Source organism: Nycticebus coucang, chromosome 9 (genome assembly GCF_027406575.1).
Source record: "Nycticebus coucang isolate mNycCou1 chromosome 9, mNycCou1.pri, whole genome shotgun sequence".
Classification (NCBI taxonomy): Eukaryota; Metazoa; Chordata; class Mammalia; order Primates; family Lorisidae; genus Nycticebus; species Nycticebus coucang.
Genome location: NC_069788.1, coordinates 135112535 through 135256713, shown reverse-complemented (window position 1 = coordinate 135256713; position 144179 = coordinate 135112535). Strand labels below are relative to the sequence as shown.

At 38.7% G+C, this 144179-nt stretch overlaps 1 protein-coding gene, 1 long non-coding RNA gene and 1 pseudogene across 5 annotated transcripts; 1 reads left to right on the top strand and 2 right to left on the bottom strand.

Annotated features, from left to right (window-relative positions):
- Nucleotides 1-66503: 66503 nt before the first annotated feature.
- On the bottom strand, nt 66504-131943 carry LOC128593309 (leucine-rich repeat-containing protein 37B-like). Of its 4 annotated transcripts, XM_053601229.1 has the most exons (13): nt 131824-131943; nt 103151-103222; nt 99715-99786; nt 94809-94880; nt 94069-94149; nt 83418-83489; nt 82618-82692; nt 78165-78283; nt 76189-76324; nt 74535-74838; nt 73838-73942; nt 71077-71135; nt 66504-68862 (listed from the first exon to the last, which is right to left on the bottom strand). In XM_053601229.1, exons 1-13 carry the CDS (start codon nt 131937-131939, stop codon nt 68772-68774), a joined length of 1374 nt encoding a protein of 457 aa, XP_053457204.1. In that variant the 5' UTR covers nt 131940-131943; the 3' UTR covers nt 66504-68771. The 4 variants fall into 4 exon arrangements, with proteins under 4 accessions (XP_053457204.1, XP_053457202.1, XP_053457201.1 ...); XM_053601227.1 differs by lacking the exons at nt 76189-76324; nt 78165-78283; nt 82618-82692; ... (4 more) ...; nt 103151-103222; nt 131824-131943 and having other exon boundaries at nt 74535-75974; XM_053601226.1 differs by lacking the exons at nt 71077-71135; nt 76189-76324; nt 78165-78283; ... (5 more) ...; nt 103151-103222; nt 131824-131943 and adding an exon at nt 69521-69663 and having other exon boundaries at nt 74535-75974.
- LOC128593837 (calcineurin subunit B type 1-like) lies at nt 90074-90636 on the bottom strand (annotated as a pseudogene).
- A 2013-nt stretch (nt 131944-133956) lies between the features above and the next one.
- LOC128594911 (uncharacterized) lies at nt 133957-139218 on the top strand. Its single transcript, XR_008382653.1, has 4 exons — nt 133957-134072; nt 137465-137506; nt 137837-137942; nt 139179-139218. It is a non-coding gene; the product is annotated as an uncharacterized LOC128594911 (long non-coding RNA).
- Nucleotides 139219-144179: the final 4961 nt, after the last annotated feature.

Sequence of the window (144179 nt, the reverse complement as noted above, 5' to 3'; positions counted from 1 at the left end):
GACAACATTCTGGTTTAATTTTAGTTTTTTGTTTTTATTTTTCTTTTTTTAACCATTCCTCCTAAAATGTATAGGCTACTCTTCTTCCCTTTCCTCAACTTTCTCTTACTTTTTGGTGTGTATCAGATAATCAGCTGTTTTGACTGCTACATTTCCTGTAGGGAGGACATAATCTCTTTGTTCAGGAAAAACTGGCCAATGAAACATGGAAGGAGTATTCATTGCATCTTGACAATAATTTTATTAATCGACGATGTAGAACAATTAACTTTGAAACTCATCTGAGAAAATATTTTACATATGTCATGGCCGAATATTACTATGGTCACCTTCAAAGTATTCCCTTTGTCGATTTTGTGACCATAGCGATAGTCTGCAATGAGTTATGTAGCACTTTTTCTAGGATGTGTTTGTCAACTTAATTTTCAGACCACGTATGATGACAGCTCTGAAGGGTGGACTAGGTGCTGGCATTGGTTCATTCAAATCACTCCAAGATGACCATAGTGATAATCAGCAATAATCAGCAATGATGTATATAGCACCTTTTCTAGGATGAGTTGCAAACTTAATTTTCCTGCCTTATCTGTGTGTATCTGACACTAAATACACTCCAATGATCCATTTTACTTTTGCTAGTCAAGAAAAGTCTATCAGTATTCACTCCTAAGAGAACATCTGTCTTTCTAGCTCCTTAAGAAGATAAAAAATATTATATGTGACCTTCTCTTTCTAAGTGAAAGTCGATACCACATATTAACTCCTACCTAAAACTAATTTTACATCAGAGTGCACATTTTATTCTTACTAATCTTCCAGGATCATCTTTCACTAATTACCACTTACCAATATTCTTATGTGTATTTTCAATTATTTGAATTATATTGGGTTTTCCTCCTTTAATATATTTGAACAAGTATAAACTCTAAAAAAAAAGAAAAAAGTGAGAAAAATGGAAGAATATTTGCTACTCTCAGCTTTCTAATAAGAAGATGGTCCTGGGGCGGCGCCTGTGGCTCACTGAGTAGGGCGCCGGCCCCATATGCCGAGGGTGGTGGGTTCAAACCCAGCCCCGGCCAAACTGCAACAACAACAACAACAACAAAAAACGAATATAGTCCTGAAGGATTACTCTGTAAGTAGCCAATAGAGTGGATAAAAGAGCCTTGTCAGTGAGACTGCAAAGGTATTCAGGACTCCAGCAAGGGGGAGTTGGAATAGGAGCAAGAGTAGGACTGTGTGGAGAAGTGTGCATGGAAAAAAAAGAAAAAAACAAGAGTAATTAAAAAAAAAAAGTACAGGACAGAGGCAGCCAGACGGTAGAATTACAGTGTCCAGAGGGACTTCATTTGATGCTATGTGGTTTAATATTTTGGAGGGAAAGAAAGTTAAAAAATTATTCAGAAATTCTGGTATTGTACTTGGGAGATAATTTCAGGACACTTGAACACTCACATGAAGCCACAGTAATTATCTACATATATCTTTCCTATTGTAAATAATATTCTTTCAGACTGGATATATGTTTTGGTAGACGTGAGTTTCAAATACATTATATTTAATATCAACACAAGGGGTTCTTACACAATAAAGGTTACAGAGACTGGGTTGATAACATTTTAGAAACTACACTAATTCTAACAATAGTAAGAGAAATTACTATTCCGATTAAATAAATAACACATTTCTATAAAAATAAGTAACAAACATTTAGAAATTACAAGTGTCATAATTTAGATGAGGATAAGAATATGGATGACAGATGCCTCTTTTCTAAACCACTTGATTATTAGATAGTATACTTTTACATTAATTATCATAAAATTATTTAGGCAAAGCTGCTATATGCAGGTATCTGTTTTGTATCCCAATTTATCAATTATATTATTTATTAGTAAATCTATAAAACTCCAGAGTAGTAACAAGGCTGATCCTTAATAAAGTTTAATGTTCTAAAAAAAAAAGTGGCATAATATATGTCATGAAACTGGAGCTATAGTGAGTAAGCCATTTTAATTGAAAGGACAATTTGCATAGTCAAATAGTAATTATTCAACATGAAAATTAGGTCAGTAAGGTCAGCTGAAATTTGCTGACCTTAATATATATTGAAAAACCAAAGTAGCAGCTGACTAATTTAATAGCCCAAATACATGCGGCATATGTAAATTAACATTTTGTATCAATAATGTGTGACAGATTAGGTATTTGGGTGACTCTATTTCTTAGAAAGTATCCCATTTTAAATATTACATAGGATTTCCTTGAGAACTTCACTGTTACTAAAAAATAAATCCTGGTAACAGGCATTGTTACAAAATCACTTTGATGAGATGAGATCTTGTGGAAATAGAAGAGATGGGAAGTAAAGGTGCAAAATTTCCTCTTGTTTATGTCTTGCTACATCAAGTAATGAAAATTATATTCCCTTGAAAGAAAGGATTAATATAGCATCTGAAAACTGATATTATCACGAGACATTGCAAAGCCTTAAAACTCTTTTATTTACCTATTTTTCTTTGTATAAAGTGATATCAATGAGATTAAAATGATTACACACACCAGCATTGGGTAAGGTAGAAGATAGGTTAATGGAGGTTAGACAGCAAAACTCAGATTTAATTTTATGTAAGTAAACAAAGGTTTTCTTCTTCTAAAGCCCTTTTACTTTAGAATAATGAACACAGCCGCGGAGATGGGTTATGAATGAAAATGTAATCAGCCTGCATTTGAGTTCAGGATATAATTATCTTACTTGTATAAACATGTTATGATGGTCCAATGTAAACCAGGCTCTGGCTGGACAGGTAGTTTATCCAAAAGGAAATTTGGGATGATAATGTCATAACAATTATAACAATTTTTATGAGAACTGATTTCTTGTAAAGAAAAATTTTCTAGAATATTATTTGAACTTATGATTGAATTCAAACATGGTATTTTGTTAAATTATTGATAATGAAAATGTATGTTCAATCTAAATGGGCTGCCTATAGCCATCTGGAATGGTACACCAGTAGAGTGCGGCAGCATCAATAAAAAAGTAATCTTCCGCCTTATACCTGTCATGAGTAGTACTTGTTTCAAGTCAGAGATAGAAAGTATCTATTTTATGCAAAATTTTAAGCATACTTGAAAGAAATAAATTTCTAGAAATGGTAATGTTAAAATGATTATTAATTGCTAATTAAGAACGTTTCATAAGTTATTGAGCAACCACTTTAAATCAATCCATGAGCTAATAGAAAGATACATAAGGTTAGGTAAAAGATTTAAGATTCAATCTCAAGGAATATATATTGTATAGTTTAGACAACTAAATCACAAATGAAAAATGCTTCCCTGAGTTAAAAACATCTGTAACACTAACGTGACTATTTTCACATCAAATCCTTTATTTTGATCATCTTCATTGTCAAGTAACATTTCTGCCCAGGACATATAATAAAATTTTAACATAAATTATTAAAATTTATAATTGAAACAATACACATATTCATGTGGCACTCTGTGATACTTCAGTGTATGTATATATTTGTATAATGATTAGATCAGGATAATTACCATATCCATAACTTTAAACATTTACCCTTTGTTGCTTATAACATTCAAAATCATCTCTCCTTGCAATCTGGAAATATATACTACTTTGTTATTAGTTATAATAACCCTACTATGTAATAGAAGTCAAGAATTTATATTTTTTCCTGTTTAACTGTAACTTTGTACACATTTACCAACCTCTCCTGGAACCTCCTTCGTCTTATTCTGCCCAGCCTCTGGTAATCACTGTTTGACTGTCTACTTCCATGAATCGACTTCTTTGATTCCATATATGGGCAAGATTATGTGGTGTCTGTCTTTCCAGGCACAGCTTATTTAACTATTATATTCTTCTTAGCATTTCATTCAGTTTTATGGCCAAATGTATTGTGTATGTGTTTTTATAAAAGCATTTTCTTTATCCATTTATCTGTAAATGGGAATTTAGACTGATTCTTCACGTTGGCTATTGTGAGTAGTGCTTCAATAAACATGGAAGTGCAGACCTCTCTTCAATGTACTGATCATTGCCTTACTTGAGTTACTAGTCATATGATACTTTTTAATTTTTTGAGGAAATATCCTGCTATTTTCTATAATGGTTGTACTAATTTAAAATCCATCAACAATATGTAAGAGTTTCCCTCCCTTTTTCTACATCCCAATCAGCAATGGTTACTTTTTGTGGTTTTGAAAATGGCCAGACGAGGCTGAATTGATATTTCATTGGGGTTTTGATTTGTATTTACCTGATGATTAGTCTAGTTGAGCATGTTTTAATAACTATTTGCTCTTTGTACGTCTCCTTTCAAAATCTATCTACCTTGTGTCTATTGCCCATTTTCTAAAAAGTTTTTTGTTCTTTTTGACTATTGTTCTTTTTGACCGTTCTGCATATTAATCCTTTATTTGATGCTTATTTTGCTAATACTTTCTCTCATTTTTCAGGTGGTATTTTTATTATACCAATTGTTTTCTGTGATGTACAGAAAGGTTTTGATTTTGATGTAATCTCATTTGTCTATTTTTGCCATTATTGCATTATTACTTTTGTCTTCTTCTTTTTATTTTTTTACTTCTCATTAAAAAATTCTTGCCTAACCCAGTGACCTGATGTGTTTCCCCTATGTTATCTTCAGTAGTTTTTCAGTTTCAGGTCTTATATTTATGTCTTTATTTCATTAAGAATCATTTTTAGTATGTGGTGAAGAGACACCATATTTTTAGTATGTGGTGAAGAGACATGGGTCCAGGTGTTTTTAAAATTTTTTCCTATAATATCTAGTTTTCCCTGCCCCATTTATTGAAGAGAATGTTCCTTCCCCAATACGCTTTTTTGGCACCTTTATCAAAAATCAGATGGGTATAAATGCATGGATTTATTTCTAAATTCTCTATTCTGTTTAATTTATGCATGTTATTTATTTTTATGCCAGTGCCAAAGTATTAGGGTGATTATAAATTTATACTATACTTTGAAGTCATAGAGTGTGATATCTCCAGCTTCTTTCTTTTCCTCAAGATAGATTTGGCTATCTGGGATTTTTTATCTTTACATATAATTTTTTTTCTATTTCTGTGAAGAATGCTATTGGTATTTTGATAGGGATTGCATTAGATCTTACGTTGTTTAGAAAACTAACATAGATGTCCTAGAAATATTAATTATTCTAATCCACGAACACACCTTTCCATATATTTGTGTTCTCTTCAATTTCTTTGATCAATGCTTTCTAGTTGCATTGGAGAGATCTTTCACCCCCAGATATTTATTCCTAGGTGTTTATTAACTATTATAAATGGAATTTCTTTCTTGACTTCTTTGTTTTAAATAGTTTGCAATTGTTATATACAAAGGTACTGATTTTTTATGTTGACTTTTGTTTCCTACAGTTTTATTATATTTATTTATTAGTTCTCACAGTTTATTTTTGATGGAGTCTTCAGACTTTTCTGTATATATGATCATGTTGTCTACAATCAAGAACAATTTGTATTCTCATTTCCAAATGCATGTCCTTCTTTTCTTTTGTCTGACTGCTATAGCTAGAATGTCTAGAACTCTGTCAAATAAAAGTGGTTAAAGTCCACATGCTTGTCCTATTCCAGATCTTAGAGGATGTTAAAGCAAGAAGATGATTTTAACCCTCTAAGCAAACATAAAGCCAAGGAAAAGGAAAAGACAGGGTAAAGAGAAACTGAACAATGAATAAAAATATGTGACTTCAGGCTGGGCGTGGTGGTTCACACCTGTAGTCCCAGCGCTGTGGGAGGCCCAGGCGGGTGGATTGCCTGAGCTCAGAGGTTCGAGACCTGTATGAACAGCAGTGAGCCAGAGTAAGATCCCGTCTCTACTAACATCAAGAACATCACCAGAGGAAGACAAAAAAGAGTACTTCAAACAAAGAATGAACAAGGAAGTTGAAATAAAAAAAAAAATATATATATATATATGCCTTCATAGAAGAAGCATATATTTTTCACACATCAGTAGGTTGAGCATAGTTCACAATAACTATTTGTACATTTTAAAATAGGTAGAAAATAATTAAAATTTCTCTAGTTGATAGAAAAGGCAAATATTTACGGTGATGAATATCTCAAGTACACTGATATGATTTGTAAAAATTATGTGAATTCTTAAATTTAAATTCTGATGCCAAACTAGTACTATGTACTATTACATAACAATAAAAAAATTGGAAAACCAAAAGAGATGCACTAAAAATAATAGGAATTAAAGCATAGTACCAAAGAAAATTACATAATCACAAGGAAGATAATAAAGAGGAAATAAATGAAGAAAGAAGTTACAAAACAAATAGAAAACATGCAACAGAATGGCAGCAGCAAGTCCTTGCCTATCAATCATAATATTGAATGAAAATGGACTAAATTCTCCAATTAAAAAATACATGCATAAACATTTATGTATGGCATACATAACAGATAATTATGTATTGTTGCTGCATAAATATAAAAAAAGACACATATGCTGCCTACAAGAAAGTCACTTCTTGTATAAAGACATGCATAGAATGAGTGTAAAGGAATGGGAAAAAATATTTTACAGAAATGGGCACTGAAAAAAGAACAGAAGTAGCTAGACTTACAAAGATAAAGCAGGCTTTTACTCAAAAGTGATTTTTAAAATTACAAATAAAATCAGTTTATAATAATAAGTGGTCAATAATCAACTATAAATACAGAGGCTGCACCAAAAATGTATACACATTTTAAGGAAAGAAAAAACTGTCACATTTGACTTCTGCAAATATAAGAGGTGCTTAGTATGACTTGTATTAATCTTTTGTTATCAGTATATATTATTAGAATTTTAATACAGTTTCTTCCTTTCTTAAAATATGTATGCATGTATGCATTTTTTAGCACCTTCTGTATATATATGAACCCAACATTGGAGCAGTAATATGTAAAGAAAGTATTAACAGACTTATGGGGAAAGATCAGTTGCCAGACAATAATACTAGTAGACTTCAACACCACAATTTCAACAGTACTGACATCATCCATGTAGAAAATCAGCCAGGAAACATAGGAGTTAAAGCCATTCTAAACCAAATGGATCTGACATATACTTACAAAACAATCCATCTAACAACTGAAACATACACATTCTTCTCAACAACCCATGAAATGTTCAGCCTAAACTATATGTTAGGCTACAACATATCTTAATAAATATTAAAAACTTAAATTATACCAAGTATTTTTTTCTGACCAAAAGGAAATGAAACTAGAAACCAACAGAAGGAGCTTTGGAAATGGAAAAAGTACATGGAAAGTAAACCAGATCTCATGACCAAACAAATGATCTAATGAAGAAATTCGAAATATAAAATTTCTTGATGTAATTGAAAATACAAAATCTAGGGGATACATCCAAAGTTATTTAGAGACCCATTTCTATCTATAAAAGTCTACATAAAAAAAGTAAAGGTGTCTCAAATAAACAATCTAGTCTCAAGGAACAATCTAGTTCGAGAAACTAGAAAAACAAGAAGAGTTTAAATCTTCATTTAGTAGAAAACAAGAAATAATAAATATTAGAGTAGAAATAAAATAGTGATTAAAGAACAATAAAAAAGATAAATGAAAGAGCTTGGTTTTTTAAGCACCATTTTATTAAAACATCAAAACAACTTGTAAAAATAGTATTTAAATAATATTTTTGATAAAGGAGCTAAATGTCTGGGAAATGTCCGCATTATGAATCAGTAAGTGATACATTATAAAACAGAGATTTGACTCAGTTTTTGTTCAAGTGTTCCTTCTTCAATAGAATACTACACACTTGTTAAAATATTAATGAAGTCTTATTGAGTTTCTATACTATCATCAAAATAAAAAATAATCTCACTTAAATATCAATTACTTATTTGCCCAAGATTAGGTATAGTTTAATGACTGAGGATCAAATCAATGATTTTGGATTAAGAAGGACATAGAGTAAGGCATTGTTTATTTCTTTCTTTTTTTTTTTTTTTTTTTGTAGAGACAGAGTCTCACTTTATAGCCCTCGGTAGAGTGCCGTGGCCTCACACAGCTCACAGCAACCTCCAACTCCTGGGCTTCAGCGATTCTGTTGCCTCAGCCTCCCGAGTAGCTGGGACTACAGGTGCCCGCCACAACGCCCGGCTATTTTTTGGTTGCAGTTCAGCCGGGGCTGGGTTTGAACCCTCCACACTCGGTATATGGGGCTGGCGCCCTACTGACTGAGCGACAGGCGCCGCCCTTATTTATTTCTTTGTAATGTGATAAAGTCTCACTTAAACAGCCCTTTTATGAGAGTATATTTAAGGACTTTTTTTCATATTATGGAAATACTGACATAAAAATATCTTAGTTTGGGTGGATAGATGGCTGAAATTCAAGTTCATATAGTTATACTATGGTCAAAAATAGATAGTTATTTTTATATTATTTAATATTTATCTCTAAATATGAGTTCTAATGACAAAAATTGAGATGGAATAATTCTGTTGTTACAGAATACAATATATTGTTGACGAACTCAAAACAGTACCTTATATATATTTGTACCCTTTAAATGGAAGCTATTTTTTTTTACAGCATGTCAGAATGTTACAGATTCTTTTTCTCCTCTTCTTTATCAAGTCTATTTGATTTTTGTTAATTTTTAGGTTACTAAGAGGGTACATTAATATTATTTAATTTACTTTAAGTATAATCTTACTTAAAAGTGCTTGTTTTCTGTTCATAAAATTAGCTAAATCTAGTAGTTCACAAAATTATACACTTGTGCAAGGATTATGAGGAAATAAATACATTTATTAGGGAACAATACAAATGTTTCAACTCTTTTTCTTATGATATTTCAAGAAGGGATTTTTATTTTATTAATATATAAGTATTTAACAGTAATGCAAAGAGACTGGACTTGTTAAAAAGCTTAAAGTCAGATTCCAAATCCTATGCTTTCATTTGTGCAAATGTAAAAAGTGCTCAAGTATTAAAAAGTGCTTTGAATCAAATTATGATAAGATTAGGAAAAATTAAAATTCATATCCTTGGTAAATACAGCAATTCAAGTCTAGCCTTGTAATTAGAATGCTGAATTATTAGATGGAGATGAGATGAGTTTTTCTTGGGTGAATGAATATTCACTATATATCCCAAGACACATTTCAATTTCATCAACATTCTAAACGTGCTCTCATCATTGTGCTCTCCTGATTTATAGTATTTTCCTCAATCACACTTCCTGTATTTTAACAAACTCTGTCTATCAGTGATGAATTAAGTTCATTTTTTTCTAGTTAATTTTAGTCCATACAACACTCCCTTGCTTCAACGACTGGGAAAAGAGTTGGTATCCGGATGTTTTAAATATATAAATATGTTCAGATGCTATTGAAATCACTATACGGTTACTTCCTTTCAAAATAGTTCAGAAGATTTACAACAAACTGTTCAGAATATTTAAACAGTAGAAGAGAATAATTTAACATAAAATTTAATTGAACAATACTATGATATAGTGAAAATATTTGGCAGATCTACACACTTGTGTATACATGTGATTAACACTTACTTAAAATCAAATAGATCTTATAATTTCCTAATTTCAAGTGGCAATATTGATTCATTTTAGTTTATGGATACTAAGCACCTTATGCAATTTAGACATCAATATTAGGAGAAAAGAAGAATATCTAGAAGGATCCAAAAAGAGGGCAATGTTTAAAACTTCCTTTTAAATTAGCAAGGTGACATCATTCTATTTTTTATAATTTTACTGTAATCTCTATGAATATATATCCAGGCTAACTATAATTTCTGCTGTGTTTCTATGTTAGTGGTTTTTTGATGAATAAGTTGTAACATGAAATTGTCAGAATGCATAATTAATAATAAGGCATATCATACAGACTGGGTCAGGTAGCCTATATTGCAATCAACACTCACAGTTATATATGGACCTTGGTCAGGTCACTTAATGATTCTGTGCCACAATTATCTCACATGCTATAGAACAAGGAAAATACTGGTAATTCTACTTCAGAAAGCTCTTGTGGGGATTCAGTAGGTCATCACGAAGAACTCAAAGCAGCACCTTATATATTTGTACCCTTCAAATGGAAGCTACTTGTTGTTTTACAGCGTTTTGTGATTTTCAAATCATCCTTTTAAAGTTGTATATATTCCTGGAGGAGGAAATTTTTTTCCATTACTCTTTTATTGGGGAAGAATAAATGTTGGAAAAGCTTCCACTATACAAAGAAATAAATAATTTTAATCTCGGAAAAGATATTACTGGCACCTTCAGAAGAGGAGACTCAGAGCATGAGTTAAGTTCCACAGTGTTATATAGCAATGAAATTAATTCTAATACAATATTTTAAAATGTAAAATAAATATTAATGTTAAATATATCTAAAAGTAAAGAAATAAAAATGTTTATATCAGCTGGAGTCAATAATTTTGTACTACCGAAATATAGAAATATGTTGGTTGTAACAAAAAATTACACATAACTTTTTTTTTGACTAAACAAATATTTCATGGAATGGGTTTTATCACAAAGTCTGACTGATTTTTTTATATGTGAATTGAATTAGACATCACTTGCCCAACAAATGGATGTTCTAAGGGAAATTGGCAAACTTCCACAGACATAATTGGAAAAAATGCAAATAAGCATGCCTTTCTAGGGCGAAATTTGGAACAATGTATGCTTTTGAGAATCTATCAAGAGAAAATAAGAAATATCAAAAGTGTACTTAGGCAAAGCACTAATACAGAACAAGGAGCCAGCAATTCAATGCGGAAGGCCTCACTTTGGTCCCAGTACACATCAATTTCTAAGATTTAGTGGTTAAGTTACATAGCATCAATATCCTAATACGATTCAAATTTCAGCTTCCACAGTATATTATTTGAGCAGTTTCATGAAGTACAAACATTGCAGCCATCTTTTCAGTCCAAAATTCATTATGTAAAACCAGGTGTACATCATAATGAGCAAATATGTCACTTTTCTCAAAGTTTGCACGTCTGTAATTCAGTTTACGCACAAAGAGTAATGCACATAGTTGTGTTATTTCCTTGCTCTCAGTAATAAACACAGGTGATGTTGAGTAAATAGTTGAGAGAAGAAAATGGTTAATAAAAGGGAAAGTGCACAAAGCAAAAAATAATAACCCTAGTAGTCAAATTTAAATCAAATATAAATGGAGTTATAGAAGAAATATATGACCATTTGTTCCTAGAATGTTAACATTGCTGCTGTCCAAGGGGTTATACATATGAAGGTAGAAAATATTATGAAGGCATCATTGCCATAATTACCAAAGAATTTATGGTAAAAAGAGATGATGATGTCTCAGAAGTGACTACAGGAAAAAATAAACAAAAAACCTTCACATTAAAACCACTCTTGGAAATATTACACAACCCTGAAACACAAAAATAAAATGATTCAAACTTAGGAAGAGTATGAAGGCATAGGCAAGGTGCTCATTCCATACCTTATGAAATAGGAAGGCTAACATTGTTGAAATGATTCTTGAGCAGGTTTTTACAAAGAAATACAACAATTAGTTCTCAATTTGCTAATGATTTAAATAACAGTGTATAGAATGAATATTAGATTATCGTGTTTTACTTTCTCTCTGCATATAAAAGTAAAAATAAGAAAATTTAATGTTGTGATGAAAATGTTTGCAGATAATAAAATAATCATAATTTTTCTTTCTCATTATCAAGATCACTTTGCATGCTTTCAGCCTGCATGGCAATTTTACATTCCTGTAATATCTTGCAAAATGAGGTACTTGTATTTAACACTGAGTATTTACAGCTTAGGGATTAATAAAAGTTTCATTTCTGGCAATGAACATACACTACTCTTATTAAATATATGCACATTAATAAAATAATGGAAAGTACCTATATTTATATACATATGTAGATTGAGTTGTTTACTTTCCAGTTCAATTTTTCTGCCACCCACATACTCCCATCTCATTTATTTGGGGTGGGAAAGAGGTTGATGAATTATTTATAAATATTGTACAGTTTTAAAAGAGAAAAACATAAATATGAACTTACTTGAGGATTTTATTATGAATTTTAGGTTACATAGAGTAATCAAAGTTTTTGTTTACTTTTTTTATAAACAAAGAAAATCATTATGTCAGACATGATCTGAATTTACATTAAATAGTCTTTCCTGTTTCTCATTGATATCGATGATAAAAGTGTTAAGTCAATCTATACTTTTTAAATCATTAATACAAAGCAAACAAATGAGGCAAAATCTGATGGCAAAAACAATAAGCTAATGCATATCCAAAGAAAAGTTTCAATTATATCAGTGATTTATGAGAAAGTCAGATCCAAATACATCCCAATGATCATGCACCAAGTGTTGTTTCAAATCAGACATAAAATAGGCTTAAATTTATGTGATAATTTTCAAATAATGTAGTTTCCTGGGACTCATTAAGGTTATGACAAATAACAAGAAGAAATGTACATTTTTTTCTATTTCACTAAATGAATACTCCCCCATAGAAAAAAAATAATAATAATTAAAAAAAAATGCAGGTCAGCAAACTTTAGTACTACCACTGAAGAATTTTCCATATTATTTGCTGTTAGTTTACAGAAATAGAATTTATACTGATGAGATTTCAGGAAGACCACCATCTTGCTACATTTAGTTATCAATTCTAATTCTTATTTGTAGATTCCTTAGGAATTTCCTAGTTAATAATTATGTTTTCTGCAAAGTGGGTAGGTTTACTTTTTCCAGTTTCAATCTGTATTCCTTTTTTTGTATGTTTTATTTCAGCAGTGACTTGAAATGAAGCAGACCTTTGTATTGTTTTGAACTTCACATATTTTATGAATTTACTTCTTTAATAGATGAGGGTTTTAATTTTAACACAATTTTACAGAAAATGTATGCATATTTTTCTCTACTCAGTCCCAAGGAGAGAGAGATAGGTTTATTTCTTATCTTCTTCCATGCAACTAGATTAATTTACCCTTACATTGAATGTGTATTCTCAGGATTTCTAGGGTTTTGCAGTATTGTCTTATTAGTTTCTAGGGTGTGAGCATCTGGAGATTTTATCCCCTTTCCAATATAATCATTTAACAGAAGCCTAATACAACCGAAGTTCAGTGAAGAGCCTCAGGCTGATAATCAGCTTTGGAATCTGTGTTTGCCTTCTAGGATTGCCATTTTCATTTCATTTGGGGGCAAGGTATGTTTATTGCTTTTATGCTAATTCTTTGATGTATTTAAAAAAGTTTAAAATCCGCTCTACACTGTACTATATACAGTTATAATGGTGAACCAGAGTTTTAATATGTACCCATAATAATTAACAATTTAAGTAACATCCAAACAAAACGAAAAACCAAAGAAACACAAGTGGCTAAAAAAAAAATAAAATAAATAACCTTACTTTTTAAAAAATTGGGGAAGCATAATTAAACAGGTAAATATATTAAGAACAATATCTTGGACATAAAAAATTAAATATTGTTTTCTCACAATTTAGAATTTAGACATAGCATGGTATTACAGATAATTCATGCTAGAGAGAACTCCCATGCATGAACATAAAAGGATAATAGACAATACATTAATTGAATAAACCCATCTTATCAGAGTAGATATTTGCTAGAATATTTTCTTCTATGAAGCTAAATGAAAACATGGTATTTGAATAATGTGAATTTTAATAGTGGATAAAAATGAGAGTAAAAATGAGAAGAAATACACATTGTCAAGGAAGCTGAGTCAAGAGCTCCAGTGAATTGAGTGATGAGGGAACCCCCATATTCCCTGAGTGCTTAGTATGTGCAGAACACAGCTTTATGAGCTCCTAAAATTTTTTATGTAATCTGAAAGCTAATCCTGAATATGAGAGTTGATATAAATATTGTTAGATGAGGTCTAACCTATCTATAGTTAGGAATAATTAAATGTCCAAACTAAAATAGCTTATAGAGAGTGAAGCTGTATTTTGAAATGAAGGTTTTTTTTTAATTAATAATCACAGTGTTTTATCATTTTAACCCAAAATGAAGTGTGATAAATTCAGTGTTTCTTTCTTTCTTTTTTTTTAAACCAGGTGGGATCAATAATGCATCTATTATGTTACTAATTTTTTACTATTTTATTAATCTAATAAAAATAAAGTGTTCATTGTTATATCAAAGCAGTCTCATGTTTTCATGTACTAACTGGGCAATTGTCAACTAGGTTAAATGGTTAAAACTAAGGTAGTTGTCACAAATAATTAAAATTGTATAAAATCATATAACTACATTAAAAAGTGCACATGATTCATAAACATGCTTTTTTTAAATATAGACAAATGGCAAAAAATATGCGAAAAAATACTCAACATCTCCAATAATCAAGGAAATGCAAGTAAACTCCTAATCAACTACCACCTTGTCCCTGACAGGACGACCATTAGTGATAAGGCAAAAAATGGTGGATGTTGGTGTGATAGCAGAGAGAAGGGAGTTCTTATACATTGTAAGTGGGACTATAAATTTGTACAGCCTCTATGAAAAACAGTATAGCGATTTCTCAAAGAAATAAATGTAGACTTACCATTTGACCCAGCAATCCCACTCCTGTGTACCTACACACGTACACACACACACACACACACACACAAAGTTATTTTATCAGTAAGTACCCTCCACTTGCGTATTTATTGCAGTGCATGTCATACTATCTAAGATGTGGAATGAACCTAAGTGCGCATCATTTCATGAGTGGATTAACAAATATGGTATATATATTATGGGGATAGATAGATAGACAGATGGATGGATAGACAGATAATAGATAGATAAGCTACTACAAAAATTTTGAGAGAGACTGTTATGATCCATCATTTCACTTCCAAGAAACACAGTTGGCAGTGCCCTTTCAAACCGTGCAAGTTTCAACCTCCTCGACTTATTTGTGCTGCTGACAGGGCTTCATTTGTTTTTGTGTGGATTTTACATTTCTTGATTTTTGTATATCTCAAAGCCTTGTAACGACCCGTGTGTGTGTATATATATCCACCATGCATGCTGTTCATCCAGAAGAAGAAATAAATTAATGTCCTTTGCAGCTCTTTGTATGGAAATGGAAACCATTTTCCTAAGTGAAGTGTCCCAGGAAGGGAAAGACAAACATCAGGTTTGCTCTCCAATAATTTGGAAATAATCGCCTGACACACACAGGGCATGGAGAGAAGTAAAAGTCCTTGGAACTCAAAAAGGGGGTAGGAGAGGAAAGGAGGGGTAAAATCTTATGTATCAGGTACAATCAACACTATTTGAGTGATAGGAACAGTAATAGTCCCAACTTCAGATTCCATTAACAAACGCTATCCATGTATAGAAGCATTCATACCCCTTAATTATTTGAAGGGAAAAAAATAATAATAATTACCTATTGTTTTAGTGCATATTATTCTGGTGATAGTTACTTGAAGCCCCGACTTCAGCATTATATAATTCATCCATGTAACAAAAACACTTTTACTCTCTAAATCAATTGAAATTAAATTAATTAATCAATTACTTTTTAAAACTAATTATAATAACATTGACCATTGTTCATATACTTTACATCATATACTAATAATTCTCACAAAATCCATATGTATTGAAGTAATCATTTTAAATTAGATGAATTTGTGGCACACAAAGGTTAAAGTAAAAATTACTGGGGTCCAAGATATAAAGAGACTTTTTTTCATTCAGTTTATATCTGCATCTACTTCTATGTCTATATCCATATTTATGTCTATGTATTTTTAGGAGAAGTGCCTTTGCCTGTAGTCCTAATTATTCTTCTATGGCTAATATCCAGAATCTATAAAGAACTCAAACAAGAAAAATAACCGTCAATAAAAAGTGGATAAAAGACATAAACAACTTTTCAAAATAAGTTAGACAAATGGCCAAAAATCACATGAAAAAATGCTCAAAGTCACTAATCATCAAGAAAGTGCAGGGCGGCACCTGTGGCTCAAGGAGTAGGGTGCCGGTCCCATATGCCAGAGGTGGCAGGTTCAAACCTAGCCCCGGCCAAAAACAAACAAACAAAAAAATAATAAATAAAAATAAATAAAAAATATATATATATATATAAAAAGAAAGAAAGTGCAAAGTAAAATCACAATGAGATATCACTTTTCTCCTGTTAGAATGACCTTTAAAGTCCAAAACAATAGATTCTTACCTGGCTGCAGAGAGAAAGGACTGCTTATACACTGTTGGTGGGACTGCAAAATAGTACAAACCATACGGAGACTCCTCAAAGAACTACAAGTAAACTACCATTTGATCCATCAATCCCACTACTGGATATCTACTCCAGGCACAGACTGACAAATATTGAATGATCTCTCTTATGCTTGGTATCTAAAAAAAAGTGGAATTCAGGGAAGCAGAGAACAGAGTGGTGTTTGCCTGGACTGAGGAATGAGGGATTAAGGAAATGTGGCTCAAAAAGTACTGTTTCAAATAAATAGAATTAATAAATTTGAGAGATGTATTGTACAGCATGGTGACTATAGTTAATAACCCTATATACTTGAGAATTGCTAAGAGAATACACTTTAAATGCTCTCAGCAGAAAAAAAAAGCATGTTTGTTGATGGATGATGTTTGCTAAACATATGTACAGCAATCATAAGGTTTTAGTCTCTTTGTGGGTTGCTATTAATGAATACCTGAAGCTGGGCATCTGGAAAGAAAAGAGGTTTGTTTGGATTTTTGAAGAGACGGGGGAGCGGGGGGCTCGTCTCATCCAGGGGCCCTGAACCAAGGAGCGGCGGAGTTTGAAAAGCCAGCAGCTCGGGGTTCGGTGGCACCCGCCCCATCGGCCGAAGTTGGGGGGGGTGGGGTGCCAAGCGCGGGGTGGGGGTGGTCCTGGTCTTTGGTTCTCTACTCCGTCCTGTTTCAACAGCGAACATGTCGCGGCCTGTCAGGTCAGTGCGGAGTCCGAGGCCTGGAGCGGGTTGGAGGGGGTTGGGAGGTGAGTGGTGGGGGACAGAAGCCTAGAGTAGGCCCTCCTGAGTGCCACATGCGGCCTCCTCCCTTTTGGGGCCCGTGCGCGCCCTTGAGCGTGGGGGGCCTTGCTGACGCCCGTGCGCGCTTCCTTCCCCGCCCCGCGCTGCTGCAGGCTCCGATCTGTTCTGCTGCCTCCCCCACCCGCCTCACTTGGAGCTGGCGGGGTGTCGGCCGGAGGGGGAGGGGTGTGAAGTCAGCTCCCCCAAGCAGGCCCCACCTCCTCGGGCCGGCCCCTCGGAGCCCACAGGAGAGACGCCGACTGCTGCTCCCCACCTTCCGCGGGGAGGGGCGGCAGCATTCGTACTGCCCGTTCCCCCGCGACTTGCGTGGCGGTGGGAGAACTCAGCCGTCTTTCTCAGCCGATCGCGGTGTTACATGCGAGGGGGGAGGGCGGTTTTGCCACCCGGCCCGCCTCTATCCTCCCGGTCGCTGCAGGCCCCGGCTCCGGATCGGGCCGGGCGTGGGCGGGACCCGTTCTTTTCCCCTTGGGCTAAAGTGAGAGTTCTGGCTGGATCCTGGAAAATTAAGGACTGCTGCCTCTCCCTTACCTCGGAGTTTTGAGAGAATTAACCCCAAAGTTCGCTTTTTCTCTCCCGACTAGAAAATGTCCTTCTTCGGGGAAATGCCCGTACTCAGGGAGGCGCGGGTTAACAGCACGGCCCAAATCCCGTGTAGTCCTCCGTCCACTCTTACCGTGTACAGGTTTCGGGATATTTTTGTAACCCTCTCCTTCCCCGAATGACTTTAATAATAAAGAGACTAGGTTCAGTTGTTAAAAAAAAAGAAAAAAAAGAAAAGAGGTTTGTTTCATTCCTTGTTCTCCAAGCTATTTAAGAGGCATGGAGCCAGCACCTGCTTTGGGTAAGGGCTTCAGATTTCGTCCACTCATGGCAGAAAATGATGGGGAGCTGGAGTATGCAGATATCACACGGCAAGACAGGAGGCAAGAGAGTGATGGTGCCAGAGTCTGTTCATAAGCAGATGTCATGGGAGCCACTACGGTGAGAACTCGCTACTGGAGAGAATGGCACCCGGCCATTCATGAGAAATCTGTCCCTATGACCCAAATACCACCCTTGCAGCCCCACCTTCTACACTGAGAATCAAATTTCGACATGAGATTTGGAGTGTCAAATATCCAAACCATAGCAATTATACAATATAAAGGATAAAATTATTTGTAAATTATGCCTCCACTCTATAGTAGGCTAAGTTAGGGAGTATATCTTCAAAATCAGATGGGAAAAGAGGTAATTGGGAAGAAAGTTTAAGTCTTGCTAAAAATCTATACTTTCTCATGCAATGATTATTAGGTGTTGAGAGATTTTTATTACATGAAAGAGTAATTGGATGCATGTATATGTTATGAAAAGAATTTTCATTGTGGAGAACAAAGTATAGAAGAAAATATTTAAAGTCAGGGAATTTGATGACAAATACATCCTAGTAGTTTAAACCAGAGCCTTAAGAGACTGAATTTGGTGGTACTGTGAAGATTGAGAAAGACCAAAAAATTGGAAATATTTCAGAGATAAGATAGAGAAGATGTGAAAATTTATTAAATAAAGGAAAGAAGAGTTACAATCTGGAATATAAATTTTACAAATAAAGATGTCTCCACTTAAATACAATGATCAATACAATGCATCTCAAAGTAACTGCAGTTATTTCCCAAGTATTAGGAAAATAAGTCAAAATAATTACAAAAGGACAGGTTGCAATAGCATATGAATAAAATGGAAGAGTGCCCTGATTCCTAATGGCTTCGATTAGGTCCTTGTTCTTGATGTAGTTGATAAAGTTACAGAAAAAAATACATTGACCCAGGAATTTTTTTAATAGTACTGAGCACAGCATAGCATTATCCATTCTATAGATTAAATGAATGGAACAGGGCCTATAAATCTATGTCACCTTAAAATCCTGGGCCTGCTCTGATGTACAACTATGTCATCATGTACAATTCAATAGATGTCATTTGAGAGGATTTCGTGCATCTGGGATATGGAAATAGCTGGGAGAATTTTTTTTTTTTTATTAAATCATAGCTGTGTACATTGATATGATCATGGGGCGTCACTCACTAGCTTTACAGAGCGTTAGGGTATATGTGAAACTTGGAGAAAAATTTTTGTTGAAACTTTTTCAGTTGCTTTGGTCAGTCTCTTTGACAGTTTATTGAAAAATGTAGGTGTCTAAATGTTGCTGTGAATATATGTTGTTGACATGATTAGCATTTATAATCATCTTGCTTTAAATAAAATAGATTACCCTTCACAGTGTGGGTGAGCTTCATCCAATCAGTTGAAGGCCTTAAAGAGCAAAAATTAAAGTTTACTAGAGCAGAAGGAATTCTGCTCCTGTCTCAGACAGCCTGCTGTCTGCCTGCCATTACTGGACTTGCCTATAGTTTCCACAATCCTGTGAGCCAGTACTTTAAAATTAAGCAATCTCTCCCTCTCCTGCCCACCCTCCACACACATACACACACAGTTTGTTGTAGCTCTGTGGAGAATGCTGATATAATCATATGAAGATACTTTCTATATAAAATCTGTATGCAAAATAATATTATGTAACTTTCCTTGATAGGAAAAATAATACTAATAAATAAATACAAAAAGATTTAAAAATATAAATATGGATTATTAAACTTTTTATATCTGACATAAAATGATCATACCCTTTTTAATGTATTTTCTCATTTACATGGTTTAATATAATAAATTGATATAAGCAATAAGCTCATTTCTTTTCTTCATTCTTTTCTGTAAAGTTACAGGGACACCCAATGGAAATAACAGTAGCTCTATGGCTTTTAAATATAATTCATCATTTAAGCACTATGTTCTTTTCATCTTTAAAATGAGAGAGTGTATACTGGATGAGTCCTACTTTCTGTTAATTTTTCACGTATTCATATTGAGCTCTGCCACTGAAGTTGAATATATATGAATTCTTACTTCATGTATACCTGAAAAAATGTATTTAATTCCCCAGAGAAATAACTTTCATAGAGTAAGCAATTAAATTTTCCTTTAATGTCAAGGTAGAAATATTTTAAAAACTAATATATGAATATCAATTCATAAATCTCCAGTAATATGTTTCCCTTTGTTCCATTTTCATTACTTGAATGAAATGAGTTTCATTACTTGAATGGAAACCATGGGAAGTTATTTAAGAAATCTTCATTCATACTTATTCTGTATCAAGAAAGATAAATTCATTAAAAGTAGCCAGAATTAATTTTTAATTTTGTTTCTAATTGAGAATCAAATATCAATGCTATGTTCTTTAAATGTAACATTTTTTCTTTTTTTGTTTTATTTTAAACAACATTATTAAACCTTTCATCTCTAAGTGCTATATATGTTTAGAATAAAAGATCCTAAAATATTAATAAGATAAAAATTAAAATGATAATCCATTTACGTTATCAAAGATTCACATAGTTTTATTACAAATTACTAATTGGAGAAAACAGTACTGCGTGTTAAAAGAAGCATTATATTTTGAATCTGCTTTTAATGGCCATTATACTAATGGTCTATCATATTTTCATTATAAACCCAATAAGTGAGATGCATATGATTGATTTTTTTTTTTTTTTTTATTGTTGGGGATTCATTGAGGGTACAATAAGCCAGTTACACTGATTGCAATTGTTAGGTAAAGTCCTTCTTGCAATCATGTCTTGCCCCCATAAAGTGTGACACACACTAAGGCCCCACCCTCCTCCCTCCATCCCTCTTTCTGCTTCCCCCCCATAAACTTAATTGTCATTAATTGTCCTCATATCAAGATTGAGTACATAGGATTCATGCTTCTCCATTTTTGTGATGCTTTACTAAGAATAATGTCTTCCACTTCCATCCAGGTCAATACGAAGGATGTAAAGTCTCCATTTTTTTTTTAATAGCTGAATAGTATTCCATGGTATACATATACCACAGTTTGTTAATCCATTCCTGGGTTGGTGGGCATTTAGGCTGTTTCCACATTTTGGCAATGGTAAATTGAGCTGCAATAAACAGTCTAGTACAAGTGTCCTTATGATAAAAGGATTTTTTTCCTTCTGGGTAGATGCCCAGTAATGGGATTGCAGTATCAAATGGGAGGTCTAGCTTGAGTGCTTTGAGGTTTCTCCATACTTCCTTCCAGAAAGGTTGTACTAGTTTGCAGTCCCACCAGCAGTGTAAAAGTGTTCCCTTCTATCCACATCCACGCCAGCATCTGCAGTTTTGAGATTTTGTGATGTGGGCCATTCTCACTGGGGTTAGATGATATCTCAGGGTTGTTTTGATTTGCGTTTCTCTAATATATAGAGATGATGAACATTTTTTCATGTGTTTGTTAGCCATTCGTCTGTCATCTTTAGAGAAAGTTCTATTCATGTCTCTTGCCCATTGATATAAGGGATTGTTGGCTTTTTTCATGTGGATTAATTTGAGTTCTCTATAGATCCTGGTTATCAAGCTTTTGTCTGATTGAAAATATGCAAATATCCTTTCCCATTGTGTAGGTTGTCTCTTTGCTTTGGTTATTGTGTCCTTAGCTGTACAGAAGCTTTTCAGTTTAATGAAGTCCCATTTGTTTATTTTTGTTGTTGTTGCAATTGCCATGGCAGTCTTCTTCATGAAGTCTTCCCCCAGGCCAATATCTTCCAGTGTTTTTCCTATGCTTTCTTGGAGGATTTTTATTGTTTCATATGATTGATTTTAACCATCTCCTTTGAAGCTGATTAAACCGGTAAAAAGCTATCACCAGATTCATGCAAAATCTTTTCTTCCCCTTCAGGAACATTAGTTGAAGACCAAAAGAAAAAAAAAAAAACGAAAAAAAAAATATTCACTATTATGAGTTAGTGATTTTCTAGAGATTTAAAAATAAAAACAGAAAATGTTCTTAAAAGCATGACTTTCCTGATGTTTGTTAAATTCGGTGAACTTGTTATAAAATGCCATTGAGAATAAACTGTGCCCGGTTCCAGAAAGGTCCTCTCTGTACAGACTTTGTCCTGTAGACAGGTCAAAAACACAAGACTGTGCTTCTCTGTCTTGAGAATTTATAGAATCATTGAAACTATGCAATTATATTGTCAGTCAAAAAAAAAAAAAAAAGAAACATTCAAAACTCTAACTGTAAAAGGCGTAATAGAGACTGTTGTTTTGATAGAAGTGTTATTTAAGAAAAAGGAAAAAAACTTGAAAAATATTCTAAAGTCTTGTACTTTGAAATAAAAGTCTCTGTTAAGGAAGGTATATATTTATTTTCATAGATTCTATTTTTTATTTTATTTTTTTTTTTACTTTTTTTTTTTTTTTTTGGCCAGTGCTGGGTTTGAACCTACCACCTCCAGCATATGGGTCCAGCGCCCTACTCCTTGAGCCACAGGCGCCGCCCAGATTCTATTTTTTAAAAAGTAACTATGTGCTGCACTAGATCTTCAAATATACTGAATATTGAAGTCTCCTTTTATAAATTATCATAAATTATATAGCATTTATGATTATTTTATTTAATATAAATTATTCTGAAGTCAATAGTACAAAACATGAAAAATATCAGCTATTAAGGAATGGCAGTGAAATATTTATAATGTCAAGTCCAAGTGAATACTCAGGGAGATTGAATTCACTAAAAATTATCTTCTGCATACTTATTAGGGATTGTCATATTTTTAAGTAACCTGTTTGAGTTATTTTCCACCAATAGATGAAGCAGAATTTTAGTCTATTATTTTCTATGTAAAGTATCATTAATATTTTTCATCAAATAAATAATTATATGATGACAGTGATGGATCTAACAAGTGAAGTTTCAAACCAAGAGGCTCAAGAAACATTAAGAAGGACAGCCACACTGAACGGGTGCATAGTACACATTGAGAACCACACCTTTGTTGAGACTTTTGTAAGAGACAAAAGACGGGGCAACTCAAATGAGACTATTTCTTTAAATTATAGTTTTACCATTTATTGGATATTTGACATTGGGAAATTACAAAATTTTTGAAATAGTAATATTTTCACCAGCAAAATGAATTTGCTAACTACACTATTATAATTAGAGGGTAATGAAATAATTCTGTTATCAAATTTTAGTTCCATTCTGGAAACTTAATACATATTCAGTAAACGCTAGCTGTAATTAAAACTCGTGAAATTTTTAAACGTCCATTCTTTGCATTTGTAGTGCTAACATTTGTCCCATTTTATAGATGTGAACAAGGAGAGGATAAGTAATTTGTAGGAAATCATGACGTAGGAGAGCTTTTAGGAATCTGATCAGGAATGGGAGAAATGTTTTAAAAGAGAACAATAGAATGTCAAACATCTTATAAGCCAGAAACATATAACTACAAAATATAAAACAATCTGACTTACAATCATTTTTGGGTGATACTTAAGCCAAGAAACAAATAGCAATAACATTAACACAGTTTTGTAAGGTCAACATGAAAGGGACACAACATTTAACTACATAAAAATAAATAATTGGATTTTGTTCTACAATATGAACTAGATTATGTTTAAAAACTTGAAAAAACACAATACAAATATGAATGAGAAAATTAAATAATCACTTCTTTCATCAAAGATTAAAACTACTAATATCTTCTTATACATACCAATCCTGTGTTTGCTTTATTTTTCCTTTTTTTGCTAAATAATGTATTACAAACATTGTTGGACAATGATTTTCTTATTTCTCGGACCACATTCCAAGAAGCTTAGTATTATTATAAATATTTTAAAACTCACAACAATAACAATCATATAGCAAAGGAATTATACTTAATGTTAATGATTCTATGGGTTAATGGAATTATACTTAATGTCAATGATTCCATGGGTTAAATGGTAGCTCATTGTTATTTAATCTAATTTTGTGCTTCTTAGATTATTAGCAAGACTGGACATTTTTCTTATTTATTAGCCATTGATGTCCCTTATCTTGTGGATAGCCTGTTCAGATGTTTTAGTTCCAATGAAACTCAAATAATTACCTGTTACACTCTCAATTTCCAAGGAAATAAATACAGCTATATGTTTGAACAAACTTAATTTAAAATGGGTTGTATTTTCTTATTATAAAAATAACTGATTTTCTCTGTAGAAATTAAAAGATTTAAAACAGAGTAAAAGACAGTAAAAAAAAGAGACACATATCATCTATCATTGTATGGTTTTGATAAAGTAAAAGATGTCTAATGGTTAAAATGTTGTCATAAACACCTCTTTTGTGTTTTACATATACACATATAAATGCACATTTCTGTTTCTCTGAGAAAAAAATACACCAACAGATTAAAGAAATACAAATAATCTCTTATACATTCCACACACGAATTCTTCAAAGCAAACTTTTAAAATTAGGTTATAGTACTTAATCTATTAAACTCTTCCAAATGTTGTATTAACCTCCTGTATGGTTATACCACATTTTGTTTATCACATACATGTTAATGGAAAATTGGTCCTGACTTTTGAAATCTATAATTTCAATTTTGAAATGTATCTTAAGAAAAATATTATATATGGAGATAAAGTTTTGTAAGTACAGGCATCGAAAAGACTTTTAACAGGTTTCTATTGTCTACTGTGTGCCAAGGGCGGTTAGCCACTAAATTACAACAGTTAATGACACTGACAAAATTTCTAACTCTACCAAGACCCTCTAGTGAGAATGACCATCAATAACAACAAAAAAAGTAAACATACACACATATATGCATATATACTTATGTTGATTACTGCTTTGCACATGACATCTATATTACATATACAAATGTATAAATATGTTCTCTAAGTTACAATGAATCAATAATGTGGATGAATCTCAAGATTATTATGCCAAGTGAAGAAAGCCAGAAAGCAAAAGAAAATGTTCAGTATGGTACCATTCTTGTAAAATTATACACAATATAATTTAATTTATAGAGATACAAAATAAATTTTAAGTTGCCTTCAGCTGGAAGCAAAAGAATAGACGAATTTCTAAGTTATACAAGGAAAATCTACAATTTTTGTTTCCCAGTACAGTAATGGACACCTTCTGGGTAATTTCCATTATTTTAATTTTTGTTTCTAATGGCTATTAATGAGACAGAAAATATTGTCTGTTTTTTGCGCATTATCCATAAGTTATCTTTTACCACTTGTTTTTTCATTTTTTCCAGTAGAGTGTTTTCTTTTCCTTATTGATTTGTAAAGACATCCTCGGATTAAAAAATATATATACTACACATACACATATATATCTGTAAAGTATATTACAAATATTTTCTAAATTATTTTTTACTGTTTAATTATTTTAAGTCTTATTAATATAAAGATATTTTACATTTTACATAATTCAATTTATTTATTCATACTTTCAGTAGATTATTTATGAAATACTTGTTAATACTGAATGAATACATCATTACATTCATTTTAGAATATGAATTTCAAATGTGATTACTTAGACACTTAGAAAAGAACAGTGATTGTAATTATAGGATATGTTCTATTTTTGTTCTTTTTTTATACATAAAATTTCTATAGTGTTATATTTGAGGGATGTTAGAAAAAAACATGAAGTTTATCATACATTTCAAATTTCAAGCACTGAAATTAATCACAGTAGTTGTCAATCATTTTATAATTTTTAAACAAGCATTTTTATTATTGTACCTTTTGTTAAAGTAACAGTTGTAATCATCCTATTGTCTTGCCTAAGAATTTTCACATTTATCTTTAAAATTGCACTAAGGCTTTTATAAACCATGAAAATATATAATGGAATCCTAGCAGTCAGTAGCTTCAGAGACCATTTTGAATTTTTTTGGAAATGTCAGAGTGTACCCAGAATTGTGAGTAGTTGCATTGCCTTTGGAATGCTCACTTGCCTACGAATGAGAAAATTTGTAAGTAATTGAACGATCATCTCTCCCTAAATTACCACCATGTTCCACCCTGAGTTACCAGGCACACTCAATTTGTAGCTGAGATATTATTCTTGGATTTCCAGCAAATACAGATGGCAATGTTTGAACAAATTCACCAAATTATAAAGAGAACATCGTATAATTTCATTCTCCACTTGTCAATCAATGGCAATTATATACTCATTCAAATTTCAAATTTTATCATTATTTTATGATGTTAAAAGAAAACAAATGAATTGCAGTTTAGGATGTTAAGTCAAGGACAGGAAGAATGAGGTCAAGTTTGGCTAGATGTCAAATTAGACACCATTGCAAATGAGAGCTAGATGCAAAAATACCATGGGCACAATAATCAATAATGGCCCAGTCTAAAATAATTAATGTGAATCAGTTGTGCCTTCTAGATTAACTCTCATTATTTTTCTTTTAATAGCTTAAAAAATTGTTCACTTTTCCATATCTATAAATTATTGTAGCATGTGGTACTAAACTGTTGCAGGTATAAATAACCTTCAATTTGAAAAAAAAAATACTTTTTATTCAAACATGAAGCTATATTTTCTTGTGTAACAGGTTAATTCTACAACTTACTCCCCATGGTACATTCCACCTATTTAGCTTTTTTTCTGAAGACGTTATCATACACTTCCCAACACACACACACATGCACACACACAAAAACATAGAAAATGTTAGTGGAGAATGTTGTTTCCATCTATTAAAAATGATGAGTTAACTTATGGACAGAGTCAGATCTATAATCGATAAGAAGCTATTTTTATATGTACACTTTGGTGAAGGATTGACAGATGGAGCATCGGAAATTAGATGAGGTAAAATTGTTATTCCTCATAAAATATTGGTATCAATAGCTTATGTAAAAGTACACAAATATACATTCTAATTTTATTAAATGACAGACATGTTTTAAAAATTCGTATATTCATTTATTCATTCAGATCACATATTTTTATTTTATTTTTTTGGGGGGGTTTCATTTTTCTTTTATTTATTTTTTTTTTTTTAATTAAACCATAGCTGTGTACATTAGTATGATCGTGGGGCACCATACACTTGGTTCATAGATCGTTTGACACATTTTCATCACATTAGTTAACATAGCTTTTGTAGCATTTTCTTAGTTATTTTGCCAAGACCTTTACATTCCACATTTACTAGGATTCACATATACCCTTGTAAGATGCACCGCAGGTGTAATCCCATTAGTCCCCCTCTTTCCCCCTCCCTCCCCTCTCCCTCCCCTCCCTTTCCCCTTTCTCCCTATTCTTAGGTTATAACTGGGATATAGCTTTCATGTGAAGGTCCTACATTAGTTTCATAATAAGGGTGAGTACATTGGGTACTTTTTCTTCCATTCTTGAGACACTTTACTAAGAAGAATATGTTCCAGCTCGATCCTTTCATGTTTACATGGATCGAGCCAGAACATATATTTTTAAAATCTGGTTGCTCTTAACTTGTTAGCTCATATGTCTGCACTTTACAGTATATGACAGCTGCTAGCCACATGAGGAAGCATTTAAAATACACCCCAAACACAGTTATATTTAATTTCAAATAATTATTTAAATGATTATAATATTTTATTGGAAAGCTTATAAGTATGTTTGTGATACCATGAGTGTATAAATCTAATTTTTGAATTAAATTTTGCGAAGTTTAAATTAAGGTCAATTGTTCCTTTATGAGAATTTAACATCTTTACTGAGATGTGCTGTTAAGTGTAAAATGCACACTGTATCTCAAAGATTAAGTCCAAAAAATAATGAAAACATTTCAATAATAATTTTATAATGATTACATACTATGTATTAAATCATAATTTAGATTTAAAGTTTAGCATGCTTAAAATTAGTTTTCTTGTTTTCCTTTTGCATTTTAATATAGATATGAAAAATTGTAAAAGTAAGGTATTAAGAGTTAATGTTGGTAAAGTACTAACAATGCCAATCATATAGTTAAATCATTAATATTCATGAATTTCATAAGTATCCATCTTATATTAGAGGCAAAGTCCTTTTCTTTTATAATTTGAAGGTTACCCATGAAAAAACTGCTCAAATTCATTACCTTATTCTGACCTAACCTGGGGTCTGGATTTATTTTTTATAAAGCCTTTAAATAAGAGCAAGAATCTTCTATCAAAATGTATATCCAGAACTAACATAGTAGTGTTTGGAAACTCAGTTAAGGGAGTGGTGCTAAGTGTATTTCATGCATTGTTTTACTCAGTTCTTACAACTCCATGAGCTGTATGTCATTACTGTACTTTAATACTCAGAGAAAGCAATTATCGTGCCCAAGAGGCACAGGTGTAGGCATTCAACAAATATCTTTTGAGTATCTCCCTTGTGCTTGGGCTGTCAAAAGCACATAAAAATTGCCAATGAACAAATATCACGAAGGTCTCTATCCTTCTGAAGTTTTATTTTACAGATAAGAATTAAAAATCTAAAGCTAGTTTTGACTTACTATAATTTTCTGCCTTCCCTGAATAATGCTACTCATGATAGTTTTGTGTTTGGGGATTAGTTATTTAATCTCCGTGACCTTTATCAACTTAACCTCTAAATAAGAATTAAGAACAAACATAATATTGAAACCAATATATTAATGCAGAATTTGGATTTGGAGTAAAATAACACATGTAAACATTGCCTTATTAACCTATCACTCACATGTTTACATTTTTAAATATTCATGTTATTTGAGAACAATTGCCAAAGCATACTGACATTCAACTAGTCTGATATTATTTTACTACTAAGCATATTATATGGTGTTGTTAAGTTAGTTCAATAAGTTTCTTTGAATGGATTCTCTTTCATTTTGTAACTTTGACATTAAGTATTGTTTTAATTTTGTCCCAAATGTATTTGTTCAAGACGCAGAGCTCTTGAGGCCTTTTGCTTAACACATAAAATTTTCCTAAATAAAATTTTATAGTATTGCAGGATGTCAGAATTAGACCACCATGAACATTATGTAAATAATGCTACAAAGTAATATTCATTTAATTTAAATCTTTTAAAGTAAAAATTCAACAAATTTATTCAAATTATATTTTAATTTTTTACATTATTTTACAATTTGAAAATTGTAAACATTACCAAAGTTTGATGTATTTAAACACTTATTCCAGTGTATAAGGATAGTCGCATCAAAACAGATGGACTTGTAAGAACACTTCCTTAGTATAAACTGGCAAGTTTTCATTTTGTGAAGTGTGAGGATACAGAACAAACCATAAATTTTTCCTATGAAAAATAATATGAAAAGTAGCATAAATTTTAATGGCTTAATGTATTAAAATTTTATCAGAAATGTCTAAGATTTTTTATTTTCATTAGGCACGTCAAAAGTATTTTAATTGATTTGCTCTCACATATAATGCAAAAAAGTCCTCTGGATTTCTACTAAATCAGACATCAAACAAAAGTATGTTGATATCTTCAAAAGCCTGAGGCAGTCTAATTTTTAAAATCTGCCTCATTTTTAAAAATATACATTTGTCCTACTCAAATACATGCATATTCAAAGTTATAAAATTGAATTTTCTGCCTTTAGCCCTATTTTAAGAAGTAATAATACTCATGAATACCAAGAACAAATATTCTTAGGGAATTTTAAATTAATAATACTTAGAGTAACTGTTTAATAAAATGATTGTATTCTTCCAAAGGACTTCATGTTTTTTTGTTTGTTTGTTTGCAGTTTTTGGCTGAGGCTGGATTTGAACCCGTCACCTCCTGCTTATGGGGCCTGCACCCTACTCCTTTGAGCCACAGGCACTGCCCCAAGACTTCATGTTTTTAACCAAACAGCTCATAATGGGCTTAACATTATGTATAAAATGACTTCTCAGGAAGTTCACAAGTAAAAACTAATAACGGCATTTAAATTTGGAAAATCAACTCAACATTTAAAAAACAAATTTTTGAAGAACTTGTCAACATAATTTGAATATGTGATGAATGTTTTCTTAATTAAAAAAAATTAGTTATGGCCTATTTATTTATTGAAACATTATGTAATTATGAGAATTCAGCTATTCTAATGAAGTAGAAAATAAACTTGGGAAAATGGATTCATAAAACCTTCCGTAAATGATATTATAAAAGAAACAATTCAAAAGCTAAAGACATTTTTTTTTTTCTATTAATTGAGTTCCCTCTTTGATTTAGCCTAATGCTATTTGACCAAAAGAAACAAATGAGTGTTTGGTTGTGGGGAATTGAAGTTAGGGGCTACTGAGAAATCTTATCACTTCAGGAATGACTTGTGATAACCTTATTAAATACGAAAAAATAAGTCAAAAAGAATGTCTTTAAGGGCTTTGATATTTTATTGAAACTGATGGTTTTTCTTAAGAAAAAAATGGGTTATAGCAGTGAGTCACTGAAAATTGTTGCACATTATTTTTTATTTTAACTTCCACAAAGACTTATTTTTCATAAAATTTTGTCCTGATATTGAAAAATTTTGTTAACATATTCAAGATTTATTTAATACAATAATATTATGTGTCTATAAGCTTCTTTTTATATATTGCTGAGGTGTACTCTGGGTATTCATGAAGTTCATTGTATGTACTAAGCCTTAGTACACAAGCTAATATGATAAATAAAATATTGAAAAGGCTAAGGAAAAAAAGAATAAAAGGAAAACTTTCTTGTGTTCTAGAGCGAGTAATTTGCTTTCATTCAAAACATATCAGAAACTACTACATATAAAATTCACATGCTTGTATTACAAATGAAAGCTGATTTTCTTAGAAGAAAGATGTTTAGTAGCTACTAAAATCAGTGTCTAACTCTGATAAAGGCATACTGAATGGTGAAAATAGGCATTTGAGGGTAGCATGCTCACATAATTTCTACAACAACTGGATTAATTTTTATGAGTTTAAATATTATTCCTTTAAAGTTTTCCCTTATGACAAAGACAAAACATAAGTGGAGATACTCATTTGTTGACCAGAATGATGTTAAGTTGTAGAAAAAATTCTCTGAGATACGATATTAAATTGCCTTTCTTTGTGTAAAGATAAATATTCAATGTATCACAGAATTAGAGATGTTTCACAAAGAGTTCTGAATTATTCCCAGTCCATATAGAAAAATCATTAAAACAAACCATAGCATGACCCTGTGTGCATCTCTCATAGATGCTATAATTAATAATAAAAATGTAATAATATTCGTATTATATGGATTATAGGAATGGATTCCAGGAAAAATGAAATAAAAAGTAAAACATTGTATTCGTGAATATTTGGGTAGGCATGAGACAAAAAAAACTGCGAACAGAAGAAAAAATAATAAGAATTAAATGCAACATAAATTCCAAGCGACAATGAGATGTTTATTAGGATTCAAAAGTTTACTTACAAATGGACCACATTGTTATGCAAGAAAATTAAAGGGGGTCACCGGTAATATGATCACTTCTAAATGAGGAAGAAGCCTAGGGGTTAAATGAGTTGCAGAGCTGACTATCCATGAGTCGGGGAGCAGCACGGACAGAATTAACCAGTCTTTCCTCATCAAGCACTAGCATGTTAACAGGAAGAGACCTTAACATCCTTCCTGTTAGCATGCCAGTACTTGAGTCTAGAGGGTACTCTAGATGCTGTAAAGATCTCTTAAAGTTTTGGGCTTCCTTTGCCTGGTGAGAATACTGAGGAAGTGTTTTCACCCATAGACCCTGTGAAACTTTTGCTTCATAAAATAGAATATACCATATGTTACAGTGTTGTTATTTAGCAATAGAGCCCTAGGCATGACCATACAACATACTGCATTCAGGCTGTGTCTGAAGGAAGCAAGCAAATAAGTAAATAAATCAGTTATCAGGTTTCTGCTTTTATTTTATTTAACCAATTTTTTTTAAAGCTTTCTTTTTCTTTTCTTTTTTTTTTCTATTTTAGTGGAGGATGAGTTGGCCAAACATAGTGCCTCATGTCTGTTATCCTAGAGCTCTCGGAGTCAGAGGCAGTGGATTGCTTGAGCTCGGGAGTGCAAGACCAGCCTGAGCAAGAGCAAGATCCCTAAAAATAGCCACGCATTGTTCTGGGCACCTGTAGTCCCAGCTACTCCGGCAGTTGAGGCAAGAGTATCACTTGAGCCCAAGAGTTGGAAGTTGCCGTGAGCTATGATGTCATGCACTCTACACTCTACCCAGGGCAACAGAGTGAGACTTCATCCCCAAAACATAACAAAACAAAACAAAATAAAATCAGTAATAAGACTTTATTTATCTATTCATAGTCAACCTAAAACTTATGTTAGTTTTAAAAGGGAACAAATAAAGATACCTCATAGGAGGTGAAGTCTTATTTATCATTCCAGATCCATTTAAAATCTTTGTAATTTGGGTGGCGCCTGTGGCTCAAGGAGTAGGGCGCTGGTCCCATATGCCGGAGGTGGTGGGTTCAAACCCAGCCCCGGCCAAAAAAAAAAAAAAAAATCTTTGTAATTTAAGAAAAAAATGGATTACAGTATATATGAAAATTGAAAAAAGGTCTTAATTTTTTTTTTTTTTTTGTAGAGACAGAGTCTCACTGTATCGCCCTCGGGTAGAGTGCCGTGGCGTCACACGGCTCACAGCAACCTCTAACTCCTGGGCTTCCGCGATTCTCTTGCCTCAGCCTCCCTAGTAGCTGGGACTACAGGCTCCCGCCACAACGCCCGGCTATTTTTTTTTTGTTGTTGCAGTTTGACCGGGGCTGGGTTTGAACCCGCCACCCTCGGCATGTGGGGCCGGCGCCCTACTCGCTGAGCCACAGGCGCCGCCCAAGGTCTTAAATTTTTTAGTTAATATTATTAGGAAATAAACTCATCAACTTTCAGCTAAATGAAATTTTTTAATTTCAATTCTTTGTGTTGATAAAAGAAAAACAATGTATTCAAAACCGACAAGGAAAGAAAAAGCCACTCTGATTTAGAGTTACTACATTATGAGTATAATTCAGAAATTGATCAGAAATCATGTACTTAAAAATGGATAAAATAGGTCTGATAAAGCTTATAGACAATGCCTTTTTTTAAGGAGCTGAATAACTGAATTTGAGTATGTTCCCCCCAAATTCTTCAAAGCAAACTCTTAAGATTAGGTTTTATTACTTAATCTATTTAAACTCTTGCAAATGTTATGTAAACCTCCTGTATGGGGGTAAGGGTCACAGTGTATGGCACAGCTCTTGAGGGCGAGACACAATTATAAGTGGAACTTTATAATCAGTGTAATCTTTTTTGTACCCTTGATGAATCACAAACAATAAAACAAAAATATGAAAAAAAATGAGCACAAAATTCTAATAAACAATAAAATAAAAGTTGACTTGTAATTGAAAGTTGACCATAAAAAGAATTTCTCTTTACAGTTTCCAGAACCATCTTTGAAATGTTAACATTAATAACATTAATACATAATGGTCTTTAGTAACCGTTTCTTTGTTCTGGAAGAATTTATAGAAAAACATTTAATGTATTCTATCCAGAACCTTGAACTGTCGAGATGTATGGTCTCCAATATGTCATACTTGGTCTGAAATCTTTGAGCCTATTTTTCTTTGTTATTTGCTTCTTTTTATATATATTTGTGTGCTTCTTCTTTAGGAGTATTTTATTTTACCTTATTCCTAATATTTTTCCATCCTACATATTGCTAGCAAAAGATAAACAATAGCATTTATAGTAACGATAATTAGAAAGTCCAGGATCAAAATATTGGTTAAAAAATATAATTCTATCAAAAGATATAACCGTTTCCTCTGCACCAAGAAACAAAGTAATTCCTGTGTTAAAAATAGAAATATTAAATATTATGAGTATTTGAGTATTTGAAATTTGAGTATTAAATGTTTTGAATATTGACTATTTGAATATTTTGAGCCTTTTCAATTTTACCTACTTTTGTTGACATCTTGTTAATACCTATTAAATATAAACTACTTTAAGTATAGAACATATTTCTTAATACCCTTTACATTACTATTGCTGACGACAATATAATTTATTGCCTCTGGGAATCAACAGTATTTGAAAATGCCAAATGTAAAATGGGTTTTGACTGCCCCTCTCTGGTTATTGTCTCTTCTGTCATTTCTAAATCAAGATCTATCTGTTAGTTTGCATTTAATATGCATTAGAATTCAGGTTGGCATTTGGGACCTTCTGGAAGCACTGACTGTTCTCTCTCTTCATACTATCTTATGTCTTTACAGCTAAGGTGTTTACTGATTTGGAGGCACCCTAGGTTCAATAAAAATGTTATGAATTTCTCTTTCACTGTCATTGAATCAAATTACTTCCTGTACCTTAGATGTTTGAGATATATTTTTGAGAATAAAAATTCTCACTTTCCTATACAGTGAACAGCACTGTAATTTTAAAGAGAGCAAGAACAAAGATAAAATGCTCAGATAAATATTAAATAGGCAATTAATTTTAATATTAACTATTTAATATAAATAAAAACTTTTTTAAAATTTTATCAGAATGCCTTCTCTACAGTGGTGATAATATAGTGTCAAAAACAGTAATCCTAACCAGAAAAAGTTCATTCTGTCATGGATGTAGACATAAAAAATTATCACAGAGTAAAGTAAATTTTATTTTAGAGATCGAGTGTGTAATTGGTAATGGGAAATTCAAAGAAGAAATTCCTAATTTGATCTGAACATGTTAGAGAAAACTTCCCAGAAACGGTGACACCTGGGCCTCTGACCTAGGAGTATGAGTTTGACTGGAATACAATATATTGGAGGTTAGAAATGCCAAGTAGAATTTCATTGTCATTTCCAAGATTAGGTGGTATAAAAATGCCTAGTTTGTTTATAAGTATAAGCGACTCCACTCAATTTGATTATCATCTCTTTTGTGTAGCCTTTCCTGCTCAGCTCAGCCAGAATACATGTTTCCTCTGAGGACCCATTGTCAAATGTTTCATGTCCTACAGTTAGATTTCTGCCTCATGATTGTCTAGGAAATGTGTCTTTTGAAGATATAGATTAAGGTAACTGAGTTAGAACTTGTAAATTTATAAAGCAGTCATTTATTTTGATTTGCAAAAAACAATGGGAAAAAAATCTGTTTTAAGGCTGGTGACTGTATAAAAGGAAGCGATCACTCATATTCTTTTTTTTTTTTTTTTTTCTTTTTTGGCCGGGGCTGGGTTTGAACCCACCACCTCTGGCATATGGGACCGGCGCCCTACTCCTTGAGCCACTGGCGCCGCCCGATCACTCATATTCTTAATGCAAATTAAGAATATAATACCATGTGATATTCTTAATGTACACAATGAATAAACTACATTTTTTATTATTGTGAAAAGTCACATAAAATGTTTTACATATTGTTTTTTTCTAAATCTTCTCATATGTTGTAATTTTCTTTTTTTTTAATTAATTAATTTATTTTTATTAAACCATTGCTGTGTACATTAGTATGATCGTGGGGCACCATACACTTGGTTCATATATCGTTTGACACATTTTCATCACATTAGTTAACACAGCTTTTGTAGCATTTTCTTAGTTATTTTGCTAAGACTTTTACATTCCACATTTACTGGGATTCATATATACCCTTGTAAGATGCACCACAGGTGTAATCCCGTTGATCCCCCTCCTTCCCCTTCCCTCCCCCCTCCCTCCCCTCCCTTTCCCCTTTCTCCCTATTCTTAGGTTGTAACTGGGTTATAGCTTTCATGTGAAGGTCCTACATTAGTTTCATAATAAGGGTGAGTACATTGGTACTTTTTCTTCCATTCTTGAGACACTTTACTAAGAAGAATATGTTCCAGCTCCATCCATATAAACATGAAAGAGGTAAAGTCTCCATCTTTCTTTAAGGCTGCATAAATAGTCCATGGTGTACATATACCACAATTTATTAATCCATTCGTGGATCGATGGGCACTTGGGCTTTTTCCATGACTTAGCAATTATGAATAGGGCTGCAATAAATATTCTGATACAAATATCTTTGTTATGGTGTGATTTTTGGTCTTCTGGGTATATGCCCAATAGGGGGATTACAGGATTGAATGGCAGATCTATTTTCAGATCTTTAAGTGTTCTCCATATCTCTTTCCAAAAGGAATGTATTAATTTGCATTCCCACCAGCAGTGCAAAAGTGTTCCCTTTTCTCCACATCCGCGCCAACATCTCTGGTCTTGGGATTTTGTGATATAGGCTAGTCTCACTGGAGTTAGATGATATCTCAAAGTAGTTTTGATTTGCATTTCTCTGATGATTACAGATGATGAGCATTTTTTCATATGTCTGAAGGCCGTGCGCCTGTCTTCTTCAGAGAAGTTTCTCTTCAAGTCCCTTGTCCAGCCTGCGATGGGATCCCTTGTTCTTTTCTTGCTAATGCGTTTGAGTTCTCTGTGGATTCTGGTTATTAAACCTTTGTCGGAGACATAACCTCCAAATATCTTCTCCCATTCTGAGGGCTGTTTGCTTGCTTTACTTACTGTGTTCTTGGCTGTGCAGAAGCTTTTTAGTTTGATCAAGTCCCAATAGTGTATTTTTGAAGCAGCTTCAATTGCCCGGGGGGTCCTTCTCATAAAAAAACTCGCCCAACCCAATTTCTTCAAGGGTTTTCCCTACACTCTCTTCTAGTATTTTTATAGTTTCATGTCTTAGGTTTAAATCTTCAATCCACTGAGAGTCTACCTTGGTTAATGGTGAGAGGTGTGGGTCCAGTTTCAGTCTTCTACAGGTTGCCAGACAGTTCACCCAGCACCATTTGTTAAATAGGGAATCTTTTCCCCACTGAATGTTTTTTATTGGCTTGTCAAAGATTAAATAACGGTAAGTAGCTGGATTCATCTCTTGGTTCTCTATTCTGTTCCAGACATCTACATCTCGGTTTTTGTGCCAGTACCATGTTGTTTTGATCACTATCGATTTGTAGTATAGTCTGAGGTCTGGTAGCGTGATTCCTCCTGCTTTGTTTTTATTTTTGAGTAATGTCTTGGCTATTCGAGGTTTTTTCTTATTCCATATAAAACGAAATATTATTTTTTCAAGATCTTTAAAGTATGACAGTGGAGCTTTAATGAAGATTGTGTTGAAATTATGTATTGCTTTGGGTAGTATGGACATTTTAACAATGTTGATTCTTCCCAAACATGAGCATGGTATATTTTTCCGTTTGTTAAGATTCTCAGCATTCTCTTTTCTTAGAGTTTCATAGTTCTCTTTATATAGATCTTTCACGTCCTTTGTTAGACAAACTCCCAAGTATTTCATCTTCTTTGGCACTACTGTGAATGGGGTAGAGTCCTTAATTGTTTTTTCAACTTGACTATTGTTGGTATATATAAAGGCTACCGATTTATGAATGTTGATTTTGTAACCTGAGACACTGCTGTATTCCTTAATCATTTCTAAGAGTTTTGTAGTAGAGTCCCTAGTATTTTCCAGATATACAATCATATCATCTGCGAAGAGCGAAAGTTTGATCTCTTCTGACCCTATGTGGATACCCTTGATCGCCTTTTCTTCCCTAATTGTGGTGGCTAAAACTTCCATTACAATGTTAAAGAGCAATGGAGACAATGGACAGCCTTGTCTGGTTCCAGATCTAAGTGGAAATGATTCCAATTTAACTCCATTCAATATGATATTGGCTGTTGGTTTGCTGTAGATGGCCTCTATCAGTTTAAGAAATGTCCCTTCTATACCAATTTTCTTAAGTGTTCTGATCATGAATGGATGTTGGATGTTATCAAAAGCTTTTTCTGCATCGATTGAGAAAATCATATGGTCTTTGTTGTAATTTTCAATTTTTCAGAGATTTTTTCATCTTTTCAAATATTATCTCTACTTTTCCCTTAAAAAATTCTTTTGTTGTAAAAGAAATAGAATAATCTGCCAGTCAGTGCATTAATATAGAAAAGGTCAAACATTTTTCCATGAAAATGTTCAGTCATTGTGTTCTTTGTTCCTGAGATTCTTCTGAGCAACAATGAATTCAGTTAAAATAACTCTAAAGTTGTGGATTTTCATAGATCATAACCTTTCTTTTTTCTTAATTTTTTATTAAACCATAGTTGTGTACATTACTATGATCATGGGGCACCATACACTTAGTTCATATATCGTTTGACACATTTTCATCACATTAGTTAACATAGCTTTTGTAGCATTTTCTTAGTTATTTTGCTAAGACCTTTACATTCCACATTTACTAGGATTCACATATACCCTTGTAAGATGCACCACAGGTGTAATCCCATTAGTCCCCCCTCTTCCGCCTCCCTCCCCCCTCTCTCCCCTCCTTTTCCCCTTTCTCCCTATTCTTAGGTTATAACTGGGATATAGCTTTCATGTGAAGGTCCTACATTAGTTTCATAATAAGGGTGAGTACATTGGATACTTTTTCTTCCATTCTTAAGACACTTTACTAAGAAGAATATGTTCCAGCTCCATCCATGTAAACATGAAAGAGGTAAAGTCTCCATCTTTCTTTAAGGCTGCATAATATTCCATGGTGTACATATACCACAATTTATTGATCCATTCGTTGATCGATGGGCACTTGGGCTTTTTCCATGACTTAGCAATTATGAATAGGGCTGCAATAAATATTCTGATACAAATATCTTTGTTATGGTGTGATTTTTGGTCTTCTGGGTATATGCCCAATAGGGGGATTACAGGATTGAATGGCAGATCTATTTTCAGATCTTTAAGTGTTCTCCATATCTCTTTCCAAAAGGAATGTATTAATTTGCATTCCCACCAGCACTGTAAAAGTGTTCCCTTTTCTCCACATCCACGCCAACATCTCTGGTCTTGGGATTTTGTGATATAGGCTAGTCTCACTGGAGTTAGATGATATCTCAAAGTAGTTTTGATTTGCATTTCTCTGATGATTAAAGATGATGAGCATTTTTTCATATGTCTGAAGGCCATGCACCTGTCTTCTTCAGAGAAATTTCTCTTCAAGTCCCTTGCCCAGCCTGCAATGGGATCCCTTGTTCTTTTCTTGCTAATGTGTTTGAGTTCTCTGTGGATTCTTGTTATTAAACCTTTGTCAGAGACATAGGAAATATCTTCTCCCATTCTGAAGGCTGTTTGCTTGCTTTACTTACTGTGTTCTTGGCTGTGCAGAAGCTTTTTAGTTTGACCAAGTCCCAGTAGTGTATTTTTGAAGCAGCTTCAATTGCCCGGGGGGTCTTTCTCATAAAAAACTCGCCCAACCCAATTTCTTCAAGGGTTTTCCCTACACTCTCTTCTAGTATTTTTATAGTTTCATGTCTTAGGTTTAAATCTTTAATCCACTGAGAGTCTATCTTGGTTAATGGTGAGAGGTGTGGGTCCAGTTTCAGTCTTCTACAGGTTGCCAGCCAGTTCACCCAGCACCATTTGTTAAATAGGGAATTTTTCCCCACTGAATTTTTTTAATTGGCTTGTCAAAGGTTAAATAATGGTAAGTAGCTGGATTCATCTCTTGGTTCCCTATTCTGTTCCAGACATCTACTTCTCGGTTTTTGTGCCAATACCATGCTGTTTTGATCACTATTGATTTGTACTATAGTCTGAGGTCTGGTAGCGTAATTCCTCCTGCTTTGTTTTTATTCCTGAGTAATGTCTTGGCTATTCGAGGTTTTTTCTGATTCCATATAAAATGAAGTATTGTTTTTTCAAGATCTTTAAAGTATGACAGTGGAGCTTTAATAGGGATTGCATTGAAATTATATATTGCTTAGCCGGGCATTGTGGCAGGCGCCTGTAGTCCCAGTTACTTGGGAGGCTGAGGCAAGAGAATCACTTAAGCCCAGGAGTTGGAGGTTGCTGTGAGCTGTGTGAGGCCATGGCACTCTACCGAGGGCCATACAGTGAGACCCTGTCTCTACAAAAAAAAAAAAAAGAAAAAAAAAGAAAAAAGAAATTATATATTGCTTTGTGTAGTATAGACATTTTAACAATATTGATTCTTCCCAGCCATGAGCATGGTATGTTTTTCCATTTGTTAATATTTTCAGCTATTTCTTTTCTTAGAGTTTCATAGTTCTCTTTATAGACATCTTTCACGTCCTTTGTTAGATAAATTCCCAAATATTTCATCTTCTTTGGCACTACTGTGTGAGGCCATGGCACTCTACCGAGGGCCATACAGTGAGACCCTGCGTGGCTGTATTGTCACCAAAAGACAGCTGTCGCACTGTGCCTCAGGGAACTGCCACTCCGGTGCAGTCCCCTCTCCGCCTACCGACTGGGACTGGCCTCCAGACCCCAGTGTGAGACCCTGTCTCTACAAAAAAAAAAAAAGAAAAAAGAAATTATATATTGCTTTGTGTAGTATAGACATTTTAACAATATTGATTCTTCCCAGCCATGAGCATGGTATGTTTTTCCATTTGTTAATATTTTCAGCTATTTCTTCTCTTAGAGTTTCATAGTTCTCTTTATAGACATCTTTCACTTCCTTGTTAGATAAATTCCCAAATATTTCATCTTCTTTGGCACTACTGTGAATGGGATAGAGTCTTTAACTGTTTTTTCAACTTGACTGTTGTTGGTATATATAAAGGCTACCAATTTATGAATGTTGATTTTGTAACTTGAGATGCTGCTGTATTCCTTTGTAGTAGAGTCCCTAGTGTTTTCCAGATATACTATCATATCATCTGCGAAGAGCGAAAGTTTGATCTCTTCTGGATACCCTTGATCGCCTTTTCTTCCCTAATTGCAGTGGCTAAAACTTCCATTACAATGTTAAAAAGCAATGGAGACAATGGGCAGCCGTGTCTGGTTCCTGATCTGAGTGGAAATGATTCCAATTTAACTCCATTCAATATGATATTGGCTGTGGGTTTGCTATAGATGGTCTCTATCAGTTTAAGAAATGTCCCTTCTATACCGATTTTCTTAAGTGTTCTGATCATGAAGGGATGCTGGATATTATCAAAAGCTTTTTCTGCATCGATTGAGAGAATCATTTGGTCTTTGTTTTTTAATTTGTTTATGTGCTGGATTACATTTATAGATTTATGTATGTTGAACCAGCCTTGAGATCCTGGGATAAAACCGACATTCCGGGAAGGAGACAACATGGCTGATTGAAGCCAGCTTTCCACAGAGGCTCCTGTCCAGAAGGAGATTTAAAGGACAAAAATTCAGCAAGTAACCTGGTGGATTTGAGCTGCACTAAGAGAGAAGGTTGTAGAACACACGTCAACCCCGCTGAGGTGAGCTGCGACCACAAGGATACAAACCAAAGGTACAGAATCCATCACCAAGTGTACGGGAGTCCCCTCCCCCACAAGAATGGCTCAGAGTGCCCCACAAACAACCGGGCAGAGATCAAAAGTCCTCCCACTACACTCTACTGGAGAGACCCTCTAAAAACTGGACCTACCTCCCCTACTAGGGTGCCACGGCATCCTCCTGCCAGGCATAAAACTGTATAAACTTTATATAGTCTCTACCTGGAATTCTGAGCTCCCAGCGCTTCCCTTCACTCACACTGGGGTCTGGAGGCCAGTCCCAGTCGGTAGGCGGAGAGGGGACTGCACCGGAGTGGCAGTTCCCTGAGGCACAGTGCGACAGCTGTCTTTTGGTGACAATACAGCCACGCATAAAACTGTGTAAAGCTCTGTGTGTTCTGTGCCCACAACCCCAGGCTCCCTGCACTCCCCCGCACTCCCCTCTGCTCTCGCTCCAAGGTCTGGAGGCCTGTCCCCCAGGGGTCCAGACTCTTGGGCGATTGCTCAAGGGTTGTATACAGTGCTGTGCTGCAACCTGTCTGTGCAGACTCTGGGGTACGGGAGCGGAGAGAGGACGGTTGGCCGGAGGGGAGCTATACTGGAGCGGCCGTTGCCTGAGCCATAAAGCAGCAGCCCTCTTTTGCTAGCAATACGGCTTACTACCAAATATTCTGAAGCCACACCCCCTGTCTCCCTGGGCAACCAGAGACTCTGAGTTTGCCTGAGGCAACTCCAACTTGCAAACCAGGGAAACTCCCAGGGCGGGGCTGACCCAGAGTTCCGCTTTACTAAACCTAAGACGCACCTGGCCCTCAGGGGATCGTCAGCCTATACACAATACAAGAGCAAAGACAAGATGATTTGGAGCTCAATTCAGCTTCTCTTCTGCAAGGGAACCGCAGAGTTGTTCTGTCCTGTTCTGTCAGTAACATTAATCAGGGGCGAGACTGGACCTGAGTGAAAACTCCTCAACCTTCATCAAGCGCCTGAGGTTTTTTTTTTTTTTTTAATTAACAAAAGGATAAGGGAGAAATAGCTTAAAGATATTTACCTTCAAAATGGGTGTCTTTTGATTATTGGATTATTTTGCATTGATAATGCCATTTATTTTACTCTTATTGCTGGTGAAAGATAATCTTCATTCAGGATCCAGTGCATTCATCATATACTACTAGATTATTTTGAAATAACTAGAGCTCCGGAGCATGATTAAAACATTGTTAATATAGTTTTCTTGCTTTAGTTTATCTAACCTGCTTATTACATTCTTTTCATTATAGAAATGTTTTGTACAATAATGTTTTTTAAATTTTTAATTAAAATCATAACTGTATACATTTATGGGGAACAATGTGTGATGATTTGATATGCAATCTAGAAGGCTTAAATCAGACTGATTAACCAAGGAGGAAGGGAGGGGAGGGCAGGGAGTAGGATGGGCGGAGGGAGGGTGATTGGTGGGATTACACCTGCTGTGCATCTTACAAGGGTACATGTGAAACTTACTTAAATGTAGAATATAAATGTCTGAACACAATAACTAATACCAGAAAGGCTATGTTAACCAGTGTGATGAAAATATGTCAAATAGTATATAAAACCAGTATATGGTGCCCCATGATTGCATTAATGTACACAGCTATGATTTAATAAAAAAAAAAGAAAGAAAGAAAACCCCTTTGACCCCCCCCAAAAAAAAATCACAATTACCTCACTCACTTATTTTTTGTGGTAAGAAATTTTAAATTTTGTACAGTAAATTTTTATTAGAAATTATACTTCTGAAATTTTGTAGTTATAAAATTTTATATGCATGTTAAATTCTAATGAAGTCAATTTTTCTATGATTATAAGGGACAATCCAATATTACAGAATTTTGAAAGATTAAAAAGAAACCTGTATTTGTAAGCTTGCCTGCAAAATCTAAAATTATAGTTTTTTAGTCATTTATCAAATTTTACATATGCTGGTATACATTTTGATGTGCAAAAAAAGATCATGTAAGTGTGTTATATTTATTTAATTATACTCCTGTCGTAGATTATTTTACTTTTTTCACTATGATTACTCAGCAACAAGCATGTTTCTTCTTATAACCTCACTCCCCATCCCCACCATATTTTGAACTATTTACTTGGAAATGATTCTTTGAGGTAAAATTTGATGGGTGTTGCTATATGGGAAGATATAATTGCAACATTGAAGAAGAGGCTGTCAGTTATTATTACCTATTAATCATGATCCTATGTATTGATACAGCTGTGAGGACATTTGATTTATTATATTTTTTCTATTTATCCATTTATCTTGCCTATCTCATTGTTCTTATCAAGCATAATATCTGAAATGTAGGTAGAGACGAGACTGTTCCTACCATAGGCAATTTCCATTACATTTCTTCAAATAAATTGTCACATTCCATTTTTATTAAAATAAATAGCTTTATATGTAGTGTTGCTTATGAGTTGAATTCTATTCCCTTAATAGAAATATTGAAGTTCCAATTTTTGGTACTTCATGATGTGAACTTATTTGGAAATAGAGTCATTACACATAGATAACTCCTTAAGAGTGGGTTAGACTAAAGTGATGTGCTTACAAGAGGTGAGATCGAGGTAAGCATGCAGGTTCCGGGCACCATGTCATAACAAGGACAGAGACTGAAATGCTGCAGTTAGTTACAGTCAGGCGATGCCTACCGTACCTTGCAAAACCCAGAAGCTAGAAAGGGAAAACATTGGAGATTTCAAAGGGAGCATGGTGCTATTGATGCCTCTATTGAAGACTTCTAGCCTCCAAAACTGTGAAACAATAAATTTCTGTTGTTTTAAGACACCAGTCTGCAATAATTTGTTATGGTACCCCTAGGAAAATAAATTAACAAAGACTAGGGCGGCGCCTGTGGCTCAAGGAGTAGGGCGCCGGTCCCATATGCCAGAGGTGGCGAGTTCAAAACCCAGCCCCAGCCAAAAACCACAAAAAATAAATAAATAAAGTAAAAATGTTAAAAAAAAATTAACAAAGACTATATTGTAAGTAATGGCAAGATGTTATAGGGAATATTGATGTGTAGCAGATGAATAATGTGAGAAGCTAAAAACCTGCTTTATTCTCCTTCCCGACTCTCCCTCCGCATCCCTTTAAGGATTAATGAACAATAATTCAAATTCTTAACTGTCATGTTACAAAGCACCTAGCACAGATATGAAAGTAATGTGAGCCAAAGGACTCACCAGCAACAGTAAGATTCTTTACTTTGATTTTATATTTTTGAAATGATTTTTTTTTAAATTCAAGTTATCATCGGATAACAATTTAAACATCTTGCATTTACATTTAGATGGCCTGGTTGATGTTAGGCATGATGATTGGCCTTGGAAGCATTTACTCCCGTGGGAGCGTGTATAACAACAAGCTGACGAAGATCATTTAGCCTGGTGACGGTATTTGTAAAAGCAGCATCTTATGTGTGATGCTTTTTGCCATGCATACGTCTGATGCAGTTGAGGAGCGCGTGAACATGACTCATGAGCTGGCCAAGTCCCTTGTGTTTACAGAGTAGTGAAGCGTGACAATCCACGTGCTATCTTAGCCTTTTTCTGTTATCTTTAATGACAGCATCACACAGCTTGTCTAGGTTCAACCATTCCCCTGAAGAAGGGCTGAGTGGTCATGATGCCTTTCCAATTTTCCACCAACCAATTCTTTGGTAACTTGAGTTTACTTTTATTAATCTAAAGGTTTCTCCATTTGTTTAATTCTCCCAAAGTGTGTCCAACTTTCTGAATTCAGCAAAATTGATGGAATGCAGTCCTGTACATAGTACAACACACTTTGTAAGATATCCTTAAAAGCTTCTTCACCACTTAAGGAAAATTAATACTGCTTGATGTGGTTTTGTGGTTTTCAGTCTTTTAAGCAATAAATTTAACTTGATCCATTGCTATCAGTAGTTTAGAGTTGTGGTTCAGCCATCTAACTTGGTCCATCACCTGTTAGAATTGAGGCGACCTGGGGTCCGATAGCCCTCTGAAAGCAGTGTGTCAGAATTTTGGTGATATTTGGGAAATTTTCTTTTATAATATTCTCTAGTATGGCTTCCATTCCTCTGGGGCATTCTTCTTCCCCTTCTGGAATTCCTATAACTCGTATGTTGGAACACTTCATAAAGTCCCATAATTCTGACAGTGAACGTTCTGCTTTCTCTCTCTTCTTTTCTGCCTCTTTTACTATCTGAATTATCTCAAAAACTTTGTCTTCTACCTCTGAAATTCTTTCTTCTGCATGGTCTAACCTGTTGCTGATACTTTCCATTGCATCTTTAAGTTCCCTGATTGACTGTTTCATTTCCTTCAGCTCTGCAATATCCTTTTTATATTCTTCATATCGTTCATCTATGATTTAATTCTGTTTTTGGATTTCCTTTTGGTTATTTTCCACTTCATTAGCAGTTTCCTTCATTGTTTCCATCATTTCTTTCATTGTTTTCAACATGTGTATTCTAAATTCCCGTTCTGTCATTCCTAACATTTCTGTATAGGTGGAATCCTCTGCAGTAGCTACCTGATGGTCCCTTGGCGGGGTTGTTCTGGACTGGTTCTTCATGTTGCCTGGAGTTTTCTGCTGATTCTTGCTCATGGGTGATTTCTTTTATCTGTTTCCTTGCTCTAATTTTCCTTTCACTTCCTCTTGCTCTTTAAGTTCTCGTGCCTGTGGACTAAGGGTTACAGCACCAGAAGGGTGAGAAGGTTGAAGAGCAAAAAAGGGTGAAAGAAAGGAGGACCGAGTGATAAGGAAAAAAAAAGAAAAATAGAGAAAGGAGAGGGGGTGGGTAAAAGGAATATTGACAAAAAGAAGAGAGGCACAGAAAGAGGGAGAGAGAGCAATATAGGTGTACAGTAGGGTACTTTGATACAACCTTAAAAAAAACCCACCTTCTGGGGGTGCCCAGTTGGGTGGTTCCCATGAGGTCAGCAGCTCTTTGCTAACCTGATCAGACACAGTACCCCACCTCCACCAAGTAGAGAGGAAGGACAAAAATGCTATAAATCAAACCAAAACAAGCAAACAGAAAACTTTACCGGATAAAATTGGCTGGAAAAACCAAATAATAGTGGTAGAAACACTAACAAAAATGAAGTTCTAATTATTGAAATAGGCAGCAATGGGAAATTATAATTAAACTAGAAAAATTGAGAAAGAAAAAGGATCTGTATGGAAAAGGTTGAACTTAAAAAACAAAACAACAATCCACAACATCAAAATAAACAAAAAAAACAACCAAACCAAAAAAAAAAAAAAAACACAACCAAAAACAAAGCAGTATGTATATGTTATTGAATATTGTCTGGGCAACACGTGGTCTTCTGGGGTATGTGATGTTAATCACAGTTCTGATACGACTAGAGGCTGCTAGTTTCTCAAACCCCAGCAGGTAGACACCCTAAATCTCTCTTCAGCCCACTTAAAAGGCACTTTGAGGGCAGCGCCTGTGGCTCAGTGAGTAGGGCGCTGGCCCCATATGCCGAGGGTGGCGGGTTCAAACCCAGCCCCGGCCAAACTGCAACAAAAAAATAGCCAGGCGTTGTGGCGGGCGCCTGTAGTCCCAGCTGCTCGGGAGGCTGAGGCAAGAGAATCGCGTAAGCCCAAGAGTTAGAGGTTGCTGTGAGCCGTGTGACGCTCTCTACCGGAGGGCGGTACAGTGAGACTCTGTCTCTACACACACACACAAAAAAAGGCACTTTGAACTTGTTCACTTACTGAGCAGAAGCTTTCTCAGGGAAGTGCTTGTCACTGGAATCACTGCTGAAGTGGCTATCCACTTACCCTGTGTGTCAAAACTGGTCTCCCTCTGCCCCAGAGGGTTAGGGCTGCAAGGCGGCTCAGACCCCACCCTTAGGCTACTTGGTTGCTGGGTTACCAGCTCCCACCCAATTCCAGCTCTGCGACCCTGAGGGCGGAGCTTGCCGGGGCAGATCGCTCACAATGTCTGCCTGTGACCCAGAGCCAAGCACTATTAGCTCCGTCTGGCTCAGCGGCTCAGACTGGGGCCCTAGAAAAAGGCCAAAGTTCTCCGCACTCCCGCTCAGGCTCTCCCCAAGGAAGTTCAGCTGAGTGCCAAGTCCAAAGAAACCAAAACAGTTCACAGGTAAGGCCTTTCTGGTTTGCAATCTCGCAGCTACTGAACTTACAGTTGCAGGCGGGTTTAGACGGATTAAACACACGCGACCACTTGCCGGTTTTCCACTGTTTTAGTCCTCCTCTTGGGGTCCAGAAGTCTCTCGCTGACTCCCTGTATCCTCTCAGCGGTGATGATAGGCAGATCCCACCAGCCAGAGATGCCTGGAGTCCTATATCCCCAGACTCAGGTTCCAAGATGCAAGGAAGCTGTTACTCGGCTGCCATCTTGCTCCGCCTCCCTTAACTCTGTTATTTCCCCTTTAATCATTTCTGATTGAGGTTACTAGAGATTTTACTTTTTCATTTCTAGTTCGTCTAACTAAAGGTTTATCTATTTTATTTATTTGTTCAAAAAACCAACTCTTTGTTTCATTAATTTTCTGAATGGTTCTTTTGTTTTCAATTTCATTAATCTCTGATTTAATTTTGGATATTCTTTTCTAATTCTGGGTTTAGGCTTAGATTGTTCTTCTTTTTCCAATTCCATCAGATGGCTTGTGAGTTTGTTGATGCGTTCTCTTTCTGTTTTGCAAATGTAGGCTTCTAAAGAGACAAATTTTCCTCTCAGGACTGCTTTTGCTGAATCCCATAGGTTTTGGTAACTTGTGTCTTCATTGTTGTTATACTCGAGGAAGTTAATGATTTCCTTTTTTATTTCTTCCCACAACCAGCCGTCATTCAGCATAAGTTTGTTTAACTTCCATGACTTTGTGTGAGGTTGCGCATTTTTTTTGGAGTTGAGTTCCACTTTTAGTGCCTTGTGGTCTGAGAAGATGCAAGGTAGAATTTCAATTCTTTCGATTCTGTTGAGGTTTGTTTTGTGACCTAGGATATGATCAATTTTGGAGAATGTTCCATGGGATGATGAGAAGAATGTATGTTCTTTATCTTTGGGATGGAGTGTTCTATATACATCTCTGAAGCACAATTGTTCTAGGGTCTCATTTAAATCTCTAACATTGAAGATGGCGGCTGAGTAACAGCTTCCCTGCAACTGGGCATGGTGAGTCTGGGGAGATAAGACTCCAGGCATCTCTGGCTGGTGGGATCTGCCTATAATCATCCCTTTGAGGATACAGGGAGTCAGCAAGTGACTTCCGGAACCCAAGAGGAGGACCAAAACAGTGGAAAACTGGCAAGCGGTTGCGTGTGTTTGATTGACCTATTCCCGCCAGCAACTGTAAGTACAAGCAGCAGTGAGACTGCAAACTGGAAAGGCCTTACCTGTGAACTGTTTCAGTGTTTTTGGACATGGCAGTCAGTTGAACTGCCTTGGGGAGAGCTTGAGCAGGAGTGCAGAGAACTTTGGGCATTGTCTATGGCCCCAGACTGAGCTGCTAAGCCGGACAGAGCTAATAATATTTGGCTGTGGGCTGCAGGGAGCCATTGTGAGAGAACTGCCCTGGCAAGTGCAGCCCTCAGGGTTGCAGAGCAAGTATTGAGCGGGAGCTAGCAACCTAGTGACTGAGTAGGTGGGGTCTGAGCTGCCTTACAGCCTTTAGGTGGGGACTGAGCTGCCTTACAGACTTAATCCTCAGGGGCAGAGTGAGACCGGTTTTGGCACACTGGAGCCTCAGACAGTTGCCCTGGGTAGAGGACTGTGGCATCACAGCTCATAGCAACCTCAAACTTCTGGGCTCGGCACCGCCCAGACCTCCATTACAGCTGCACCAGCTGGGCCTCTGCATGCCCTGATCAGGAACCGTGGGAACTGCACAACCCCGCCTCCTCCCTCCTGTACCCTCCCTGTCTCCACACCGGCTCGCTCATCTGGCCAGGGACACTGGTAGCCGCGTGCCCTCCGGAGCCCTCCCTGTCTCTGTGCAGAGCCCTTCTCCTGGCCAGAGACTGCTGGAGCCTTGGGATCTCTGTGCCAAAATCACTGGGTGCCAGGTACTCCCAGAACTGTGCGCACCACCTCCCACCCTGTTGCTGGATATGGGTGTGTCACACTCTGGAGCTGCTTCCACAACCAAAACTCCCTGGCTGGGGCAACTGCAGAGGAACTACACAGGGTAACTCCCTACAAAGATCCAGCAACAATAGGGTGATCTCGCTGGGAGAGACACCTCCCCAACTCTGAGGAAGGCCACAGGCAACTGTGAAAAACAATCATGAGGCGAAATCAACAGAAAAACTCTGGCAATATGAATAATCCGAGTAGATCAACTCCCCCAAGGATCAATGTGGCAGACACAGCACAAGATCCCATGCACAAACAAGTATCTGAGATGTCAGAAATCGAATTCAGAATCTGGATAGCAAATAAGATCAAATTAGAATTCCAAGCAGTAACCCAAATGATATCTCAAGAATTCAGTGAATTCAAAGACCAAATGACCAAAGATATTGACACATTGAGACAAGAACTTGCAGCCCTCAAAGATCTGAGAAACACAGTAGAATCCCTCAGCAACAGAATGGAGCAAGCAGAAGAAACAACTTCTGGCATTGAAGACAAAGGTTTCAAATGCTCCCAAACTCTCAAAGAGGAAGAGAAATGGAGAGCAAAAACAGATCACTTTCTCAGAGAGCTCTGGGACAAGTCAAAGAAAATCAATATTTGTCTTATAGGGATCCCCGAAAGCGACAAAGTGACTTCACAAGGTACAGAATCTCTTCTCCATGAGATTATGAAGGAGAACTTTCCAGACATGCCATGAGATTCTAAAGTTCAGATAGCAGTTTCTGAACTCCAGCATGAATCAACCCAAATAAGACATCCCCCAGACGCATCATAATCAATTTCACTAAAGTTAATATGAAGGAGAACATTCTGAAAGCTGCCAGATAAAAGAAAACCATCACCTACAAGGGCAAGAATATTAGAATAACTGCAGATCTCTCTGCTGAAACCTTTAAAGCTTGAAGAGGATGGTCATCGACTTTTAATCTCCTAAAACAAAATAACTTTCAACCCAGGATCCCGTACCGAGCTAAACTGAGTTTCATTTATGATGGAGAAATTAAATACTTCAATGACATTCACATGTTGAAGAAATTTGCCATAACTAAACCAGTTCTCCAGGATATTCTCAGACCTATCCTCCATAAAGACCAGCATAATCCTCCATCACAAAAGTAAACCCACCCAGAAAATTTTGAACAAATTCCAACTTCCATAGTCACAAAAGGATTAGAAATGTCCACCAGACTCTCAAAAGGCTTATCAATATTCTCAATTAATGTGAATCGTTAAAATTGTCCTCTAAAGAGGCATGGGTTCGCTGACTGGATACAAAAACTCAAGGCATATATCTGCTGCATAAAAGAATCTCATCTTACATTAAAGACAAATATAGACTGAAGGTGAAGGGATGGTCATCTATAGCCCAGGCAAATGGAAAGCAGAAAAAAGCAGGCGTTGCTATCCTATTCGCAGATGCAATAGGCTTTAAACCAACCGAAATAAGGAAGGATAAGGATGGACACTTCATATTTGTTAAAGGTAATACTCAATATGATGAGATCTCAATTATTAATATTTATGCACCCAACCACAACGCACCTCAATTTATAAGAGAAACTCTAACAGACATGAGCAAGTTGATTTCCTCCACTTGCATAGTAGTTGGAGATATTAACACCCCTTTAGCCGTGCTGGATAGAGCCTCCAAAAAGAAGGTAAGCAAAGAAACTTTAGATTTAAACTTAACCATCATAATGGTGGTTAAATATTCATTTAGTTAATATTTTAGAAATCTGGTGCATAAATATTAATAATTGAGATCTCACCATATTGAGTATTACCTTTAACATCTGAACTTAACAGAACAGAACTCTACAGAACATTTCATCCCAACAAAACTGAATACACATACTTCTCATCAGCTCACGGAACATACTCCAAAATCGACATCCTAGGCCGCAAATCTAACCTTAGCAAATTTTAAAAAATAGAAATTATTCCTTGCATCTCTCAGACCATCATGGAATAAAAGTTGAACTCAATAACAACAGGAACCTGCATACCCATACAAAAACATGGAAGCTAAACAACCTTATGCTGAAGGATAGATGGGTTATAGACCAGATTAAGAAGGAAATCACCAAATTTTTGGAACAAAACAACAATCAAGACACGAATTACCAGAACCTCTGGGATACTGCAAAGGCAGTCCTAAGAGGGAAATTTATAGCACTGCAAGCCTGCCTCAAGAAAACAGAAAGAGAGGAAGTTAATAACTTAATGGGACACCTCAAGCGACTGGAGAAGGAAGAACACTCCAACCCCAAACCCAGCAGAAGAAAAGAGATAACCAAAATCAGAGCAGAATTAAATGAAATTAAAAACAAAAGAATTGTATAACAGATCAATAAATCCAAAAGTTGGTTTTTTGAAAAGATCAATAAAATAGATAAACTTTTGGCCAACCGAACCAGGAAAAAAAGAGTAAAATCTCTAATTGCACCCATCAGAAATGATGACAATGAAATAACAACAGACCCCTCAGAAATTCAGAAACTCCTTAACGAATACATGACACTCTACTCTCAGAATTATGAAAATCTGAAAGAAATCGACCAATACCTGGAAGTACGTCACCTACCAACATTTAGCCAGAACGAAGTGGAAATGTTGACCAGGCCTATATCAAGTTCTGAAATAGCATCAACTATACAAAATCTCCCTAAAAAGAAAAGCCCAGGACCAGATGACTTTACGTCAGAATTCTACCAAACCTTTAGAGAAGAACTAGTGCCTATATTACTAAACCTCTTCCAAAATATAGAAAAAGAAGGAATATTACCCAACACATTCTGCGAAGCAAACATCAGCTTGATCCCTAAACCAGGGAAAGACCCAAGAAAAGAAAATTAGAGACCAATATCACTAATGAATATAGATGCTAAAATACTCAGTAAGATCGTAACAAACAGAATCCAACAACGCATCAAAAAAATTATACACCGTGACCAAGTGGGATTTATCCCAGGGTCTCAAGGCTGGTTCAATATACGTAAATCTATAAATGTCATTCAGCACATAAACATACTAAAAAATAAGGACCATATGATTCTTTCAATTGATGCAGAAAAAGCTTTTGATAATATCCAGCATCGCTTCATGATCAGAACACTTAAGAAAATCAGTATAGAAGGGACATTTCTTAAACTGATAGAGGCCATCTACAGCAAACCCACAGCCAATATCGTATTGAATGGAGGTAAATTGCAATCATTTCCACTTAGATCAGGAACCAGGCAAGGTTGCCCATTGTCTCCATTGCTCTTTAACATTGTAATGGAAGTTTTAGCCACCGCAATTAGTGAAGAAAAGGTGATCAAGGGTATCCACACAGGGTCAGAAGAGATCAAATGTTCACTCTTTGCAGATGATACGATCGTATATCTGGAAAACACTAGGGATTCTACTACAAAACTTTTAGAAGTGATCAAGGAATACAGCAATGTCTCAGGCTACAAAATCAACACCCATAAATCTATAGCCTTTGTATGTAGCAACAATAACCAAGCCGAAAAAAGAGTCAAGGACTGTATTCCTTTCACAGTAGTGCCAAAGAAGATGAAATATTTGGGAGTATACCTAACAAAGGATGTGAACCATCTTTCCAAAGAGAACTATGAAACTTTAAGGAAAGAAATAGCTGAAGATGTTAACAAATGGAAAATCATACCATGCTCATGGCTGGGAAGAATCAACATTGTTAAAATGTCTGTACTACCCAAAGCAATATATAATTTTAATGCAATTCCTATTAAAGCTCCATAGTCATACTTTAAAGATGTTGAAAAAATAATACTTTGTTGTATATGGAATCAGAAAAAAATTCAAATAGCCAAAACATTACTCAGCAATAAAAACAAAGCAGGAGGAATCATGCTACCAGAACTGAGACTATACTATAAATTGATAGTGATCAAAACAGCATGGTATTGGCACAAAAACAGAGAAGTAGATGTCTGGAACAGAATAGAGAACCAAGAGATGAATCCAGCTACTTAGTGTTATTTGATCTTTGACAAGCCAATTAAAAACATTCAGTGGGGAAAAGATTCCCTATTTAACAAATGGTTCTGGGTGAACTGGCTGGCAACCTGTAAAGGATTAAAACTGGACCGACACCTTTCACCGTTAACTAAGATACACTCTCACTGGATAAAAGATTTAAACTTAAGATATGAAACTATAAAAATACTTGAAGAAAGTGCAGGGAAAACTCTTGAAGGATTTGGCCTGGGTGAATATTTTATGAGGAGGACTCCCCAGGCAATTGAAGCAGTGTCAAAAATACACTACTGGGCCCTGGTCAAACTAAAAACTTCTGCACAGCCAAGAACATAGTAAGTAAAGCAAGCAGACAGCCCTCAGAATGGGAAAAAATATTTGCAGGTTATACCTCTGATAAAGGTCTAATAACCAGAATCCACAGAGAACTCAAACATACTAGCAAGAAAAGAACAAGTGATCCCATCTCAGGGTGGGCAAGGGACTTGAAGAGAAAGTTCTCCAAAGAAGACAGTCACACGATCTATAAACACATGAAAAAGAGCTCATCATTCTTAATTATCAGAGAAATGCAAATCAAAACTACTTGGAGACATCACCTAACCCCAGTAAGAGTAGCCCACATCACAAAATTCCAAAACCAGAGATGTTGGCGTGGATGTGGAAAAAAGGGCACACTTCTACCCTGCTGGTGGGAATGCACACTGATACGTTCCTTCTGGAAGGATGTTTGGAGAATACTTAGAGACCTAAAAATAGACCTGCCATTTGATCCTATAATTCCTTTACTAGGTTTATAACCAGAAGACCAAAAATCACAACATAACAAAGACATCTGTACCAGAATGTTTATTGCAGCCCAATTCGTAACTGCTAAGTCATGGAAGAAGCCCAAGTGCCCATCGACCCACAAATGGACTAGCAAATTGTGGTACATGTATACCATGGAATATTATGCAGCCTTAAAGAAAGATGGAGACTTTTCCTCTTTCATGTTTACATGGATGGAGCTGGAACATATTCTTCTTAGCAAAGTATCTCAGGAATGGAAGAAAAAGTATGCAATGCACTCAGCCCTACTATGAAGCTAATTTGTAGCTTTCACATGAAGGCTATAACCCAACTATAGCACAAGACTATGGGGAAAGGGCCAAGGAAGGGGAAGGGAAGGGGGAGGTTAGGGTGGAGGGAGGGTAATGGGTGGGGCCACACCTACAGTTCATCTTAGAATGGGTACAGGCAAAACTTACTAAATGCAGAATACAAATGTCTACATACAATAACTAGGAAAATGCCATGAAGGCTATGTTGAACATTTTGATGAGAATATTTCAGATTGTATATGAAACCAGCACATTGTACCTGTTGATTGCACTAATGTACACAGCTATGATTTAACAATAAAAATAAATAAATAAAGTGAAAATAAGAAAAGTTGAACTCATGTAACAAATCACAGGGTAACTTATTATAGTGCCCCAAATTATTCAAAACATAAATGAATACTTTTGATTCCAGTTCAACATATTAATAATATACAATTACAAAATATTTTAATATTTCATATTTGCAACAACTGTGGTTGTTCAAGAATAGATCAAGGGTGATACATCAAGGCACTCTTGTATATGTATCTATTACATGTGTAAAATGATTAAATCAATAATAAAAATTAATAATTGATAAAAAAAATCTCTAACATCTTTGTTTAATTTCTGTTAAGAGGATATGTCCGTCTCTACGAGAGGTGTATTAAAGTCCCCTGTTACTGGGATGTTAGAGGATATCATATTGCTCAAACTAAGCAAGGTCTGTTTCAAGAATCTGGAAGCATTTAAACTGGGTGCATAAATATTTAGAATTGAAATATCTTCTTGTTGTGTTTTTCCCCTGACCAATATAAAGTGACCATCATTGCCTTTTTTGACTTTAGTTGCTTTAAATCCATATGTATCTGAAAAGAAGATTGCAACTCCTCTTTTCTTCTGAATTCCATTTGCCTGAAAAATTGACCTACAACCTTTAACTCTGAGTTCTAATTTGTCTTTTGATGTGAGGTGTGTTTCCTGCAGATGGCAAGGAGACGGCTTGTGTTTTTTAATCCAATCAGCTGATCTATGCCTCTTCAGTGGGGAATTCTAGCCATTGACATTTATTGAGATAATTGATAAGTGTGGTAGCATTCTATTCATCTTGTTTTGTGAAAGTCCATTGCTTAGTTTTGTCTTTTGCATCATTGTGGAAACTAGGTTCTGTCCTTTAATTTCTGGGTGTTTACTTTTCTGAAGGTCCATTGTGATAGTCAGTGTGTAGAAAAGGTTGAAATATTTCTTGTAAGACTGGTCTTGTTGTGGCAAACTTCCTCAATGTTTGCATATCAATAAAAGATTTGATTTCTCCGTCAATTTTAAAGCTTAGCTTAGCCGGATGTAAAATTCTGGGGGCTGGAAGTTGTTCTATTTAAGTACATTAAAGACAGATGACCATTGTCTTCTGGCCTGAAATGTTTCATTAGAGAAGTCTGCAGTGACCCTGATGGGTTTGCCCCTTGCAAATTCTTTAATTTTCTCTTGACTTTAGATAGATTCATCACAATGTGCCTTGGATAAGCTCTATTTGAATTGAGGTGACCAGGGGATTGATATCCCTCTGAAAGGAGTATGTCAGAACATTTGATGATATTAGGGAAATTTTCATTTATAATATTCTCTAGAATGGCTTCCATTCCACTGGGGCATTCTTCTTCCCCTTCTGGGATACCTATAACTCGTATGTTTGAATGCTTCATAGAGTCCCATAATTCTGTAAGTGAATGTTCTGTTTTCTCTCTCTTCTTTTCTGCCTCTTTAACTATCTGAGTTATCTCAAGAGCTTTACCCTCTACCTCTGAGATTCTTTCTTCTGCACGATCTAATCTGTTGTTGATACTTTCTATTGCATCCTTAAGTTCCCTAATTGACTGCTTCAGTTCCTTCAGCTCTGCTATATCCTTTTTATGTTCTTCATATCTTTCATCTCTTATTTGATTGTTTTTGGATCTCCTTTTGGTTATTTTCAACTTTCTCAGCAATTTCCTTCATTGTTTTCATCATCTGTATTTTAAATTTCCCTTCTGTCATTTCTAACATTTCTTTGTAGGAGGAGTGCTCTGCTGTAGCTACCTCACGATCCTTAGAAGGGGGTTACTCTGAACTGACATTTCATGTTACCAGGATTTTTCTACTGATTCTTCTTCATGAGTGCTTTTTTGTATCTGTTTCCTTCCCCTAATTATTCTTTCACTTCTTGCTCTTTAAAGTTTTTTTTTTTTTATTATTAAATCATAGCTGTGTACATTAACGTGATCATGGGGCAACATACACTGACTTTATATAACATTTGACATATTTTCATCACACTGGTTAACCTTTCCACACTGGAAAAGCCTTCCTGGCATTTTCTTAGTTATTGTGTTAAGACATTTATATTCTACATTTAGTAAGTTTCACATGTATCCTTGTAAGATGCACCGTATGTGTGGTTCCAACAATCACCCGCCCTCTGCCCATCCTCCCCCCTCCCCTTCCCTCCCTCTCCCCATTCCCCATATTCTTAGGTTATAACGGGGTTATAGCTTTCATATGAAAGCCATAAATTAGTTTCATGGTAGGGCTGAGTACATTGGATACTTTTTCTTCCATTCTTGAGATACTTTACTAAGAAGAATATGTTCCAACTCCATCCATGTAAACACGAAAGAGGTAAAGTCTCCATCTTTCTTTAAGGCTGCATAATATTCCATGGTGTACATATACCACAATTTATTAATCTATTCATGGATCCATGGACACTTGGGCTTTTTCCATAACTTAGCAATTATGAGTTGGGCTGCAATAAACATTCTGGTACAAATATCTTTGTTATAATGTGATTTTTGGTCTTCTGGGTATATCCCTAGTAGAGGAATTGTGGGATTGAATGGCAGGTCTATATTTAGATCCCTAAGTGTTTTCCAAAGATCTTTCCAAAAGGAATGTATTAATTTGCATTCCCATCAGCAGTGTAGAAGTGTTCCCTTTTCTCCACATCCACACCAACATCTCTGGTCTTGGGATTTTGTGATATGGGCTAATCTTACTGGAGTTCGATGATAACTCAAAGTAGTTTTGATTTGCATTTCTCTGATGATTAAGGATGATGAGCATTTTTTCATATGTTTGTAGGCTGTGCGCCTGTCTTCTTTAGAGAAGTTTCTCTTAAAGTCCCTTGCCCAGCCTGAAATGGAATCACTTGTTCTTTTCTTGTTAATACATTTGAGTTCTCTGTGGATTCTGGTTATTAAACCTTTGTCAGAGACATAACCTGAAAATATCTTCTCTCATTCTCAGGGCTGTCTGCTTGCTCTACTTACTGTGTTCTTGACTGTGCAGAAGCTTTTTAGTTTGATCAGGTCCCAGTAGTGTATTTTTGAAGCTGCTTCAATTGCCCGGGGGGTCCTCCTCATAAAATACTTGCCCAGACCGTTTTCTTCAAGAGTTTTCCCTACAATTTCTTCTAGTATTTTTATAGCTTCATGTCTTAAGTTTAAATCTTTAATCCAGTGAGAGTCTATTTCAGTTAATGGTGAAAGGTGTGGGTCCAATTTCAGTCTTCTATAGGTCACTAGCCAGTACACCCAGCACCGTTTGTTAAATAGGGAGTCTTTCCCCACTGAATGTTTTAATTGGCTTGCCAAAGATCAAATAATGGTAAGTAGCTGGGTTCATCTCTTGGTTCTCTATTCTGTTCCATACATCTATCTGTCTGTTTTTGTGCCAGTACCATACTGTTTTGATCAGTATTGATTTATAGTGTACTCTGAAGTCTGGTAGCGTGATTCTGCCTGCTTTGTTTTTATTTCTGAGTAATATCTTGGCTATTCAAGGTTTTCCCTGATTCCATATAAAACGAAGTATTATTTTTCCAAGATCTTTCAAGTATGACAGTGGAGCTTTAAAAGGGATTGCATTAAAATTGTATATTGCTTTGGGTAGTATGAACATTTTTACAATGCCGATTCTTCCCAGCCGTGAGCATGGTATGTTTTCCCATTTGTTAACATTTTCAGTTATTTCTTTTCTTAGAGTTTCATAGTTCTCTTTATAGAGATCTTTCTCGTCCTTTGTTAGATAAACTCCACTCGTTAAAGTTTTAATAAGTTCTTTTGGTAGGGGACTAGAAGCATGAGAAAATTGAAGAGTAAGAAGGGAAAAAAGATTTAAGAAAACAGAGAAAGAAGAGGTGGTGAGTAAAAGGAAATATTGACAAAAAAATAAAGGAAAGCACTGAAAGAAACAAACAGGAGTAATATAGTTGTATAGTAGTGTACTATGACACAACCTTGAAGACCCCCAACCTCTGGGGGTGCTGGGTTGGGTGATTCCCTTGAGGTCAACAGCTCTTTGCCAGCTGGATCAAAAACAGTACCCCACCTCCACCTGGTAAAGAGAAAAGCCAAAAATACTGTAAATAAAACCAAAACAAACAAGCAAGAACCCTAATGGGGTAACATTGGAGGAAAAAAAACCAACAACAAATAATAGGGGCAGACACACTGGCAAAAATGAAATTCTAATTGTTAAAGAAGGCAAAAATGGAAGATTGTATTTGAACTAGGATAGTGAAAAAAAGGAAGAATATATTAAAAAAAAATTGCAATCAGTGTAACTGGCTTATTGTACCCTCGATGAATCCCCAGCAATAAAAAAATAAATGAAAAAGAAAGAAAAACACCAGGGAAAAATGTTGGAATTAAGAAAACAAACAAATAAAAAAAGAAAAACCCCAACAACACCCCCCCAAAAAAAACCCCTAAAGAACCAAATACTATATATATTTTACTGAATATTGTCCGGGCAACAGGTGATCTTCTGAGTTATAAGATGTTAATCACAATGTTGATACAGCTGTACAAGATGGAGACTGGAGGTCTCTGCTGACCTCTCAGACCCTGCAGGCTTGGGAGCCCAAAAATGTCCTCAGCCCACTTAAAAGACACTCAAAACTATGAACCTTGGCCAAGCAGAAGCTTTCCAGGGAAAGCACTTATCCCTGGGATCTCTCCCAGTGTGGCTGCCTGCTTATCCAGTGCACCACGTCCAGACTCCCACTATGCCCCTGAGGGCCAAGGCTGTTAATCTGCCACACTTGGAACTCCACACTTCCCCAGTGTCTCAGTGCCCTCCTTTGGGCAGCTCAGTCACTAGATTTCTCGCCCAAGGTCTCCCGGCTGATCTCCGCGCTGCAAAACACAGGGGCAGCTCTCCCACAGCAGCTGTGCAGGCAGTCCAAAGCTGAACGATATTAGCTTCCTTCCGGCTCAGTGTCTCTGACCTGGGCCCCAGACAAGGCCCAAAGTCATCTTCACACACAGCCCAAGATCTCCCAAGGCAGTTTAATTGAGTGCCCAAGTCCAAGAAAACCCAAACAGCCCACAGGTAAGGCTTTTCCTGCGTGCACTCTCGCTGTTGCTATGGGTGCAGCTGCAGGCAGCCTCTGATTGAACAAACGCACCTACCACTTGCCAGATTTTCCACTGCTTCTGTCCTCCTCATTGGGTCCAGAAGTCTCTCACTGGCTTCCTGTGTCACCAAAGGGAAGCCTCTGGGCAAAACTCACCAGCCAGAGATGGCTGGAGTCCTCTCTCGCCACTCTCACTGTGCCTGGCTGCACAGAAGCTGTTACTTGACTGCCATCTTTTTTCCCTCCTCAAGTTCTGTTTTCTTTTAACTAGCAACTGGCATGCTGTCTCAACAGCCACCAGGTCTGTCAGAGCACAGCAGTGAGGATGCCACAAGAGAAAAAAGAAGAGAGGAAGAAACAGCTGAGCAGGGTCACAAGTGAAAACAGTGCACTCCGTGGATTAAGAGGTGTCCCTGTTAGTGCAGACGAGCTGCACTAAGCTGTGGTTTGGGAAAGTCTTCTTTTTTGTTCTTGACGGTTCTAGCACTCTGGGAGACTAGGTGGGAGGATTGCTTAAGGTCAGGAGTTCTAGAACAGCTGGCGCAAAATCAAGACCCTGTCTCTACAAAATAAGAAAAATTGGCCAGGAATGGTTGAAGCCAAGATTTGAGAGTAGGCTGGACATCATAGCAAGGTCCCAGCTCTATAAAAAGTGTAAAGAAATTAGTTGGTCACAGTGGTGAGAGCCTGTAGTCCCAGGTACTCAGGAAGCTGAGGCAGGAGGATCACTTGGGCCTAGGAGTTTGGGACCGCAGTGGGCTATGATTTAGTCAGTGCACGCCAGCCTGGTAGTGGAGTTATGCTCTGCCTCTAAAAAAATGAAATAAAAATGAAAACATGAGGAGACTTTTTTGAAGGTTAAAAAAATCGTTTTATATAAATTGTGGTATAAGGAAATAGATTATGACAATACTTTTTATTTTTGATAGGGTTACAGCAAATAACAAAGAGAGAAACAGAAACAAAACCCAGGACCTTGAAGGACCAAATGATTATCTTGGAACAGTGTGGGTTTAAATTTTTTTTCATTTTTTGTTTTTGTTTATTGCCAAACTTCTAAAACATGGATCTTCACCATCATGGAGAAAAAGCCCATTTGAAGGTGTCACTGTGGTCTAGTGAAGGTGATTTTTAAAGAGGACAAATCAGGTTTCCTCAGTTGCTGAAATCAAAATATGAGGTGGTTTTACTTTGTGAGCAAAAAGTATTTGAAACCAACTCCACTCATTGCATAAACAGTAATAAGGAGACCAAACATTTTGTTTTAAAAGTTACTTTCCAAATTTCAAATCTTCTCATATACCAGCAATTCAACCTGTGGGTCGCAACAACCCCTTGTAACAGTGAAAATACATCCTGCATATCAGATCTTTACATTATGATTCATGGCAGTAGCAAAATTACAGTTATGAAGTAGCAATGAAAATAATTTTATGGTTGGGGGGTCAGCACAACATGAGGAACTGTATTAAAGGGTTGTGGCATAAGGAGGCATCAGGAAGGTTGAGAACCACTGTCATATACAGACATGATATTCAAGAGCTAATCTAGAAGAAGGGGTGTCTTTGTATGTTAATAAAAATACAACAGCTTCGGGATAATTTGCTCTATTTTGCACATAGTACTTCTATGCCTCTTCAGCAAAAACTCATTTATGGCAGATTTCAACGAGGCTGTGATTGAATTAGAGAGGCAAGGTGATAATACGGTAGGAGGGACCATCTGTGTAAAAGCCCCTGGCAGGTGGATCTCCACATCTGAGCTACCTTCAGAAGCAGCTGGAGGACAGAGAAGACTCTCATGGAAATGAGGCCAATCATTTCTTTTTTTACATCTCAACTTTGTATGAGAGGTAAATGTAAAAGAGTGAGGTTTCAAGACTGGAGTAATTGATATGGCAAGTGCTGACTGAGGCCAAGTCAGTGCCAGGCACAGTGTGTGCACGTAGGGCCACTAGGCCCTCTACTCCAGAGCCGTAGGCAGGACTAGATCCTTCATGTCAATGACCAGGTGCAGAATAGTCTCAGGGGGACTTCACTTCCTTGATATAGAAAACCACTTGAAGCCAAGGATGCTGAAGTTCAAAGTGAGGCTCTGTCCTACCCAGCCCTCCCCATGAAGTCCCCAGAAAACGCAAAGTACAAAAGGCTCTCCATTAAATATAGGAGTTAGCTGATTCCTGGCACCTAACAGTCTCCCAGCAACACTAGTTCTCTGCCCTGAGTATAGATTAGAACCACCTGGATATTTGGAAGGAACTATAATATTTAGGTCCTGCCCTATATCTGTGCTGTCCAAAATGATAGCCACTGTGGCTAGTTAGCACTTGAAATGTGGCTATAGCCAGGTAGGAAAATGGTAATATTTTTAATGCATTGGGTCAAATGAAACATTAAAATTAGTTCGTTGGTTTCTCTTTATGTTTGATAATATGGCTACTAGGAACTAAAATTACACTTGTGGTGGCATCATGTCTCTGTAATGGGAGCACTGCCCTATGGCTTTCCAGGCCTGGTGTTTGTTAGATGACCCTGGCTCTTTTGAAAATGAAGATTCTGATTCCACAGCACTGGGCTGGCCTGAGCATCTGGGTTTCTGACCCAGGTACCCAGGTGGTGCTGCTGTAGCTGCTTCCTGAATACCTGCTGGGTAGCAAGACCTACACCAGCTGCATCTGGGGTTCTCTCTGGCTGCAAGGCCCTGAACGTGTAAAGGCACCTGGGTGGATTTTAACCCAGAGTCCATCCTGAGAACCAAGCAAAGGCTGGTAAAAGTGCATGTGACTGTTGATCCTGTAGACTGAGGTTGGTTGTAGATTCTGGCACTGAACACCCTATCGTGTGCCAAGCTCTAAAGTATATAAGTGCCTGATTCAATGTCACAACTGAACTCTACCCCATACTTATGACCTGATTTTCAAAAGGTACACAGTGAATTGCTAGAATGCAACTGTATCGCCATTGTGCTAAATGTAAGGAGACAGGCCTCACCTGCCAGAGTCCTGGATCCAGACTCCGCTGAATGTGCCAAGTCCTCCTGCTCCGTCTTTTCCCAGTGTCTACTATAGGATGCCTCATAGAATCAATGGTGGCTGTGCTGGGTTTGCTTATGATGAGATATACTTTAGCTTATATGATAGTACACAGAATCAGTCACGAGGAAAACAAAATACTATACTTTCTAAGTGAGCACACTTTCATTTGGGGTGATAAAACACTTCCCAAACATTTTTGGTCCTTTGCAACCCTTGTATGGGCCAGGACAGACTCAGAACCTTCCAAGGTGCTAATTGAAAAGGAATCCTGGGGAAGTAATTGGTACTTGGTCCAAAGGGTTTATTTCTGTGGTTACCATTGCATCCATCCACTTGGCCTCATCAGAACAAGCAGCTCTGTGCTGTTATCCCAATAACTAAGAATTACTGGAAATGTTGGCAACCCAAAAAGTCACTGGTTCCCAAGTTCCCCTCAACTCTAAACAGTACTACGTGTAAGTTCTGGATCTCAGTGCTGCCAAAATCCAAAGATATCTCAACTCATGCCCAAGGGACTCTCTTTGTCTATCGGGACTTGTGCAATGGTAGCCCAGCTCATCTTAGAACTCATTTTGTTATCACCCTAGTAAAAGGAAGCTTTGCGTGCAACTGTCTAGCCAGCAGGATGAGATGGAAATGCAAGGAAACAAGTGTTAAATTTCTATATTATTCTGCAATAAATAAAATTTGTTTTCTTCAAAGTACATATGGAATGTTTATATTTTGATAGGATGTATATCTGAGCCATCATATATATTAAATTGGAAAGCAAACAATGTCCATAGTCCCTGCCCTATGGATCTTACATGTTAAAGAAAAAAAAAAAAACTTTAGATAATGTCATTTGCTATAAACAGAAAGCCTTGCTATAAAGGAGACAAATGTACAAAATCTTTCTGGTAGGATAATGGCCCTAGTCAGGAGTTCAGGAAAGATTCACTAGGAAGATTTCTGATTTAGGAGGAAAGAATTAATGAAGTTTAAGTGAATGAGATGCTGGAGCCTTTGCAAAATGAAGAGTTCATCTTCAGTCTGCCCGTTTCCTGAGCCATTCATTTTTCTTCCACAGCAGATAGGACCTTGGATGTTGACAAAGCTAATGAGGTCCTCATCATTTCTGATGACCTTTGGAGTGACCACTATGGGTGTATCAAACAGGATCTGAAAGGCTACGCTGAGAAATTCAGCTTCCGAATTTGTGTCCTGGGCTCCCCTAGGTTCACTCTGTCAGCCATTATGAGGATGCGGATCTGGGAGTTTGCAAAGAATCTGCTTCCCAGTGAGGACAGATCCAACTGGCTTTAGAACTTGGATTCTGGACACTGAGTTCGATAAAGGGAATTCAGCCAGCACTGTGCCTCCACCTGCACTGTGGGTGAATCTCTGGTTACACGGAGTAGGGATTTTGCTGGATATGGGCATCACAAATATGACTTTTTGTCACCTTAGTAATGGACCCACGTCTTCACATTGAGCAACATCTCTCCAAGCATCTTATTTCTCTAGCATAGCCCACAATGGGCCAGTTAAACCAAGAACACCAAAAACTATTATTGGAAATTACTTTTTATTCATGTTTATGAGCTTTTCCACTTAGTAAACATTTTCTTCAAAGTAACCACAGACAATTATGGGGCACTTTATAAATCACAAGCATAAATAAATAAGAAATTAAATTATATTATAAATATTAACTAAAATCATATTCATACTCTTTTGGTCTCAGGCTTATATTTCTTTTACTGTTAATATGTTTAAGCTCCCAGATTAATTTTTATTTTATAATAATAATAACAATAATTTTTTGGAGACAGAGTCTCATTGTATTCACCTTGGGTAGAGTGCTGTGGTGTCATAGCTTATAGCAACTTCAACTCTCGGGCTCAAGTGATCCTCTTGCCTCAGCTTCCAGAGTAGCTTGGACTATAGGCTTCTACCACCATGGCTAGCTAGTTAGTTTTTCTATTTTTAGTAGAGAGGGTTCTTGCTCTTGCTCAGTCAGTTCTCAAACTCACAAGCTCAAACAGTCCACCCACCTCAGCCTCCCAAAGTGCTAGGATTATAGGTGTGAGCCAGTGTGCCTGACCCCAGATCAATTTTTAAATAGTTTTCTATTTCTGTAAGATAAACTTAGTTTGTTTGGGAAGTTATGAATTAAACTAACATTAGGATATCAGATTATGTAATTTTCTAAGTTACAGGGAAACAGTAACTTTTATTTATAGCAAGAAGGTATGAATGCATAAACAGTAGAGACATGGATCAATCCCAGTATAATATCCACAATTGAAAAGACAACACCCATAGCCGGGCGTTGTGGCGGGCGCCTGTAGTCCCAGCTACTTGTTAGGCTGAGGCAAGAGAATCGCTTAAGCCCAGGAGTTGGAGGTTGCTGTGAGCTGTGTGAAGCCACGGCACTCTACCAAGGGCCATAAAGTGAGACTTTGTCTCTACCAAAAAAAAAAGAAAAGACAACACCCTGCATGAAATATCTTGGGCTACATACAACTTCGTAAAGGACCCAACGTTGTTGCCCCAAACAGCCTCCTCCAACCATCTGCCGACGCAATAAAACTATTTATCAAAGAACCCCTACAACCCCTAACATCCTCATCCCTACTATATGTAATTGCCCCAACCCTAGCTTTATCCATTGCCCTTATCATATGAACCCCACTACCAATCCCATACCCCCTGATCAACATCAACCTGGGCGTACTATTTATCCTAGCCACATCCAGCCTAGCTGTATACTCAATCCTGTGATCGGGATGAGCATCAAACTCAAAATACGCACTAATTGGAGCACGACGAGCAGTAGCACAAACTATCTCATATGAAGTAACCCTGGCCGTCATCCTACTATCCATCCTCCTAATAAGTGGAACATTTACACTATCAACCCTGATCCTAACTCAAGAACACTCATGACTCCTACTTCCATCGTGATAAATGCAGCAGTAGCACATGTGGGTGTGTGGAGGGTGACAGAGGCTGGGCGGGTGTCAGGAGGGTGGTGGGACTTGGTAGGCTGCAAAATGGGCTAAAGCCCAGTGACAGATGGACTCCATTCTTTAATCCTATGTAGCATGTATTTTACTATTTCATCTTTGGAGATTGATTATTTCTTATTGCTTTCATATACCTTTACCTGGAGAGCCAAAGACTTGTTCTCGCTGCTCTTCTCTTCCTTCCTTGGTCCACGAAGGAAGGTGGGGCAGAAGAAGCTGCCTCCATGCTTGTCAAACAGCCACATCCATCTACTCTATTTTTTTTTTATTAAATCATAGTTGTGTACATTATTGCGATCATGGGGCACCATACACTGGTTTTATACACCATTTGACACATTTTCATCACACTGATTAACATAGCCTTCCTGGCATTTTCTTAGTTATTGTGTTAAGACAATTTCATTCTACATTTACTAAATTTCACATATACCCTTGTAAGATGCACCGCAGGTGTAATCCCACCAGTCATCTCCCTCCACCCACCTCCCCCCCTCCCCTCCCTTTCCCCCATTCTTAGGTTATAACTGGGTTATAGCTTTCATGTGAAAGCCATAAATTAGTTTCATAGTAGGGCTGAGTACATTGGATACTTTCTCTTCCATTCTTTTTTTTTTTTTTGCTTTTTTGTATATGCAAGTAGTTTTAATATAGTCCACAAGCTCTTTGATTCTTCTTTCTCCGAAAGGTGAAGTCTAAATTCCCTCCCCTTGAATGTGGGCTGCATTTAGGGACTGACCTCTATTCATGTTATGTGGCAGAGGTCTTCTGAGGCTAGGTCATGAAAAGGTTAACTTCTGCCTGGCTCTGTCTCTGTCTCTTAGACCACTCACTCTGGAGGAGGCCCACCATCAAGTCATGAGAACCTTCAATCAAATAGCGTGTGCACAGGCCCGTTGGAGGAACTGAAGCCTCCGAGAACTCACCAGTGTGTGAGTGAGTGAACTACCTACAGTGTGTGAGTGAGTGAACTACCTAAAGACGGATCCTCCAGCAAAATTCCATTTTCTTCAAGGATTTTCCCTAGGCCATGTAACCTTCTTTCTTCCGAACCGCTACATTTCTTTTCCGTATTATTTTTGCTCTAATCATATATTGCCTCATTTCTTCATCTGTTATAAAATTTCTCATTTCTCTGACAGTTTTCATAGGAATCAGTGAGGATTTTCATTCATTTAGTAGCTGTTGGCCTTGTGTCCCCCTCTCTCTACCTCTCAGGTCTCACTGAAGAGCTGGGCAAAGTAGAATCTCACTTTGGGGAGTTTTAATTTAGAAGTACAGTAGGGGGTGCGCCAGCCCCATATACCGAGGGTGGAGGGTTTGAACCCGGCCCCAGCCAAACTGCAACAAAAAAACAGCCGGGCATTGTGGCGGGTGCCTATAGTCCCAGCTACTCGGCAGGCTGAGGCCAGAGAATCGCCTAAGCCCAAGACCTGGAGGTTGCTGTGAGCTGTGATGCCATGGTACTCTACCAAGGGTGACGAAGTGAGACTCTATCTCTAAAACAAAAAATAGAAGTACAGTACGGTAGCATTTGAGGTTAACAAGTATTGTACAAAGTTGAGATAGTGTTTTACGTAAGTCTCACTTTGTGTACCCAATTGGAAATAATGTAATTGTGACAAAATAGGAACCTGGATTTGCCTGGAATCCTGGCCCAGAGTCTGGGAGGCCCAGCAGTACAAGATCTCTAGTCTTGGTTTACTGTTAGCTTCCTGTTTATGTCCAACACTCATAACACCCCACGCCCTTGCAGAGTTTGAGCTGGCATGTGGCGTTTTGGTCCTTGTGACTTAACAGTGTAACTAAAGAGCTTCGTATTATGCTGGCCCAAGCTGGTGCCTAATAAACCGTAGCAGCCATCATCCCCAGTATTATTGTCATTGTTGACTCTTCACTGGCAAGCATGGGTTCTACTTCTCTATCTCCCTAGACCAGGCGTTCTCAAATTGCGGCCCGCGGGCCACAAGAAGCGGTGTGATTGTATTTGTCCCCGTTTTGTTTTTGTACTTCAAAATAAGGTATGTGCAGTGTGCATAGGAATTTGTTAAGTTTTTTTTTTTTTTTTAAACTATAGTCTGGCCCTCCAACCATCTGAGGGACAGTGAATTGGCCTAGTAGCTATCCAAGGGTTGAGATTTTTAAAAAGAAAAAACCAACAAAAAAAATTTTTTGAATTTTCCACCAGATTTAAAGGGTAAAGGACACACATTCACGCATGAATTTGGGAGCATGGGAGAAAACAGAGGACTTGATGCAACAGTGCAGGTCGGCTTAGTGATCCAAACATTTCTGGCAACCCCACCCACCCTCTGAGAGGTGGCAGCAGGTGGAAGGTCCCCTCAGGGCAAGAGGTCAAGTATGTTGTAAAGGACTGGTTCTTAATGGACAAGGGGAGAGAGCCCCAGAACAACTGTATTTGATTTAGATATTGGCTCCCTCTCTCCAGGATGATGTATTTTCAGCTTCCCGGAGACTGACTAGACTGGGAAATGAGGTGGGGGAGCCCCCGTGCGTCCTCTGCCCACAATGCCGCTTGTGGAGGTGTTGGCCAGCTTGACAGTCTCTGGCTTCAGTCCTGCTTTTCTTTACTCTGGCCCTTGTTTTGCGTGTATAAATATTTAACTATTAACATTTAAGTTTCTTACCAGCTGGCTGGAATTGACAATAGACTGTATACATTTTTTGTGTGTGAATAATAAGTATCTTACAAGAAATGCCGAGATACCAACATTAGAAAGTACAGTTTGCAGGCGGCCTTAGGCAGGCTGGATCACTCTTCGTCCTCCCCTTCTGGCGCGGTCTCACTTTCCTCACCACCTTCAGCAGCCGAATCCACAGGTGTTGCTGTTGATATGCGCTCCCTGGTATAGGAAGACAATGGCAAGGCTTTTACTCTTAAAAGGAGCAATTAACTGGGTTATAGCTTTCATGTGAAAGGGAAAGGGAGGGGAGGGAGGGGCATTAATGGGATTACACCTGCGGTGCATCTTACAAGGGTATATGTGAATCCTAGTAAATGTGGAATGTAAAGGTCTTAGCAAAATAACTAAGAAAATGCTACAAAAGCTATGTTAACTAATGTGATGAAAATGTGTCAAACGATCTATGAACCAAGTGTATGGTGCCCCACGATCATACTAATGTACACAGCTATGGTTTAATAAAAATAAAAAATAGAAGAAATAGGAGCAATTAAACTTCTCATTATCCCCTCATTTTAGATAAGATTTTTTGTTGAGATGGAGTCTGGCCTGGCTAGATGTTGTGAGCAGCTCACAGTAACCTCAAACTATGGGGTCCAAATGATTCTTCTGCCTCAGCCTCCCAAATAGCTTGGACTACAGGCACCTGCCACAACACTCGGTTAATTTTTCTATTTTTAGTAGAGCTCAGGATGGCTTTGAACTCTGAGCTCAAGCAATCGTGCTGCCTCAACTTCCCAGAGGGCTAGGATTACAGGCGTGAGCCACCGTGCCCGGCCATTGTAGATGAGATTTTAAATTGTTCCCAGTCATTTACCCTGCATCCCTCTTGTAAATCTCTTCCTCATCAGAAGACTCCTTGTCATGAAGCTTCTGGGCCATGTTTTTCTTGCGTGTGGCATTGAGAGGTCTGTACATATCCCTAAGCCAAAGTGGACACCTTAACCAGAAAAAGCCCTCCTAGAAAAGAGAAAGGCAGGTATTAATTCTGCATTTCTCCTGTTTTCTCTGGCCACAGCACTGAATCTTCCTCAAATTTACCTGGCTTTCACTCTGCGATGAGCATCGCCTATGCAGAAAGTCAAAAAAGCCCCTTGGGAAAAAACACACACACGAGACAATTAGTGATTCCTGCCATTTCCCAGGTCTCCCACGATGTACACCTCTCGTTTTATTGGGACTAAATCTGTGGTTCGGTCCATAATCACAGTGGGCAACATCATTATGGACCTGGAATCCTGAAAATCATTTCATGGAGAGACTTCCAGAAGCTCTCCACGTCTGTTTAAGAGGGCCCCGTAATGTCACTGGGGGGACCTTTGCGCAAGGCTTGGTGGGAGGTACAGGGAGGATTTTCAGCCCCACTTACCCCATTACCAAGTTCCCTTGTACAGTGAACAAAGTGTACAAACACACAGGCCAGAAGTACTTCACTCTCCAGAAGCATTTTACATCAGTCCCTTTCAAACCTAGTACCACAGATAGCCTTTGCTGGTGGGTGAAGGATAAAGTGCTTCTATTCTCCTAGAAGCTTTATCCTATCAGGCGAGTCCCGTCAAGCAAATGCCTGGGTCCAGCTAGAAAAATTATTTTCATACTGCAGGCTATTTCATACTGCAGTAGTTGTAAAATCAGTTTAAAGGACAAAATATCCTTTTTGAATATAAGCAGAATAGACAAAAAATCAGACTGTTTCCACATCTACTCATGTCTACACAGCATGTGCCTATTGAATTGTGATATAAAATGTGACTCACAGCCCAAGTAGAGAATAATCAATGGAGAAGTTCCCAGCTGGAAAGGGACCACCCTCTTTCTGACACTAGCACTGGGACCATGGAGCAAGGTAATTTCCTTTTCTCTGTCTCCGTTTTCTTATTATAAAAGGAAGAGGCAAAGTATTATTTAAGGTCTCTTCTAGTTAAAATTCTCTGACGTTTGGATAAATAGAGAATGGAGACCCCAAAGCAAGTAGAATGAGAAGGTAGGTTTTCCTGCCACTCTGGAGGAAGGATTCATATATTCTTGAAGGAGCCTTGAAGGAGACTAGCTCCCTTGCCCCTTCCCCAGAGCCTCCAAAAAGGCCTCTGGCCTGGCCCGATGCCCGCCACCGGAAGGAACAGGCACAACTACAACCCCCGCCCCTGCCTTCCCTTGAAGGACTGGTGGCAGCAGATTCGTCCTTGCCACTCCTGTCCAACTCAGCTTTGTCTGGGGAGCTAATTTTGCTGGATCCAGGCAAAGCACTAAGGCAGGTAAGTATTCTTCCTGCCTCTGGCAGTTTCCTCACTATAAAACGGAAGGATTGAAAGAGATGAGTTCTAAGTTCTCTAGTTCTAAAATTCTAATTTAAATCGCCAGACCAGTATTTACCTCCTTGGGACTGAGCCTGATTCTACATCTGCCATTGCTGCTCTTCTATGAGAATAAATCTGTTTTGGAAGAAAACAATCATGATTATCCATCATAATGACCAGTATCTCCAAATCTTTATTCATTCCTTTCAAGTCTTACCTACCCAGTGAGACAACTTCTATTTATCTATCTTTCCTTTCCTTTTTTTTTTTTGAGACAAAACAAAAGGTGTCACCTGGGTAGAGTACTGTGGTGTCACAGCTCACAGCATCCTCAAACTCTTCGGCTTAAGTTTTGTGGCAACCTCAAACTCTTGCCTCAGCCTCCCAAGTAGCTGGGACTACAGGTGCCCACCACAATGCTTGGCTATTTTTTGGTTATAGTTGTCATTGTTGCTTGGCGAGCCTGGGCTGGATTCGAACCCCCTCCCAGCCACCCCCACCCCCACCCCCAAGCTCTCCTGTATGTGGCTGGTGCCCTGGCCGCTTGAGCTACAGGTGCCGAGCCAGCTATCTATAATTTTTTATTAGAGATAGGGTTTCACTCTGTCACCTGGGGTAGAGTATACTGGTATGATCATAGCTCACTGTAGCCTCAAATTCTTGGGCTCAAGTAAGCCTCCTGCCTCAGCATCTCAGATGCTCAAGGCAGCATCTCCTGCCTCAGCTACTAGTTCCTAGTAGCTGGAACTACAGGTATGCACCACCATGTCTGGCTAAAAGATATATTTTCTGAAGACATAAATTATTTTTCTGAGACAGTCTCACTCCGTTGCCCTGGCTAGAGTACAGTGCCATCACTATAGCTCATTGCAACATCAAATTCCTGGGCTCAACCGATCCTCTTGTCTTAGCCTCTAGAGCAGTGTTTTTCAACCTTTTCACAGCACACTCGAACCTACAGTTAAACTTTGGCAGCACACTTAAATTATGGTGATCAAATAAAAGAGTAAAAAGAGAATATACTTACTGTGCTTTGAACTTCTTTTGAACATAATTTAATAACGCCCTTTAAAAAGTTTTTCACGGCATACCTAAGATCCTGCCATGACACACGTGTTGAAAATCATTGCTCTAGAATACCTGGAACTTGAGGTGCACACCATGACCCCTGGCTAATTTTTCTTTTAGTAGAGACGAGATCTCGCTTTCACTCAGGCTGGTCTCCAACTCCTGAGCTCAAGCAATTATAATCCTCCCTTATAATCCTTAGGATTATAAGCATGAGCCATCGCACCTGGTCTGAAGACAGAAATCCTATCCTGTTTAATGGTTCTTTGGCTCTTTCCTTGGTATCTGCAGGCAACTCGTTCCAGGATCCACTCCCCTCAGCCTAGCATACCCAAATCCAAGGATGCCAAAGTCCCTGTATTAACAGGTTGATTATCCCTAATCTGAAAACCTGAAATCCAAAATGCTCCAAGATCTGAAACTTTCTGAGCACCACAATGACACTCAAAGGAAATGCTCACTGGAGCATTTTGGATTTTAGATGTTCAGATTAGGGATGCTCAGCTGGTTAAGTATAATAAAAATATTCCAAAATTTGAAAAAAAATCTGATATCTGAAACACTTCTGATCCTGAGCATCCAGATAAGGGCCACTTAATCCGTATATCAGCCAGGTTCTGCTCCCATCTGATAGACCAGGAGCCACTTGGTCCACACAGCTCTCCTCTGCTTCATTCTGTCCTGATCTTGGGGTTCTTTCTTGGATAGCATCTTTAAGAAAATGGTTTGCCACATTTTTAAGTTCTCAGGGGAGGGAAATTGCTTCACCATATCCTCCAAGAAATGGTGACAAACCTCACAGAGAGACTAGGCCCAGGCAGGCTGGAGTATTCAGAGAAGGCATCAGAAAGAAAGACGAACTTGAATTTGAACAGAGTCACAGGATTTCCATGGGCAGAGTTTAGTAAGAGAATTCTGGATGGGTAAAGGCACAGATGAAAGCAGGGATACGCATGATGTGACTGGGATATGGTGTGGGCTGCTTTGGCTAGAACAGAGGGTTGCCACAATAGAAAAAGTAAATCAAATAAGGTAAATTAGGTTGGATGGTGGGGTAAAATCATGATTGTCAGCTTATTAAACCATTCTTTTAATATGCTAGCACCTACATGTTGGGTAAAGTAATAGGCCATTATGAAATGGCCTATTGAACAAAAGGTAAACACAGGCAAGCACCAGGAACAGGCCACTGTAAATATGACACACTTTGGAATAGCCAGGTGCAAGGTTTAGCTGAGGTGCTTTAACTGAACCTGTGTAGACAATGCCTTGCACAGTGGAGAAGGAGGATGCTACCTGAATCTAATGAATCTATAAGATGACACCTCTATCTCTTGCTGTGTCCTTTCTCCCCAGGGTGATGACAGCTCCGTGAGGGTGGAGATAATACATCTCTTGTCATTTCAGCAATAAGGAAAGAAATCAGTGGTAGAATGAGAGTGATTGGTGAGTACATAAAATTATTGACAGTTTTGGGTTGGAAAAACTTTCCTATCACTTCAACTTTGGCTTTCTTAAACTTAATTTCTCCAAATAATCTAGTGGTTTGTTATCTTGGTTTCAGTTCTATAGTGATCTCCTTGGAGAGGGGTTAATTTAAAAAAACCCTTGGTATATATTACAGTAAAGAACAATGCATACCTTAGTCGTAGTGACTGAAGAGGAATGTCAAGTAATAGTAGGTGGGATAGTGGCTTTGATTTTCAGTTCATGAGTACTGAATCTATTAGCAAGGATGTTATTCTGGAAACCTGAATGATTGTCCTTACCTCAATAAGACAGAAAATTATAATCAAAATCATCACTATTACAGTCACAGATATCGCCAAGATGAGTTTGTTGTTATAGCCATATCCTGGAACTCCTTTAGTGAGCTAAAAAAGGGAAAGAATAATTAAAAAACCACCAAAGAGATGGAAAGAATGAGATCTAACTATTCAAAACTCCACCCTCCCAAGTAAGTAGCTTATAGGTTCTTAAAGAACAAAGCAAATCTAATGTGTTACATAATCTTACTATTAAGTATTTTGTTCTACATCTTCTTTATCTTGAGTGTTCTGTCTGCTTCATTCTCTAAATGAGCAAAGTGGGAGATCACTGTCATGGCCAAAATTACATGGCCAAGATAAAATATGGACTTGTCTACCTGGGCCTTGCTGCATGGATGCTTTCATGGTATATTCTAAACCAAGGGTATCCAACCTTTTTTTCCTCTGCCACACATGGGAAGAATAAGAGTTGTCTTAGGCCACAGAGTAAATACACAAATACTAATGAAAGCTGATTAGCAAAAAAAAAAAAAAAAAAAAGGAGGGGGTGTCTGTGCATACTTTTCATGATATCTGACACCACATATAAGTGAAAAAAAAGTCCTCACAAAATCATCATGCGGCCCACAGGCTGTAGGCTGGACACCCCTGAACTGATGGAAAAGTCCAGGTCTCATGTTCCCGTAGTCATCCTTACCTCACTTGACTCCTGCTCTTTCTGTTCAGCCTGGGCTTCTGTGCTCTCGTTGATGTAGTTCTCACTCTTCCACTGATCCGTATCCCATTCTGCCTTGGATACTTTTACTTCTTGCTGCTCACTCAGAAGCTTCATCAGGAGACCTGTTCTAGAGATGAGCTTGGCACAGGCCAGTTGCACATGGGTCTCAGAGCAGTCCATTTTCAAAGTCCGGATAACGTGAGAAATGAGCCTTCTCACGTCGTTGTTGGGGATGAGGGATCGGAGCTGCTGGTTTAGCTGCATTTCAAATTGATCACCCGGGGACGCGAGCAATGGGTAAGTGAAGCTTTTTTCCATGTTGGGTAAGTCAGTGCCCGTGTTGTGGTATTCCCACAGAGTTTCATTGATTTGTTTAACAGTCGGTATTAAGAACGCAGTCCCAGTGGAATCTATAGTGGAAGGATTCTTATCATTTGTACTTTCAGAGATAGTTTCTTCAGGTATAGCAGTGTTTTCCATAAAACTGTTTTCTTCAATACCATTTCCTAGAGGGGATACAGTAGTGATTTCTGTAACAGATTCTGAAGGAGCAAGTGATTCTGGAAAAGGATTCTCCTGAGGACTCAGCTCTTCTGAAGGTGGAAAAACCCCATGTGACGGGGAATTTATAAGGCTCCTTACTGCAGAGAATGGAGGCCGCTTTACAGGCATCTGTCCATGGAACACTGTTTCTTTTCTAAACTTTTGACTTAGTTTGGCCGCAGGTGTTCTGTGGGCCACATGGGAATGAGGTTTATGAAAGCGGTATTTTCTTCTAGAATGTACAATTGGTTTACCAGCTTCCATACTTTTAACTCTAGCATTTGCATCTTCTAAAACAAAAATGGTGTCGCTCATGTCTTTTGATTGTTTTTTAAACTCAGGTAGGGAATTTGAGGTGGCAGAAGTAGAAGGCATGCCAATATACTGTTTGAAGAAAGAAGAGACCGCAGCCTTGTGCGTCTGCGTGAAGGAAGGCTCGGTGTGGAAGGAGCTTCCCACAAACTTCCGAGGCCTCTGCACCACGTCAAACTGTGTCATTTCACTCGGGATTGGTTTCCCAAGCGTTCTTTCTTCGGCCACTTTCTTCGCTGTCGGCCAGGTACCCTGTTTCCTCTTGATTCTTGCCACCTGTAAGAGCTTTCTCCGTAGGCGCTTGGGCCCTTTGAGGAATAGCGTCACTTTCTTCAGTCCCCTGTCTCCACTCTCACTCTCTGTCAGGCTATTTTCCTGTGATTCAGCAGTTGCCACTTTTTTGGGAAAGATTTGGCGTTTAAGTTTGGGACCTAAAAGGCCAGACTGCATAAGCATGGCAGTTTTTTCTTTCTTTTTAACCTCATAGATTTTTTCTTGAATTTCTGCATCTAACAAATTTTCCAGGAAATAGAGCTTCCTCAGTTTATTTTTGTAAGCTGAATTGCTGGGCCCAGGTTCAAGAGGCTGAGCCTCTGTATTGTTTTTCATATGACTTAGGGGCTTCTCTCCTTCCTGCACATTTGAGAAAAGCAGTTTAATGAATGGTAATAATGTTGATTCTACATCTTCTAGATTTCCCTCTGAGAAATAAGGCAATATGTAATTAAGTGCACTAATGACATCACTTTCATCATTGAAGTCCATCTGGTCACTCGTGAAGCCTGACAAGCCGACGCCATTTTTATTTGCGGATACCTCTGGCTCAATGGTCAGCTCGGTGCTCGTGTGCTTCTTCCGAGCCTGTAATACCTTCGTGAGCGCTCCCTCCGCATTTCCTACACTTGCTTCTTCAACTGTCAAAAAAGAAGAGACTGCTTTTGACGATGGAAGGCTGATGGCATAGCTTTTTGCCAATCCACAGCCATATAACCCAGTCAAAGAAATTAGGAGTCAGCAAACAGAAGAGTGCCACTTAGAGAGGAAAAAAAGAAACCCCAGTTTAAACCTATACAATGGAATAATAAAAGGAGAAAAATATCTTTGGGAAAAGTGGCTACCTACTCAGAACATTCCATAATGTGACATACAGTTACTCTACTTGGGCTTATTCCACTGGTCCCTCAAATCCACTTGCCCAGCACTCAGTAAATGCCCAAGATGGGAGACCCTTGCTCCCTGCTCCTCGCTGAACCAGCCCTTCTGCAGCCCACACTGTCCTGCCTCAGATGCAGAGGGGGCATGCTTGTAGATGACTCTGATGAAAGACAGTTCCCTAAGGGGACCAAGAGAAGAGATGCTAATGTGGAGGCCCCAATCCTATTGCTAAGACATCCTTATCTGGACATGGCCTTGTCATCTCCCCACCAGTTCCTCTTCTTGGCCCCTGCTCTCATGTATCCTAGACCGGATAATAGGAGGTTCTGCACAGAAAAAACACTAGGTAGATTCTGGTTCTTTCCTCAATTTGGGCTGGGATCTGGGATGGAGGTTAAGAGGTTTTTAATTTCCAGATTACATGCTTATGTGGCATGTTCAATGAATCTAAGGAGTAACAACAATTTTAGATAAACATTACTTGACTTCCTAAAATGCAGAAAGGAAAAAGCAACTTTTGTCAGATGCCCACTTTGCTTTCATTTCATGTCTATAATTCCCAGCTTTACTTGTGGAACCATCCAAAGCTTCTAACTGCATGAAAAACAAGTGTACCATCGTGTAGCTGGGTTCCTGTCCAGAATTAAAAGTTTCTGTGGTAGTGGTTAAAGGTCAGAGGAGTAGGTAAGCATCATGAGAAATGAGGAACATGGGCTATGGAGAACCCAAATTTGGGGATAGAAGGCCTGAGAATAGGCTACAGCACTTAACGCCTCTGATCTTGTTTTTCCTCATCTGTAAAACAAGATTAAAAATGTTTGTTCTGCCTACTTTCAGGGGAGAAGAGACAAATACAATATAATATAATATGTGAAAAATTGTTTTGGAAAGTATGCAACTTTAGTATCACGGGTAGAGATCTGTATTCAAATTGTCTGGACATGAAAGCAGTCACATTTTGATGAAGTTAGTGCTAATAAACGTAATATGAGAAAAACACTTAAAAAAGCACCCGAGTGTTTGTTCTGTGGATACAAATGCTTTAGATTTAGAGCAAGTTCAAAGTTGGAGAGTCTAAGAATGGAAAAGCCCTCTGTTTCTTTAGAAGGGCCAGGTAGCAATTTCTGCTCATGCAACTGGAAACTCTCAGGCTCCAAATATCACTTATACTCTTTGTAAAAACAAACGAACCAAAACCCGATCTATACCTGTCCTATAAGGCAAAGAGCTCTTGAGACATAATGGATATAAAACCAGTTACAAACTTTGAGGAGCTGTAGAGACAAGTTATTGGTGGGGGGCAAAACACCAAGCAGAGACACAGTACAGAGTATGTGGCCGCTAATGTTATACTCTCCCCCTTCCGTTCCTTCCTCTCTGTCCTTTATGGATGTGGAACAGTTACATTATTAAATTATGTAATAATAATTGAGAACCTGACTTTCAGCCAGGGAGTAGTTCAGAAATACAGGGAGTTTAACTCTGAACGAATAAATGAGAATAAAGCAATTTCATCATTAGCTTAAAAATTCTCAAATTAAAAACTTAAAAAACAAAATAAAAATTAAAACAATTTATCATTAAGCAATTTAAACTCACAACAATCTTCTGTGCTGTTTCCTATACATGCATCACAATGTAGCTTCACTGTCTTGCAGACAACCTCAATATTATTTTTAAATTGGCAGAGGCAGCAGGCCATATGGCTAGGTAAGATCCTATAAATGGAAACACAGAGAATTAAATTAATGGTAAAGGGATGACTTCAGTTGGTAGAAGAGGGAGGTTGAAACTACCGCAGGGCTAGGCAAAAAGAGTTCTTGAGGCAAATGGCCTGGTCAGTTGTTGGGTAGGAACCAGAAAGCCCAAAGGAAAGGAGACAGAGAGATGGGTGAACATGGCAGTGGTTATGGTATGCCTAGAGTAAACGTGATAGATTAGAGGTGCCAGGTATGGTAGCTTTCACCTGTAATTCCAGCTACAGGGGAGGCTAAAGCAGGAGGATTGCTTGGTGCTAGGGTTTGAGACCAGCCTGGGCAACATAGCAAGACCCTGCCCCCACAAATTTTTTTTTTTTTAATTAGCTGGGCATTGTGGTTGCAGCCACTCAGGAGAGTAAGGTGGGAGGATTGCTTGAGGCCAGAACTTTGAGACCAGCCTAGGCAAGATAGCAAGACCTCATCTCTTAAAATAATAAATTTTTAAAAAAGGAATTAGAATTGGGTGACACTGATTTGTAGTTTCATTCAGAAATTATCTTCTCCCATAGAAGACAGAAGAAGAAAATCTGTCTCACTTTGGGTTGAGAGGACACAGGAGGCAGACTTCTAAGAAGAGTCTGGAGGCCCCAAATTTCTAGAATTCCTTTCTCAATTACTGTTGGGAGCGGTAAATATTAGAAATTACTCTGGGCATAAATGATAGCTTAGTTTAAACCACTTTATAGGGTTGAACAATAATGAAGATTACATTGGCCAAATGTGGACAATTTCAGCCTTCAAAATAATAATGATGATAATCAGGTACAACATAATTACTATAAAGAAGAATCCATGAATTCACAGAAGAAGAATCCATGAATTCACAAAAGGGAAAGAGGGCCAGCTCTTCTTTAATATTAATAGAATAATGCCAGCTATGTAGAAGGAATGATATAATTAGAAAAGTGTCATTTTGCAAACACAATAATAATGGATTTGGATAGTGATTATCACTGATGCACAGTTGGTTGGTTTGTTTGTTTTTTAAGACAGAGCCTCAAGCTGTCGCCCTGGGTAGAGTGCCATGGCGTCACAGATCACAGCAACCTCCAACTCCTGGGCTTAAGCGATTCTCTTGCCTCACTGATGCACAGTTGGGTAAAAACATGTTTTGAAAGCAGGATTTTCACTGATCTCAAAGCATCACCCCGGAGATTATTTATACTTATTATTGTTTCTTCTTGGACTTTTGTCTAAGATCAAATGTATTTACACATATTAATTAACAATGGAAAAAATAACTTTATAATGGAGAGCTCTAGAAGATATCACTTTGTAATCAAGTGATCAAACTTAGCATTATGGGCCATCTGAAGTCATGAGGTAGGAAGAACACATCGTCTATTTATTAATAGTATTCTTCCTCAAAATGTTTTACCTGAATCTAATCATGAGGAAATAGACAAATCCGGATTGTGGGAGAATTTACAAAACAACCCTGTTAGACTCTTCAATGCATGAAAGACCAAGAAAAAGTAGACAAATGTTTTACACTAAAGGAAACAGAGACATAACGAGCAATGCCTGATCTCTGATCGGATCCTGGATCAAAACAAAACAGATTTAAAGATTATTATTAGATTCTGGCCAAGATGTAATAACAGGGACATTGCACCCCTGGCCAGAAACAACCAAAATACCAGATAAAAGAAACAAAACAACAGTTTTAAAGACACTGGACATCAGGCAATGAAGGACAGTGATCTCTGTAAGATGTGAAATAAATGAAGTGAGCCCCGTGGCTGCCCTAGCTTACTTCTTTGAGAGAGTTTCCAGGTCATGGTGCTAGGAAAGGAAACTGGTGGACTCTTCGATTAAGGAAATGGAGCTGAGAGTCTGGGAAAACCAAGGTGGCTAGAAGTCTCAAAGCAGAGTATTAGAGAGAAAAGAGGCACACAGAACATGAACTCAGGAGACACACAGAGGGAGCTCTTGAGTGTTCAGCAAAGTACTGATTGGTGCACGTGTATGAGGAAACTACTTGAGGCTAGGAAAAGAACCACCCAAAAGTATCAGAAAATAATTAGATGTTGCTCAAGATTAGGAAGACTGCCTGTTAGCATAAGCTAGATAGGACAATCTCATGATTCATGGGGCAACACGTACCAAGATCCAATAGAAAATTACCAAACATGAAAAGAAGCAAGAAAATATGACCCATAGTAAAGAAACAAAGCAATCAATAAGAACCAACTCAGAACCTACATGGATAGAATGAGCAGGCAAGGACATTAAAATCGTTATTTCAAAAACTTAAAACTTCCCAAAATGAAACACAAGGAGAAACAAAATAAAACATGAATAGAGCATCAATGAGCTATGCAACAATATTCTGGGCCATAAAACAAATTTGAATAAATTCAAAAGAATTCAAGTCATTCAATATGTGTTCTCTGATCATAATGAAATTAAATTAGAAACCAACAGAAAGATCTGAAAAATCGCCAAATATTTGGAAACTAAACAACACCTACGGTTTTCTTTCCTTTTCTTCCTTTATTTTTCTTTTTGAGACAGGGTCTCACTCACACAGGCTAGTGTGTGGTGGCATCTTTATAGCTTGCCGTAACCTCAAATTACAAATTACAAAACCTGTGCTGTAACCTCAAATTACAAATTACAAAACCTGGGCTCAAATACTTTTAACAGCATGAAAAGACAGGCCAGGCACAGTGGCTCACGCCTGTAATCCTAGCACTCTGGGAGGACAAGGTGAGTGGATCGCTTGAGCTCAGGAGTTTAAAACCAGCTTGGGCAAGAGCAAGACCCCGTCTTTACTAAAAGTGGAAAAAGTAGGTGGGTATGGTGGTGGGTACAAAGCTACTTGGGAGGCTGAGGCAAGAGGATCAGCAGATCCTTATATTTCAGTTTTCTGGTTTTGAGCCCAGGAGTTTGAGGTTGCTATGATTTATAACACCATGGCAATCAACCCAGGGTGACAGTGTGAGACTCCTGTCTCAAAAAATAAATACATACATACATACATAAATACATACATACATACACACATACATAAAATTTAAAAAGAATGAAAAGACAAACCACAACCTGAGAAAAGAGAAAAGATAGTTACTAAACACATACCTGAAAGACTTGTATCTAGAGTATAAAAAGTACTCTTAAAACTGAACAAGAAGATAAATATCAATTAAACTACAGGATAGGATTTGAACAGATAATTCAGTACAGAAGATATTTACACATGAATAGATATTCAACAGCATTAACTATTACAGAAATGCAAATTAAAACCACAATGAGATTCCACTATACATCTACTAGTAGATTTTTCAAAAAAACTGAAATGAGGATCCGCTGAATACCTGTAGCAACTGCAACTTTCACATTGCTGGTGGGAATACAAAATAGTACAGCCACTTTAGGAAAGAAGTTAGCAGTTTCTTAAAAAGTTAAATATGTACTTAGGATGTGATACAGTAGTCCCACCCTAGGTACTTACCTGAAAGAAATGAAAACGTATGTTCACACAAAGACATGAGTATGAGTGTTCTTAGCAGTTTTCATAATTGCCAAAAAAATGAAAACAACCCAATTGTTCATAAATTGGTGAAAGGATAAGCTGATATAGCCGTACGACACTGTCCCTTGCTATCTGTGGGGAACTGGTTCCAGGACTCTGCAGATACCAAAATCTGTGAATGCTATAATATTTGCATATAATCTCTAGTATACTTGAAATCATCTCTAGATTACTCTTAGAATATTATGTAATACAGTGTAAAGGCCATGTACATTGTTGCTATACTGTATTTTAACACATATTATTTTTTATAGTTTATTTTCCCCCCACCCGCCCACCCCACACCAAATATTTACCATCTGTGCTTGGTTGAAGCTGTGAATGAGGAGAGAACTAACTGCACTGACAGATACAACAAGAATAGTAATATAATATCAAAACAATTATGCTAAGTGAAAGAAGCTTCACACAAAAGGTTACATACTACATCTGATTTCATTTCTAAGACAGTCGGGAAAAGGCAAAACTATGGGGATGTAAATCAGATTGTAGTTGCCAGGGGCTGATGGTGGGAGGAGGGGACCGACTGCAGAGGAACATGAGAGGCTTTTTTTAGGGCACCAGAAACATTCTATTTGGGGAATGTGATGGTGGTTACATAATTATACATTTGTGAAAATTCATTGGTTGGTGCACCTAAAAAGAGTGAATTTTACTGCATAAAAATTATACCTCACAAAAACTGACTTAAGAAAATATAAACCTAAAAAACGTACTAAGTGAAAATAAAGCTAAGAAAAAAATAACTTACAGTTTTTCCAACTCAAGAGTTGTCATGAGGATGTTCTCGACTGTTGTAAGTGGGGCTTGTGTTGTTCCCATGTCTCTGAAGGAGAAAGTCCGAAGAGTCAAGATATTAACCCCAATAGAAAAATTCTGTACTTAAAAACATATTTCAAGGACATGTCAGCACTTCAATTTTTGTTTCTATATAAAACAAGCCAGCTCAAGAGTTTGTCATAGAAGATGATTACAGAGCTTTTACTGAAGAAATGTAATTATCTTCATTTGCAGCATCAAATTAATGACATCGAATAATGGAATGTATACACTTTTTAACATTTATCTTCCCATTTTCTTATTGGATTCACCTCTCAGGATTACTTTTTTTTTTTTTTTTAGGGGGGGGAGGTGTTTTTTTTTTTTTTTGCAGTTTTTGGCTGGGCTGGGTTCGAACCCGCCACCTCCGGCATATGGGGCTGGCGCCCACTCCTTTGAGCCACAGGCACAGCCCTTTATTTTTTATTTTTAAAATAGAAGCATCTATTCTTTTTTGCTTTCTGGGATAAATGATATTCCTACATGCATCTATATATATTATATTTATATACATTCCTCAATATTACTGTTCTCTTTCCCTGCTGGCTGTCTTGCCCATTCATTACACATCCATTCTTAATCTCTTTTCTTTGCCAATAACCTTTTTTTAATAACCAGTTAAAGTTTAAATTATGACTTTTTAGCCTAAATTCAACATACTTAATCTTTGATGAAAATAAAAAATAACAGCAGAAATAATCTCATGATTCATAAGATGACCGCAATACTTACAGATATTTTAATGCTGGCAATTTATAAAGATATGAATCTTCAACAGTTGTCAGAGGATTACGATTGAGAATTCTGAAAAATGCAATTGAATTAAAAATACCTGCATTTCAATGTACATGTAACTCCACAAAGGGTTCATAGTCGTTTTTTAGTATGAAACTTGTAGGTAAAAAAATAAAAACATTTTCTGTTTTTCCCTTAAATCATCCTAAGACTCTGCCAAGCACTTTTCCTTTGGGAACAACCCAGGTTTATTATGCCAGTTACCCTCCATAATCTGAGGTGTTTGTCTTTCATCTTTTGAAAATTTTTTTAAATCCGTGGTTTAATTTATCTGATTAAGAAAAAAATGGACCAAATCCTTGGCTTTAGAGCTAAAGAAAAAGGGATAAATCTGAGAGAAGGGAATTCTTGTCACACACTTGCACTCACATCACAGCCTTTGTTACTGTGCTTGTAATCACCTGGGCACTCGTCAGTCTCCTGGACTGTCAGCCCGTCGAGAGTGGGGACCACAACTTAGTGACATTGTCATACCTGTGCCTGGCATGGTGCCTGAAAATTACTAGATATTTAATCAATGTTTGTTGAAAAAATCATTTTATTTAAATATCAGTAAAACGAATAAATTAATTTTGATGCAAATTTGTATTCCAAAATGCTGGAACAGAGTTTTTTTTCCATTCTTAAAAGCAAACAAACAAAGCAAAAGAGAGAAATAGCGAGAGAGAAAAGAAAATCTGCCTTTAGGTTAACTCTACTCAACAATTATTAGTGTACTTCTGCAGAACATTATAAAAATAACAATTATATAGCTAATATCTATTGGGCTGCCGGTCGTTTGTGATCAGCATTTTACATTTAGTCCTCAGAATAAGCTTACGTGGTAAATATTATCTTTTATAAATGAGGAAACCGAGGCACAGAGAGTTTATATAACTTGTCCTAGACCACTAAGCTAGTTAGAAGCAAAGCTGAAATTTAAAGTTAGTTCTGATTGCAAAGCCTGTGTTTATCTTCTCTGAAGAAAAAAGGTTTAAAATAGCTGTTACTTTAACCTTAATTCTGTGGCAACTAAATATAAAATACCTTTCTAAACTTCATCTATTCATCTGGGAGAACCTCTTGAGAATGACATTTCTCTTTCTACTCCTTTTCCCAATCACTTCCCGTGATTAAATATTTAATTAGCCCATGGCCATGGAGACTTTAGAGATTTAAAACCATATTGTAGGCTGGGCGTGGTTGCTCACACCTGTAATCCTAGCACTATGGGAGGCCAAGGTGTGTGGATTGCTTGAGCTCACAGGTTCACAGGTTCAAGACCAGCTTCAGCCAGAGCAAGACCCTGCCTCTAAAAAAGAAAAAAAAGAGCTTGTGTTGTGGTGGGCACCTGTAGTCCCAGCTACTCGGGAGGCAAGTACTCTTGTCTGAGACAAGAGAATCGCTTGAGCCCGAGAGGTTGCTGTGAGCAATGACGCCAGAGAACTCTACTGAGGGTAACAAAGTGAGACTCTGTCTCAAAAAAAAAAAGGGGAAGAAAACCATGTTGTAGGTGACAGCAGTGAAAATGGTGGAGTAAAGACATCTGAAAATTCATCCCTTCATGAAAACAACAACAACAACAACAAAAATATGGCCAAAATGTCCAGAATCAATGTTTTCAGAACTCTAGAAATTTAATCAAAGTCACAATGCAGCAACCCAAGGAGTGTTTATTCAGGAAAAATGGCTAAATTTCAGTAAAAACAATGAGATTTGTGTTGTTTTAGCCCACCCTAGACCATCTTTTGCTCCCAGCTCAGTAGTAGCCTTAAAAATAGCACACATCTGGGTGGCACCTGTGGCTCAGTGGGCAGGGCACCAGCCCCAGATACCGACGGTGACGGGTTCAAACCCAGCCCCAGCCAAATTGCAACAAAAAAACAACTGGGCATTGTGGTGGGCGCCTGTAGTCCCAGCTACTTGGGAGGCTGAGGCATGAGAATCGCCTAAGCCCAGGAGCTGGAGGTTGCTGTGAGCTGTGTGACGCCACAGCACTCTACCAAGGACAATAAAGTGAGACTCAACAACAACAACAAAAAGTAGCCCACATCTCTAGTACCAAAAGTAGGGAGCAAAATGGAGCCAGAGCTCTTTCAAAGCCACAATTCCAATGAACTGTCATTATTTGACCTGTTTGTTACATGGAAGACCTTCCTGGAAAGGCTTGCTTCTATTTGACCTAAAAGGGTGTTTGTGGAAGACAATTATAAGAAGTGTCTTAACATGGCAGCTACATGAGGCGATGGGTAAAAGTTGGCACCTTTTACCAATAGATGGCTTGGCACCTGCAGCTCAAGCGGCTAAGGCACCAGCCACATACACCAGAGCTGGCGGGTTCAAATCCAGCCCGGGCCTGCTAAACAAAAATGACAACTACAACCAAAAAACAGCTGGGCGTTGTGGCGGGCGCCTGTAGTCCCAGCTACTTGGGAGGCTGAGGCAAGAGAATCGCTTGGGCCCAGCAATTGGAGGTTGCTGTGAGCTGTGATGCCACAGCACTCTACCTGGGGTGACAGCTCTAGGCTCTGCCTCAAAAACAAACAAACAAACTAACAAAACTTAATAGAAAAGGCCTAGGAATGAGATATCCATAGGAACTCTGAAATACTCCAACATTTCCTTGTTAAACTGGAAGACCATGAGTCACATTCCTTGAAATCTGGAAGGTCATATACATATTTAGGACTGTGAGCATGGTCAGGAAACATCAGAGAAGTCCCTAACCTCTCATCTATGTCTGATTCTGAGGTTCTGCACAAAGCAGGAAATGAAAGCTAAGGCAGAGCTATAAAACCATCTTGCTGAGTGCTGAAGGTACGCCCTAACACGCACACAAGCCCCTTGGGAAAATCTCGGAGACTTACTGGTTCTAGACTTTTAAGGAAATCTCTGTTCATTCATCAGCAGACTAACCTAACCTAGTAGAGATTTCAGTGGCCACACATGACAACAAATACAAGCCTTTACCAAATTAGTTCCAAAAAGTTACTAAATAAATTAATAACTACTATAATAAGCAGCAGTACACACCAAACCCTGGTGGCAGGGATCTGATTTCTAGAATTGTTACATTATACATAGCATTATTTAAAATATCCAATTTTCAACACAATTTATAAGGGACACAAAGAAACCATGCACAGGGGTGGGTGTGGGGGTTGGCAATCAGTAGATACTGTCCCTGAGGAAGTCAAGATATTGGGCTTACTAGACAAGAATTTAATTCAACTATTTGAAATATGTTCAAAGACATAGGGAAAACGTTTAGTTCTATAGATTAAAGTAGATCAAGATCAAGGATAGGTACACAGAATCCTAAACAAATACTAAATGAGAAACTTTGCCTTTTTGGGCCATGTGGTCCAAACATCCATCCTGAGCATAATTGTCCTCAGGATGGGGTTTATACAAAAAGAGATGTAACAGGAAATTTATTAGCCACCTTAGGACAAATCACTAAAGAGACTAAAATAAGGAGACACAACAAAAGTCTCTAAATTCCTTAGCTTAAGTGATTAAGTTTCTAAATTCCTTGGCCTTTTTGTTACAAGCCTGCAACTAAACCTCAAAATATAGTAGCACAACACAGATCAATTAATTTTGTAGCCTTGCCTTTAACATTTTGATTTTTACCTTCATGTTGTCTAGAAGGTTTAAAAGCCTCCATGAGTACCTGTCCACCTCCAGTCCCATCTGGCCTAAAACACTTCATGGATGTAAGTCCTTTTGGCTCTTCAGTTCTCTTAGCCATGAGGGTCCCACCAAGGGCCTAGATGGAACCAGGGCAGGGGCCATACCATCCCAGCTGTTGGAGCCTAACATAGCCACACACAAACCCTTCACCCTCCTCCTCCTCCTTTCCTCCTAAGACAAAGACACAAAGGGTCTAGTTACCCACACCCCCTCAGAAATTCACACCAAAGGACCCTAACATTCTTGGCAAGCTGTAGAATTTGCCTACCAGCTACCCTACACCCCTGTATTTGAAAGAGTTCTCTAACTGCCCCTGAGCACAGACTTTTGCACTGCCCAGGTGAGTCACCCTTCCCTTCTAACAAACCTGGCCCGAACATCCAGTCTTGCTCTCGGGATGGGACAAAATAAGAGTCTGGCCATCAAGGGTGCCTCTGGTGGATCTTGGCCAAAAGGGAAGAATTGTGAACCAAAATAAAATCTTTAGCCGGGGGGTGGGGGTGGGGGCACAGATCTTGGCCAAAGGGAGAAATTGTAAACCAAAATAAAATACTTAAACCAGGCGTGGTGGCTTAAGATTTTTTTTTTCAAGTTTCAAATATTTTGTTTTCTTATTCATACAGTATGAACTTTTCTAAAGATCCCACAACATGATGTACCATGCAGAAGAAAAACTAAACATTCAACATAAACCACCCCTCCCCTACCCAACCCACACACAAACTAAAACAAGAAAGAAAGAAAAGGAAACAAACCCATTCCCCAGTAAGGAAATAATGTCTGCACTATTTTTCTGTAACGCCAGCCAAGATATGCACAAGCAAGAGAAATAGAAAGCATTTGCTAAAATATTTGTAACAAATACTAACGTACAAAAAATTCACAAAAGACCAGGTTCCCCCTTGAAGCAGAGCACATGGCAGTTGACACTGGAACAGATTAAACCACTGGCTGGGATTATAAAGCAGAGGAAGATGTTACACGAAGTGGAGATTTTCAGTTTGAATATTAACATTTCCAAAGTTTGGCAACATTGTCTTTTAAAATTATGCAAATTATGTAAACAAGAGGTACATTTTAAATTGATCTACATGCAAAATTCCATGTCATGCAGGGACACCAAGCACCGGGATTTTTCTCTCACAGGCAGAGCCCATGATGTGCAGCACTCAGTTGAAGGAACAGCCAAGGCAGGAGGTGCACTCAGCTTAAGATTCAGTCACCTCTGGGCGGCGCCTGTGCCTCAGCTGGTAGGGCGCCCGCCCCATATGGCGAGGATGGCGGGTTCAAACCTGGCCCCAGCCAAACTGGGCCAAACTGCAATAACAAAAAAAATAGCCAGGCATTGTGTTGGGTGCCTATAGTCCCAGCTACTTGGGAGGCTGAGGCAAAAGAATCGCTTAAGCCCAGGAGTTGGAGGTTGCTGTGAGCTATGTGACGCCACGGCACTCTACCAGGGTGATAAAGTGAGACTCTATCTCTACCAAAAAAAAAAAAAAAAAAGATTCAGTCAACTCGTTCAACCTGCCCTTTTCCACTCATGATTATAAAACCAATTTTTATAGAATAACTATATCAGGAAATACTGTCATACAAAGCTAACCAAAATGTTTTTCTTTCAGCCAATAGTACCTTTGCAGAAAAGGGAAGGGATAACATCAAGTGGTAGAACAGGATATACTACTTTTATATCACACACATCTATTAAGTTATTACCCATTACCAATTATATGGGCAAATCAAGGAAAACCATTATGCATTCTCTATGCCTTACAGTAAAGAGAGGTACAAATTTGAATAGAATTTTGCTCTTCTGTGACATATAATTAGCAAGATTTCTCCCATTTTAATCACAAATATATATGGGTGTTTAGTACATATATGCACATTAAATGTTCCCAGTTTTTATTTGCTGCAAGTCTTTTGAAACATAAAGGGAAATTCATGGTTCAAACACAAGTTTAATGACAAATTATCCATTTACTGAAACAGATGGATATCCAAAGCAGTTACACGATTATTTCAGGTATTCTTCAGTAAGTAATGCATATAATAAATCATGACTGCCTAAGCTAGCTTCTGGCCTTTATGTATAAAATCACAACTGGTAACTTACACTTACTCAGGGACATTCAATAAATGCAATGGCTCCTAGTTGTAAAGTAACAGAATGAAGCAGCCATAAGCACTGTGCAGTTATCACGTGCACACAAGAACTAGCTCTTGGCAGTAGCGCTGAACTATACTTTCTCCTCAAGGAGAGGCATATTAAAAGCTGCTCAGCAGTGAGACGTAGTCCCTGGAAATATATTCTTAAGTATAAATAAAGTTACAGACTCCTTTGTTACAAAAATGTAATTAAGGTAAATAATAAGACATGAACAAATGCTTTGTCAATCTCTCAAAGGAGAAAGCACAGGAAAAGGAAAACAGCTGGCCTAACACCGGGCTCAAATTGTACAATCTCCTATCTATATATAAAACTGTGTGAAATAAAAACATAAACAAACAAACAAAAAAAAACTGTGTGAAATAAAAGGATGTTTTATGTTCTGCTTGACACTTTTACTCTATTTTGTTTCTGAATCAAAGTATATTAAAGCCAACATACTACATACATAGAAAGCTACATATATCACATATAAATATTTACATATGTATATATACTTTCTTGTTATAAAACATGAAGAAAAATAAATTAAAAACCCAACCCCTTCCCTTTCTCCACCACACTGATATGCTCTTTTCATGTTGCTGTTCTTCAGACTTTAAAGTGCTACACTGAGTTATTCAGAGAGTAAGAGTTCAATAACACTTGGTTGGCTTCATGAGGCTCATGTTGGAAAACGTGGCTTCAGAGAGAAAAATGCTTCCATTTGAATACACAGAGAGCATTGCTGGGCATCTTGAGCAGATCTTCAGAGATGGATAAGAAAGCAGAAGTGTTGGGTGGTACTCTTTAAAAAGAGCCACACATCTACCACCATCTTTTTGTGGATGTCTAGGCCACCTACAATAGCACAGAATTCTTCAAAGGATATTCTTCCATCTCCATCCTTATCTGCATTTATTATGGTTTTGTCTACGATTTGCTGTAACTGTGTATCTTTCAGATTGTTCCCCACCATCATCTTCAACACCTGGAAGAGTTCTCCATTGGAAATCTAGCCATCCTTATCCATGTCATAGATAGGAAAAGCAAACCTTAACTTCTGCTCCTTATCTCCTTTGACACTGAACTGAGAGACTCCCTCGATAAATTCTTTGAAATCTACTTCTCCATTCCCATCTGTGTCGAATCTATCTATTACTCGCTGTACTAAAGAATTCTGTTGTAACTCAGGCAGAGACATGAACTCTTCCACACTCAAAGAACCAAAACTGTCAAATCAAGCTTATTAAATCTTTTTCCTAACGTTTTAATTTCATCTGCACCAGAGTTTGAGCACATTTCCAAAGGATGACTTGCCTCATTTCCCATTTTGCTCGGCGGGTCGGAGGCTCGCTGGAGTGGAGAAGTGTCGGCGCTGAGACGGGCTCCAGGCCAAGGAGGCCCAGCTGCGGCCCCGTGTGGCCTGCGGGGAGGGGGTGGCGTTTGGGGGAGGGGAGGAGGAGTTGCAGGGCCCACGCGGCCTGGTGACTGGGCACGCGAGTGACCGGGCAGGGCGGGGTGGAAGAAATTAAGGTCGAGATTCACAGACGAGAGCGCGGGAGGAAGAGACGGCGACAGGGAGGAGAGGCAGACAGGCAGAAAAGAGGGGCAGAGGGCTGGGTGGCCCGGGGCTGCAGCCGCACGCTCACGCTGGAGGCTCTTGCTGACCGCAACCTCAGGCGCGACAAAGGCGGAGGGCGGGAGAGGGAGGGGAGGGCCGAGCGCAGCAGCCGCGGGGCGGAGGTGGGGGGCGCGCGCGGGCCGGCGGCGGGGGCGGGGCTTCCGGGAGCTCCGTTCATCCGGGACCCGCGTGCCCGGCTCGGCTGCGGCAGGTGAGGCCTTCTAAGGAGCTGTGGTTTGTAAGATTTTATTTTAGTTCACAACTCCCCTTTTGGCCAAGATCCGCCAGAGGCAGCATCGATGGTCAAACTCTTACTTTGTTCTATTCGTTGCCAGTGAAAGGTGTAAGCGGAGATGAGATGACACCACAGCACTCTACCAAGGGGCGACAAAGTAAGATTCTGTCTCAAAAAAAATAATAATAATAATAACTAAAAATAAAATCTTAAGGCTCCCCCCTCCAGCTGACTAATTGGACCCCCCTCTTGGCCAAAGGGCTGAGTTGCTAGCCCTAAGAGCGGAAGTCAGAAATGCCTCATCAAGCCCCCTCCCTTCTGGGAGACTCATTAACAGGCCTGAGGCTATAGAAGACAAACCTGTAGGTCCTCTGCTTACTTAACAGTTCACTGGAGTCTAGGTATCTGTCAGGTGTGTTGTCTCTAACTAACAGATGTCCTTAACTTAAAGGATCCCAAGCCTTTAGCCCCGGGGTCCTCAAACTGCGGCCCGCGGGCCACATGAGGCCATGTGATTGTATTTGTTCCTGTTTTGTATTTTTACTTCAAAATAAAATTTGTGCAGTGTGCATAGGAATTTGTTCATAGTTTTTTTTTTTTTTTTTTTGAACTATAGTCTGGCCCTCCAACGGTCTGAGGGACAGTGAATTGGCCTCCTGTTTAAAAAGTTTGAGGACGCCTGCTTTAGACAAAGCTTCATTTCTTTAACAAATTACAAATCAAAGAGTTTTAAAACCCACCTATAACCTGTAAACCTCCATTTTCAGATGTCCCACCTTTTTAGGCCAAACCAACTTACACCCTGCCTTGTATTGATTTATGACTTTACATGCAATTCCTGTCTCCCTGAATTGAATAGAAGAAAACTAATCCAGTCACAGTCAGTCCACTTGCTCAAGGTTTCTTGGGCATGGGTCCAGGCCATGGTCCTCAAATTCAGTTCTTAGAATAGACCTCTTCAAATTATTTTACAGAGTTTGCCTTCTCTTCTGTTGACAATGTTCAGTGAAGGTGGTGAGTTCAATACATTCGTACTGATGCCATCTAAATCTCTTGGTGGAGGGATCTAATGAATCTGGTTCTTTGGTGTGAGGGCAAAAGAAAAACAGACCCTTGTGTTCTTCCTCTATGCAAGGCATCAGTAAATTAACAAGGGAAGAGAAGAGGTCCCTATAAGACCAGCCTCTGTAGAAACTGTTAATCAGTTCCACACACACCCTAAACCCCTCCCTCTAACCCAAAATGAATGGTGTGAAATTAGACTTCCAAACCTCAAGACAGGTGGACAGTCTTTTCCAAAGTCAAGTTTAGAAGAGGATCATCACCTTGAGTCTAAAATTTCCTTCAGGCCATAGATCATATATACCTACCATGATCTGCTTGTGTCACAGAGAAATTATTGAATTTTGAGCTGAAAGAAAATAAAACCTACATAGCTTTTTTTTTTTTTTTTTGAGACAAAGTCTTGCTTTGTTGCCCTTTGTAGAGTGCCATAGCAAGACAGCTCATAGCAACCTCAAATACTTGGTCTCAAGTGGTCCTCTTTCCTCAGCCTCCCAAGTAGCTGGGACTACAGGTGTCCACCACAACACCTTGCTATTTTTTTCTTTTTTGGAGAGAGGGTCTCATTCTTGCTCAAGCTAGTCTCGGACTCCTGAGCTCAAGAAATCCACCTGCCTCAGCCTCCTAGAGTGCGAGGACTACAGTTGTGAGCTACTGTGCCTGGCCCCTCTACATTACTTGTTGAAGGGTTGTCAGGAAAGCAAGTATATGGAATTAGGCTAAAGTAATGTATTTTCTTTCTGAACATTTTTTGCACTATAGCTTAACATGAACACCATTTTCCCCCACAGTGCAAAGATGCCCACAGATCATTCTTCACAGGTATGTATTTTTAAGAAAAAATAAGGTTTGGTGTGACAGGGAGAGAAGTGCCCTATGGCAGATTTTCTGGAATTCTTTCTGCTTTACCATTTATTTATTATTATTATTTTTTTTTTTTTTTTGGCCGGGGGCTGGGTTTGCACACGCCACCTCCAGCATATGGGGCCGGCGCCCTACTCCTTTGAGCCACAGGCGCCACCCTGGTTTACCATTTAAAAGAAACTGACTCTGGGTGGCACCAGTGGCTCAGTGCGTAGGGCACGGGCCCCATACACCAAGGGTGGCGGGTTCAAACCCAGCCCCGGCCAAACTGCAACAAAAATAAAGAGCCAGGCGTTGTGGCGTGGGCCTGTCGTCTCAGGTACTTGGGAGGCTGAGGCAAGACAATCACCTAAACTCAGGAGTTGGAGGTTGCTGTGAGCAGTGTGATGCCACAGCACTCTACCGAGGGCAATAAAGTAAGACTCTGTCTCTACCAAAAAATAAATAAATAAATAGAAAACAAAAAGAAACTGACGCCGAGAAAACATCCTTCCCCTTTTGCACCCTGGAGGACTTTGTGTTACGCTTCCTTCTTTGTGGCTGTATGCTGTATACATTTCAGCGGTTAGAAACTGTACATGAGTAGGAATCAAAGTTATATTCAAACGTAGGATTTCAAGGACAATTCACAAATCAAAGCAGCATTGCTAGGGCTCCCAAGACAATGCTAATTTGAGCATTACTTGCTTGACATCTTTTATCACCCATACCAAAGATCATTTCTAGGGAAAGCAGAGCTTGTCATATGGAAGTTACACAAGTCTCCTGGCCCCTTTGTCCCTTAGTTTCCTCACCTGAAAAAAATGGATGGATCCTTTCTCTGAAATATAAATATAACTTTAAAAAAAATTAAAACAGAAAAATTGGATAGATCTTAAGATATGCTATTCAGAGTTCATAATGAGCTTATACCTAGTTAACTGATAACTGAATGATGCTTTTACACATAGCTTTTTATGTGTTCATCTATTTAACTTACACCTTGTGTAAAAATTGCATTCCATGCCACGCCTGAAACGTTCCGAAGCTCAGTTCAGTGATTAAATTGCAACCAAGATTTCTACAAAAAACAACAAGAAAAAGGAAAGACATAAGCCGATAAAGAAGAAAAGATATTCTTTCAGAGCATTTATCATTTGGCAGTGATTCTAACTTATATATGACAAAACATAACCTCAGTACTTTCTCCGTACATGAAGGAAATTTTGCTGTAGAAGATATTGGCTCATGATTTATACTTTCCTATTTACTATACATGCAATGTGTAGATACAAACCAGTGAATGCTCAGCCAATACTTGTGTTAAGAGATCTTTATTTCTCTACGACAGAGTTTTGCAACTTCAGTGCTATTGATATATTAGCTGTATAATTCTTTGGGGGATTTGTCCTGTACATTGTAGGTCAACAACATTCCTGGCTTCTGCCCACCAGGTGTCAGTAACATACCCACAGTTGTGACAACTGAAAATGTCTCCAGGCATTGCCAAATGTCGTCTGGGTACAAAATCCCACTAGTTGAGACCATTGTTCTATTATGATCCCCTCTGATCTGTGTAATAATTGTCACACTAATCTTTGCTAGAGATTAAATGAATTTGCTATATAATTTCAGTAACTTTCTACTAGTAAAATTTTAATCATATTTCAAAATGAATAGCAGAGGGTTTATAAGCTTAATAAAAGTTCCAAATGTAATGAAGTTCTATTTGTAACTTACACATACTGCAGAAATGGTAGTGATTCAAAGGTACGTCTTTCAATAAATTGGATTTTATTGCAGGATAAATCTCTAGAAAAAGTGAAAGGAAGACATTGCCTTGATTCGATACCAAATTAGTAGGAACAACTAGTAGAGTTTAGAATGATAATAATGAATATGTAGCTTTTGTCTACATTCTAAACTTTTGGACTTGTATTTGAACTTTCCATAGCCTCCTAATACTCCCTGTATTTCATGATTTTCACCAATAAAATATGCAACTGTAGATCTTAAAAGATTTTGGATGTAATCTTTCCCTGGGCAGCAGGAGACTTGATTAAACAACCTTTTTTAGCCTCATCAAATTCTAGATTAGAAGCTTCAAGTTTTTATTTTTCTATATAATTTCTAATATGAAAAGGAATAACCTCACTTTTACACCTTTCTGGTTTAATTCTGTTTTTCTAAGCTACTTCAATACCAAAAGAGATAAAAGCTATCCCTTCACATCCTTTGAAAGGAAGTTACCCTTCTAATTAATACGTAACTTTGAACTAATTCAGAATTATACCATATTAATAGAAATTCATTTTGGTTTTATATTGCCTTAATATTCCATGAAAGCAGTTTTTTCGGTGGTACAGTGATGGGACGTACCAAAAGGCAACACGGAACTGGATTTTTATTTGAAAACACCCGTTAACTATAGTTGACTATTTCTCTTGACTCCAGTTTATCCCTCGCTCTTCACCTGGCTGTTGTCACTCTGTTCTGACTGGTATCTCTTCCTTCTAAACCAGTGGTTTTCAACCTGTGGGTCGCGACCCACAGGAACTGTGTATTAAAGGGCCGCGGCATGAGGAAGGTTGAGAACCATTGTTCTAAACTATCCTGCACACAATTGACCAGATGAACTCTCCAGAAGTGATTCTCAAGGACCAGCATATAGGAATTTATGAAAGATGCAAATCCTTGGCCTTACTCTAAACTGACTGAATCAGTAGCTGTGGAGTTGTAGTCCATAACCAAGGCCTAACAAGACCTCCAAGTGCTTGTGGTGCAGACTTAAGATGGGCGTAAAGCATGGTGGTATAGCATGGTTCCCTGCGATGGCTTTTGCTTGGCATTCAAAGCCCTAGAAAGTCTGGCTCCAGTCTCCTACTCTCTCTCCTTGCACTCTACAGGTACTCAAAGCATTCCTCAAATACTTTGCTGTATTTTGCCTTTCTCCCATTTCCCTTTTCCAAGTTTAGAGTATTTCCCCCAAAATCTGTCCCAGGAAATCTGTCTAAGGATATCTGATGGCCTTCTGATAGATCCTGTTCTAGCAGCATTGCTCTAGGAACATCTTCTCTGATCCAAACTCAAGTCTTTTCTCCTCCTTCTGTGCTCCAGAAGCAGTTTGTCCCTCTTAGTGCCCATAGCTATGTCTTCTTTTCAATGTAGTTATTTTTGCTCCCATTTCTTTTAAGTATAAACTCCTTGAAAGCAGGGATTAGGTCTTGCTCATCTGCAAGCCCACTGTGTTTAAAATTGACACATGAGAATACAGTAGAACCTCTCTAAGCTGATCACTTACTGGACTATAACAAACCAGGCAACATACAGTGGTGGTCGGCATAAGGAACTTCCACTGAGCACATGTGGCGCATGTCTGGTCTGTGAAAATGAGGTAAAATTATGGAGGTGGTCAACCATGGAGGTTCTACTGTATTTATAAAATGAGTGAAAAGCTGAGAACGAGGAGAAGAAGAAAAAAAACTATTTTAAAAGAAATGCAATTTTATTACTTTGTATCCTTCTTCTGGGCCTTTGCAACCAGCCCTTTGTCATCCTCTTAGTGCTTCTGGCGTTATGGTTGATGCTTACATGTTTGTTTCCCCTGTGAAATGTTAAGTTCTTAGAAGGGTAGGAATCCTGTCTTACTCATCTCTCTGACTCTAATATTAGGCAAAGTGGTTGGCATATTCTCTTTGTTTTTTTAATTGGTTGGCATTTTTTAAATGAATGAGAATATATCCTAACATGAAAGATTAGCTTACAAAATATGCATATTTCATTGTGGAAGTAAGGAAGGGCCTACTCCATTGAGCAATTACGTCATTTCCTTTTTTTCCGAAATGTGGCAGAGGTGCCTAAGAAGACCAGTACCAAAGTGGTCATGCCTTTAAGGCCTAGAAGGTTAGATCATTCAAAGGACTATTTTTAGTGTCATGTACCTACTTCCCTTAAGTCTTCTACATTTGAAAGAAGAATCTATTTGCTAAAGAGCAACATTAGTGAGCTTAATAAAGATTAATGATGTACACACTAATTTTTTTTTTTTTGTAGAGACAGAGTCTCACTGTACCGCCCTCGGGTGGAGTGCCGTGGCGTCACACGGCTCAAAGCAACCTCTAACTCTTGGGCTTACGCGATTCTCTTGCCTCAGCCTCCCGAGCAGCTGGGACTACAGGCGCCCGCCACAACGCCCGGCTATTTTTTCTTTTTGTTGCAGTTTGGCCGGGGCCAGGTTTGAACCCGCCACCCTTGGCATATGGGGCCGGCGCCCTACTCACTGAGCCACAGGTGCCGCCCGATGTACACACTTCTTGACCACACTTCTTTGCCGTGGGAAAAGGATAAAACTCAGACTTTCATAGCAAGGGATATAGTATCTTCTTAGAAATAAATACTATGCAAGTATTTATTGGCGGGTTCAAACCTGGCCCCGGCCAAACTGCAACAAAAAGAAAAAATAGCCGGGCGTTGTGGCGGGCGCCTGTAGTCCCAGCTGCTCGGGAGGCTGAGGCAAGAGAATCGCGTAAGCCCAAGAGTTAGAGGTTGCTTTGAGCCGTGTGACGCCGCGGCACTCCACCCGAGGGCGGTACAGTGAGACTCTGTCTCTACAAAAAAAAAAAAAAAAATTAGTGTGTACATCATTAATCTTTAGAAATAAATACTATGCAAGTATTCCCTCCTTGGCAATAAGGCAGGAGAAATTTTCATTTTGTAATTTGGGAAGAATTAGGAGCATTGGTAATATGCTTATTCATTGTAAACATTTCTAGCTATACCATTTAACCATAATTTAAACAACTTTTTTTTTTCTTTTTGAGGCAAAGTCTCATTCTGTTGCATCAGGCCAGAGTGCCATGGTGTCAGCCTAGCTCACAGCAACCTCAGACACCTGAGCTCCAAGCTATCCTCCTACCTCAGCCTCCCGAGTAGCTGGGACTATGAGCACCCACCATAATGTTTGGATAATTTTTCTAATTTTTAGTAGATACAGGGTCTCACTCTCAATTAGGCTGCACTTGAACACATGAGCTCAAGGGATCCTCCTACCCTGGACTCCCAGAGTGCTAGGATTACAGGTGGGAGCCACTGCACCTGTCCTTTTTTTTTTTTTTTTTTGTAGAGACAGAGTCTCACTGTCCCGCCCTCAGGTAGAGTGCCGTGGTGTCACACAGCTCACAGCAACCTCTAACTCTTGGGCTTACGCGATTCTCTTGCCTCAGCCTCCCGAGTAGCTGGGACTACAGGCGCCCGCCACAACACCCGGCTATTTTTTTGTTGCAGTTTGGCCGGGGCTGGGTTTGAACCCGCCACCCTCGGCATATGGGGCTGGCGCCCTACTCATTGAGCCACAGGCGCCACCCTGCACCTGTCCTTAAACAACTATTTTCAATAAGAATATAGTAATTTCTGCTATGAAATCCTCACTGCCAGCCTATTCTCTTAAATATATATATATTTACTATATGATTAAATTAAATCGTATCTATATGATTTTAATATAATGTTCTTATATTAAATATTTAATATTCTTTAATATTTTATATTTTTAAATATATTTATTCTTTATAATTCATCTGCTTATTTAATAGTTAAATGTTAATTTAATTTAGATTAAATTATCAAAAAATTCTGGATTAATGGCATTCAAACTAGTGTAGATGGTCTATATTTTCCTTTCCTTTCCTTTGAGCAACAACTTAAAGTTTAATTCTTCTCATGCTACTAAACCAACTTTTTCAAATCCTTTTCCTTTCTTTCTTTTTCTTTTTTTTTGCATTTTTTTCTCCAGGGCTGGGTTTGAACCCACACCTCCAGCACCTAGGGCTGGCACTCTACTCCTTTGAGCCACAGGCGCCACCCAAATTTAGCCTTTTCCTGAAGGCTAAATAGTAATATTTCAGGCTTTGTAGGTCACATATGGTCTCTGTTGCATATTCTTGTCTTTCTTTTTCTTTTACAGACCCTTTCAAAATGTAAAAAGCATTCTTAACTTACAGGCTGTAAATAAAAACAGACTGTGGATTAGATTTGCTCTATGGGGTGTAGACTAAATATAAATATAAGCAGATGATATATAAAACTTATAAAACAAGGTTCAATGGGTGTCAATAATTGCTCAGATGTTATTTACCACTTTTTCCTTATAAGCAAAGTTTTTTTCTATCCGTATTTTATCTATATGATTTTTTTTTTTTAATAGAGACAGAGTCTCACTTTATGGCCCTCAGTAGAGTGCCGTGGCGTCACACAGCTCACAGCAACCTCCAACTCCTGGGCTTAAGCGATTCTCTTGCCTCAGCCTCCCGAGTAGCTGGGACTACAGGCGCCCGCCACAACGCCCGGCTATTTTTTTTTGTTGCAGTTCGGCGGGGCCGGGTTTGAACCCGCCACCCTCGGTATATGGGGCCGGCGCCTTACCGACTGAGCCACAGGTGCCGCCCAGTATTTTATCTATATGATTTTTAAAACTAAAAATGCACAGAGATGGGCTAGAGACGGGCTAAAACTCTACACGGATTTAGAGAACTGCAGCATTTTATTGATGAAAGAAGTTTTAGAGATTATCTAATTTGAACCCCTTATTCACTTTACAGATCATATCACTAAAAGCTCATAAATAAATATGATTAACTAACTAACTTACAAATACTGGAGGGATAGCAGGCCTTCAAATGAATCTTTATGTAATTCGGTCAAATGATTTTCACTGAGAATTCTGAAAAAGGATAAGGTTATTTGTTATTTCTTTTTTAAGATTTTATTATTGTTTCGGGTTAATCTGAGGGCACAAAGAAATAGGTTACAATGTTTGCATTAGTTAGGTAGAGTTCCTCTTATAATTGTGTACTGCCCCCAAGAAGTGTGCCATACACTCGAACATTGGGCCCATTGAGTGGGAGCACCTCCATCCTCCTCCTTCCCCTCTCCCTGCTCCCTCTTTCCCCATCCCAGACCTTGAATTGATTTGAGTTTTTCTCTTATGTGGGAATGTATCAGATTATCTACTGGCCTCATGTTAGTATTGAGTACATTGGATTCTTGCTTCTCCACTCTGTGATACTTTACTAAGAAGAATGTGTTTCAATTCCATCCAGATTAATACAAAAGATGTAATGTCCCCATCTTTTTTAATGGCTGAATAGTATTCCATGGTATACATATGCCACAGTTTGGTATATCCATTCCTGGGTTGGTGGCATTTAGGTTGTTTCCACATTTTGCCAATTGTAAATTGAGCTGCGATAAACAACGTAGTACAAATGTCTTTATGATAGAATGATTTTTTTTCTTCTGGATACATGACTAATAGTGGGATTGAGGAATCAAATGGGAGATCTAATTTGAGTTCTTTGAGGATTCTCCATACTTCTTTCCAAAGAGGTAGAATTAGTTTGCAGTCCCACCAACAGTGTAAAGGAAGAGGTTATTTCTAAATAAAAATGCAAACTATTTGCCATATAGGACTAACTCCTATCTGTGGAGGAAACCTGGGTAATGGTGCCAATTGAATACACTAATTCTTATTTAATTTCAAGGTGGCAACATCTGCTTTGTTTTCATTCAAACCTTTTTCACATTTTCCTTTTTGTGTCCAAATCTCTACACACACACACACACACCTACCCACTATTCCCACCAAATTGTATATTTAATGCCTACTCTCTAGATCACAAAATCCCTGTTAGAACCCAACACTGGTTCTAATCAAGACCAGCAGAACTGCCATTTCCTCATCTCTTTCCCCCCAATTTTTTTTGTTGTTGTTGTTGTTGCTTTTTTTGAGACAGAGCCTCAAGCTGTCATCCTGGGTAGAGTGCTGTGGCGTCACAGCTCACAGCAACCTCCAACTCCTGGGCTTAAGAGATTCTCTTGCCTCAGTCTCCCAAGTAGCTGGGACTACAGGTGCCCGCCACAACTCCCAGTTATTTTTTGGTTGTAGTTGTCATTGTTGTTTGGCAGGCCCAGGCTAGATTTGAACCTGCCAGCTCTGGTGTATGTGTCTGGCGCCTTAGCCGCTTGAGCTACAGGCACCGAGCCCCACAATGTTATTATTAAAGCACCACATGGACCTATGTCAGGTTACAAGTGAAGTCAGTAGGCTCTTCCTCCCATTTAAAAAATGTTTTTTTTTTTTTGAGAAATACAATGTGCATAAAATGCATATAACTTAAATGTTCCGTTTAAATAATTGTAAAGCAGGTACCCATGTAATATCATCATGTCAAGAAAGAGTACCATGAGCATCCAGAAGCTCGTGTGGCCCTTTCCAATCACAACCCTCTCTCTGACCTCTGAAGATAACCACTATATTAACTTTTATAGTAATTTCCTTGTTTTCAAAATATAGTTTTACCTGTTATATGTCAGTCATACACAACATACTTTAGTTTTGCCTCTTCCTGAACTTTATATAAATGGAATCATATTACAAGGGGACAAACTTTAATGGAAAATAAAACGACATCTCTATTTTCAAAAATGAAAACTCAGAGATCACCTATACAAGTTGAACTGATGACACAGAAACTACTACAGTATTTTTCCAAAATAACTTATGTATCTAAATTGACTGCTTTAATAAATTAATAAGAAAATGATAAAAACAATTCAAAAGGAAAATGGATAAAGGACAGAAAACTCAGAAGAAACACAAATGTTCACCAACTTTTAACAAATAAAGGTATTTAAATTCAAGAGTAATCAGAAAAATTCAAATTCAGAGGGTGGCGCCTGTGGCTCAAGGGGTAGGGCGCCGGTCCCATATGCCGGAGGTGGCGGGTTCAAACCCAGCCCCGGCCAAAAACCAAAAAAAAAAAAAAAAAAAAAAGAAAGTTTAGGTAATTTGGGTGGCGCCTGTGGCTCAAGGAATAGGGCGCCGGTCCCATATGCCGGAGGTGGTGGGTTCAGGCCCAGCCCCGGCCAAAAAAAAAAAAATAAAATAAAGTCAAATTCAGACAGGACCCTTTTTGTTCACCCATCATATCAGCAAAGAGTTGGAGAATACTCAGTGGTAAAATGCTGTCATATTCTGTTGAGTATAGTATAAGTTGGCACAACTTTTTGAGGATAATTAAAATTTAATACCTACATTGTCTTCATATCAACCATTCCATTTCTAGATATCTGTTCTACAGAAATATTTGCCCAAGTTTACAAAGAAGCAGCAATGCACCTAACAAGAAAACTGGACATAGGAGGGTGTCGCCTGTGGCTCAGTGAGTAGGGTGCCGGCCCCATATACCGAGGGCGACAGGTTCGAGCCTGGCCCCCACCAAACTGCAACAAAAAAATAGCAGGGCATTGTGGCGGGCGCCTATAGTCCCAGCTACTCAGGATCCTGAGGCAAGAGAATTGCCTAAGCCCAGGAGTTGGAGGTTGCTGTGAGCTGTGATGTCAGGGCACTCTACCGAGGGTGACACAGTAAGACTCTGTCTCTAAAAAAAAAAAAAAGAAAGAAAATTGGACATAATCTAAACATCCATCCATAGGGGAATTATTAAATAATTCATGCCACATCCATAGTATGGAATCCATAATATGGAATGATGCAAGAGTTTAAATGAATAGGGTAACCCTCTAAGTGCTGTGAAAGAAAAATCTAACATGTATCATGAAGTGAAAGAATCAAGTTGTAAGATGTTACCATTTCTATAAAACAAAAAACGTAAGGCCACACAAAAAATTTCTTTTGCTATATGTAAATATGTATGTAGGCAAATACTTGGGAAAAGGTCTGGAAGGATATACACCAAACTTAGGAGTAGTGGTTACCTCAGGGACCAGGCATCAGGGCACAAGGAGGGTTTCCATTATACCTGTTATTTTGTTTTTATATATTAAGAGTATAATGTGTATTACTTACATAATAAAAAATACATTTAAATTGACTCTTTCGTTTAAAGAGAGCCCACCAAATTTAATTTTTAAATAATCATAGAATTATAATCAACAGACATTGATTTGAGATGTGGAGGAAGAAATACCTTTCCTTAAAAGCGTTGACCTCAAAATTCTGGACCAGGAAGGATCTTACAATGCAACTAAGTTTTTGTACTCATATCTGGAGAGAATATACTCACAATTTCTCAGTCCAACGGTATGATTTCCATACATTCTCATCAATGTAAGAAATAGCGTTTCCTTGGAAATTTCTGTGAAGAAACACAGGAGATATTCAAATACAGAAAATACTTCCAGTTTTCTCATTTCCAGAGCTATGAGCTTCCTAGTTTGCACAATTAATCAAGAAATAATGTGGGGATTCCTGGAGATTCCAGGTGTCTCTGCAGCAGCCTCTGTCACCCTGTGACCTGCAGGTACTGGGACATCTTGGGAGCTGGGAAATGATGCACAGCCAGAAAGAAGAAGGCGGAACCGAGGATTCTGAGCAGCGTTTGTCTCTGGAGTTGGGCTCTGAGCTACGGCCTCCTCTTCAGCTGTTCCCTTCCCTGGGGATCCTAAGTGTCTCTGCAGCAGCCTCTGTCACTCTGATTCTGCAGAGAATTGACCTGCAGGACACCGGGACATCCCGGAAGCTGGGAAATGCCCAGAGCTGTCTGAGCAGCTGTCTGCCTGCAGCGCCCAGCATCCCTCCCTCGTGGTGACATTCAAAAGGTCCTCAGGGAAGAATCCAAAGGAGTGTTGACATTCAAGGACATGTCTGTTGAATTCTCTACGGAAGAGTGGGCCTACTTGGACCCTGCTCAGCAGCATTTGTATGGGGAAGTCATGTTAGAGACCTACACAAACCTGTTCTTCCTGGGTCTTACTGTCTCTAAGCCAGAACTCATCACCTGTCTGGAGCAAAGCAAAGAACCCTGGAAGGCGAAGACACACCAAACACTAGTCAAGCACCCAGCTCTATATACTCATTATACTGAAGACTGTTTTCAAGAGTGGGGGACAAATATTTTATTTCCAGAGATGATCCTGACCAGATATCAAAGCTATGGCTCCGAGAATTTAAACTTAACAAAATATTGGGAAAGTGTGTATAAGTGTGATGAGCAGAAAGTAAGTTACAGTGGACTTCACCAGTGATTAACAGCTACCTATGGCAAAGTATTCCAATGTAGTAACTCTTTGAACACCTTCAGACAATTGTTAAATCTCAATGGACAAATAATGATATATACCTTAGAGAAAACTTTTAATTGTAAAAGCTATAGGAAAGCCTCTAACTTCTGGTCACATGTTACAGAACATAAGATCACTCACATTGGAAAAAACAGTCCAAATGCAAAGAAGGTAGCCAAGGTTTTCAGTCTTGCTCAAGATTTGATACTGGAGAGAAACTAGACACGTGTGAAAATGATGGCAAATGTCTTAGCCACAGTTCAAAATATCGTAACCATGAGAATTTTGATACTGGAAGAAAAACCTACAACTAGAAGGAATGTGACAAACTTACCAAGCAACACTCACACGTTTCTGGACAAGAAAAAGAATTGATTCTGCAGAGAAACCTTTCAAATGTGAAGAATGTGGCATAACCTTTAACCAGCACTCTCTCCTCTGTAGACATCAAAGAATTCATTCTGGAGATAAACCCTACAAATGTCAGGAATGTGGCAAAGCCTTTAACAAGTACTCAAACCTTTCTGTACATCAAAGAATTCATTCTGAAGAGAAACCCTATGGATGTGAAGAATGTGGCAAAGCCTTTAAACACCACTCACACCTTTCTAGACATCAAAGAATTCACTCTGGAGAGAAACCCTATAAAGGTCAAGAATGTGGAAAATCCTTTAAGTACTACACAAGCTTTTCTAGACATCAAAGAATTCACTTTGTAGGGAAACACTACAAATGTCAAGAGTGTGGCAAAGCCTTTAACTGTGACTCAAACCTTTCTGTACTTCAAAGAATTTACTTTGGACATAAAACTTACACATTTAGACAATGCACTAAAGCCTTTTTCCTTAGTTAAACTCATAGTGAACATAACAGAATTTCTTGTGGAGAGAAACTCCACAAATGTGAAGAAGGGGGCAAGGCATTTACACTGTACTCAACCCTTTCTGTTCATCAAAGTAGTCATTCTTGAAAGAAACTACAGTGGTCAAAATGTGGCATGGACTTTCATTAGTTTGTGAACATTTCTAGACATTGAAGAATTTATTCTGGAGAAAAACCTTTTAAATATGGACAGTATGGCAAACTCTAACTCAAATTCAATCCTCACTGTACATAGAGGAAATCACACAGGGAGAAACCCTCCATTTGAAGATGGCGGCAGTGCCTTGACCTGGTGTTGATAGCATGCTAAGCATAGAAGAATTCAAACTGGAGAGTAATCCTACAAATGTGAACAGTGTGGCAATGACCTTAACCAGAGCTCAAACCTTAACATACGAACATTCATATTGGAGAGAAATCTTCCAAATATCGATAATGTGGCAAAGGTTTTCAGTGGTCCTCAGTCTTATTAAACATCAGAGAAACCATAGGAGGGAAAATGGAAACGATGTGAAGATGTGGCAGAGCCTCATGCCAGTATGCACTGTTTTCTGTACACAATAGAATTCATGTGGAAGAGAAAGTCTAAAAAGAAAAAGAAAGAAAGAAAGAAAGAATGTGGGGCTATGGGCTCAAATAATAAGGCATCTCCTCAGAAGCTTAACTTCCTGTCTGTCCAATCTCTTGGAAGATAATATCAGTTATGAATGAATAAATGGATAAAATCACTTATGTGTCTAAATTATCATATATCAACTTTTGCTCTTCGCAGATGATATGATTGTATATCTGGAAAACACCAGGGATTCTACTACAAAACTCTTAGAAGTGATCAAGGAATACAGCAGTGTCTCACGTTACAAAATCAATATTCATAAATCGGTAGTCTTTATATATACCAACAGTAGTCAAGCTGAAAAAAACGTTAAGGTCTATATTCCATTCACAGTACTGCCAAAGAAGATGAAATATTTGGGAGTTTATCTAACAAAGGATGTGAAAGATCTCTACAAAGAGAACTATGAAACTCTAAGAAAATAAATAGCTGAAAATGTTAACAAATGGAAAAACATACCATGTTCATGGCTGCGAAGAATCAACATTGTTAAAATGTCCATACTACCCAAAGCAAAATACAATTTTAATGCAATCCCTATTAAAGCTCCACTGTCATACTTTAAAGATCTTGAAAAAATAATACTTCATTTTATATGGGATGAGAAAAAACCTCGAATAGCCAAGACATTACTCAGAAATAAAAACACTGCAGGAGGAATCACTCTACCAGACCTGAGACTTTACTATAAATCGATAGTGATCAAAACAGCATGGTACTGGCACAAAAGCAGAGAAGTAGATGTCTGGAACAGAATAGAGAACCAAGAGATGGATCCAGCTTCTTACCATTATTTGATCTTTGACAAGCCAATTAAAAATATTCAGTGGGGAAAAGATTCCCTATTTAACAAATGGTTCTGGGTGAACTGGCTGGCAACCTGTAGAAGACTAAAACTGGACCCACACCTTTCACCATTAACTAAGATAGACTCTCACTGGATTAAAGATTTAAACTTAAGACATGAAACTATAAAAATACTAGAAGAGAGTGCAGGGAAAACCCATGAAGAAATAAAAATAATAAATTATCTTATATCATATATATACATGCACACATATACATATACACATATATACACACATGTACTTCCATGACTTTTTTTAAAAAAGTGTAAATATATCCATGAATGACATGTTTGAAAGCAAACTGTTAAATGCCTTACAATCAGTTTCAGCTCTGTGGGTAACTTTAAATCTTTACCTTTAACACTGTTCCCTATTCCTCAGCAACAATTATTTTTTTTTTTTTTTTGAGGCAGTATCTCACTATGTTGGGTAGAGTGCTGTAGCATCACAGCTCACAGCTACCTCAAACTCCTGGGTTTAAGCAATTCTCTTGCCTTAGTCTCCCGAGTAGCTGCGGCTACAGGCACCCATAACAACGCCTGGCTATTTTTTGGTTGCAGTTATCGTTGTTTAGCTGGCCCGGTTAGGAATCGAACCTGCCAGTCCGGGTGTATGTGACCAGGGCCCTACTCACTGAGCTACAGGCGCCGCCCCTCAGCAATAATTTTACCTATTAACTTTATAGGTGTATTTTTCCCAGTTGGGGGCAGGGGTAAAAATAAGACAGTCATCTGCCTAATGCACATTTCCATTTAACCAGAAGCTTTCTGGTTGTTTAATGCTCAGAAATTTAAAAAAATGCCCAAACTGATCTTCTCTCCCTCAAATTGGCTCTGACTGCTGCACTTGTTATATACCACCATCATTATCTTTTTTTTTTTTTATTAAATCATAGCTGTGTACATTAATGCGATTATGGGGCACCATACACTGGTTTTATAGACCGTTTGACACATTTTCATCACATTGGTCAACATAGCCTTCCTGGCATTTTCTTAGTTATTGTGCTAAGACATTTACATTCTACATTTACTAAGTTTCACATATACCCTTGTAAGATGCACCGCAGGTGTAATCCCACCAATCACCCTCCCTCTGCCCAACTCCCCCCTCCCTTCCCTCCCTTTCCCCCTTCCCTCTATTCTTGGGTTATAGCTTTCATGTGAAAGCCATAAATTAGTTTCATAGTAGGGCTGAGTACATTGGACACTTTTTCTTCCATTCTTGAGATACTTTACTAAGAAGAATATGTTCCAGCTCCATCCATGTAAACATGAAAGAGGTAAAGTCTCCATCTTTCTTTAAGGCTGCATAGTATTCCACCCCCATCATTATCTTCATCATGCAGGACAGAAACCATGGAGTCACATTTGATTTCTCCCTTCCCTATACACATCCTCTCCCAACTCATTAGTTGGTCACTAAATCCTGTCCTTCCTTTGTAGTATCCCCAGGACTTTATTCCCACTTCTATCACAAGCACTCAGCTTTAGTCCTTTCTCACTTTACTTCTAAATTTTGCTAGACAAGTTTTGCATTTGGTCTCCCTGAGTTAAGCTTCCCCCTCTAGAGCATGCTATGTATGGATTCTAAAATAATCCTTTTGTCTTTTATTTTTTTTTGTAGAGACAGAGTCTCACTTTGTGGCCCTCAGTAGAGTGCCGTGGCCTCACGCAGCTCACAGCAACCTCCAACTCCTGGGCTTAAGTGATTCTCTTGCCTCAGCCTCCCGTGTAGCTGGGACTACAGGCGCCCGCCACAATGCCCGGCTATGTTTTGGTTGCAGTTTGGCCGGGGCCGGGTTTGAACCCGCCACCCTCAGTATATGGGGCTGGCACCTTACCGACTGAGCCACAGGCGCTTAATCATTTCTTTCTCTTGCTTAAAAACTTTCCATGGCTCTCCATACCTCACTGCATATAACTTTCAAACTCCCATATCTGATGTTCAAGGTTTTTCATAATCACGTTTTCCATTGCTTCCTAACCCAATTCTTGGAAGCAAGACTGGTCTTCTAAATCCCCATCCTTCCTGCAGCCATGCTGTTGCCTAGGCTTTCCTCCCAATGTTTCTCTTTAACAGATTATAGATGCTTTTTAAGCCCCAGGCAAAGTTTCAGCTTATCCAGGGAGCTTTCCCTGACCTCCACACCTCAATGATTATAGATTCTGGTGAATTACAGCATCTATGGTCTCTATATCTCTTTAGTACTTAATTAAAAACCACCTCCCTCTTGATGCCTATTTCTTTTCTTCCTACCTATCATTTTCATATTCTAGAGATAATGTCATACTCTGCCCTGAGTTGGGCACAAAATGGGCACTACATACAGGAAACCAGGTACAAAGATGAGGCCTGGACATAATTAAAGGACTGAATAATGATAATAATAGTTAACATTCATATATATATGCTAGGCACTGATACACATGTAAGTACTACATGTACTCCCACCCCTAAATCTCACAACAATCCTATGAAATGATAAGCATCACAATCCCCATTTTAAAGATGAGGAAATTGAGCCACAGAGTGGAATGAATTGCCCAAGGTCACAAAACTAATAAATGACAGACCTGGGTTGTTGTTTTTTTTGGCCGGGGCTGGCTTTGAACTTGCCACCCTTGGTATATGAGGCTGGCACCCTACTCCTTGAGCCACAGGTGCCACCCAGAGGAATATGCTTCTGTGAAGAGAGTGAAGCAAACTCAGAAGAGTAGAGGGTAAGCAATGATATGATGGGACTAAAGAGAAATGGATAAAGAAAAAAAGAGTCGTCACAGGTAAAAGTTTGGAGAAGGGGCACAATAGTACAAAGGAGAATGAGGATAAGGAAAATCTGACAAGTAAAAGGTAAAAGCAGAAAGTCAACCAATGAAGAAAGCCCACAAGTGTCTCAAGGAAAAGGCTGCCATGTGAGGCAGGATGCAGAGAACGAATGAGGATAAGTGACTTACAAGACGGTGAAGGTGCCATTATAGGCTTCAGGCTCCTGCACAGGCACTCGGCGGAGTCTCTTCTCTGGGCTGAGACCAACACACGACAGTGTCTCATCTCTGCAGGTACAGAGCTCACATATGCTGGTGTTCATGTCGGTGTTGATATTGGCAATCTCTTGTTCCATGTTGTAATTTGGCAACGAATTTTGAGTTACGGTAATGTCTGAGTCGGATATTTGAATTGTAACTTCAGTCGGGATTGGAGGCTGAGTCTGAATCTGGTCTGGATGGGGAGCTGCCATCGTTTCCAGAGCCACAGGATGTTCAACCTCTGATGTAGTTGCTGAAGTTACAACAAATTCCAGGCTCAAAGGTAAAACTGTGATCGTGACACCAGGGGATGCTGTATGCTGGGCTTTATCCTGACCCGGTGTTGGAACTGTTATTTCATAATAGGCTGGAGCTACTACATCCATTGGTACCTCTAGAGGTTGAGTTGGAGTCGCTTGCATGGTTGGAGAAGGTTTAACCTCTCTAGTTTGTTCCGAAGTCATGGTAAGTTCCTGGTCCAAAAGCTTAACTGTGACCTCAGCTGGGTTTGTCTGCTGAGTCTCCATCTGGTCTAGATGTGGAAGTGTCACATCAAGATGCTGAAGTGTCACCTCAGGATGCGGAACTGTGACTTCAGGATGTGGAAGTGTCGCCGCAATCTCAAGATGTGGAAGTGTCACCTCAGGATGCGACAGTGTCACCTCAGGATGCGGAAGTGTTACCTCAGGATGTGGAAGTGTCACCTCAGGATGCTCTGAAGAAGAAGCTGTGCTTGTTAGGACTGTAGAAGGTTCAGCCTCTGTAGTGGACACTGGAGTTATGGAAAGCCCCGTAACTATGGGCGATGTTGAATGCTGAGCTTCATCCTGACCTGGTGTTGAAAGTGTCACCTCTTGATATACTGGGGGTCGAATTACAACTTCCTTAGGTGGCTCTGGAGGCTGAGTTGGGGTCTCTGGCATGTTTGGAGGTTTAACCTCCATGGTGTGTTCTGGAGTTACAGTAGATTCCTGGTCCAAAGGTTTAGTTGTGACCTCGGTCAGGTTTGGCTGCCAAGTCTGAATTTGGTCTGGATGTGGAGGCGTCACCTCAGGAAGCTTTAAAGAAGGAGCAGTACTTATCTGAGCTGTAGAAGGTTCAACCTCTGTAGTGGACACTGGTGTTATGAGAAGCCTCAGTTCCAAATTTTTACCTGAGGCACTGGGTGATGTTGAATGTTGAGCTTGATCCTGACCTTGGTTTGGAGGTGTCACCTCTTGATATACTGGTAGTTGTACTACAAGTTCCTTAGGTGGCTCTGGAGGCTGAGTTGGGGTCGTCTGCACAGTTGGAGAAGGTTCAACCTCTGTATTGGACCCTGGAGGTGAGGTTGGTTCCACAACATAAGATGGAACTGGACCTTCAGTCACTTTTGTATTCTGAACCTGAACCTGGTTGGGAAGTGGAAAGGTCACCTCAGGGAACTTAGGAGGAGGTGGAGTCTCCGTCAGGGTTATGGGATGTTCGACTTCCACAGTGGGTTCTGTAGTTATGGAAAATATTGGGCCTAAAGTCGGAAGTGTGATAATGGGTAATGCTGGAGGCTGAGCTTGATCCTGACTTTGTGTTGGATGTGTCACCTCTATGTGCACTGGGGGTTGAGCTACAACTTCCTTAGGTGGCTCTGGAGGTTGAGATGTGGTTTCCTGCATGATTGGAGAAAGTTCAATGTCCGTAGTGGGTTCTGGAGTTATGGAAAGCTCCAGGTCCACAGGCTGAAGTGGATTTGGATTTTCAGCCTGAACCTGATTGGGATGTGCAAGTGTCACCTCAGGGAGCCTTGGAGGAACTGTAGTCATTGGAGCTGTAGAATATTCAGCCTCCACAGTGGGTTCTGGAGTTACAGTAATTCCCAGGTCCAAAGATTGAAATGTTTCGCTGGGTGATGTTGGATACTGAGCTTGATCCCGACCTTGTGTTGGAACTGTCACCTCCTGATATATTACAGTTTGAGCTACAATTTCTTTAGGTTGCTCTGGAGGTTGAGATGGGGTCTCTTGAATGAATGAAGAATGTTCAACCTCTGTAATGGGTTCTGGAGTTACAGTAAGACCCAGGTCCGCAGATTGAAGTGGGACACTGGGCAATGCTGGATAGTGAGCTTGGTCCTGACCTGGTGTTGGAACTGTCACCTCCTGATACATTACAGTTTGAGCTACAACAACTTCCTTTGGTGGCTCTGCAGGTTGAGGTGGAGTCTCTTGCATGAATGACGAATGCTCAACCTCTGTAGTAGGTTCTGGAGTTACAGTAAGTCCCAGGTCCCCAGATTGAAGTGGGACACTGGGCAATGCTAGATAGTGAGCTTGATCCTGACCTGGTGTCATAACTGTCACCTCCTGATATATTTGGGGCTGACCTACAATAACTTCCTTCGGTGGCTCTGGAGGTTGAGGTGGGGTCTCCTGTATGAATGAAGAATGTTCAACCTCTGTAGTAGGTTCTGGAGTTACAGTAAGCCCCATGTCCGCAGACTGAAGTGGGACAGTGGGCAGTGCTGGATAGTGAGCTTGATCCTGACCTGGTGTTATGACTGTCACCGCCTGATATAGTTGGGGTTGAGCCACAACTTCCTTAGGTACCTCTGGAGGTTGAGGTGGCGTCTCCTGCATGAATGAAGAATGTCCAACCCCTGTGGTGACTTCTGGAGTTACGGTAATCCCCAGGTCCAAAGGTTGAAGTGTGACCCTGGGCAATGCTGGATAGTGAGCTTGATCTAGACCTGGTGTTGGAACCATCATCTCATAATTCATTGGAGGTTGAGCCATAACCTCCTTAGGGAGCTCTAGAGGCTGAGCTGGAGACTCCTGCTCTGTTGGAAAAGGTCTGACCTCTTCAGTGGACTTCGGAGGACGACCTAAGGCTTCCTGATGGCTCCCAGATGGTCCAACTTCCTTAAGGGGCTCTGGTGCCTCAGCTGGGGCCTCCTGTTGGACTGAAGAAAGTTCTAGCTCCTTAGGGGGATCTGGAGTCTGAACCACAGCCTCTTGCTGGACTAGAGAAGATGCAAACACTTCAGGGGGATCTGGAGGTAGGGAAAGGGGATCAGACTGGGTTGGCAAAAATTCACCCTGTTCAGTGGGAACTGCAGGCAGAGTGGCATCTTCCCACTGCGTTGAGGAAGATTCGCCTTTAGAAGTGGGCTCTGTAGATACGGTAACCTCCAAATCCACATGTTTAACTGTGGTGGCAGGCAATGTTGAAAGACTTCTGAAAATTGTAGACAGATCTAGAGGTGAAAATACCTCATCTGACAATGAATGTTCAGCCATTGTAGAGAATCCTGGAGGCTTAGGTGTGTGGAACAGTGAAGGTTCAACACTCACAGTGGGTTGTTGAGAAATTGGTGATATTCCTTGCTGGCCTGAAGATGGTTCCTCAGGAAGCTCCTCAGGCTGAATTGGGACTCCTTGATGAATTGGAGAATGTTCATCCTTTCCAGGGACATTTGGCTGCTGTTGGCCTTTCAAAGGTTCAAACTGCTGAGGGGGCACTGGAGCCTCCAGTTGGGATGAAATGTCAACCTCATTAGTGACTTCTGGAGTCAGGGTAACCACATGATCTGAAGGTTCAACCTCTTCAGAAGGTTCTAGAGACAGAGGTGGGGCCTCTTGCTGGGTTACAGAAGGTTCCATATCACTGATTGGCACTGAGAGCTGATCTGTAGCCTCTGCAGTAGGCTCTCCTGATATGGTGACCTGCACATCTGCAGGCCTAACAATGTCATTGGGCAAGTTTGAATGTTGAGTTTGATGGTGCTCTGGAGGTGAAACTGTTACTTCATGATGTTCTGGAGATAGGGTTGATTGCTCCTGCTGGGTTAGAGAAGCTTCTACCTCCTTGGGATACTCTGGAGGTGAAGCCTCTGGCTGGGTTTGAGAAGATTCAGCCACACTGGTATGCTCTGAAGTTATGGTAACCTCCACATCTGGAGGTTTAATGGTCACCTCATGATTTGGTGAAGTTTGAGTTATACTTTCCATAGGGGGTTCGGGAGTTTGAGCTGTGGCCACCTGCTGGATTTGAGAAGGTTCGAGCTCCCCAGGAGACACAAAAGGCTGAGGTGGCTGCTCCTGCTCGCTGAGGGAAGGTGCAGTCTCCCCAGGAAAGCCTGGAGACTCGGCTGAGCTCTCTTCCTGGGTGGCAGAAGGTTTCACCTCCTCAGGATGCTCTGGAGGCTGAGTTGGGGTCTCCTGCTGGGTTGAAGAAGATTCAGCCTCTTTGGTAGGCTCTGAAGTTATGGTAACCTCCACATCTGAAGGTTTACCTATAACATTGGGGAAGTAATAATGATGAGGTTGATTCTCACCTGGAGTTTGAACTGTCACCTCATGATTAGGTGGAGTTTGAGCTATATTCTCCATGGTGGTCTCTGGAGCTTGAGTTGTGGCCTCCTGCTGGGCTGTAGAAGATTCAGCCACACTGGTAGGCTCTGAAGTTATGGTAACCTCCACATCTGGAGGTTTACCACTCACCTCATGATTAGGTGGAGTTTGATCTATATTCTCCATAGGGGACTCTGTAGCTTGAGCTGTGACCTCCTGCTGGATTTGAGAAGGTTCAATCTCTCCAGGAGACACAAAAGGCTGAAGTGGCTGCTCCTGCTCACTGGTGGGAGGTCCAGGCCCCACAGAGAAGCCTAGAGACTCAGCTGGGGTCCCCTCCTGGGTGGCAGAAGGTTTTACCTCAGGATGCTCTGGAGGCTGAGTTGGGGTCTCCTGCTGGGTTAAAGAAGATTCAGCCTCTTTGGTAGGCTCTGAAGTTATGGTAACCTCCACATCTGGAGGTTTAACTGTAACATTGGGCAAGTAATAAAGATGAGGTTGATCCTCACCTGGAGGTTGAACTGTCACCTCATGATTAGGTGGAGTTTGAGCTATATTCTCCATGGGGGACTCTGGAGCTTGAGCTGTGACCTCCTGCTGGATTTGAGAAGGTTCAGTCTCCCCAGGAGACACAAAAGGCTGAGGTGGCTGCTCCTGCTCACTGGGAAAGCTTGGGGACTCAGTTGGGGTCTCCTCCTGGATGGCAGGTGGTTTCTCCTCCTCAGGATGCTCTGGAGGCTGAGTTGGAGTCTCCTGCTGGGCTGAAGAAGATTCAGCCTCCGTCACAGGCTCTGAAGTTATGGTAACCTCCACATCCGGAGGTTTACCTGTCACCTCATGATTAGGTAGAGTTTGAGTTATACTCTCCATAGGGGAATCTGGAGTTTGAACTGTGGCCTCCTGCTGTATTTGAGAAGGTTAAATCTCCCCCGGAGACACAAAAGGCTGAGGTGGCTGCTCTTCCTCACTGGGGGAAGGTCCAGCCTCTGCAGGAAAGCCTGGAGACTCAGTTGGCTTCTCCTCCTGGGTGGCAGAAGGTTTCACCTCCTCAGGATGCTCTGGAGGCTGAGTTGGGGTCTCCTCCTGGGTGGCAGAAGGTTTCACCTCCTCAGGATGCTCTGGAGGCTGAGTTGGGTTCTCCTCCTGGGTGGCAGAAGGTTTCGCCTCCTCAGGATGCTCTGGAGGCTGAGTTGGGATCTCCTGCTGGGTTAAAGAAGATTCAGCCTCTTTGGTAGGCTCTGAAGTTATGGTAACCTCCACATCTGGAGGTTTAACTGTAACATTGGGCAAGTAATAAAGATGAGGTTGATCCTCACCTGGAGGTTGAACTGTCACCTCATGATTAGGTGGAGTTTGAGCTATATTCTCCATGGGGGACTCTGGAGCTTGAGCTGTGACCTCCTGCTGGATTTGAGAAGGTTCAGCCTCCCCAGGAGACACAAAAGGCTGAGGTGGCTGCTCCTGCTCACTAACGGAAGGCTCAGCCTCCAGAGGAAGGCCTGGAGGCTGAGCTGGGGTTCCCTGCTGTGTCGCAGAAGGTTCAACCTCCTCAGGGTGCTCTAGATTTTGAGCTGGGCCTTCTTGTTGGGTTGGGGACAGTCCAACCTCCTCAAAAGGTGAGACCTCTTGTTGGGTTGAGGAAAGTTCCACCTCTTCAGGGCGCTCTGGAGGCTGAGCTGGGGCCTGCTGCTGGCTTAAAGTAGGTTCAATGTTGTTACTTGGCTCTGAAGTTAGTGTAAGCTCCAGATCTACAGGTTTAACTGTGACTTTGGGCAAGACTGAATGATAAATTTCAGCCCGAGTTGGAGATGGAACATTTACCTCATGATGTATCACTGGCTGAGACACATCCTCTTCAGTATTAGTTGCCTGCTGAGCTGAGGCCTCCTGCTCTGTTAAAGAAGGTTCTACCTGCTCAAAAGGCTGTGGGGCCTGCTGCTCAGTTAAAGGTTCTACTTCCTCAGGGTACTCTTCTAGGGTTTCTTGATGGAGTAAAGAGGATGGGATCTTCTCAGGGGTCTCTGGATTTCGACTTTCATCTTTTACATTGAACTGAGAAAGTTCACCTTGTGCAGGGGTGTCTTGAGCCACCTCTGGGTTTCTCGCAAATCCCAGAGGTATGCTGCCAGGGTAAAGTAAATCCATACTTTGATCTGTATTATCGTCATTCTGCAGAATTTGTTTGTAAGACTGAGATTTTGATTCAAATTGGTCTAGAGCTCCAACAACAACTTTAGTGAGCTGTGGATGTTGAGCTAGATCTTCCTTTAGGTTCTTTGGTGAAACAATGAATGTTGTTGGTTTTGAACTGTGACTATCTAGAGGTGGAACAAGTATTTCAAATGCCTGCTGACCTGTAACCTCATCTGGACTTACAGTTTGAATCTTCCTTATGAGTTGAGGACGCAGGACTTGATTCTGATCCCAGCCGGGCGTTGGAACCACCTCTGGAAGCCTTCGTCGTCTCCTTAGCTTATTCCTCAGAAGCCGACGACGTAGAATAGTAAGCCTATCTGGCCCTTGAAGTAGCTCTTGAGCTGAATCCCTGTCCAGGAATGGAGCCAAATTCTCAGGCAACTCCTGAGGTGAAGCCAACAAGTGGGAAGGAGCAGAAGACCCCAGGTAATCAAAGTCCCCAGGATCTGCTGGGGGTGTAGGCACATGAGGGGATTCGGGTGAGAGATCGGAAGAGAGGGAAGACCAGGGCTCTTTCGGCCCTGGAGATTCGGAGGTAGGCTGGACCCTGTCCCGGGGCCACCTCCAAACAGGAGCTGCCTGTATCAGCAGCCACAACAATTGCACCGTGAGAAGGACCCGTGGGGTCCACAGTCGCAGTAGGGACATAATGTCCAGAGGCTCCAGCGCCAATGAGAGCCGGAACTCTTATGGCAGCTCCGCAGAGCGAGCACCCAAGGCAACTGCGTGCCCCGCCCCCATCCTTTATCTACGACAACCTTTGTTTACGCAGCAACCTTTATTAAGCTCGGGCTGGCTCCATGCCACCAGGGTGAGCTTTTGCCCACAGTCCCTGAGCCCAAACCCCTCCCCACAGAGATACAACTGTCTCACATCAGAACATCCCTCCCGCCCTTAGCAGAGCAAGATTTCGGCCACAGACTAGGGTAGCCCCAGGACTCCAGCAGCCCATTATGGTAGGGGCGCCGGAGCTTCCCAAGGACGACACAGGGCCTTGCCTCTTGGCACATTCAGAAGTGCTAGCTCGGTTCTGGCAGCCTGAACTCGTCTTCCTCCAAGCTGAAATCCCAGAGATATTCTTCTTCCCCCCCGCAGTACTGCTTCCAAGAAACACAATTGACCTGCAAAACGATCACCAGTTGGACACCAGGGCCGGGAGGCTGCTGCGGGGTGCGCGGACATGGCTGCGGCAGCTGCGGCGGGCTGCGCTCTGGCTTGAGAGCCCAGCGCCCAGCGCCCTCCCGCGGGGCTGCCGGCCTGTCTGCACTGTCCTCAGGTGCACTGGCCAGGCACCTCTTCGCTTCGCGGACACCTGGGGCTTCCGCCTGTCCAGCCTTCCTAGGCCCAACTGCTGGGGAGTCCGGCGTCAGGGGGCGCCACAGAGCCGGGGGAACGGCGAGGCGCTGGCGGGAGCCTCCTGGCGGTGCTCCCCCTACCTCCCACCTCCCTGCGCCCGGCCCCGAGGCTGGGGCTTTGGAGCAGGTAGCCCGGGAAAACTTTAACTTTTGGGCCACGAGCAGAATAGCATCATCTACATGGACATTCCTTCCTCCTACATCTCAGAAAACCTTTGATAACAAATTGAGAAAATGCAGATGATCTTTCCAACAGATGAAATTGCCAATACTCAAGCTTTTAGAAAAGGAAAGAGGAAAAGGACAGACAATGAACTCACAAAATGCAAATAATGACCTGGATAAAGGACAGAGAGACCCATATTCGGGAAATGACTTTCTGCCCGGTGAGATCTCCAGTGAGGATGAAGAGTCCTTAGCAGAACTGTCTAAAGAGGAATTGTGCACCAAAATAAAAAGCCTGAAAGAAAAACTAACCAACACGAAAAGAAAACAGCAGACTTCGACAGTCTTTGGTCATACTTCAAGTGTTACCACAGGCAGTCACCCAGTTTGAGGAGCTGGTTGGTATGGCAGAAGCCCTGCTTAAAGGTGTAGGAACCACGTCTACGTCTGCGTCCACCCTCTGGAGAGCAACAAACAACTCCTCCCCAGATTCATTTACTTCAACATGCAGTAACTCTAATGCTAATTGCAGTTCACCAGTTTCCTTGAAGGCTGAGGAAGAGCATCAGGCTGATAAGAAGCAGTTCAAGATTGAGAAATGGCTGATTGCCCATTCTAATAAGAGCAAACCTCTGAAGTTTATTAATGACTTAATGCAAGTGCTATACACAAATGAATATATGGCCACACACAGCCTGACGGGAGCAAAATCCTGTACTTCAAGGGACAAAGCCGGAAAACCAGCTATGAATCAGAATGAAGTTCAAGAAATCATAGGAGTAACAAAACAATTATTTACCAATACGGATGATGTTTCAATTAGGAGAATGATAGGGCAAAAGCTAAACAACTGTACCAAGAAGCCAAATTTAAGCAAAAATCCTAACTCTCAGGATATTAACTAGATTATTTTGGTATTACAGGTATCTGTAACAAAGCTCCTTCAGTTCTAAATTTAGCATTGGATTTTGTGGAGAATCTGCAACCTTCCTGGCAGTGAGCAGAGACAGACATCTGCAGTGACAAGCTGTAAGACATCGTATCATCACTGGGCTCCCTGAGGGACCAACAAGCTCGCTGAAGAAGCTGCATGTAGGTAGAATCCCTCCTAAATACCAGTGATGCATCAGACCAGAGAATTTCTCCCAATCAAATAAGCATGCAATATCATTTTTTGGAAATATGCATTTCCTGATCCCCCCATACTACTCTGTACAGCTAACTTAACTGGATAGTCAGAATTCTTATCATAGCAACAAAAATTTCAATCTTTAAGATTATTCATTGTCCCAACTGATCATTATACATTTATTATTATCAATGACTCCTCTTTAGAGTTTTTGAATCTTAGTGTAAGTACATGTTTGGAAAAGTAAACAGTGAAATAATCGATGTTCACAAATATGACAGCAACAAATTCAGATAATAATGAAAATCTGATAATCATGAGTAACAAGTAATAAGATTTTAGCAATAAAATTATAGAATTATTCCATTATCTAAAAATGTATAAAATAGGAATATGAAAAAAATCTTGCAGGTGTCAAGATTTTTTTATTTTAATATGACACTAACATACACACACACACACACACACACACACACACAAATCCAGGTTTGGGGGATTGTTAAAACAATGCATTGATTTTCAGAATTTTCTTTTTGTTTGTTTACCAGACATGTTTTAACTTTTTATTGCCCAAAGTATATTAACTACATATGTGTAATATAAAACATCAATATCGCCTAAGACATCCTATAGAAGATATAACGTCATATCTATTTGATTGACTATGTTGCTAAACTGCTTAGTTTTAGCTGATTTATTTTAATCACAGCAGAAGAAAAATGAATTGAAACAATCATATGGGTTGAATAATCACACACACAAATCATTTTCTAAATCAATAGAAGATTAAACACCCAAAGCCTTCCTGCAGGTCAGGTTGTCATACATGATAACTCTACAATGAGAAGCCATGCTTCTTCACTGCACAAGGTCATGTTTAAACTTGGAAAAGAGAATGCTACAATAGTTACAAAGTTCAATATCCTAGATCCAGGGCACATTCCATAAATGTTGCTTGATAACAATGTAGTTGTATAAATTAAATGTTCTTAAAGAAATAACTTATGTAACATTTGCTACTTTTACTTAACCGTAAATAAATCCCACTGAAAAGATAAAAAAACATGAGCACCAGTTAGGGCGGCAGGCAGAACACACATTTGTTCCATTGGTTAGTTACTCCAAAATGTTGCCATTTCTGCTCAACTTTCAGTATCCTTTCTTCCATGTTTGACAATTAATTCACCACTCTATCATGTAGGGGCTGCCATGGAATCAGAGATGACTCTGAAATTTCTGTAGGAAGGGTTTTAAGAGTTGAGCAATTCAACTTAGCAGAGAAGGTATTGCTGCAAGTGAATAGCCCTTTAGGTCAGCAATGGGCAAACACAGTCAATAATCTAGAAGTAACTAGGCCGCTTTTCAGAGGTCTATCCTGTACGCACACATGGAGAAAGACACATAGTGTGTTAAAGTCAGCATGTTAAATAATTATCTTCAAATACTACTATAACAGAACCCAAGTGACTTATTTCACAACTCTTCAGTGTGTATCACTCTTAGGAAAATGTGGAACTCTGAGAGTATTTCTGGTGCTTTTACTAAAGTCCTGGCTCTTGGCTCTGACCCCTTATTTGAAGTTTGGAGAGCAGAAGTGAGGACTGTTAGAATTCTAATATGGTTGCGGATACAGGAGAGAGGTTTGTCTCTCTCACTTGGAGATAAAATAGTGGTTCGTCTTTTTCCCAGAATCTAGCATATGACTAGCATATGACTTGGTACACAGTAATGGTTTTAAAGTTGGAGGTGATTCCAAGATTTACCTCATTTAGAGATGACCTGTTGTTAGAATCAGATTTCTGAAATTGGTGCTGACTTTCTTCCTTCCTCTCACATTTCACAGGAAATGAGTATTCTTTTTTTTTTTTTTTTTGAGTCAGAGTCTTACTATGTGGCCCTCAGTAGAGTGCCATATGGCATCACAGCAACCTCAAACTCTTGGGTTTAAGCGATTCTCTTGCCTCAGTCTCCCGAGTAGCTGGGAAGAAACTAGTATTCTTAAAGTTTGACATTTTCTTTACTGGTTTTATTTAAATAGAATTATAATAATTTACCCTAAATAGAATAAAACTTCAAATACTTTTTCAGACTTCAACCACTTTCTCTTTCACTCCCTTCTTCAAAACAAAACACTTTGCAAAACTATGGAGCAACTTAAATAATCAAAAATCTAGCCCCAAATTAAGTTCCCCTGACACAAAACACATTTTTGGTTCCTTAAAAAAAAATCTCATACATAGTAAATAATGATAACTTTAGAAATTACTTTAGCAACTTAATCCCTAATTAAGGGATTTCACATACAGTTATGCATTGCTTGCCATGTGAGGAGGAGCTTGAAACTGCATCATTAAAAAAAATGCAATTATGGGGAAAGGGCCAAGGAAGGGGAAGGGAGGGCGGAGGTTTTGGTGGAAGGAGAGTAATGGGTGGGACCACATCTAGGTGCATCTTAGAATGGGTACAGGTGAAACTTACTAAATGCAGAATACAAATGCCTATATACAGTAACTAAGAAAATGCCATGAAGGCTACGTTGAACAGTTTGATGAGAATATTTCAGATTGTATATGAAAGCAGCACATTATACCCCTTGATTGCACTAATGTACACAGCTATGATTTAACAATAAAAAATAAATAAATTAAAAAAATGCATTAGGCAATTTAGTTGTTGTGGTATAGGTGGTATACGTGTATCCTGTTATATACCCAGGCTATATGATATGGCCTATTGCTCCTAGGTAACCAATCTGTACAGTATGTTATGGTACTAAATATGGCAGGCAACTATAACACAGTGGTGAAGTATTTGTGTATCTAAATATAGAAAAGATACAGTAAAAATATAGTAGAAAAGATTTTTAAAAGGTACACCTGTATAGCCTTGTTATATTTTTATGAGATTACCATGACATATGTAGTTTATTGTTGACATAAGCTTGTTAGGTGGCACATGACTGTAATTGATTTACAGAAAGGATCTTCAGCAAAATATTCCATCTAAGATAAGTAGATGTTGAACTCTAGGTAATAAGCTACATTAGAAAGGCATAATAGTTTTTAAAAGCTATAGCATAATCACACTTAGGTCAATAATTACTTTCTGCTCAAATTCCTGGGATCCTGTTTTAGGGGAGTTAAAAAGTCTTCTCTTCAAGTAGCCTAGAATCCCTAACCCCAGGTGGGAGAGACTAACTGAGACCTGCTCGTCACACTTGGGGGGGGTGGGGGACAGGGATATCGAGCATCAGCAAAGAAGGCCCAGATCGGGGCGGCACCTGTGGCTCAGTGAGTAGGGCGCCGGCCCCATATGCCGAGGGTGGCGGGTTCAGGCCCAGCCCCGGCCAAACTGCAACAAAAAAGAGCCGGGCGTTGTGGCAGGCGCCTGTAGTCCCAGCTGCTTGGGAGGCTGAGGCAAGAGAATGGCTTAAGCCCAAGAGTTAGAGGTTGCTGTGAGCCGTGTGACGCCACAGCAATCTACCCGAGGGCAGTACAGTGAGACTCTGTCTCTACAAAAAAAAAAAAAAAGAAGGCCCAGATCTGTCAGCAAACTGTGAGTTACCTGGGATATACCCTTAAGGATGGACAGAGATGGCTCACTGAGGCCAGGGAGCAGACTGTACTTAAGATCCCAACCCCAACAAACCCCAGGCAAGTGCGAGACTTTTTGGGGTCTGCAGGGTTCTGTTGACTTTGGGTACCAGGCTTTGCTGAATGAAATTGCAAAACCCCTCTATGAAGCCATGAGGGAGGGACACCCCTTCAAATGGACAACAGAAAGAGAACTTAAGACTGCTCTGCTCTCTTCCCCCACTTTGGGACTCCCTGATATTACAAAACCATTTCATCTCTATGTAGATGAACATAAAGGGATAGCCCTGTCTCCTGGGATGTGTCCCTATCTCCCGGAGTGTGTCAGAACCCTCCCCACCCCACCCCCCACCCTTGTGGCCATTGAGATTGGCGGAACCCTATCAGCTTTAAATTCTAGTATAGGCATAGAGATAACCAATCCAAAGGCCATGCTTTGCTTCCCACGCCCCTCACCCCATATCCACTGCATAAAAACCCCCACCCACGACGAGTACACGGCTCTAGGCTCTAGGTCTCACCAGCTGCATCTGGGGGAAGGCCGACCGCCTTGGCTCGAGCCTGAATAAATGCCCTCATGTGATTTGCATTGGTGTCCAGCTCTCTCTTGGGGATTCTGATTCTCGGATGCAACACCATAATGAGACATTCTTTTGGTTTCTAAAAGCAGAAAATAAGGGCATTTTCCTGGAAATTTCCTCATCTCACATTTTAATTTTTAACATAACTGTAAGGACCAAGTTAACTCCATTTTCTTTTCTTTTCTTTTTTTTTTTTATTGTTGGGGATTCATTGAGGGTACAATAAGCCAGTTACACTGATTGCAATTGTTAGGTAAAGTCCCTGTTGCAATCATGTCTTGCCCCCATAAAGTGTAACACACACTAAGGCCCCACTCCCCTCCCTCCATCCCTCTTTCTGCTTCCCCCCCCATAACCTTAATTGTCATTAATTGTCCTCATATCAAGATTGAGTACATAGGATTCATGCTTCTCCATTCTTGTGATGCTTTACTAAGAATAATGTCTTCCACGTCCATCCAGGTTAATATGAAGGATGTAAAGTCTCCATTTTTTTAATGGCTGAATAGTATTCCATGGTATACATATACCACAGCTTGTTAATCCATTCCTGGGTGGGTGGGCATTTAGGCTGTGCCTTGGATTCTTTAAAGGAATTATCCACAATGTCATGAAAGCTCTGATTTGGCTCCTAGATGACTTGGGCGACCCCTGCTGGCAGCCTGTGAAATCAGGCGTGCCCACCACTAAACCAAAAGACAGACCCTCACTCCTAGATCCTGTATAAATGCCCTGTAGACTGTGTGGTCTGTGGGTGGTAGGCTATGATCATGGCTGTGAAGGCATGGAGTTTACTCTTATTGTTATTATTTTCTTTATTATTGTTATTTAAATGGAGGTATTAGAATGCAGGGATGTATCCTACTAGCTAATAACCATTTAAGTTGCATTTGGGAGCTTTCAGGACTTGACAACAGCTTTTCAAAACCTCAGGCTGTTAAACCCCCTACTGGGTTAATGTGGCAGAAAAAGACAAGAACGACACCAGCCAATGACTTTTTGTACAGTGCTGTATCTTGAGCATCTGGAAGAGAGAAAGGGAAACAGATTGTTTCAGAAAATCCATTTAGAGAGAGAAGGAAATATGCTTTGCTGAGAGAGAGGGAGGGAGGGAGAGAGAGAACAGGTTCTCCCCAGTGGTAAAAGTCTCAATATTGACAAAGGAAAATCCTATATTACTTTGACTTAGCTCAGAAAACCAGTGTTTCTAGATGTCTTCTCAGGAAACAAACAGTGCAGGTGAACAGGAAATTGTTTTCACCCACAATTCAATTTAGACAATAACAAATATGATGGTTTTAAAAACATCATGAGAGGGAATACAAAAGCTTTTCGTGATTCCTTCTAGAAGCATGGGAGCCACATTCTCCCTCTGACTTGTTTATCGATTTTGAATGAACTGGGGAATCTGGAGTGATTTGGGAAATCACCCTTCACTTTTAGGGACCACATCCTGTATGAAAAATAACCCCTACCCTTAGCTGTACAGAAGCTTTTCAGTTTAATGAAGTCCCATAACTAGTACAACCTTTCTGGAAGGAAGTATGGAGAAACCTCAAAGCACTCAAGCTAGACCTCCCATTTGATCCTGCAATCCCATTACTGAGCATCTACCCAGAAGGAAAGAAATCCTTTTATCATAAGGACACTTGTACTAGACTGTTTATTGCAGCTCAATTTACAATCGCCAAAATGTGGAAACAGCCTAAATGCCCACCAACCCAGGAATGGATTAACAAGCTGTGGTATATGTATACCATGGAATACTATTCAGCCATTAAAAAAATGGAGACTTTACATCCTTCGTATTAACCTGGATAGACATGGAAGACATTATTCTTAGTAAAGCATCACAAGAATGGAGAAGCATGAATCCTATGTACTCAATTTTGATATGAGGACAATTAATTACAATTATGGTTATGGGGGGGGAAACAGAAAGAGGGAAGGAGGGAGGTGGGTGGGGCCTTGGTGTGTGTCACACTTTATGGGGGCAAGACATGATTGCAAGAGGGACTTTACCTAACAATTGCAATCAGTGTAACCTGGCTTATTGTACCCTCAATGAATCCCCAACAATAAAAAGAAAAGAGAGAAAAAAAGAAAAATAACCCCTACCCTAGTTGTTGCTTAGCATTTCATCACACCTTGACTTTGTCTGTTAATCTGTTAAGTTGTCTCTTGTCCAGACCAAATACACTCTTGTGTATTAATAGCTCTTTGTGACACTATTTGTACAATTTACCTAGATTTAGAGGATTATAAATAAAACAACCTCCCCCTCCAGTTTTCCTCAAAAGGGGATCATATTGTATTAGAATATGCATTTCATTATGACATATTAGGTTTTATTGTGTTTATAACAACTCCAAGGGGGGGCATTCTCACAGCACTCGTGGAGGTAGTGTATTCCTGTATCTTCTTCAAATGCCCGGGGGGTCCTCCTCATAAAATACTCACCCAGACTGATTTCTTCAAAAGTTTTCCCTGCACTCTCTTCTAGTATTTTTATAGTTTCATGTCTTAAGTTTAAATCTTTAATCCAGTGAGAGTCTGTCTTATTTAATGGTGAATGGTGTGGGTCCAGTTTCAGTCTTCTACAGGTTGCCAGCTAGTTCATCCAGCACCATTTGTTAAACAGGGAATCTTTTCCCCACTAAATGTTTTTAATTGGCTTTTCAAAGATCAAATAATGGTAAGTAGCTTGGTTCATCTCTTGGTTCTCTATTCTGTTCCATATATTTACCTCTCTGTTTTTGTGCCAGTTCCATGCTGTTTTGATCACTATCGATTTATAGTATAGTCTGAGGTTCGGTAGCATGAGTCCTCATGCTTTGTTTTTATTTCTGAGTAACGTCTTGGCTATTCGAGGTTTTTTTCTGATTCCATATAAAATTAAGTATTATTTTTTTCAAGGTCTTTAAAGTATGATAATGTAGCTTTAATAGGGATTGCATTAAAGTTGTATATTGCTTTGGGTAGTATGGACATTTTAACAATGTTGATTCTTCCCAGCCAGGAGCCTGGTATGTTTTTCCATTTGTTAACATTTTCGGCTATTTATTTTCTTAGAGTTTCATAGTTCTCTTTAGAGAGATCTTTCACGTCCTTTGTTAGATAAACTCCCAAATATTTCATCTTCTTTGGCACTACTGTGAATGGAATAGAGTACTTAACTGTTTTTTTCATCTTGACTATTGTTGGTATATATAAAGGCTACTGATTTATGAATGTTGATTTTGTAATCTGAGACACTCCTGTATTCCTTGATTATTTCTAAGAGTTTTGTAGTAGAATCCTGGTGTTTTCCATATAGACAATCATATCATCTGCAAAGAGCGAACGTTTGATCTCTTCTGACCCTATATGGATACCCTTGATTGCCTTCTCTTCCCTAATTGCAATGGTTAAACTTCCATTACAATGTTAAAGAGCAATGGATTGGGAGGCTGAGGCAAGAGAATCACTGAAGCCCAGGAGTTGGAGGTTGCTGTGAGCTGTGTGAGGCCACGGCACTCTACTGAGGGCCATAAAGTAAGACTCTGTCTCTACACAAAAAAAAAAAAAAAAAAAAAAACAATAAAGAGCAATGGAGACAATGGGTAGCCTTGTCTGGTTCCTGATCTGAGTGGAAATGATTTCAATTTAATTCCATTCAATACGATATTGGCTGTGTGTATGCTGTAGATGGCCTCTATCAGTTTAAGAAATGTCCCTGCTATATTAATTTTCTTTTTATTTATTTATTTATTTTTATTAAACCATAGCTGTGTACATTAGTGTGATCGTGGGGCGCCATACACTTGGTTCATAGATCGTTTCACACATTTTCGTCACATTAGTTAACATAGCTTTTGTAGCATTTTCTTAGTTATTTTGCTAAGAAAATGGATCTTTACATTTCCACATTTACTAGGATTCACATATACCCCTGTAAGATGCACCGCAGCTGTAATCCCATTAATGCCCCTCCTTCTCCCTCCCTCCTCCCTCCCTCCCTTCCCTTTCCCCTTTCTAATTCTCTTAAGTGTTCTGATCATGAAGGAATGCTGGATATTATCTAAAGCTTTTCTGCATCAATTGAGAGAATTATATGTTCTTTGTTTTTTAATTTGTTTTACGTATATTGAACCATCCTTGAGACCCTGGGAGAAAAGCAAATTGATCATGATATATAATTTGTTAGATGTGTTGCTGGATTCTGCTTGTTAGGATCTTGTTGAATATTTTTGCATGTATATTTATTAGTGATATTCGTCTATAATTTTCTTTTCCTGTTGGGTCTTCTTCTGGCTTGGGGATCAGGGTGATGTTTGCTTCATAGAACGTGTTGGGTAGTCTTCATTCTTTTTCTATATTTTGGAACAGGATGAGTAATATCGATACTACTTCCTCTTTAAAGGTTTAGTAGAATTTTGATGTGAAGCCATCTGGTCCCGGGCTTTTCATTTTAGGGAGATTTTGTATGGTTGATGCTATTTCAGAACTTGATATAGGGCTGTTCAACATTTCCACTTCATTCTGGCTAAATTGTGCAAGGTGAGGTGCTTCCAAGTATTTTTCAATTTTCTTCAGATTTTCATATTTCTGAGAAGAAAGTTTCTTGTAATATTCATTAAGGATTTTTTGAATTTCTGAGGAGTCTATGGTTATTTCCTCTTAGTCATTTCTGATTAATGAAATTAGAGATTTTACTCTTTTCTTCATGGTTAGGTTAGTCAAAGGTTTATCTGTTTTATTGACATTTTCAAAAAAAATCTTTTTGATTTATTGATCTGTTGTATAATTCTTTTTTTTTTTTTTCAATTTCATTTAATTCTGCTCTAATTTTGGTTATTTCTTTTCTTCTACTGGGTTTTGGGTTGGAGTGTTCTTCCTTTTCCAGTTACTTGAGATGTCTCATTAAGTTGTTAACTTCCTCTCTTTTCATTCTCTTGGGGAAAGCTTGCAGTGCTATAAATTTCCCTCTTAGGACTGCCTTTGCAGCATTCCAGAGGTTCTGATAATTTGTGTCTTCATTGTCGTTTGTTTTAAAAATTTCAGGTTATCCTTCTTAATCTCATCTATGACCCAGCTATCATTCAGCATAAGGTTATTTAACTTCCATGTTTTTGTATGAATATGCAGATTCCTGCTGTTACTGAGTTCAACTTTTATTCCATGGTGGTCTGAGAAGATGCAAAGAATAATTTCTATTCCTTTAAATATACTGAGGTTAGACTTGTGACCTAAGATGTGATCGATTTTGGAGTATGTCCCGTGGGCTGATGAGAAGTATGTGTATTCAGTTTTGTTGTGATGAAATATTCTGTAGATGTCTGCTAAATCCAAATGTTGGTTAGGTTTAATTTTAAAATTTCTTTGCTCAGCTTCTTATTGGAGGATCTATCCAACAATGTCAAAAGAGTGTTGAAATCTCCGACATTATGGAGCTGGAGGAAATCAAGTTGCTCATGTCTGTTAGTGTTTCACTTATAAGTTGAGACGCATTCTGGTTGGGTGCTTAAATATTAATAATTGAAATCTCATCATATTGAGTATTACCCTTAACAAATATGAAGTGACCATTCTTATCCTTCCTTACATTTGTTGGTTTAAAGCCTATTGTATCTGCTAATAGATTTGCAACATCTGCTTTTTTCTGATTACCATTTGCCTGAAATATGGACGACCATCATTTCACCCTGAGTCTATATTTATCTTTTAAGGTAAGATGTGATTCTTGTATGCAGCAAATATCTGGCCTGAGTTTTTGTATCCAGTCAGCCAACCTTTGCCTCTTTAGAGGACAGTTTAAGCCATTCACATTAATGGAGAATATTGATAAGTCTGGTAAAATTTTGGGTATTGAGTTTTTCAAAAGTCCAGTAGACATTTTTAATCCTTTCACCACTGTGGAAGTTGGAGTTTCATCAAAAGTTTCTGAATGAGTTTACTTTTGTGGTACAGGATTGGGCTTATCATTATGGAGGATAGTTCTGGGAATATCCTGAAGAGCTGGTTTGGTTATGGCAAATTTCTTCAACATGTGAATGTCATTAAAGTATTTATTTTAACCATCATAAATGAAACCCAGTTTACCTGGATATCGGATTTGACATTGAAAGTTTGTTTGTTTTAGAAGATTAAAAGTCGATCATTTATTTATTTTTTTGAAAACCTAGACCTAAAATCAGCTTTTAGCACAGCTTCTGTCCCTGGCAATAGCTTCTACAGGACTTTCTTAGGCCTTCATCTCCCAAAGGATTGGAATCAACCAGAGCCAGTGGTAGAGACCATCCCTCAGCCTGAATCTCAGGGAAACATGATGACAATGAATCTTGCCTACCTCTAGTTCAGCAGAGTGGCCCTCTTGTTGGACAATCTTACTTCATGACTTTACGATCAATTACATTTCTTCATACATGGGCCATGTCTCTTCTTCAACAAATCCTGATTCAGACATTTTCAAATAAATATCACTCAAAAAAATGGAGAACTTGATTTATTGTCATGTATTCAGTTTTGCAAAGGGTTTGTACTTATTCTTCCATCCTGGAATATAATACAGACATACATGGTCCTTTAAGCAAATTATATATGCCAAGGATATGAATATTGTGCCTGTACATTGGCATAATAAATGTTTTTCATGAAATCAGGTTTTCTTCCATCTCTTTTTTTAAGAAAATCAAACTATCTTCTCAGCATGCTGTTTTTCATAAAAATACACTTCTCAAAATGTACTAAATTGCTGAGGCTATTGCAAAGAACAATGGTATTTTAAGTGTTAAATTGTGATTCGAATGACAAGAATATTATTTTTTTTAAAGGGGCAACCAAAAAAGAATCATAATGATTGAAGAATCTGGTTAAATGGATTTTGGGTAATTGAAGTTTTATTGTACAACTGCGTTTTACACCCATTTTCTCTAAGTGGTTGTGAAAAGGGACATATTTTTCACCACAAAATTGTAAACTTCTGTTTTCTTATTTTTAAGTCTGTTTTGAAATGGTACTTAAGTATTCTTTTAATTTTTCACTCATGTTCTTTTTTTTCATTAAGTCATTTGTACACAAATCATGAATACAATTTTGTCATGATGGGATTCAATGTCTTGATTATCTGTAGAAATTGGAGTGCTTACATGCGACTAATTAACATAGTCTTCTGGTTTTACTGAAATAGAAGTGTAAGTCTTCCCAGTGTGATTGGACAAAAATTGTTTGAGATTTGCTAACTTGGATACATCTGACTTTTCAGGAGACATTGCTCTTTAGTCCTGTGAAATCTCAGCTCAAATGAATTGTGAAATTCTTCTGAGGCCTAGGTTCTGCTTTGAAAGACAAGAGATGTTTAGTCATGTGCTGGGGGTTCATGACTGCAATTCAAAACCTCTCCTAAGTTGTTATTCCAACTGTGGCAGAGTTAGTTAAGATGGTTCCAAGTTATTTTCATTCAAGGGTAGTTGTAAGATTTAATGTTGTTCTTCAAGAGCAATCATGAGTATGTTCTCTATGGAGGTTTTTAAAAGAATTGCCCTATTTGAAATCACAAATTTTCCTCTTCTCTATCTGACTTTTAAAATGGGTGCAATAGTTCAAATTAGTTTGGAATTAGAAAACTCAATAGCCTAACCCCCAAATGGTCAGCTTTTGTGACAATAAACCTGAATCACAATCATCCAGGCACATGTCTAGTAGAAGATACGATAGAACAGGCAATGCCTTGGAATCGATCTATTTTTTTTCTTATTACATCTCTGACAAGAATAAAAATATAATACTAGAGTGACATGAGGACATTGGTGTTTTTTGAAATACCTTAGATTCTCACTTGAGGTTGAGTGGTGTTCTCTGGTCCTTTAATGGCACCTTTAATAGCAGGTGTCAATTAAAAGGAGTGGGCTAGTCTTTATAGGCAGTGAAAGGAATCAGAACTCCTTTTAATACGTCTGAATTTCTAACCAGTCATCATTGCCATTCCGGCAACAACCCTGTTGCCTGCATAAGAATGGAGGCTTACAGGAAATGTGATAGGCTGACAAAATACATGTACTAACAAGTCAACAGGATGGAAATTTTGGAGCCAACAGGGGATGATAATATTATAAAAACTACACAATTCCTCTCTTGACTGATGGGAACCAAGAGTACCACAATGGGGCAAATGCTAAGAGTGAGAATCCTGGAAGGAAAGACACTCTGAGTAACAACTCTAATAGTGGGAGAATGGAACAGACAAGTCTCCAGGGTCTTTATGTAGTTCAAGAGTGTCATCACTTCCTGCAATAGAGACCTCCCTAGACTAGGAAAAAGAGAGGGCCTCATGTCGAGAGCTACTGCTATGATGGAAGAGTCTTCCCCAGGTGATAGAAAAAAGAGGGACCCAAAGTCTGGTGAGGATGAGGCATCAACGAGCTAGGGAGATGCAGAAGAATTAGAACTAGCTGGGAAAAATACACTGGGTGGGGACAGAAGTATGAACAAGGTCGCCACAAAGAGATAAAACAAGTAGTCAGAGCCACACACCATTTGGAGGACTACTCTGGAGGGGCAGCACTACCAAGCCAAATAGCAATAATACAGATGAAGAGACCAGTGATTGCCAGGTCAAAGGCACACCAAGTGGTGAGCGTTGTAGGACACATAAGAGCAAGTAGGTAAAGAAGGAGATCTCAGAAGGAGCAAAGTCTTGAAGGATCCCTTGAATGAAAAGATCTGCAATCCACTCACAAATGTCTCCAAGACTGTTTGTTTCAGGCCGAGACCAATTTTCCCATGAACCCTGAACAAATGACATAAAGCAACAAGACAGACAAGGGCCTGACATGAACTATGTCTATTAGTCCACACTTACTCTCACATTTCTATACGCTCAGAACCAATACACACACTCATACACCACTCAACAGACTCAGAGGTTGATCAGACCCCCCACTTCCACCCAAATTGTGGGAACCCCAGATGGATCTTACCTTGTCTTGGACGTCTGCCTGTGTAAGTGCCTGTTCCTGCATGCCAGTTCCTCCCTGTGTTTGACTCCCTGAAGACTCATCAAAAACCAAGACTCAGCAGAAACCACCAGGTGCATCTGAACTCTCCCTCCCAAGGTGGTCTCATCCATCTCCACCAATCATCTTGACTAGATTCTCTGAGGCTGTTTTCTAAACTGTTAAAGAAAAGGCTCAAAAGCACCTGTGAATGGATAGGGGGGCATCCCACATGAAAAGCTCATCACTCAAGTTCAGAAAGGGTCCTAAGGTGTTCCTTGGAGAACTCTCTCTGTGGAAAAATATCCTTCAAATGTTTGAAAAGACAGATTAGGGGTGAGTCTGGTTTTGGTGATGAAAACACTATGTCGTAAAAAAGCAAAAGTACAAACTAAAATATATTAACTAAATGCATAAGACATAAATGGAACAGGAATGAACTAAAATATGTAATTTTGTGTAACTGTGGTTAGGGGTCCCCATCAGCATCCCAGTGTTCTGTGGGAGCCCCCAATGGGCCAATAGCTCAGTAACCCAGGGTTACTGCTTCTGACAGGCCCAAAGCCCAGGAGTATGAGGTTACTGTCTCACAGGTTTACAGGACCAACCTCAGGCATCATTCTTGAGGATAGAAATCAAAGTCCCTTTTCACCTGCCCTCTGAACCCCAATTTCCCTGTGGACTGAGGCCACAGCAACGATGTCTCAGCAGCAGAAATGTCTTGCTGTCTCTGGCTGGGCTAAAACTCACCATTGGTTTTTCTTCCAGCATTTTCAGGGGTGGGATGCTCTACTGACACAAGCTTCTGACAGTCTCTGACAGGCCAATAGCCCAGCAACCTGGGGTTCCTGTCCACAGCTCCATCCCCTTTGGCTTTCCCTCAGAGGTTCCTAAAGGCTCTACACAACTCACAACAAACAAATACAACAAACAGTTATATATTTTCACAGTGGCCTACAAGAACAAATAAGCACAACAAGAAATGTACACAACAAGTTGTTATACTCATGTTTGCAGACACTTGGCAGATACAGGTGTTTAAATTTCTTCCCTCCGGAGGTGGACTTTGGCAGAATTTATGAGTGATTGTCAGCTTTTCTCCTGATTGCACTGGGTACTATAGGTTCCCTGGAAAGTTTCCAGGGGGCTTCTAACGAAAGCTCACCCTGCAGGCCGCCTAAGTAGCGGCAGTGTCAGTGTCTGGAGAACCTCCCTGGAATCTCTATTATGTTATGTCCAGAAGTCCCCTCAAAGACCACACCACCAGACAAGTCAAATTAAAGAGGAGAACTTTTATTGAAGAGCCGGCTGGCAACTGCCCCAGTGTCTTAAAATGAAGTTTCTGAGTGCAACCCTGAATTGAGTGAGGCTCTGAATTTTATAAGGCAAAACTTTTCTAGGGGTCAAGCATGCATAATTCCAGAAGCGAAAGCAACAGAGAGTGAGGTGTGTTAGTCAGTTTATTAGGCTATGATCACAAGAGCACTTAGTAATTTATTTTCACAAAAAAATACAATCTACAATCTCCTAAGGTAATGTAGGGAGGGGGACTCGCAGGTGAGGGTCAGAAACAACATGATCAGAAAAAGGGATAATCACCAAGGATATAATCACCAGTGTAGTTAGTAACTTACATCACTAACAATTTTAGAGGAGTGCATTCATAGTTATACAATGGAGGGACACAGAAGAGGAACCGGTTTTGAAGGTAATGGAACATAACAGAAAAAGAATAAACAGTAAAGTGGAGTCAAACTTGCTCTTTTAACATTCCCATATCATATACTGATGGCATGAAGACCACCTTAACACCAGAACATAGGATGTCGTACAAGTCTGCTAAAATGTGTACACAGAGGAGGTTCCACCCAAATAGAGAGTCCTTTAGCTTTCCCACAGTTATTCTGACTTTAGTTATTCCTACGGGTTTATTTGGGAAAAAAAAAATCAAAGCATTCATTTCTTTGTTGAAAAGTCAGTGGTGAATTGGCACAGAATTCTGTGTAGGTCATGGAAGGGAGGACTTCACTAAACTTTGAAACAAGTTGTATTCTTTCTGACTTCTCTAGCATATACTTGATATGAGAATAATGCCTTAACACATTTGCTTTTCCTCTGTGTAAGGATTTTCTAAAAAACATTCCGGAAAGCATTTTTTTATCAAGGCTCTACCATGAGTGGCTGTCCGTAATGGAGAAAAGCAGCGACAGACAGAAAATTGAAAAAATTAAAAGGTAATTATTTTAACATTTATGTCTCAAAAATTAATTTTATACCTTACATTTTATAATTTGTCTACTAAAAGTCAAAGTTATATTCATGGGCACCAGGTTAAAAGTTGGCTTCTATTAGCTTGTCACTGTCATTGTTTTCTCACTAATCCTATAAGCATGGAATGCTTGAACATTGTGCCCCTTCTGTGTACCTGACTTTTAATGAATAAAAAGAGCTATTATTCATTAATTCACTAGCTGTTATGTGGGTCACTATGAAATTTTTGAGAGACACAAAAATGAAGAAATGTAAAATATCTAGAGACACAATCAAATGGAACCCTGCCAGAAACCCCAATAAGACTTGCAAATTGAAACTTGCATGGAAGAGTCAGAAAGGGGAGTCAACTGTGGTTTTTGGAAGTGAATTAATGCAGCATAACACAGGCTAAATTTATGATGTTAATTTTGGTAAATATCAAAGTAATTAAACAACTCTATTAATTCATGAACTGAAGTCATAGAGAGAAAATGACTTATTTCCTCTTCTCAAGAAATTCAGTTTGGGAAAGATAGATAAACCAAGAAATTACTGTCAGTGCAGTATAATCTGTCCTATAAAAGAGATATTTAGAGAATATTGTGGGAACAAAGCAGAGAATCACTCAGCTCAGCTTCTTGAGACATGTCAGTAAAAAAGGGAGTTGTACAGTGTCAGTATGATCACAAAAAGTAAATTGTTTCTTCTCATGCCAAGGGAAATTTTGGGACCAATTCAATAGTCCTTTCTTGGATATATCCTACATGATAAGAGAATAGAAAAGAAATGTTTATTTACTCTGACTAAAGAGTGTGCGTTCTGTGAAAATTCAGGACACTCATTATCATTTACGTGCATGTTATTGTTTAGTATAGATATTTTTCCTTGAACATCTTTTAAATATGAATTATATGCATACTTTTGGGGATTGTTGGAACATAGTACAGATATTGAAGATACCAGAAACTAAGCCATGTGGCATAATCATAACTCCACTTCCATTAGGGTTTGGTGTAAGCCATTTAGATAGCATCAAATTCTACATATTTGTTTGGTCATTGTTCACAATATCACTTATCTATATTTATAATACACATATCATTCATATATGTATTTATCCTATGTACCATTAAAAGATAAATATTTTTTAAAAGGCTATGTTGGCTCAGACCCTGTAGCTCAGAGGCCAGAATGATGGCCACATACACCGGGACTGGCAAGTTGAAACCTGGCCTGTCCCAAACAACAATAACAGCAACAACAACAAAAATAGCCCAGCATTGTGTTGAGTGCCTGAGGAGCTTCTTGGGAGCCTGAGGCAAGAGCATTGCTTAAGATCAAGGCTGTGCAGTTGCTGTGAGCTGTGATGCCACAGCACTCTACTAAGGGCGACATAGTGAGACTCTGTCTCAAAATAAATAAATAAATACATACATACACAAATAAAAGAAAGTGAGATAAAATAAAATATTATGTCTCTCATGAAAATATGAAATAAATGCATATCAATGCTTCTGGTTAAATTAATAATAAGGAAATCAGTAAGATAGTGTAGCCATCTTTATAGATTGCACATTATGAAACCTTACGTATTTGAACCAAATGGAGCCAGAAATACTGAAATAAATTTACAAAATGATGCAAATATCCCCCTTTCTACCAGAGCAAGGGTTCAGAGAAATCTGTTGACTCTCTACCACACAGATTTTTCAATTCTTTTGCCATGTTTTATGTACACTGCTAACAGTTATCTTCAAATGACAGAGATATAAACAGTCCTATTTGTGAAAAGGCTTAAGGATCCCATAGTATCCCCAAAGCGTTTACTAGATGCCTTATTTTATATAGAATACACCCAGTAATCTTTTGGTCCATTTGAAAGTCCTGCATAATTCCTCATCAGAGGAATTATACTTCTATTCAGACTATTATGCTGAAGAAAGTCTTTTCTGTGATTTGTACAACAGGAGTCAGACCAGCTTGTTTTCCTCAGGTTGCAGATTCTTTTATTAAAAAAGCAACAATCATAAATATCAGCTTGTCCATGTTTTCTGAGTAGGAGTAATACATTATTTTGGTAAATAATCAGGTAAAACACAACTGTAGCCCAGAATGAAAGAGGGAAGAGGAGAGTGAGGAGAAGGAAGGGAAGAGGACGTGTGGAGGGTGGGTAATTGGTGGAACTTCACCTAGGGTGTATATTGCAAGGGTACATGTCAATCAATTAAGAGTAGAGTATAAATGTCTTAACACTATCATTAAGAAAGTGAGGTGAAAGTTATGTTAACCAGTTTAATGTAAGCATTCCAAATTTTACACAAAATCAGCACATTGTACCCCATAAACGCATTAATGTACCCAGTTATGATTTAATAAAAAAAATTGTTAAGAGATAAAAAGAGAGAGAAAAAGAAAAGAAGAAAAGAATCTTTTAGCAATTACCAAATGAGAATAGTAGAAAAGAAAGTAAGAAAACGTGACACATATGTAAAAAGTGATAGAAAGAAGGTAAGATTTGGCTCGGCATCCTGTTGCACAGTGGTTATGGAGCCGGACACACGCACTGAAAGATCCAGGTTTGAACACGGCTTGGGCCAGCTAAACAATGGCGAAACACCTGCCAAAAGAAAAGAAAAAATGCCTGGGCATTGTGCCAGGTGGCTGTAGTTCCAGCTGCTTAAAGGGCTGGAGCAAGAGAGTACACCCTGAGCCCAAGAGTTTGAGGTTGCTGTGACAACTGACAACTGATACTGCAACACTCTACCCAGGGTGACATAGTGAGGCTCTTTCTCAAAAAAAAAAAAAAAAAAAAAAGGAATGAGGCAATATTTGGAACAAAATCAACCAAAGAAGATGGTGGAGCAGACAATGAACTCTCAGAATGGACCGGGTGGTCTTTACAGCTGGGATTTGGTTCTTCACCTAGAGACAGCATTTCTGTGTTGCCAGTTAAAAATAAAGGAGCAATTTAAAATTAATTACTGTTTAATTTCATCAGAAAGGTTTTGGTGGGTTGTGGTTGAGAGTAATCTAAATGTTGCAAGATTTACCTAAGCTTCAACATATTGAGCTAGTTTCAGGGAAGTATTTCATGAAGAGTATTCGTTTTTAAATGACACTTATCTGAATTCTACTAAGTTTTCATTGTGTTGTGAAGACAGTGTAGAAATATGCCCCCCTCCCCAAATCTCCAGTGTTTCTTTTCTCATTGTCTCCCTGCAGTTCTCACTTCATTGGGTTCCACATTAACTGAAACTTGGGTATCTGAGCTGGGTTCCTATTTGCCTTGTACCTCATGCAAAGTTGGTGTTGCCTGCCTTTACAAGATTGAAATAAATTGCCTTGCTTACCGAGTACATTTTTCTGTATTTAGGCTATTAGACCAGCTACCAAGAGGAAACGTTGTGCTCTTAAGGTACGTGTTCCTGGTCTTAAGTAATATCGCTGAACACTCCGTGGCAAATGAAATGGATGATTTACACTTAGGGGTGTGTATGGCTCCAAGTATTATTTGGCATCCTTCTGCAGGCAGAGAAGAAATGGCCTCTGCAGAAAAGGTAATGAAGTTTTTGTATTATACTTGCTGGGGAACTGAATCACCATTTGTAAAGGAAATGTCTTAAAGACAATGTCTTATAGAAGTTAAATAGAATACACTTTCTTAAATTTCAGTTTACTATATAAAATGCAATTTATCAACATGTTATATGAAAATAAATGCTTCTTTTTTTTATACGTTAATCAGCTTGTGGAATTTGTGATAAAAAACTGCCGCAACATCTTTGGAGGACACGTCACTGCCCTGTTTGGAGAGTCATCCAGAATATAAAATACTCAAGAAAAACCCTCAGGTACTGTCAATAATTGGGTTGCTTTTTGTGAAAAACGGACTCATGTCTATGAAGATGCTGGCACAGTTGTTTTCTTCAAAGCCATGCAAGCTGAAGGAAAGCAAGCCTGGTATGTGGCTCAACAGAGCCCTGGGTTTCCCATCATTTCTTAGAAGGCCTGCTAACAGGTCAGGGTATTTAACAGGATGGTAGGGTTAAATAAGGTGTGTGATAAGTTCTTAGTTTTCATAAGTTATCAGAGGCAGCATGCTACAGTAGGATGGTTTGAACATTTTTTTTGAAAAATTAAACTTTATAAGAAATTTTTGTTTTTGAGATAGTCTCTCAATTTATCACACTCAGTAGAGTTCTGTGACATCACAGCTCACAGCAATCTCCCACTCCTGGGCTTATGCGATTCTCTTGTCTCAGCCTTCCAAGTAGCTTGGGCTACAGATGCCCACCACAATGCCCAGCTAAGGAATTCTAATATGTGTAGTATATATTGTTGAAACTGGAATAGAAATCTCAGAAGTAGTAGAGGCAGGACTGATGTTCTTATTTTTCTTTTTTCCGCTCCCTGATTCTTGAGACACTTCTCAGCATTTTACTGTGCTATGAGATCATTTGACAACAATTTGCATTATTGGCAGATAGGCAGATGTTAAAATCAAAGACAAAAGAAACCTCCAGGTTATGAATTCCTATATCACTAGCTGCTAGTTATGTTATCTTTGGCCAATTGTTCTATGCCACTGAGCATCAATATCTTAATCTAAAAAATGTGGATGAAAGTTTATGATTACTGTAAATATGAAATGAGGTAATGGATATTACAGAAACTTGAGCAAAAGAAACTGATAGACTTAGTCAATGGATTTCCCAAGAGTAAGCTATGTTTAACATCCAGCAACCCATGTTAGAAGGTACATTATTATGCAGTACTACGTATATGGAATTATTTTTTTTACTTTTATTTTGTTATTACCACTTAGTCTAATGACATTTTCATTGTTTGGGGAAATTTTGCATAGAGAAAGACCATTCATCAGGACCTAAGATAAATCTAGTACATCTCAACAGGCATTTCCCATTTTAACACCTGTGGTAATATTGTAATAGTTTCTTTATTGGCAGTAGGAATTGAAATACATTACCTAAAAAGACAATAAAACTAAGCATTATAGTTCATTTCTAAGGAAATGTGGGTTTATTTGTGCTAAGTACGAGTGTTAATCCTGTTTGATTTTTTGACAGATACATCTAGCATTCCAGAGAGCAATGCTTCCTCATATGAGAGCTTGAAGAAAAAAGCGACTGTGCTGCTGGCCACAGTGTGATGAATCAAAGAAAATGCGTCCAATTGAAGGGAAGCATTGACTCGCTTATAATGTCTCTGGACTCGGCCTTGATGCCCTTGAATTCTAAATGAGCTTCAGAGCCTCCTGTATGACTTTTAGTTCAGGTGGACCAGCCTCCTAAAGACAAGCCGATGGATGTAACAATGTGCAGAGATATTCCACCACAGAATCCTGCCAAGATTCTGTCTGGCACTTGTCCACAGCTGCATCATATGTTAAGAAAAAAAAAAAAAAATAGAAAATAGAAAATGCTGTCAGCTGTCCTGTATAAGCTCCACCTGATTTACAAGGCTAATTCTATCATATTAACAGCTGTGGCTCACCTGTTGCCCTAGTTACTTGGGAGCTGATTTCCCAGCAGAAACTTTGTAGGCCAGATGAAGAGTTCCTATCTTTAATGCACTTCAACAAAATTTCTGACAATGTAGCATTCTTTAACCTGCAAACTACAGTTCGTATTTGATGGAGGAATCAAATCTTCTCCAGATATGCAAACAAAAAGTGAAGCTGAATAGCTCCTATCTTGAGAAAATACATCTAACTTCCATGAAGAAATCAAGACTTAACAATAGGGGGAAGTGGGAAAGGGGGGATGGGTAGAGGGAGGGGGATAGGTGGGATCACACCTTTGGTGCATCTTACAGGGGTATTTGCGAAACTTGGTAAATGTAGAATGTAAAGGTTTTGGCACAGTAACTGAGATAACGCCGGAAAGGCTATGTTAACCACTGTGATAAAAATGTGTCAAATGGTCTATGAAGTGAGTGTATGATGCCCATGATCATATCAATGTATACAGTTATGATTTAATAAAAAAAAAATGCAGTGTAGACCAAATAGAAAGACAATGTAAACAAAGGCGTGCAGGTGGGGGGGGGGGAAACTCTTACAACAAGTTTCAGGATTGGTGACTAGATTGGTGCAGCTGGGATGCAGGCCTGAGGGAAGAAAGGGGTGGCGAGGTTGGAAAGGAAAGCATGCTCTAGGAGAAACCAGAATAAATCCAGGAAGAGAGAATTAAGCCATTTCCCCTCCACAACCCTATAAAGAGAGATAGGCTTTGGGGGAAATAAGCACTTTGGGTTTGTGATTTAGGGAGGCAATGAACTTGCCTCGGTAGGGGAATTCCAAATGGGTCTCGACTGAAATTTGATTTAACGCAAGGGAGTGGAATTGTTAACCTCACAACCAAAGCAACACATAAGATGAGCTCATGTTTGAGGGGACAAGAAGATGCCCCCTCATATTCTTACCTAGAATTTTTTCCTCTTTTTTCCGTAATATAATTAATTAGTATTGACTTTAAGTGATAAAAATCCAACCCAAACCAGCTTAAGTCCAGAGAGCTATAAAATTGGCAGGAAACCCATCTTAGGCATAGCTAGATCAATGGGCTCAAACAATGCAAGAGGACCTGGCTTCTCTCCACCACACCCCTGCAGTCCCTTCTGTTGGCTTCAATCTCATGTAACATGTGGTGGCACTTGGTAGCTCTTGGTTACTTTGGGGTGGCAGAACAGCTGCCTCGGTGGCAGGCTGACATCTCTGTGGTTCCAGTCACCTGGTCCAGAGAGATGTCCTTGGACCAGAGGAACTGGTTCAAGGACATGCATGCAGCCCAATGGAGCCACTGAGAAGCAGCAAAGCATCTCAGTGCTCCATAGTGGTTCCCAGTGGGCTCCATGCTCATTCTGTTCTCAAAACAATTACTGTGGACAGGAAGAGTCAACACTCATCTCTGCAAAGACCAGTTTTGCATCTTCCAATCCTTAAGTAGGAATAAGGTCTCACCCAGACCATACGTACTAAGAATAGGATTGTAATAAAGACCAAAGTTAAAAGGAAAAAGGGTATGGGTATTTTTTTTTTTTTGGGTTAGGCAAATAACCCATATCTGCATACTCTCCTTTTCCTATCATTAGAAAAATAAATAGAGAATTAGCTGTTAGTCTCACATGCACTTGTTGGGAACCTGGGACAGAGACTGGCTAGTTACTTGCCAAACTCATTTCCTTTCCTCTCAAGCGCTTGGCCAAACTCCACTTCTCAGCTTCCCTTATAGCAAAGAATGCCCTAGTGACTGAGTTCAGCCCAACTGAGCATGGGCGGAAGTCATGATAACCCCTCTCAGGCTGGGCCTGATACATCGTCCCAGGAGACCTCTCTGCTATTACATCCCCCAGGAGACCTCTCTAAGTAATTTCTCCCCTCACATTCTTTACCTTGGCTGAATGATGAGGACTCTAGGGATGAAGGGGAGGACAAAACCACAGGAGTATAAGAAACTTGATTCCTTGAGTGACCACACAAAAAGCCACTCCGTCAGGAAGTGTGCTGTGGAAACAGAACTACCCCACATAAGCATGAAGTAAAGTTATTTTAAGTCACAAAATTTAGAGTTTGTTCCAGCAGCTCTTCTTAGCTTGTTAAATGGCCTTGTGGAACTTGGCTTGTTGGGTGTCTGAAAACATGATACTGTGTTAAAACATCTCTCTTCCTCCACATTAAACAAATCATAAAGGGGATCGACACACAGGGATGTATATAAATGGCATGGAAGTAAGGAAAATTGGAAAGACAAGGAGCTTGGGGAAAAAATAAGGTAGATTTCTTATGACCCAAGGTTCAAGGAAAGTCACGTAGAAATGAACAGGGACTTTTGGAAAAAGGTGATTGATAAATACACAGTCCACATGCCCACCTCCATGACAAGAAGATGGGTGCCGTTAATTAATTATCAAGAGGCCACAAATACAACACCAACAAGAAGAAAAAAATAGCTAATGAAAAAAAAAAAAAGAAAAAAATAGCTAATGTTGCAGTAAGAATTGCCTTGACAAAAGGTGCTCTCTTGTTGTTGACCACATTTCCACTATAGCCACTGGGAATGAAAACTATAATTGGCACTTTTATAAAAGGCAATACATAAGAAAGGTGTGATGAGTGTACTAGGGTTGTGGATACAGGTCCCTGTAGTTAGGAAGGAAACACTTTTTTAAAAAAGAAGAAAAACGTTTGCAAAACATAGAGAACAAGAGGAATTAGCTGGTATTCTCACATGCACTCATTGGGAACCTGAGACAGAGACTGGCTAGTTACTTGCCAAACGTGAGGGTTAGTGTAGGATAATATTTAGAAATAAACTTATCCTACATCAAGCACACAAAGTAAATACAGTGTGAGTTTAAAATGACATGCTTTTCTTCCAGAGGCTTAAGACGCTTGGACCCCCCTGGGTTACTCACAGAGTTAGGCTCTTTGGAAAATTCCTTAGGCCTTTTCTCTGAAGCAGTACACCCCGTGAAGCCTGAGATCCAAGGGCATGCCGCCCTTCCTCAGAGATATGGGCCAGAGGGTTGACATATGTTAACAACACACTGTCAGAGGTCTATAGGTGCTCTGCCCTGAAGGAAGGTCACAGTCGTTACTTCATACTGAGTAAACTGAGTGAATGCTTGAAGATAACTCTGTTCCCCTATAGCTGTTTTTGTCTTTGTGCCCTGCTCGGAAAACTAGTCACTGTTTAGAGGAAGAGATTTACTACACAAGTGGTCACATTGATATGGTAAATTTCCCTTCAAGTTCAAATTCAGCTAATAGATAATGGATTAGGTGTGTACGTGACTGGAAGAGTATAAAACTTAAACGTGGAATAAAGAATTTTGCTATATGCCATCAAACGGTGTATAGTCTGTTTCTTGACTTAATAATTACAGGAGTGAGTTTACACCTACAGCAAAGCTGCTGCTCGTTCGCATCTCGGTTCACGCAACAGTTAGTGGTATTGATGAAGAACAATGCCTTATCTGGCAGGGCCTGTGGCTCAGTGAGTAGGGTGCCAGCCCCATATACCAAGAGTGGTGGGTTCAAACTCAACCCCGACCAAACTGCAACAATAACAACAACAAAAATGCCTTATCAAGGGAAAAGTTAAGAGAGATTATCTTAGCTGTGAATTTAACAGGAAGGATGTTTGATTATGTTGAGAAGTGGAGAGGAATTTATGCTCACATACTGCTTCAAGGAAATAGTAGCACAAGACTCCCACAATGGAACCTTATGAGAAAGGTAATACTCTGAAGCATGGATCATGACAGTATGTTTATTAGAAATGAAAGAACATCACAGTGGGGGGGGTAGGGCTTTACCTTAAATATCTGTTCCTGATTCTGCTAGGTATTCAGGATAAATCTATGTTATCTGTAATTCTATACCAGTATGTTTAAGAGTAGATGTGATCTTTTTTTCTTTGATTTTTTAAATTCTCCTTACTTTTATAATATAGACAAACAGAAACTTTAAGTAAGCTTAAGTAAGAAAAGATTGAGACAGGAACAAAAAATCAGCGGTTAAAAAAAAAAAATCAATTCTGGAGTCAAAGAACCTGGTTCAGATCCCAAGTCTGTTACTTACCAGCTAAGCTGAACAAAGGACTGAATTTCTATTTGCCTACATACAATAGAGATGAATAATACCTATGTAGGAGGGTAAGATGTTTAGCAAAATATCTCAAGAACAGTGGCCACTAGGAATGTATTAGCTTCTTCTACTATTATCTTATTTCTTATACCTTTTCTAGTTTTTCTTCCAGGAAAACCAGCAGGAGGGGGGCAAAAAGGAAGTCACATTTATTGAACAAGAAAGAAACATCACACATAGTCACAGAATGTTAGAGAATGCTAGATATTCTCCCAATCGTTTCTTCTCCTTCCTGGAAAATATAGCTAGACTATATTTCTTAACCTCCTAGCCTCCCTTATTACAAGATATACCTATGTACAACTGAGTTCTGGGCAGTGGAATTCACACAAAATAATATGTACCACTTCCAGGTATGGGCAATCAATACCTTCCCAAGCCCTCTTTCCAAGGGCTCGATGCAGGTTAGCTCAGTGAC

What these genes read in the sequence shown, in the direction of transcription:
- LOC128593309 (XM_053601226.1), bottom strand. Translation starts at nt 75,866, where the DNA reads ATGCTTATGCAGTCTGGCCTTTTAGGTCCCAAACTTAAACGCCAAATC. An exon ending in TAATTTTCTGTCTTATTGAG is followed by an intron (nt 69,664 to 73,837) that starts GTAAGGACAATC and finishes TCTCTTTTCTAG; the next exon opens with GAGGGCTTTTTCTGGTTAAG. An exon ending in ATTTACAAGAGGGATGCAGG is followed by an intron (nt 68,863 to 69,520) that starts GTAAATGACTGG and finishes TTCCTATACCAG; the next exon opens with GGAGCGCATATCAACAGCAA.